This window comes from Pipistrellus hanaki (assembly GCF_964339955.1).
Source record: "Pipistrellus hanaki genome assembly, chromosome: 3".
Lineage (NCBI taxonomy): Eukaryota > Metazoa > Chordata > Mammalia > Chiroptera > Vespertilionidae > Pipistrellus > Pipistrellus hanaki.
The window spans coordinates 113,482,799-113,626,977 of record NC_140505.1 but is presented as its reverse complement, the minus strand read 5'-3'; the positions used below and the strand labels follow the sequence as shown (position 1 = coordinate 113,626,977).

At 39.9% G+C, this 144,179-nt stretch overlaps 2 protein-coding genes and 1 pseudogene across 7 annotated transcripts; all 3 read right to left on the bottom strand.

Moving 5' to 3' along the window:
• Positions 1–35,249: 35,249 nt before the first annotated feature.
• Positions 35,250–138,815, bottom strand: POC1B (POC1 centriolar protein B). 5 transcript variants are annotated; one of them, XM_084876905.1, is made up of 12 exons: positions 138,547–138,813; positions 137,889–137,973; positions 113,675–113,846; positions 109,477–109,656; positions 96,631–96,738; positions 96,388–96,503; positions 94,457–94,590; positions 92,237–92,305; positions 91,175–91,327; positions 75,551–75,631; positions 41,225–41,443; positions 35,250–36,739 (listed from the first exon to the last, which is right to left on the bottom strand). In XM_084876905.1, exons 1-12 carry the CDS (start codon positions 138,559–138,561, stop codon positions 36,635–36,637), a joined length of 1,437 nt encoding a protein of 478 aa, XP_084733031.1. In that variant the 5' UTR covers positions 138,562–138,813; the 3' UTR covers positions 35,250–36,634. The 5 variants fall into 5 exon arrangements, with proteins under 5 accessions (XP_084733031.1, XP_084733032.1, XP_084733034.1 ...); XM_084876906.1 differs by lacking the exon at positions 75,551–75,631 and having other exon boundaries at positions 138,547–138,815; XM_084876908.1 differs by lacking the exons at positions 137,889–137,973; positions 138,547–138,813 and adding an exon at positions 119,288–119,373.
• On the bottom strand, positions 39,163–39,825 carry LOC311619031 (U6 snRNA-associated Sm-like protein LSm3; annotated as a pseudogene). Its single transcript has one exon. The product of its transcript is annotated as a U6 snRNA-associated Sm-like protein LSm3 (transcript).
• On the bottom strand, positions 132,285–137,586 carry LOC311619025 (polypeptide N-acetylgalactosaminyltransferase 4). The gene has a single exon (XM_084876904.1). It carries the CDS (start codon positions 137,313–137,315, stop codon positions 135,567–135,569), a length of 1,749 nt encoding a protein of 582 aa, XP_084733030.1. The 5' UTR covers positions 137,316–137,586; the 3' UTR covers positions 132,285–135,566.
• Positions 138,816–144,179: the final 5,364 nt, after the last annotated feature.

The following is a 144,179-nucleotide window of genomic DNA, read 5'->3' as shown; positions in this document are numbered from 1 at the left end:
AGACAATTCAGTGCCTGCCATATGTCCCTGTCACTTTTAGAGCTACTGTGCCTTTGTTGGAGCTTCGGGTAAAATGTTTGTGAGCAAGTGAGTCTGTGCTCGGGCCCTTTAATAAGACTTCTGGGTCTAAAGCAGCCCTCCATCTAACCCAGATGGAATGCCTACTGATTTCACAGCCAGATGTTTCAGGGACTCCTCTTCCTGGCACTGGAGCCCTGGGCTGTGTGGCCTGGTATGGAGCTGGAACCCTCACTCCTCAGGGGCACCTCCATAGCCAAGACATTCCTCCTGATTCTCAACCACCACACATGAGTGTGAGACCAGCCTATTTTGCTTCTCCACCCCTCCTACCAGCCTTGATGTGGCTTCTTCTTTATATCTTTAGTTATAATTCTGTTCAGCTCATCTTCAGGTTGTTCTCAAGGGTGATTATTCTAAAATTTAGTTGTAATTTTAATGAAGTTGTGGGAGGAGGCGAACACCCCATTGCATATTTACTTCGCCACCTTGACTGGAAATGGGTAGGTGCTATTATAACCATTTCATAGATGAGGAAATTGAGGTCCCATCAGGTAAACTGTTTTGCCCAACAATACACAGCTACTTAGAGATGGAGACAGTGCTTGAAACTAGGACTATCTGACTGCAGAACCCTCTTTTCTGACCACTGCTCTAATTAGGAGAACATTATTAGACTCAGATCACAGATCTCTATTTTATGCAAGAGGGAGCACAGGCCCTAGCAGATTAAGGATCCACTGAAAGTCACACGATATGTCTCCACCATCAGAATGAGGCCTGTCTCTACATTGCCTCTCCCAACTGGAGAAAAGCTAGAATGAGTCTGGGTTTTTGCCTGTCAATTTACAGGGAAATGTCTTTTGAGAGTTTGAGTTGAGAATACCCATGCCATTTAAAGTGTAATATTGACAGACTCATACTCAAGGACCCAATTACAAGGCTCTCTGCTAAATTACAAGAAACATTTCTAAAACAATTGTTACCGTGCCATATTCCAGCAGGAGTCTCCAATTCCACCTGGATCTGTTCTGATAAGAACAAACCTGAAGAACAATTATGTTTCATAATAGTGTGTTTATCTCAAGCTTTCAGGGGAGTCATCTTTGAAAAACTCATAAGGAGATACTTAACTTGCAATAAACTGATGGTGAAGCTGCAGGTTTTATTACTTTTATTGTTTTGGTTGTTTTTTTTTCTCTCTCTTTTAAGAGCCCAGTAAAACACGCTGAATGTTAACAATCCATTAGTTCTAAAGGAAACATTTTTAGCTCCCAGAAAATTCATTTTAACTCCCAAATTTGAGCCTGTGAACACAAAAGCATTTTGTCTTGTCAAAAGGTTTAGCAGTAGTTGTTGCCACAAGTTTACCCCCCTTGATCTACAGCACCTGTGCTTCTAGAAAATGCGAGACATGATCAGATTTTTTTACCATTTGTCCAGGAAGCTATACTTGGACTAATGTTATTTATCCAGCTGGGTATGCTGATGAGAACAGAGAAGATCAAAGCAATTGTGGATTCATAACATCTAAAATAATCAATCAAGCCTGAAAGGCATGCCTGCTTCTACATCCTTTTAGGGTTCTGATAAAGTGGAAGGCAGTGCTATCTGTACTGGCCATAAGACACTCCAAGGGTTCCTATGACCTCTTTTTACAGTATTCTGTAGTTCTACTTAGTTTTCCACACAGTGGACACACAATAAACACAAGATGAAAACCCTAACATGCAATTTGCTGCAATAGGACCCTAGGGTTGTTAAAACAAATAAAACGGGATGTGTAAGGAGGCCTGAGGAACTGTGCATGCCACCTCCAGTCGGGCCTACTTTAGCCCTCTCTGTGGGGAAGAAGGCTGGGCTCACCCCATTTCTGCCCCCTCCTCCCGCACTCCCCCTAACAGCTGGAAGGCAGTGGAATGCACAGGAAAAGCCACTCATTAGGGGAAACAGCCCTTGCATATCGTGTTTAACTTCAGGTGCTCAGTGAGCATGAGGGCTGTGGAGGGGAGGGACAAAACAGGAAGAGGAAAAATACAAAATGGTTTGGCAAGGAAAAACAATTGCATTTTACCTGAGAAACGAAAAAGGAAGTAATTTAAACTAGAATGATGCCACAGTGGCAGGTGGGGAAGCCCTGCCTCCCACCCACCCACCAGCCACAGCAGGGCTGGAGAGGGGAGAAGACCAGAGCCCTGGGAGGGTTGCTCCCTCAGTGACACTGGGCCTCGTTGCTTGGGAAAGAGCTGGCAGAAGAAAGGGAGGGAAGAGACTGCAGAGAACCTGCCGCCATGCTCTTCTCGCTCAGAGAACTGTGAAGACTGCCGGCTACATACAGTCAGGGTTAAGCCCGTGAGAAGGAGATGTTCTTATGCAGCACAAATGAACAGTGATTCTGCCAGCGCTTTCCCTACAAGGCACCGCATGGTGACTCCTCGGAGCTGCCCCGCCTCTGGAAGTGTTAGGAATTCCAGGAGGCAGGCAATGTGAAAGTCTGGTTCATCGCTGAGACTGTCTTCCGGGGACCTGAGGCCTGCGGATTCAGCAGGCCGACCCCACAGCTGGCGTTCTGTAAAGACAGTGGCACTGGCTTGCTGTCTCAGAGCAGTCAACTCCTCACACAGGCACGCTAGCTACAGTCTGTATTTAAGGCAGCAGCTTTTTCTTAGGAACGTCAAAGGTCTCCTGCAAAATGAGTTTACATAACCTTACCACCAGGGACTTGTGCTGCATGAAACATTCCTTCGTTCCAAGAGAGTTTGGCCATCTGATTTTTGTGCCAGTTTAATTATTTTAGAAAATGTACAGGTCCAGTTCTGGTTTGGACTGACTTGCACATGCCTTCCTTTCTCTGACGATCAATGTTACCTACGCTTGATGTGATGTGACAAGAAGGGTGGGTTTACCTCTAGAGCTGTCCTCCCCAAAACTCATAATCCCTGAAAAAACATGAGGAAAAGTCAGATAAGCCCAAATTAAAAACAACAACAACAACAACAACAACACACAAACATTTTATAAATGACCTGACTCGTATTTCTTAAATGTCAAGGCCATCAAAAACAGGAAAATGTAGAGCCTTCACAGTCCAGAGGAGCCTAAGGAGACATGGGTCCCAGACAAAGGCCCTGAGGTCAGAACAAGAAAGTCTGAGTAAGGTTGGGCTTAGGGGAACAATAATGTGTCATCTTTGTTTCCTTAGTAGGAACACGTGTGCCATGCTGATTGATGTAAGATAACACCATTAGGGGAATATGGGCACTCTGTACTATTTTCACAATTCTTTTTTAAAAATCTAAAACTATTCTAAAGTTAGGTGTTTATTATAAAATAAATGTTAAACATTAGTTTGGTTCATGCTTCTGCAAAAACCAATCATTTGAGTTTACTTCAGGTTTCTATTTATGATTTCTATCCAGCCAGGATGCTGGGAAATAAAGGCATTTCAAGTATTGTTCATGTTGACTCATGTCACCCCAGTCAATTTAATAAAGAAAAATAAAAAAGAGAGTCTGTGCATGTAAGCAGACATTTTGGAGAGGAGAAAGCATGTTCTAAGCAATGGTCTTATAGGGGTGGAATGTCCAAAAGAGGATGCAATTGGTTAGGGATAGAGAATAGCTTCACTGGTCCTCAAGCCACTCCAGTGACACGGGGTTAGCCAATCAGTGTTAGCACCGTAGGCTTAAACCCTGATGATTCCGAAGGTCATGACTTCCCTGAATCCATCAAGGATGATGTGACTTCTCATGTCAGGTACATGTGATGCAGTCAGTGTGGGGGTGAGTCCTGGAGTCCAGGATAACAATGGACTGCAGCCAGCCTCAAAAAGATGACCGATACCTTGCTTTTTGGCTTTTCGTAACCTGAGACATTCCTGCCAGCTATTTAACCACACTCTGCAACTGCTGTAATGAATGACACTATCACAGACTTTGGACTCATAAAGTCCTGAGTTCAAATCCTCTCGCTTCCAAGTTTACCACTTCTCAGGTGTGGCCCGGGTCAGGCTACCTACTTGATCTCATTGGTCATCAGGAACAATAAGGCTGATCATATCCTGCTTTAAAGGATTTCTGGGAGGATTAGCTACATGGAGGCTGTGAGGGCCCCTTCCCCAGGGTCTGGAATGTGGCAGGTGCTGAGCAGATATTCTCTTCCCTCCTCCTTTCTTTCTCACAGAACCAGGACAGCAGGGCCAGGCACAGCCTGGATAGCTCGGCCCCTTTCACAAACGGTTCTCTCTGTTCTCATGAGATTAGCATTTCTAATAGGATCACAAATTCTGCTAATTCATGGATCATTAATCTTGCATTGTGCAAATAACCCCTTCTGATTTGTGGGGAATCAGAAGCACTTAATACTCTTTTAGGGTATATATTTATTATTGTTTTGCTGTTATTCGGTGGAAAGGCCCAATTTTATCCCACCAGAAAGTGTCTTGCTGGACATTGAAGGTTAATGGAAGCCAGGACCTGTGCAAAGTGGACACTTACAGAGGGTTGTTTAAAATAAGGAATCATCTGCTAAAGAGGATGCTTTGCAAAAGATGCCACTGTATCTTCGGTAGAATTGTGGGAATGAATACTTAAGAAGCAAGATGCCTGAGGAGGCTAAGAGTGGTGGGGAAAAGGAGGCAAAAAGTAAAAAAACAAAAAACAAAGCACCCAAGCAGGGTGAACAGGAAGAGAACCCTCAATACAGGGACCATCCGAGGATGAAAATGCTGAAGAAAGTTCCAATCTGAAACCCTGACCAGGGCCTCAGACACACGGCCCATTCATATTTCTGAATGGCAGCACCCACACGGTAAACGTGTCTGTGTTAGGCTAAGCCTGTCAGTGTGTGTGTGTGTAGCAGGCCTTGTCCCAGGACTGTAGCTTACATCAAACAGATATAAACAAAGGCTTCTGCCTGTCAACCAAACCAGCATTAAAGTCAAATAACCAATCTTTATTCACAGTCTGCCTTATAACATGACAGTGACAGCTGTCAAGCAAGCCATCGTTTAGACCAAATGGGATTTTGAGGAATTTCATAGAGATGTTTATATGTTTGACCCACAGGGTCTTCTGAACCATTGGGTGGTAGTGGAGGAGGAGACATAGATTTTAATGATTTTACTGCTATCATTTGCTCTTTTATCTTAGGAAACTTTTTAATCAAATACTCATGTTTATGGTGAAAAATTTTGACAAGTGAGGACCATCTAAATAAGTAAATATCATCCATTATGTCATTAGTCAATGATAATGCTATCTTTGCTGTTTCCTTTTCCTTTTGGAGTTCTACTCTTATTTTTTCAATATAGAAGTTTAATAAAAGTTGTGAAAAAGAAGAAAAAAAGCATTCATAATTATTCTACCTTTAAAGAACTCTGGTATGTATTTTTTCAGGTACTTTATTCATCTCTATGAATAACATCCCTTCTTTAACATGGTTGCAAGCAAACTGTTTAACCCATTTAGTATCATGACATTTTTATCTGACATTGCCATAAGTTTTTTAAGGGTTACAAGGTTTCTCTTAAAAAATCTTTATTTCTAAGGTACCCTGATATCACAGTGTAGTTATAGTGTTGCTTATATCTAACCATTCCCTATAATTGGGATTTAGTTTGTTTCCAGATTGTTGTTATTAAAAATACCATGGTATCAGGGTAGTGCTATCGTAAAAATTTAAAACATCTTGGAAAAGATATGATTTTGTTACAAGTTGTTTCTATTTATCAGACATTTACTGGGAGCTGGGTATATGCAGGTGCCAGGATACTAAAATGAATAAGATATAGGTCTTATACTCAGGTCCTATACTCAGGAGATAGGATAGAGAGGAGACAGATGCATATGTGACATATCTTAATTCATCTTGAGAAGTACAATAGTAGAAGTAAATGCCAGGTTCTATGAGCTAATGTATGAAAATAATTTGCACCATACCTGGCACATAGTAAGTGCTCAGTAATAAATTGACAATGACACTGATGATTGCGTTTCTGATAAGATCATTTAACTGCTGGCTTCCATGATTCACATTTACAAATAAATAAATAAATAAAACCAAGAGAGTAACAAAAAGCAGTCCTTGAGTTATAACCCATACATGCCCATTCTATGACAGCAAAGAGCAAAGATTATCAAGTTCCTTCTAATTGCCAACATAAAACTCTTCACAAAACAAAAAATGCCTTCCGTAGAGATGGCTGATGTCATCCTAGCTTAAATGCTGTCAGATGGGATGACTTGGCTTTCCTGAATGATGTGGGTCAGGGAGAGCTACTCTCAGATATGAGGTAGGCTAATTTTGTTGTAATTCTAGTTCTTTTTTAAAAAAAAATTACATATATATTAATATAATATAATATAAAACTTTGACGAATCAAAGAAGATATGGGAACTCTAAAATTTTCCATTGGTACCGTGTTTTGCTTGTCATTCCCAATTCCCATCACTGCCTTTAGCAGCCAGGTCTGCAGACCTGAACAATGGTTAATGTTTAAAAAGGTACAGCATGTTCTAGTTAACAACCCTGACCATTTCCTCTTCCTGATAGTGCTGCTCTGATTGCAGGACTCAGGTAAGGCCTTTTGCTACACAAGAACACATGAGAAATGATGCTCAAGTGAGATTCCGGTTGCATAAAGATAAAGAGCCTGCAACCTTAAGGAAAAACTGAACTGGTTTTACTGCAGTACATGGCAGTAATCCATGGCCACTACTTATTTTTTAAAATATATTTTATTGATTTTCTACAGAGAGGAAAGAAGGATAGATAGATAGAAACATCCACGAGAGAGAAACATTGATTAGCTGCCTCCTGCACACCTCCTACCAGGAATGTGCCTGCAACCAAGGTACATGCCCTTGACCGGAATCAAACCTGGGACCCTTCAGTCTGCAGGCTGACGTTCTATCCACTGAGCCAAACCAGTTACGGCAATAGCCACTACTATATACATAAGGATCTCAGAGGGAAAATGCTGCCTGGAACTGGATTTAAATAGGCTGAATATGGATTCTTTGGTGAGAACTCGATCAGGGCACTGCTGGCATTGGCTCACCTCTGGACAGTAGTGGACAGAATTATATGGTCTGCTCATCAAATCTAGATATATAAAATGCTTCCCAGGCTCCCCTTTCCCCCTCCCTCCCCCCTCTCCCCCCCGCAAAAAAAAAAAAAAAAAAAAAAAATCCTCCTTCTTATGCATTTCATTCTCATCAGCCTCCCTTGCAATGTTCCAGGAGGGCAGCCAGTGCAACTGCTGACATTTCCCAAAAATAATATGCCCAGTTCTCTTCCCAACCCAATTAGTGATACTTCCCTCAAACTTGACTCAGCATTTCTCCGAGAAGCTTTCCCTGATTACCCAGCCATTCCTTATCACTGCAAACTCTCAGCGGCTCACTGTCACTAGGTTTGCTTTCTATCGCTGGGCATCTATTTGCTCTCTAACTATAGCTGCACACCGGGCTGGGTCCCAGAGCTACAGGATGAGTAAATCCCAGGCACTGCCCCCACGGAGGTCACAGTCCACACGTACACACAAACAATCTCATAAAAGGTGATGATAAGGGCAATGATTGAGATGGGCATGCGGAAGGACAAAGACATTCATCCTAGGGAGTCAGAAGCTTCCTGGAAAAACTGACTCTGAATGGAATCTTCTGGGATGAGAGGCTGTGTGGGTAGAGGGAGGGCCGAGGAGGCGCCGAAGGTAGGTATGAGCGATAGGTGGTGGAGGCCGGAACAGATATGATGGCCCATGTGTCATGTTCTGCCCGGATACATTAGTGATCTTCCCCTTGCTGATTAGAAGTCTCCAAATTGCTTCCCACCATTGATTTACAATCTCTTCCAGGGGATCGTATTTTCTACTTATTTCGCCTTCTTCCTTGTGGGTCTGTTGTAGCTCCTACTATTTCCCAAAGAGTGGGTCCGCCATCCTGGGAAACACCACCAACACACTGGCCACTCTGTCCAGCCCTGCTAACGAGGCTGTGTGGGGCCCTGGGAAGACGGGCCACGCTCTCAGCAGAAGCTGAGACCGTGGGCTGGCTCCAAGCAGGTACACGCTGCCTCAATGGAGGGGCCATCCAACCACTTCCTGGGGAACTCCACGGTCCCCGTCAAATACCATCACTCTGCTGTTTCCTCTTCTTAGTTTTTGTGATGAGGACTTACATCTTATGTTCAAAGAGTTCTACACAATGTTTCTACTAAGATTTCGTTAGATCATAAAAAAATGACACTGAGCAAGTGCGGAATGGAAGGCAAGTTCTAATCATTCTACAGAAACAGGAAATAATCATGTAAAAAATAATTTAACCCTTTTTAAAAATTGATGTTGCTACCTCAAAAGTCGCAAATGCTGAACCCTTGATTCATCTGATTTTATTTAAAGGCAGTTATCCTTAGTGGGCAAACAGGCCAGGGTCCTACACACCTCTGAGAGCTTTGTAGAGTCTCTCAGACCAAGAAGGAGGCAAGGGACGTGTGCACTGTTTCTGGCCTCACATTTGGCCCCTAGGTAAACAGACCTCTGCATTCCGAGGCTGCCAAATCGCCACCCTTCATGGATGATTAAATCCCAACCCTTTCTCCCACTGCCTGGGGTCAGGGGTGGGGAGAGGAGAGGTAGAATGTCAAGTGGGATAGACTTACTTCCTCCCACCCCCCCCAAAAAAAGGGTAGAAAAAAAGACTAAGCAAGTTTTACAGGCTCTGCTGCTTCAAAGCAGTCATTTCAAGGTTATGGCTTTAGAATAACGAGAGGCAGCTGTCCACCTGAGCCCTCCTTAATGGAAAAGGCAGGATCTAGCTTGCCTCTGGAAAGAAGAAAGAGAAACCCCGGAGCACAGAGCCAGGTGGGGAATTGCAGTCCCTGAGCCCAGAGCTTTCAGAACTGCCAAATGGTCGGGGGGAGCCTTTGTTTCTGAGGGCCCAGCAGCAGGGCAGAAATCATATTTAGTGTGAAATAAAACTAATGGCCTGTGTTACATCCCCCAACTAGAGTTTTCAAACCCTGGTGATATCCCCAGAGTCAAACACTCCATGGATGAGATGGTTAAATAAAAGCCACTTCCAAACCCAAGGCCTCGTCACTGAGGGGGAAGAAAGGGGAGCCGTATTTCCCAATCTGGTTAAATGCCACAGTTCCCAGATCAAGTAATCCCGTTCAAACACATTAGAAGAACTTGTACTTGAACACTTTGGGAAAGCAAATAATACTTCCAAATTGGCTGTGTTCCAAGCCTCAGCGTCTTTATTAGTATATTAGAGATAGTAATGCCTAATTCAAAAGGTTAGTCATAACGATTTCACAAGATACAATTTCCAAGTCCTGCAGAGTAGGCACCTAAAGCTGATTCGCTTCCTCCTTTTCTCCCACTATTCTAACTTCTATTGTTCTTGCCACCTTGAAAGTGATTACATGACCAACTTGGGGTGCTGCTGCTGCTTCTTCTTCTTCTTCTTCTTCTTCTTCTTCTTCTTCTTCTTCTTCTTTCTTTTTTTAATATATTTTATTGATTTTTCACAGTGAGGAAGGGAGAAAGATAGAGAGCTAGAAACATCAATGAGAGAGAAACATCAATCAGCTGCCTCCTGCACACCCCCCACTGGGGATGTGCCCGCAACCAAGGTATGTGACCTCGACCGGAATCGAACCCGGCACCAACGCTCTATTCACTGAGCCAAACAGGTTTTGGCTGCTACTTTATTCAGGTTTTCTCTCCTAGAAGGATCTAAAACCTTGTTTGATGAACTTCCTGCAGAGGACTACACATAGTAGGTAGACAGTAGGTGTTCCATGGGTACATGTTTTTAGACCTGCCAGAAAGTGCTTCACTGTTGTCTGACTTTTCCTTCCTCTCAATCACACACAAAGGATGGCGGGGACCCATAAAATGCCTTTCAATACTTCTATGGCCTTTCCCTACCTTTAAAGATAACTGGCCAACAGGAATGAAATTAGGAGAAAAACATTTATTAACAAATGCTGCTCTAATTAAAAAACAATGCCTGTTTTTCCCAACCAGGCAGCATTACTGGAAAAATTACCTTCTAGCTTTTTAAGTACAGCCCCAGCAAAACGTAAGACCAAAGCAATGATCTGGCCAAGAGGGCATTTTACAGAAAACTTCATAACTGAACCCAGCTCTCTAACCTGTTGCGAACACCAGCACCCTTGCAGCTGCCCTATTGATATCATCAATAATCAGGCAAGGAATGTTTGGGGAAGCTCGGACTTCCAACCATAGATGACATCTATAGAAACTACAGAAGGTCATTCAAGATTACCAAGTCTTTCATTTCCCAGATGAGTATGCTGAAACCAGCGGTCACAAGGCTAGAGGGGAGCCAGAAGGAAAAACCTATGAGCAATGGTTTATAGTCCACTTCATTTATTCAAAAATTGTTTCTTAAATGTTGAATGTGAGCATGACATGGTCCCAATACTCAGGGATCATAGTATAAGAAAGGATGAGAGACAAGAGAAATCTTCAGTTCTAGGACAATGTAGAGAGGAACGCCAGGCAAGGAGAGGGAGGCACTCACTTTGGGATCAAAATTTAAAGAGACACCCAAAACTCAGCAGTGAAGATCAAGCAGGTATTTGTATGATTGCTTTTTCCTTTTGGCTCAGGATCCAATATGGCTCGGCAGGCATGATTGTCAATCCTATCTTTATTTAGCATGTTAACATTTTGTTCATTGTGGATTTTTTTGCATTAATTTTTATTGTTTAAAATATTGCATTAAAATACTCTTAATCTTGATTACTAAGTGTTTTGTTGTTGTTGTTGTTGTTTGGTGTTCCTCTCTAAAATTTTGCGCCTTGGTCTGGGGCCACACAGTAGTCTCCAGGGAAATCTCACAGAGGTCTTATAGGGGTGGGAGGAAAGGGAGGGTACTTTGTGTGAGTTCCAATAGAGGCACAAGGTTTTCAGATTCTGTCTGTAAGATGGCTTACAGTTTTTCAAGTGCCCCGTAGGGTGGGGTAGGACCTTTTAAGCTACAGCAGTTCTGCCTCAATAGGTTTTGCTTGCTAACATTTTGTGTAAGAGTTTGTTGTATTCCCAATTTGGTAGAAAGGCATCCTCAGGTCAAAACACTGTTTGGAAAACTCTTATAGCAATGAGACAAGATTAGTTTCAAATAGACAAGGCCCGTCACAGGCATCATGCAGCTCAGGAATAGGGGTTCAGGGGCTGAGAAAACAGATGAGGCACGCAAGGCCTCAGGGCCTGAAGCGGATGGGACTGCATGTGGGCATTCCAGATGCTGGTTGGACCAGCAAAGATAGAACTGGTGTCAGAGCTCAGCTGTTTGCTTTCCTTCCAAACTCCCTCTCTAGAGCTCTATTAGCAAACTCATTCAATAGACATTATCTGCTCATTTTACTGGACCAACTTGTTTGCATCCCCTTCTTTGTCCAATAGAGAGAGGGTCTAAAAGAATATTGTTTTAAAGTTTGACTTATCATGACAGAAAGCCTTCTTTCCTTAGACAAATGCTCAATAGAGGGAGAGGGGCAAAGCCAGAGAAAGAAAATATCTTAGAAATTATTTCTAAAACTGAGTAAGTGTAACGCAGTCCGAGCTCTCTGAGGGAGGCCATATTGCACAACTCTAGGGAACAATTCTCATCGTAGTCTAGGTAAGTGGCACCCCCTGGAGTCAGCAATGCACAACCAGTTGACTATGACAGTCATCTAAATATCCAACAGGAAATAATGGCTTGCCTCACATTTGGCTAATTCATGCATCCTTATTCAAACAATTAGGCTCTCTCAGTTTTAACGATCTGGCTCCTCACATTCTAAAATTTTCTCTAGCAAGAGCATTCAATATGTTTTTGAGGAGGAGCAATTTTAATTCTTTGGAATCTCTAAAATTCTTAGGGAAGAAAGAGGTGTGTGTGTATCCATAGTGACAAATTACTAGGTGACAGGAATCTGGGATGACACTGAAAGTAATGCTAAGAAAAATTTCAAGATTGGAGCCAACCTTATTATATTGGTTGGATTATATACAAAACAAATCTAGTAAGATCAAGTTTGGGGGCAGAAGATACAAATTGGATTCTCATACACGCCTAGTAAGATGTAAGCTGGTATTTCTGATGGAGACTTGGTGGGGGTGGGGCCAAGTATATGTTCAAAATCTAATTTATATGCATATTAAAAATTTTAGAGCAGGTTTTAAAACTATGCCGAGTGACCCCTCCAAAAATATATATGAATATAGGGAAAAGAATTTGAGGTTATACACATATAAATGTTGGTTCTCTGGATAGTATGGTTATGGGTAATTTTTTCCAGCTTTATTGAGATACTAGTGGCCCAGTGCATGAAATTCACTCATGGGGGACGGTGTCCTTTAGCCAGACCTGCATCCTCTCCAATCTGGGATCCCTCAGGGGGATATCCCACAGGGATCAGGCCTAAACTGGCAGTCAGACATCCCCCTCGCAATCCGGGACCACTGTCTCTTAAGCACTCACCTGTCTGCCTGCCTGATTGCCCCTAACAACTCTGCCTTCCAGCCTTCTCACCCCCAACTGTGCTCCCTGCCAGCCTGATTTTCCCCAACTGCACCCCCTGCCAGCCTGATCACCCCCAACTCCACCCCCCAACCCCCGCTGGACTGCTCGCCCTCAACTGTCCTCCCCTGCTGGCCTGATCGCCCCTAACCACCTCTACTTCAGCCCCACAACCATGGCTTTGTTCAGAAGGACATCTGGAAGGTCTCCCAGAAGGTCTCCCAGTCTAATTAACATATTACCCTTTTATTAGTATAGATAATTAACACTGTGTAAGTTTAAAATATATGTTTTATTTATTTATTATTTATTTTTTACTATATTTTTATTGTTGTTTTTTTTTTAAATAAGTTTTTATTGTTCAGATTATTACAGGCGTTCCTCTTTTTTTTCCCCCCCCTCATAGCTCCCCTCCACCTGATTCCCCACTCAACCCCATGCTCTTACCTCATGCCATTGTCTTCATTCATAGATGTAAGATTTTTGTCCAATCTCTTTCCCCACCCCTCACACCCACTTGCCCCCTGAGAACTGTCAGTCCACTCCCTTTCTATGTCCCTGATTCTATTATATTCATCAGCCCATTCTGTTCATCAGATATTTTATTCACCTCCAGGCCAATTGGCTATGAGGACCTGCTGTGTCTATAATGGAAGAACTGCTGCGCTGGAGACGCACTTATGGGGCAGGACTTGCTTCAATGGGGCTTTGGTGCTCACTGAGTCTGCCTCTTGAATGTGTCACTTATGGATGTGAGGAGTTGAAATCTGGTGTCATCTCACACTGACCACTAGGTACATTGGCTTCTGGATCTCCAATGGTGTGCAGGTCAGTTACTGTCTGAGGCCACCCTGCAGGAGCTACAGCAAGAATTACAGTTTCTCCTCTTTGTTTGGGGTTTAGAGGGTTTGGAGCTGTCTGACCAGAGCTGCAGTTTGTTAGGTTAAGCTGCAATAGGGGAGGCCATTCATATGCAAAAGCTGCAACGTGAAGCTTGGGTGGGTTTGTAGATTGTGTGTGGTGGGGTCTTGGAGTCACTAGGCTAGGGTGTGGCAAACAGTGATGGCTGCCAGTCAGTCGTCTCTGTGTCTCTGAGTTTCTGTGTCCCCACATCTGGAGCCACAGTGCAGTAAACAATGATACCTGTGTGCAGCTCTGCAAGCAAGCCACCCTCACTTTCTGACCCAACAGCAGACAGTCCAGCTTCTCCCCATAGGAATTTGGGTACCCAGCATCTCCCCAGAAACTGGATTTCAAAGTAATTGGGATCTTGTCTCCCTTCGGATTGAAAAAAGCAATGCCTGCCACCAGCCCAATTTGCATGCCTCCATACCTCAGCTTTTCAGCACTTGTGCACGTCTCAATGTTCTTTTCTCTTTCCTTCTAGTTGTAGAACTTCCACCCAGACAGCTTTCCCGTGGTTCTGGGTGATAGACATTTTATCTTTTAGTTGTAGTTTTGAAATTTTTGTGTGAGGCAGCAATTTAGGTGTTTACTTATGCCACCATCTTGGTTTCTATATTTAATCTTGATACCATTAGATGTCCCAATTCCTCCTCCCCCTTTGTCCACCTCCACACAACCCCCCACAGACACACCCCCACTTCCCTCTGGCCATCACCACGCTGCTGTCTGTGTCTACAGGAAGACTGACAACTGTTTGGGGGTGGGAGTGGAGGGACTGGATAAAAGAAGGTGAAGGGATTAAAAACTACAGTGTTTTGCTTTGATACACGTACATAATAAAAAATTATTACCTCCATAGCTTGAGCTAACACCTCTATCACATCACATAATTACCTTTTTTTGTGGTGAAACAATTTAAGATTTACTCTCTGAGCAACTTTCAAATACATTATACAGTATTGTGACCAACAGTCACCATGCTGTACATCAGATTTGTACCATTTGACCAACATCTCTCGATTTCTCCCACCTTTCACCTCACAGTCCCTAGTAATCATCAATTCACTCCTTTTTCTATCAGCTTATTTAGATACCATATGTAAATGATGTCATGCAGTATTTGTCTTTATCTGATTTATGTCACTTAGCATAATGCCCTCAAGGTCCATCCATGTCCTCACAAAGGGGGCAGGATTTCCTTCTTTCTCATGGCTGAATAATATTTTATTTTTTAACATAGGAATGATTTTTTTTTCTAATTCTCTCCTTTTACTTGTCTAACTTTTTTAAAAATTTATTGACACAATAAACATTTGTTGAGCACCTGCCACATGCTGGGGTTGTTCCAGCTACAGGGACTACAACAGCAAACCTCAAGGCATTCAGATTCTGGTGGAGGAATGTAGGCAACAAAGGAAAGAAATACAATGTGTAAGGATATGGAGAAAAATAAAGTGGAGAAGGAGGTAAGGAATGCTGTGGGTGGAAAGCGGGGAGTGATTTGTAAATGTGTCAAAAAAGGCCTCATAGAAGGCTGTTGTGTAAGCAGACTAAAAGGAGGTGAGAGAGCCTCTGATGTGTTTGTGGAAAAAGAGTTCTACAAAATGTGCAAAGGCCCTGAGGTAGAGGACAGAGCAAGGGAAGGGTGGAGTAATAAGATCTGAAGTTAGAAAAGCAAGGGGACCGATCAATCGTGTGAGACCTGAAGGCCTTTATAGAAGCTTTACTGTTACTCTGAATGAGATGGAAAGCCACTTGCCAACTCTGAGCAGGAGAGTTACATTATCTGGCACATTTGTCAACGGTATCACTCTGGCTGCACTGGAAAGTCTCCAGGGGAACAAGACCAGTCATGAGGTATTTCAATAATCCAGGCAAGATGTCCTGGTGGCTCATACCAGAGTGTGACAGTCAGAAGGCCCTACATATATTCTGAAAGTGTGGCCAACAGGACTGGCTCAAGGTGAGAGACAGAGAGAGATCAAGGAAGAGTCCAAGGTTTGTGGCCTAGTTAGAACTACCACTGAGTGAAATAGGGACATTTGTAGGAGGAGCAGGTTGGGGAGACAGAAGATGGGGGGGGGGGGGTGGGGTGTGAATTTGGGACATGTTACTTTTGCAATGTGAAGGAACAATTGGATCTGGAGATCAGGGGCAGTAGGAGGAGTCTGGAGCTGGAGGGTTATATTTGAAAGTTTGTAACCATATCTATAATACTAAGGCCAAGAGACTGGCTGAGATCACCAGGAGACTGAGTTTAAACAGTGAAGAGGTACCCAAACCCTGCTTCCTGGAACACTCTGAAGTTAAGGCCACAGAGATGAGAAGGAGGCAGCGTGAGGTGCTGAGGCAGAAGAAGGAAACCATGAGCTCATGAGGATCTACACTAGCCTAGTAAAGAATTCTTCAAGGAAGAGGGTCAGATGATCAGTTCCAACTGCTGCTGATTGGTTAGGTAAGATGGGACTGAAAGTTATCCACTGGCTATAGCATGTGGGAAGTCATTGTGACCTTGAATAGAATGGGTTTGGCAGAGTATGCAAATGAAAGCCTGATTGGAGTGGGTTTAAGAAAAAAAAAAATGGAAATCATTAGAAACCATGAAGACAAGTTTTTCAGCTCTGCTGCAAAGGGGAGAAGAGAAAGCTCTGCAATGAGAAATAGAAATGGGCCAAGAGAAGGATCTTTATTATTTGGTTTTAAGGTGGGAAAAGTAAGATTTGTTTGTATTCACAGGAGAGAGAGAGAGAAAAAAAAATGATCTGATCGTTGGAGAGTGGAAATTTTTGAGCATGCTTCCAAAGAGGCCATGGATTATGCCCCAGATAGAGTTGTCAGTGCTGACACAGGCCAGGCCTTGAGATAGGGTCTCATGGCCCCTTCCCAGCACATAGGCCTTCTTTCATAGATCACTGTCAGTTTTCTGAAGAACAGATGACCCTGTGAACAACATGGTCGTCAATGGCATGACTCTGACGTTGCTTGGGAAAAACTGTTTTGTCTTGGGTTACTTGTTCTGCAAAAACAGGATGTGGTTATAATGTGCTTAAAAGCGGTCCTACACAAAGGGCTGCTGCTGCTATCTGGTCTCCCTGCGTGGAGAATGGCAGAGCAGTTGCCAGGCTGGTCACTTGCCTGGTCGGCTAATAAAGGCTCTTTGCTTTTGCATCTGACTCAGCTCCCTGGTGGTCCTTGGGGATCTTGAAATCTGGGCATAACAATGATGGCGCAGGGAGAAGAGAAGGGACTTCCTGGAGCAGCGTCCATGGATAGGCAAGAGGGGCTGGGATCTAATGCCCAGAGGGAGGCCAGTTCTACAGCAAGGAAAGAGAAGGCAGGGCTTATGACCACAGTCATTGAAAGGTGGGTAGGAATGTGTGTGTGTGTGGGGGGGATCATGGGATGATCTTCTGGTGGCATTTATTTTCTCACCAAATAGGGAGCAATCCCATCAGCAGAGAGTTGGGAATCAAAAAACTGTGTGAATGAAATCAACTAAGAAACTGTGAGCCCTGGCCAACGTGGCTCAATGTTAAAGTGTCTGGCCGAGCACTGGAGAGTCTCAGGTTCGATTCCCTGTCAAGGGCACATACCTGGTTTGCAGGTTCAATCCCTGCCCCTGATTGGGCCATGTGTGTTAGGCAACCAATTGATGTGTCTCTCTCACATGGATATTTCTCACTCTCCTCTTCCCCTCCCCCCTCCGTTCCACTATCTCTAAAAATTAATGTAAAAAATATCCTCAGATGAGGATTAACCAAAAATGAAAAGAAAATGTGACATGATTACTACAAAGTAGTAAGGTGATAAACAGATATTACCGAAGGATAAGGAAATAAGAAAAGAAAGAAAACTTAAATATGCATGAACTTTCCTTTGGCAGCACCACTTCCTGGAATTTTTCTTAAGGAAATGATTAAAGAATTTTTCCAGGATGTTCTCTGGCGAGACTGTAAGAGCAAGAAGTTAAAAACAATCTAAGAGCTCCACAGTAGCACCTGCATTGCATTTAATCAATTTATTAATCAGTATGAAAGCTATTGACTATTTATTTATTTATATATTTTATTGACCGTATATTTAGAAGAAGAAAAAAGTTCCCATGTTTATAGAAAAATATATTTATCTGTGTATCTATATTTATATCTATCTATATGTATGTAGGTGTTTAAAATTGATAATTCTTGCCAAACTGGATTATTGATTGCCAATTCTTTTTGCTGATTTTCTGATTTTTCCATAATAAGCAGAATGAGAAATTTGTAATGACAAAACAACATAAGAACCTGTTTGCCCTGGCCAGATGTCTCATCTGGTTGGAGCTTCATCCCTGTATACCCAAAAGGGTGAGGGTTTGATTCCTGGTGAGCACACATACCTAGGTTTTGGTTTGATCCCCAATTGAGGCACATAAATGAGGCAACCAATGAGGTCCCCTCCCCTCCCCCCTTGCCCGTCAGTAAACATATCCTTGGGTGAGGATTTTTTTAAAAAGAATCTGCTAACCGTTTCTGTACTGTATGGCACCTTCGGGTTTTTACTGTGATTTTCAAGGTGCCCTGCAGCCTGCTTTTTATGCTGCCTCCGCCTCCGCCGAATGTCCTGAAATATAAAGCAAACCCTGCTAACACCACAGCGTGGCTACACCCCTACCTAAAATCTCCATCACCCACCACCAAAACTATCCCAACTAAAAACATCTGTAATAATTGATTTTAAAATACTTTAGTGTAGGTAGTTTGTGCACATGAGCATTAATTCTACTCAACAACACCTGGGGTGATTGATTAGCACATGAAGGGTCTGAATCAAAATCTACATCTTACAGTTGATTACTTAGTGTACGGAGTATACTTATATGAATCAACACTTGAGAGAAGTTAACTAGCATAAATGTTGGAAACAATGTTTATGCTGAAATTGTGAGTTAGCAGCGGTGAGGCAGGAGCCGTGGACCTGGCATGGGCAAAGGCCAGCGGCCCACACCCACTCAGGTCTGGGGTCTCTTAGCCTGGGTCCCTCCACTCCCAGGATGCTCTTGCCTGACCCAACTCAAATGTCACCTGCTGGAGGTATGTCAGCAAGTCCACCTTGAACTATGTCTTTCCTTTAAGATGCCATTTGACAACATAGAAGCAGAGAGGGAGCTGTGCACAGCACGAGCACTCCTGTCGGCCTGTCTGCTGAAATGTGTGTACAGTAGGTCCTCGGGTGACGTCGGAAATCTGATCCTATGGCACCATGTAACGCGGTTTTTGCTATAAGTTGGAACCCACCTACATAAGTGCCTACGTCGCTCACATGGAGCACATACACAGCAGTGATAAAGTGAAACAGTAAAACAAATTTAAAAGAAAGATAACAATTCCTGACCTTTACTTGTGGTAAATAAATAATAAAAAACATAAAGCACATATGTACATACATCTACATGATGGAACTTTTTTTTAAATAAATAAATGGGAGATGGCGAAGTAACCACGAAACGATGTATTCGACGTAACCGGAGGACTGTCTGAATGTGTTTCACCAATTTGTACTCACACTTGCTTGGACTGTGATACAACAACTGGGTTAGAACAAACAATGCCCACGACCCATTAGAAGAAACTACCAAAATTTACTGGGAAGAACCTCACAATCATCTGTTGGCCGGATTGGGTTAGGCCATTTGCTACAAATAAAAATAATCATATTCTTTGGTAGGTATAATGGATGTTGTCTCAGTGGTATATTAGGTGAGTGTAAAAGCATATTTAGAGAATTTTACTACTTTATTGATCTGATGTCTATACTTTAAATTTAAAAACTATGCTACCTATGACATAGCTTTCAGACAATCTCCGCCATCCCTCTTTTAACCAGATTATTGCTCTAAGCTCTGCTCTATAGGGATTCTGGCATCTCCCCTTCCCTCCACACCTCCTAGCTCAGGGGATTCTGAATATTCTTTAAAAGACCATCTGCCTTATTTCCACAATGTGCTGTTAACTTTCAGTCGGTTGCTGCAGAATTTGAATTTCCAGCCCCAGGTTGATCCATTTGCAACTTATGCACTATTAATGTTTGGATTACATTGGATAATTCCGGAGGTTAAAATCGATTCATGCACATGAATGAATGAGTAAGCAATAGAGACATGACCTAGCATAATCTCCTGGTTTGATATTGCATGAACACGTCTTGAAATCTGTATAACAGTAAACCTGATACTTCCTGAATGTGTCTCCCATTACACACACTTTTCTGTTAGAAGGGAGAAAAAGAAAAACCATGCTTTTCTCTCGTTCATAATCAAAGATTATGAACGAGAGAAAAGCATGAGAGGAAAGATTTTCTCTTAAATGGAGAAAATCCAGTTACCCTCGGTAGTAAACTTTCTTGAGCTTTTCTTGGTGTCTTTGTTCTTTTTCCATGTTCCTGTGCAGGGCTGAAGCAAAGGCAGCTTCACACCAGGAGGAGTGGCATTTAACCTCAAGGTCATGATTTTTAGTACATCTGCCTGGCTCTGCCCAGAGATCGAAATGACATCACAATAATGGGATGGATTGACAGTATGTGACCTTTGATATGATAGGCTGAGAGGAACACAGCAACATTGCCCCAATATTCCCAGCAGAATGTCATAAAATATCATACAGAACAAAAATAAGGGTGATTCTACAAAATAACTGGTGTGAAATCCTCAAAAATATTGAGGTCATGAAAGACAGGGAAGATTGAAGACTCATTCCAGATTGAAAGAAACTAAAGAGACATCAAAAGTAAGTGAGACACTTTATCGTAGGTTGGATCCAGAAACAGAAGGGGAAAAAAATTTTTTTCTCTTTACAATAGGTAAAATTACATGGTGATACTGTATAAATGTCAGCTTCCTGTTTTTGATGCCTAAACTGTGGTTTCTGTAGGAGAATGGCCTTTTCTCTTGTTGTTGTTGTTGATCATCACCCAAGGATATTTTTCCATTGATTTTTTTTTTAAAGAGTGGAAGGGAGGGGGAAAGACAGAGAGAAACAATGATGTGTCATCTATTGGTTGCCTTCTGCACTCACCCTGACCAATGTTGTGGATTGAGCCTGCAACTGAGGTACATGCCCCTGCCTGGAATTCAACCCAGGACCCTTCAGTCCTCAGGCCAACATTCTATCACTGAGCCAAACCGGCTAGGGATATCATTGTCTTTTAATAATTACTCATTAGTATTTCTAGTGGGACTGGGGCATAATGGTTGTAACTTTCATTGGTTTCAGGAAAATAGATGAGAGATGGAAATAGGAAGATATATATCAAAAGTGGCAAAATATTAATAATTAGGGAACCTGGGTAAAAAGTATATGGCAGGTTTTGTTGTTGTTAATCCTCCCTAGATTTTTCCATTGATTTTTAGAGAGAGTGGAAGGGAGGAAGAGAGGGGGAGAGAGAGTAACATTAATGTAAAGAAGACACTATCAATTGGTTGCTTCCCACATGTGCCCCAAATCTGCAACCTAAGTGTGTGCCCTTGATCAGGAATAGAACCCAAGACACTTGGGTCCATGGGCTGATGCTCTAACCACTGAGGAACCGGCCAGAGATATATGGCAATTCTTTGTATTATTCTTTAAACTTTCTGTAAGTTTGAAATTATCCTACCTAATAAAAGAGTAGTATGCAAATTAACCATCACTCCACAAGCCACGCCCACAATCCAATCAGAGCTAGTATGCAAATAAGCCCAACCAAGATGGCTACAGCCACAGAGAGCAGGAGGGAGGCATTTCCCCAGCAATGGAGGAAGATAAGCTTTCCCCTTGCCCTTGACAACCTAAGCCTCCACTCAAGGCTACAAAGTTTCAATTATAGAAGGTAAACAAATCCAAACAGAAACGGCTGCCACCATGGAGTGAGCAGGAGGTTTGGCTCTGCTTCAGGCTACAAAATTTCAGTTGTAGAAAGTAAATATATCCCAGATACCAGGGCCTCCATTTGGGTCACTGGGGGGCATGGCTGGCCTGCAAACCACCACAGGTGCCTCGATCAGGCTGCCCCATGCCCCAAGGGAACCCCCACCCTGATCTGGGACACCCTTCAGGGCAAACCAGCTGGCCACCACCCATGCAACAGGCCTCTATCCTTTCTAATAAAAGAGTAATATGCAGAATGACCATCACTTCAACACACAATATGACTGCCCCCATGTGGTCAAAGATCCTGCCCCTATGTAAATATAAGATGGCTAGCAGGGAAGGGCAGTTGGGAGGGACCAGGCCTGCAAGGGAGGGCAGTTTAAGGTGATCAACCCTCCAGGGGAGAACAATTAGGGGTGACCAGGCTGGCAGAGGAGGGAAGTTGGGAGCAAACAGGCTGGCAGGCAGAAGCAGTTAGGGGCAATCAGGAAGGCAAGCAGGCAAGCATTGGGGAGCCAGCAGACCTGTATTGTGAGAGGGATGTCCAACTGCCCATTTAGGCCTGATCCCGGGATATCAGGACCTCCGCTTGGGTCACTGGGGGGCATGGCCAACCTGCAAACCACCATAGGTCCCTGGATCAGGCTGCCCCATGCCTCCAGGAAACCCCCACCCTGATCTGGGACACCCTTCAGGGCAATCCAGCTGGTCACCACCCGTGCAGCAGGGGGAGGTCCACAGGGTTTCTCTCCACCACCTTCCTGGCCTCCCAGCCGGGCAAGCCAGGTGGCTGGGCTGTCGCTAGAGCCAGGACTCGAAGAGTGAAGAAGTTGGCCCATGCTGAGAGAGACCTGCAGGTGGCCAGGCCATGCCGTTCCCCCTCCCCCCCATGCACGAATTTCATGCACCAGGCCTCTAGTCTATATAATAAAAGCCCAATGACCCATCGCTATGATGCTCTGGCAGCAGGGGTGTCACCAGTGCTGCTGCTGAGCCTGAGGGCCCTGGGGCCAGTTGTGCAGCCGCCACCAAAGCACTGACCAGTAAAGAAGAACTCGAAGGTGGCCAGCATGAGCATGCAGCTTGAGATGAAGGCTCTGTGGGACAAATTCAATCAGCTGGGCACTGAGATGATCGTCACCAAGGCTGGCAGGTCAGGGTACCCCTGTCCTGCTGCAACCTTCCCCACATGGTGCCAGTCTCGGGCAGCTGGGCTTTGGCCTGATCCACGCAAGTGAGGCTGAGAAGCGGGGTGGAGGGCATGGCCTGGCCACCTGCGGGTCCCTCTCAGCATGGGCCAACTTCTTCACTCTTCGAGTCCCGGCTCTAGCGACAGCCCAGCCACCTGGCTCGCCCGGCTGGGAGGCCGAGAAGGTGGCGGAGAGAAACCCTGTGGACCTGCTGCCCGACTAGCAGCTCCGGACCCAGCACTGACAGAAATGGACCGGCTCAGAGCACACCAAGGTTGTGGGGGAGGCAGCTGCCTGTGAGGGGCCTTGCCACTAGCCGGCTCCCGATGGATCCCACCACAAAGGAAACTCGGTCTTTGGTTCCTTAGTTCAGTCTATCCTGGCTAAAGAGGAGCAGCTGGGCACATTTTAGGGAGAACTGAGACTCTAAAATAGTGTGTTCTGTTCCTTGGATTGCTACCCAGGCCTAAATTCCGGGTGATTGTGGGGCCTGGTTTGCCACTGGGGCCAGAGTCTTCCAATTGAGTATTTGCTGTAAAGGCTCAAAGAGAAGAAAGGAACGAGATTTTCAATGCAATGTATTTGACCAACAGACAAAGGCAAGTGCCAGGCTGTGTCTAATGTACACACAGAGACACCAGCTCTGAGTCTGCCTGGCCAAAGGGAGCTCAGGGCTTGTTTGCAAAGCCTTCAGGTGGTTTTTGTTTCCTCCCTGGGAAGACTGGGTCCCAAGCTCAGCTCCAGCTCAGTGGGTCTTCTCGAGGCCCCTCCTCCTGGTTGGACTGACCCCTGATCAGCCCCTCTAATCCCAATTGGGGATGGGGAAGGCCAGCCCACCTTCCATGGCCCCTCCCCCCAACCAACCCAGCCTATCATCCTGATCAGGGTGGCTGGCCAGACCCCACCCATGCACAAATTCGTGCACTGGGCCTCTTGTTTTAAAATAAAAACTAAAAAAATAAGAAGAAATATTAAGGACTACCTTAAAGCGGGGTGGGGGGCATGGCCTGGCCACCTGCGGGTCCCTCTCAGCATGGGCCAACTTCTTCACTCTTCGAGTCCCGGCTCTAGCGACAGCCCAGCCACCTGGCTCGCCCGGCTGGGAGGCCGAGAGGGTGGCGGAGAAGCGGGGTGGGGGACATGGCCTGGCCACCTGCGGGTCCCTCATTAAAATAAGAATGTTCACTGTCATCCTAAAACAAATTACAAATAACGGTATCTCTATGTATTTTTATATATGATACCAGAGGTCTGGTGCACGAAATTTGTGCATGCGGGGAAGGGTGTACCTCAGTCCAGCCTGCACCCTTTCCTATCTGGGACCCCTCAGGAGATATCCAACTGCCTTTTTTATTTTCACATATATTCTTCAAAAAATTCCTGCATTGCTTGAAATAAACCAAATGAATGTCTCTAATCATTGAACCCACAAAAATAAAACTGTTTTCACATTTTCCAAGTCTCTTTTCTCCAGATTAAAGATCTCTAAACATTTACCTCATTATTATGAAATGGCTTCCAGTCTCTTTCGCTTCTCTGCCTCCCTCTCGTGCCCAACTCCTCTCCCTAAATCTCCCAGTCCCACCTTCTCACACCCCAAAATCAGCATCACAAGTGAAGTAGATGGAATGGCAACCTGTGCTAAGCATGTGCTCTGCATCTTCAGCATAAACAGAACACTTTTATGAAATGAAACATACATTTCTTTTCGTTTTTTTGAATGATCAGAATAGAGATTTCCTTGCCTGATCAGTCCCAGGGAACCCAAGAATTACTAGAACAAATGTGTGAAAATGAACTAAAGTGGATGTCTATCTTGAAGGTAGAAGCGTGAAGTTTCCTATTGATCTCCTGACAACCCCCTTCATTGGATTAAATAATCAAAAGTATTAGCTTTCATTTCAATTTACTTGGTACTATTGGGAAAAGAAAGAGGGGGGAAAAACACACTAAACTTAACTTGATTAACTGAAAGAACATGAAAATGTTCTTACATGCAGCCATCCCCCCTCCCCCCCTTTTTTCTTTTCCCTGTGGCAAGTAAGAGAAAACCTAGTAATGTGTAAGACCATAAAATATTATTTAATGAGGTATTTAAAACCAGGTGTGAGGTCTATGTTTTTGTATGTTTTTTCCACTCAAAGTTAGAATCTGTACTTCTGCCTCCAGAATTTTGCTTGGCATTTTCATAAAACTCTGTTCAGGACTGAAAGTCTAATATCTTGAGCCACCAGAAAACTTCCCCTTCCGTCTCATTAGTCAGGATGCAGGCACATGGCCAACCTGAGCTACAAAGGAAGTGAGGAAGTGAGCTTCTGGCAAAGAAAAGTGGGATTGTCATGACCAAGCAAAGCGCCTGCTTCAGCGTGTTTAAAAATAGGGTTTTATTTTACTACAAAAGTTAACACATTAAAGAAAGGTTGGAACATAGAAAAATAATTTCTTAGGGCCACTGCCCACAGTCTTTTCTCAATGCACTATTTTAACAGTTTCAATCATATTGTACATAGTGTGGTCCTTTCCCCCCCCATTTAATATATGATTAAAACTGTATGGCTTTTGAAATAGATTTATCATTTTGAGATATAATGTAAATGAAAGGAGTCAGCACAAAACAGTAGAGGGCTGACTCATGAGTGACGGGACTGTGCTTCTGGCTCAGGTCCTGACACTAATCTGTATCTCCATTTCTTCACAGTCAAGAGGTGCTCTGGCTGGTGTAGCTCAGCTGGTTGAAGAGGCCCACAAATCAGAAGGTGGTGGTTTGATTTCCAGTCAGGGCTCATGCAGGAGGCAGCCCATGGATGTTTCTCTCTCTCTCTCTCTCTCTCTCTCTCTCTCTCTCTCTCTCTCTCTCTCTCTCTCTCTCTCCCTTTCTCTCTTTCCCTCTCTCCCTCCCTATCTCTAAAATCAATAAAAATAAATAAAGAGGTATATTTTCCTTAGTTCTCTCATTTCTAAGACTACAACATTATGAGACCTGTGCCTTTAAGACACAGAAAGCCACACTGTTCAGATAATGATTTGACACAGCAGGTCACAGCCACCAAGACAAGCAGACTCGTGAGCTTGAAGTTGTTGCCGTGTGAAATTGATGTCCACTATATAATAATGTAACCTACAATATGTAATATGTAGTGTATGGCAACAATACACACTGGCTCTTCCAATTTTTCAACAGAAAGCAAAAAAATCTGGATTTTTGTGTAAAATTGTTTGGTTTTTAAATATAGGCACCTAATTTGAAAAACAAAATACTGTAGAGGCCAAACACATGTGTGTGGAATGCCCATTTGCCTCTTCACCTAAATCAGCAGCCAACTTGATCAACATCAGGTAAAAAGAATACAGAAGGTTAAAAAAAGCTGCTTCCTGGGAGGTCCCAGAGCCCATGCACCTATTACAAGTCTACACATCCACAAGCAACGTACTCAAGGGGCAGGCTCGGTGAGCACCAAGTCTCACTGAAGCAAGTCCTGCTCCACAGAGGTGCCTCTTGCACAGTGGCTCTCCCACTGTAGCCGCAGCTGGTCCTCAGAGCCAACTGGCCCGGAGGTCAGTTCCTTCCAGTGATGCCAACAGCAATCAAAGCTAGCTACAAGACTGTGTACTCACCCCACACAGGGGTGCACCTAGAGCCCAGCTCAGGTGACTGGGGACATGTGGGGAGGCACAGGATTTGGTTGGAAGGTCTGTAAGGAGGATTCTTCAAAAGATCAGGGGCCTCTGGGAGGACCTTGCCGAAGGCGGCAGCCCCTGCATTTACTTTTCCAAACAAGTCCAATCCCCCGGAGTGTTTTGCTAGAATCTCAATCATGTTTAGTTTTTGAAGACCTAACCTAGTAAAAGCATATACTTTCTCAAGGATGCTTACCCTGCTGATTGTATCTAGAGGTTAATTTTATTTCAAGCTGTTGTAACAATAAAAGCCTAAGAAGGCAGGTGAACAGGATTGCTTTTTACTTCTAAAGTAAAACAGACCCTTAGCCCTCTCTTTCACAGAAATGTGTGTCAGAGGAATCTGTTCATCCATCACTCAGAGTCTGCAGGTCAGCCCTTACAGGGAGGCTGAGCCACTGGGCCCTACAGGACACCTACTTCCCCAGCCACTCTACCAATTTCCGCCTTCCTCCCTCACCCCTTCCCTCTGAGACATAGCAGCTCTAACTAACACATAGAAAGAAACACAGGGAAGCAGCCAAAATGTGGAGACAAAGAAAAATGTCACAAATGAAAGAACTGAAGAAATCTCCAGAAAAAGAATGAAATGGAAGTATGCAAATCATTAGATACAGAGTTCAAAACCATGATTATAAGGATGCTCAAGGATCTTAATGAGAGCTTCAATGAACTTAGTGAGAATTTATAGGAACTTAGTGAGAATATCAAAGACATAAAAAAGGACCAGTCAGAAATAAAGCATATACAAACTGAAATGAAGAATAATTTACAGGTGATCAACAGTAGAGGACACTGAGAATCAAATCTGTGATTTGAAATATGAGGAAGCAAAATACACCCAATTAGAAAAACAAAAAGAAAAAAATATGAAGATAGTGTAAGGAGCCTCTGGGACAACTTGAAGGCTACCAACATTTACATTATGGGGGGATGACAGAAGGAGAAGAGAGGGAGCAAATTGAAAACCTATTTGAAGAAATAATGGCAGAAAACTTTCCCCACCTGGTGAAAGAAATAGACTTACAAGTCCAGGAAATGCAGAGAGTCCCAAACAAGAGGAACTCAAAGAGAAAACACCAAGACACATCATAATGAAAATGCCAGGGGTTAAAGACAAAGAGAGAATCTTAAAAGCAGCAAGAGGAAAAGTTAGTTACCTATAAGGTAGTTCCCATACGACTGTCAGTTGATTTCTCAAAAGAATCTTTGCAGGTCAGAAGGGAGTGGCAAGAAATATTCAAAGTGATGAAACGTAAGGACCTATAACCAACATTACTCTACCCCACATGTGTCAAACACAAGGCCCGCGGGCCAAATCCAGCCCGCCAGGCCTTGCAATGTGGCCCGCACCGCGCTGTCATCACTGCACTCCGCTGTCAGTTTATGACATTGTCAGTTTATGACTGTTCAGTAAACCATTCGGCCCGCGATTTAGGCTGGATTTTAGATTTTGGCCCCTTCTCTGATTGAGTTCGACACCCCTACTCTACCCAGAAAAGCTATCATTTAGAATTGAAGGTTGATAAACAGCTTCACAGACAAGAAAAAGCTAAAGGAACTCATCACCACCAAACCAGTATTACAAGAAATGTTAAAGGCTCTTCTTTAAGAAGAAGAAAAAAAAAAAAGATAAAAAATAGGAACAATAAAATGGCAATAAATACATATTTACCAATAATTTAATCTAAAAATTAAAATAAGTGAGCAAGTAATCTAATGAATATAATAGAACCAGAGGCATGAACACATGGAACAGTGTGAGGAATCTCAGAAGGAAAGATGGAGGGGGAGGTAGGAAGAGATTAACCAAATATCTTATATGCATATACGCATTACCTATGGACACAGACAATCTATCTATACATATAAAAGCCCAAGTGACTGTTATGACTGGTCAACCAGTTACTGTGATGTGCACTGACCACGCTCAATGCAGGAGCTTCCACCTGGTGGTCAGTGCACTCCCACAGCCAACCTCCCGTGGCCCGTTAACCTTCCATGGTCCCTCACCTGGCTGGTCAGCCCCTATCAGCCTTGATCAGGGTTGGCCGGCCAACCTCCCACAGTATCCTCTCCCCCCATTATGGGCCCTGATCCAAGGCTTGGCCAAGGAACCCCACCCAAATATGAATTCATGCACTGGGCCTCTAGTGTATATATATAAGCAACCAGCTGACTGCCCAGTAGCTATGATGCACACTGACCACCATTGGGCAGACACTCAATGCAGAAACGAAAACCACAGGCATGGAAACATGGAATAGAGTGATGAATCTCAGAGGGAAGGGGAGAGGGAGGAAGGCGGAAAGAGATTAACCAAAGATCTTATATGCATACGAATTCATGCACCCGTGGGGTCCCTTGGCTTGGGGTGGGGCGGGAACTGGGTGGAGGGGAGCAATGGGGAAAAAAGGGACACATCTGTAATACTCTCAGCAATAAAGATTTAAAAAATTAATAACATTTTAAAGAGGAGCTGCTTATAAGACATTTTGACTGTACAGCAATTGGGTTATTACAGTTAAAATATCAAATTCTTATATTAACGATGAATACAGTCCAGAATGTTGTCATCTCTGGGTTTTTACATTGACAGTATAATTACTTCCAGTCTATAGTTCCAAATGCCCGGTGGGGTCTGAGCTGAGCTTTGGTTCCCTCTCTTAAATAAGCATGTACTGTGTTAGAAACAACTAAGTTTGGACCCTCTGAAGACACAGCTCTTTTTATAAGTATTTCTCATGATCCCATCTGCTTCAAAATCAAGTCCTGCATCTTTTGCCTTCATCACTCAGTTTAAGGCGAAAATGAAGATAGAAATGATGAGTCTTAGACAGGTATTCGCTTGAGTAAGAACTGCCACCTTGAGCAGTTTATTCTCTTCTGCACGGAATGTTACGTGCTTGCTCTCTCCTCTCAGAGAGTGATCAAATCACCTGCACCTTTGCTCTTGGCAATTCTGACTCTCGCTTGCTGAAAAGCAGTGCAAAAAGAGGATGTAAAAACTTTGAACTCTTTATGTGACTTTTGCCTTTGACACAGCTGTTATTAAGAGTTCTGAAAAAGCACAGTCCCTACAAGAACATCAGGTTTCTAAATGATTCATCTCCTCACAGGCCTTGATATTCAATCCAGGTGTAGGAATAAACAGTATAGCCCTCGGCTCCGTCCTGCGGGCTTGGACCAGCTTCAGTGAAATTCTATAGCGAAAGGCCCTGCGCTTCCCCCGACTTTCTCTTTGTTCTACTAACTTTTATCTCCGAAAAGCAAAGGGATTTCCTTTGGGGATTAAGCGGGGGGGGGGGGGGGGGGGGGGGTGAACAACCGAAGGTAGCGATAGTGTTTCATTAGAATTATGGGATGCACAAGTGTCCTGAAGTCGGCCCAGCAAGAAGCTCCTTTCTGTTTAGGACGCGCCCAGGGCCAGTCCGGCAGGGAGCTCCAGCCTCACTTCCCTTCCTCCTAGCCCCAGGGCACCTGGGCACACAGCCGTGGTTTCTTGAGTAGGCAGAGCAGTGACCCAAAAGTGATGAGAAAGTGATACATGCTTTTTTTTTTTTTTTTTTTTAACTTTTACTTTGTATTTTTTTTTTTAAATGTACAAGTATTATTTTGTCAACACTAAACCATTTTGAAATAACTATCTTAAATTTTGACAAGAGCCACCCTCATCCTGCCAAGCCATGGTTTTTCAGTCATTGAAATGAACAGGGGCAGAAAACAAAGCAGAGGATACATTTTCTTAATGACAGCTGTACAAAGAATGAGATGGAAGCGAGGAGTTCCCTGTTCGCGGAAGGGACATGGGCTGCTTTACAAATCTGTCCTCCTCAGACTTTTTGTCCCACCCTGGGAGTCTGCAGAAGGCAGAGGGCCTGGCAGCAAAGGGGCAGGGCTTTGTATCAAAGCAGCTACACCCTTGCTCACCTGACATCTTCATCTCCGGTCTGCACAGATGAGGTGAAAGTACTACTTTGTAGGTACTACCCAAGAACCACTGAAAAAAAATCTTGAAGTAAATAAGAACACAAGTCACATTTCTACTAGATTTCTTTCTGAAATGTTTACATTCTGATTTGCGGTTGAGATTTACTTTTCAAATGTTCAATGCTAATCCAAATGACTGAATTCTAAGTTAACGATGTTTTAATTAATTACTCTTGAAGTAAAACAAGTTTCTTGGGTAAATTTTAACTTTAAAAGTTTCAGAGACACTGTTTTTCATATTTCTTTTTTTTAACTTTGTTATATTTTGCTTTCACTTATTTATAACCACACTTGACACTTTTAGGAAGATGCTTGGCCATATTCCATTTAATTTGACTCAATGCCTTCCGATTTGTATTTAAAAATCACAACCTTTTGGGGGTTTGTCTCTGACCCAAATATTATTTAGTGGGTATTAAGTTTTCTTTCCCATATTTTCTGTTATTGAGCATTTTATTTTTTTATTTCTAATTTTATGATTTATTCTCTGGATATATGGAGGATAGACTTATGACTTCTATTGCGTGGTCCAGAACATGGTAAATTTTTGTTTGTAATGTACTTGGGGAAGAAAAAAAAAAGCATATTTACTCATATTATCACGTAGGTTTTTTATTCAGTTCTCACACAGGATATGTCTTTTTAATTAATGAGAGAGAGGGAGAGGGAAGGAGGGAGGGAGGGAGAGAGAGAGAGAGAGAGAGAGAGAGAGAGAGAGAGAGAGAGAGAGAGAAGAAAATTGATCTGTTGCCTCCCATATGTCTCCCGATCAGGATCGAACCTATAACCTGGGTGGTATGTATTTCCTGACTGGGAATCAAACCTGCAAACTTTTGGTGTATGAGGTGATGCTCCAACTAATTGAGCCCCAAGGCCAGGGCACCATGTTGTTCTTTATACATGTTAAATCTGTCTTATTAATTTTGTGTCATTTTACAATATATCACATGGATTAACTAGATTCTACTCCTAAACTGTTGATATTCCCAATTATGTGTTGTATTTCTGTCAATTTTTTCTATTTATGTACTTTGCTTTATACATTTAGAAGTTTTACCTGATCGAGTTAATTCTCCTACTGCTTTTGTTGTGAAATCTACTTTAATATAAACAAAATCTTAAACCAGAGTCTATATTTTTTTAATATGAATAAGTTTCAGATTTAACCCAAAAGAAAATGCAACGGATGTAGTCTTCTGCAAAGAAAAAAGTAGCTGTGCACGCCCCCCCCTCACCCCCATTAACCTCAGCCTCTTGGCAAAATATTGACTTATTTTCCTCAGCCCAGGCTGCCATTGTGTACCTGGCTGAGTCACAGGGCTTATAGAGGACAACCTGGCAATCACTCTGTGTTCCTAGACTCAACGTACATTTGTAAAACCTCTGTGCATAACGTTGAAACCTCGTGACTTGCTAAGGCAAAACATTGAATAAGCCATAAGGGGAAATGAAGCATATAGTGTATTGATGGTATAATTCCATCTGAATACTAAGATAGACCCATCTGTTTTTATAATTAAACTCACTATTGAATTGAGCATGATTATTTGTCAGTACTTCCTAATATTAATTTTTTTCTCTCTTAGCAACCCAGGGACAGATGGTTTATCTCCCAATTCTTTTAGATGTATAGAATTTATCTTGGGAATAATAAACTTCCAAGTTGGTTCTAAATATGAATGAAGAGTTAAGCGAGAATCTGGACTGCCTTGTCTTTAGAGAAAAATCAGTAATAATACCTGTTTCCCAAGTGGTCAAAGGGCCGGGATGGTATGGGTTGTAGGCTGGTTCACATTCCAGGCCTTTCTACTTCCTTGTTTTCCTCTCATCTTTATTTAGGACTAGTGACCTGGTGCACAGATCCGTGAACATTGAAAGGAAATTAATTAGAAGATGGCCAGGGGCAGGACTGGGCCAGATGGGCTAGACACGCCCTGGAGCCAACCTCCCAGGGTCCCTCCCAGCTTCTGCAGAGTGAGTGGGGTCCCTCCAGCAGTGTATACATATATACACTGAGTGGCAAGATTATTAAGTGTTCAGAGATCATAATAATCTGGCCACTCAGTGGATATAAATAATTATAGCAAATTTATTCTCAGATTGAGTTCCTCTGGAGTGGTTCAATGGCCAAGATTTGACCTGAACCTTGTAGTTTTCTGTGTATGAAAGTCTAATCTCCTAATAGATTTATTATTGTTGTTGAACTTTTAAATAAAATAAAATACTAATTTTGGATTAAGTACCATACTTTCATTTGTTACCACTGTCAATGTAAAAAATTCTAAACTTGTAGAGCATTTTTATGAGTTTGAGTCAAAGCTGATGACATGCAAGAGAGCAAGATCTCAAATGCTCTGGAGAATAAGTTTGCAGTTTCCTTTAAGCAAAATTTGAAATTAAAGAGGGGATGTAAGGAAGATTGCATGAGGGTGGGGCAAAGAAAAATCAGGATTGGATTATAAGAAGGAAGGTCTGAAAGGGGGCATCTCAAAGGTGTTTTAACCCAGATGCACAGAAACAATGGACAGGGCCGGAACAAGGCAAAGACAAGGTTGTGTGTTATTCTGTTTTGTTTTTTTTTTTTGTTTTGTTTTTGTTTGTTTGTTTTTAAATAAGGTTAAAGAAAAGTGTACTTTAATATATTTTTATTGAGTTTTAGAGAGAGGAAGGGAGAGGGAGAGAGTGATGATGGGAGAGAATCTCTGATTGGCTGTTTCCTGCATGCCCTCTGCTGGGGATTGATCAGGAATTGTGTGCCCTGATCAGGAATTGAACTGGTGACCACTTTGGTTCCTGGGTTGATGCTCAACCACTGAGCAGCACTGGCTGGACAAAGACAAGGTTTTTAATAAAGAAGTTATATGCCTGTGACTATCTACCAAAACCTGTGCAGCAAGTAATTTATCAACAGATCATCCTATGAGGCATACTTTGCACAGAATCCCATTTTTTGTCCACACCATTTAATACTTATCTTTGTATCTTTTCCATAGTATAGTTGAAATCCTATTATTTAGAAATGCAGTCCAGTAAAACAAAATGGTTAATAGCAATGTAGCTACATTTATTGAGTGCTTAACTCTTACTGAACTTACGCTAATCATTTCACAAACACAATTCACATTATTGCTTTCACCTTTTATAGTTAGGGAAATTTCTGCTTTGTATCTTTCCTGAAAGTCACACTACTACAGAAAAGCAAAGATGGAATTTGCACTCAAGTCTTTCTGGCATTAAACACTATGCATTTAAGCCCTAACTGGTTTGTCTCAGTTGATAGAGTGTCGGCCTGCGGACTCAAGGGTCCCAGGTTTGATTCCAGTCAAGGGCATGTACCTTGGTTTCGGGCACAATCCCAGTAAGGGGTGTGCAAGAGGCAACTGATCAATGTTTCTCTCTCATCAATGTTTCAAACTCTCTATCCCTCTCCCATCGTCTCTATAAAAAAAATTAATAAAATATATAAAACAACAACAACAAAAAACACTATGCATTTAAGGACTGATCTATAAAACAAATAGCAGGCCAGAACATTCAGTCCCCCACATTAAGCATCTAAAATTTACATCTAAATTTAGATCTAAAGCATCTAACATAGATATGTCATTTCCTCTAGTCCACTCAGTCTGGTTTTTGCTGCTTTTGGCTCTAAGTGAAGAGCAATGTTTTAAAGCCCCTTGAATAAATGAAAATTCTCACGCAACAGCTATTTGTTTAGCTTTTCTTATGGATGGTGCGAGGTGGGCAATCTAACGATGACAGTTAGGTGACAGCTCTTTGAGGTCACATCACAGAGGAAGAGGCAGAACTGTATTCTGTTGCAATCTGCTGTACCCGATATGCAGGCAGTGGATGGAGGGTTATTGTTTCATACAGGGCCATTAGAGAGAGCCTGCTGGAAAGGCAGTCTGAGAGCAGGGCTGGGTGAGCAGGCTGGAATGTTATGATATCAGAGAACAGCGTGTTCGGGGCAGAGGAAATGGCAAGCACAAATGCCCTCAGGTGGGAGCTTATTTGGTTCTTCAAATGGAAGCAAAGAGGCCCTATGGCCAGAAGTTAGTGAGCGAGTGAGGGTGACTCAAGAGGGAAGGGTGCAGGTCCAAGAGGAGCTGGAAAGAAAGCACATCATGTACGGTGTCTGGGCTTTTATGATGGGAAGACCTGAAGGGTTTTGGGCAAAGAGCCACGATTTTAATTCAGGTTTTCAAGAAGCACTCTGGCCTGCTGTACAGGTGACAGGAGGGAGACCAGCTGGAATTAACTGCAGAAGTCCAGGTAAGAGATGATGTGGGTGATGTAGTTGGTGAGATGTGGTCGGGTTTTCATCTGTTCTGACAAGGTGGGCTGAGGGAATGGAATGGTGTGAGAGAAGAGTCGAGGATGACTCACTTCCAGGTCTTCAGCCTGAGCACCGGGAAGGCAGGTTGCCATTTATTGAGCCTGGATGACTAGGAGAGGAACTGGCTGGTGGGGGAGGGGGAACTGTGGGCAGCAGAGTTTAGTTTTGGACGTATTTAGAGAAGCCTACTAATCTTCTAAGTGGAGATGTTCATCAGGCAGCTGAATATACAAGTCAGAAAAGATGAGAGGCTGGAATCCGGTAAACACCAAGGAGAATCTGCAAAAGCTTAAAATAAGGGGGGGTGGGGGGAGCAGTGCAATTAAATGACTCTCTTGAAAAAGTTTCAAGGCATTTTAATTTATACCATCACTGTTTCTATATCACTCACAAAGGTCTGTGATGACTGCAAAAGAATGGGGCAGCATTATGCTGTAAGCAGCAGCTATAGCTAGATCAATGGTTTCTAAAGTGTGGGCTTCAGGCCAACAAACATCTGTCTCACCCGGAGCTTCTCGGAGATGCACATTATTGGGCTCCAGCGACCGACTGAATCCTAAACTCTGTGAATGGGGCCCAGGAAACCGTTTTGATAGGCTTTCCAGGAGGTAGTTATGCACATTAAAATGGAACCAGCCAGATAACAACAAGTTTAGTATTTCCAGGTTTCAATCATTAAAAAAAGGAACAACATTTTTTATGGGTAAAATGTCTTTATTGTTTGAAGCATAAAAAAAGAATAAACAAAGTCAGTATGACATTTCATTTCTTACTTAATCTTCTCAATGAGTTTATAAAAATACTTGCCACTTAGTCTGTATAGACTCTTGAAAATGTCTAGAAGTTTATATATGATATAAAAAGGCATTTAAAACATGAGATAATAAAAAATCACCTCACTGATACAACTGAAGTTGCTTTGAGAAAAATTTCTACATATAGACAGACTCCTACATAAATAGGACCTCACTCTTTCTTGTTTTCCAACACATGCATAGCATTTTCTCCATGTTACCTATAGACCCATCTTCTCACACTCTCTTTGTCCTTGATATGTTAACAGAAAAGCAAGCTAAAATTCATGTTGCTTTTTTCCCCATTTAATCTCTTATTTTGCTGAAGCTAAAACAAAATTCTTAACTTGTAACCAAGATCTTTTAGCACACCTGGCTCATTTTCATTTAGTTTCAAATCACAATTCAGTTAATTGTGATGATGTAAATGTATTTTTTAAAGTATCTATTATTCAGCTGCCAAAATCATACCAAGCAACATTTCTGAAGCATGTGAACATATATGGTGTATATCTGTAAGTATTGCTGCTGCATCATTCTGGCTTTTGAGACGAATGAAATCATAGTAACATAATCTTTGTAAACTGAGATTATAAGTTAAAATACAACTCAAATCATTCATGGCATTCAGCTATGAAAGAAAGATGTGTGCTTCACATATTTTTAACTTCATTTTCTTTTAGGTTGGTCAAAGATAAACAATATAAAACATACACTAAATAAAAGCCTGCTGACCTATGTCATACATGTACTTTTGCAAATTAAAATAAGTGTACTCTTGCTATGGAAGTTCTGTGTTTTGGAAATATTTATACGGTCATCTTTTCAAGGCATTGGTAAAAAAGGATAAATGTTTTCTTTGAACATATAGGATGCTATTTTAGAGATGAGTTATGTCCCCCTAAGAGTTCTCACTAAAAAAATACATCAATTGCTTAAAAGGAATTGTATGAACATAGTTAATCTGAAGTGATTTAACAATGCAATCCAAAGACTTGGTTACTTTTCTGGTGGGGTTTAGACTACATGGGAAAAATAATATGGGGAAAATAGAGCCACTTGAATGCATATCACTTTATTACTGCAATCATAAACGGTAATGATTTGAAATAGTCTTTGACATTGATTTGTGAATTTAAGTTCATCCTTAATTATGCCTTTTCTTCTGCTGCTCACCCTTGTAAGAAATGCCATGATGATTAGCACATGGTTGTGTCCCGTGGTGACTCCTATATTGCCTTCCTGTGTATGTACATGAGATCATTCATCGTGCCTCTGCTCACTTTTCTATTTAGATTTTCTGTTGCATGGCGTGGCAAAGCCTTTGCTGATTTTCAAGGCAGTCTCTCAGCTTATCCTCTGTCAAAGTCAATCGCTGCTCCAAGATTGAAACAGTCTGCAAAAAGGAGAACAAAATAATCAATGATGATGAGGACAATGATGATAAATCTCTGCAAAGGAGGTCTTCTTAGAACCAGAATGCCTACCCTTTTGCCAGGAAGTTGGCTAAAAAATGGGCCCCGGAACTTGTTCTGCCTCTGGGCTGTACTCCAGGGCAAAGCACTATCAAGCAGTTTGAAGAAAAGAAAAAAAGAAAAAAGAAAAAACCAAAAACTGATGCATTTGAGGAAAAACAGAAAAGATCTTCCAAAGCATCAATGACAGGGAAGAGGCCACATGTGGAGATCTAAGTGGTATGGGGAGCAGGGTGGGGCTACAATGCCACATGCCTAGACCATCACTGGCCATTCTATCACAGTCAATGACAGATCATATCTATACCACCCTAGTCTGCTGGCTATCTAGTTTACTTTGAAAAAACCATAATGCTTGCCTCTAGTTCTCATGTCCCAAAGATGATAATAGCACTTCAAAGGGTTGTTAGGAAGACTGAATGAAATGATGTGTCAAAAATGCCAGTCCATGAAAGAGAAACACCACATGACCTCACTCATTTATGGATAATAAAGAACATTATAAACTGATGAACCAAAAGATAGATATAGAGACAGTAAAGTAACAAGCAGACTGTCAAATTACAGCGGGGAGGGGAGGGAGATCTGGAGGAGATAAGAGATCAACCGAAGGACTTGTATACATGCATATAAGTACAACCAATGGACACAAAACTCTGGGGAGGGTGGGTATGTATGGACGGGGGGGCAATGGTAAAATATGTACACAGATAATAATTTAATAAAAAAAAATTTTTTAAAAATGCCTCAGCTAGTGTCTGGCACACAGGACATGATGAATCTTAGCTAGTCTAATGCCTTCAGCTAATAAATAAGTATATGAACACACACACACACACACACATGACTACTCTTAAATTTGGGAAATCAAATTTTTTTGTGATATTGACTTCGTCTTCAGTCTTTTACATCTTTTAAAACAACTTTTATTATAAAACTAGAGGCCCAGTGCATGAAATTCATGTACTCGGAGGAGAGTGTGTGTGTGTGTGTGTGTGTCTCAGCCTGGCCTGTGCCCTTTAGTAGTCTGGAAACCCGACTGATGTCCCAGGGGGAGCAGGCCTAAGCTGACAGTTGGACATTCTTAGCACTGCATGGAAGTGGGAGAAGTGCCAGCTGTGAACCCGTCTCAGGGCTCCTACATTGAACTTCTGCGCCCTGGTAGTCAGTGTCCCTCATAGCAACCAGTCGTTTGGCTGTTTAGTCAATTTGCATATTAGCCTTTTATTATATAGGCTAAAACAGATTCAGGAAGCCACATAAAGGACATGTTACAATGACTTTTCATGAGAAACTCTTCTAATCAGCACCCAGGTCCAGCACTAGAACTCGGCCAGCCACCCAGGTGCCTTTCCAGGTGTCTGTCAGAATCACCACTCCTGCCTGCTCTCTTAACAGTTACTATCCTGACCATTACAGTATCACTTTCTTTTATTTCTTTATCATTTTACATTTCGGGTATACATCCCCAGACACTTTAATTTTGTCATAACCATTTTAAAGCGTTGATAGAGGCCCGGTGCACAAATTCATGCATCTGTGGCGTCTAGCCAGCCCACACCAATTGAGGTAGGGGGACTGATTGGGGGTGGGGCTGTCCGGGGGGAGGGGCTGAGGGTGGTTGGCCAGCTGGCCCTGCCCCTGGTCGAACTCCTGGTCTAATTTCTGGTCGAGGGGACAATTTGCATATTAGCCTTTTATTATATAGAATAGGCTGCTATCCCTTCTCTTCCTTTTCTTTACAAGTGGTTTGCTGTCAGGCTGAGAACATGTGAAGGCAGAGTTCCCACAAGTCTGGACTTTAGGAATGGAACACCCAGGTCCAGCACAGTCTGCTCTTCTACCCTCCTTGTCTTCGATCATTTGGCAGTTGGACTCAAAGGCTGGTAAGACTTAGGCTAGATCTCTTGGTAAGACTATAAGTGGAAGTCTGTTTTTTCATTAGAAGGCACATTACTAAGGTTTGGTTGTTTCTCTTTTTGTAATGTTAGTAACTACTCAATGCTGAGAGCTCTGAATTCTTGGGAGTTGTAAGTGATGATACTAAATTCCATCTTTAAAAATATATTAGTTAGGATAATTTATAAATAAGAGACATTTCCCTCATCTACTATTTGGTTATGCAGAGTTCATAGGGGAAAAGCCAGGTAAATCTTGGTTATTTCAGCAGCAAGTTTCAAGATAATGAATAAGTGCTCTATCATCCTTTGAAAGTAACCTATTTTTAAAACTGTCATTATTTATAGCTTTTACTTTCATATTTGATAGTACAGATCATGACAAGTTAAAAATAACAATGATGCTGGTAATATATTCTGCTATTTCTTTTTTTTTTTTTTTTAAACAAAAAGAAAACATCAAGTTTAATTTAAATTAAAAAAACAGAAATTGTCTGGAAAAACCAATGGAGCAAATTAACACCTAAAAAATAGGGCTGCATTTTAGAGATCACATTTATTGGAAGAGTTGGAGAAAAATAAAAATGCTATTTAGCTTAAGAATTTGTGTTATGTGCACATAAACTCATTTCAGGAGCAGAAGATTCCTTTGTCATTTATTAATATCAAAATTTACGCAGATTTCTCTTTTGAATATCTTCTACCTTTAAAGACGCAATCATATAAAGTCTCCTAATTTCCACACAGGATGTATTCTTTGTTTCAACCAACTCTCAATGGAGGGGCAACGAGGACAACACCATCTCCCCAGACAAAAATTATTGGAATATTTCATTTTGTTGATTTATATATCTCTTCATATGTTTCCTCATCAATTTCTATGGTAGTCACAGTCTCTTCCACATCTCCCAATATCATATTTAAATGTTGATCATAAGCATGTAATCTACCTCGAAGCTCCCTGTCATTTCTCATTTTCACATAAATTCGCTCATCCAGGCTGAGCCTGATAAGATCGAGGGGCTCTTCGACAGTGTTGGTAGTTTGTTGCTGGTCCACGTCGTCCGCCATGTTTCAAACCCTCTATTCTGCTATTTCTTGAGTGCCTACTATGAGTCAAGTATTTTACCAGATACTTTATATACATTATCACAATTCCACATGCTAAAGGTGTTAAAAATATTATCAACACCTTTAACAATATACTCCATTTACTTACCATCTAAACATAATTTCATTTAAATTTATTTCTAATTATAGTTCAGTAAAGATAGTAACACTGCAGCTGAGTTAGAAGCCCAGTCACCTGTAAATAAAGTGAATCAGAACATGTCTGTGTTACTGCTACTGGCCCACAGATTCACTGTTCATGTTTTGCAAGTGTGCTGTGCCTGCTTTTAACCACTTTCATATGTAAAACCCAGCCAGCTATTCAAAATTGAAGATAAAAAAATCATGCAGACATTCAATAAAGTTTAACGTGATTCATTTATCTGTAAATCAGCAAAGGAAGTAGAAATGGGTGAAGCTGAAAGAGTGGAGAATGAAAACATTCACATGAGAGATGTATGAGGGCTCAACACTGCATGCAAGAGTGCAGTGAGGCAATTGTGGCAGTGTGGGGAACAGCCAGCCAGGACTGAATTTGCTGGATGTTTTTACTCTGTATTTAGTGGCTTTAAACCCTGGCTATCACACAAAATCCAATGGGGTGATTGAAAGACCTTATCCCAGACCAATGTAAATAAATTCTCCAGAGATGAGAATAGGACATCTGAATGCTTATGAACTACCCAAGTGATTGTAATGTATAGACAGGGTTGAGAACATAATTAGATTATTTCTATGTAGAACCTATTTCAACTACAAATATTTATTCTGGAAAAGTAAACGACATATCCAGATCACATTACAACCTCTTCTTATAACTGTGACAAGACTGTTTTGACGAATACTGGTATTCTTAGTCTATGTATCAAAGAGGAACAAAAGAAAACTTCTTCAAAGGAAACACTGAATCAGCGAAGTTGGGAAAGAAACCTTTGGTGGTTTCAACACAACACTCCCCTTAAATGAAGTCTATATCTCCTGACCAAGAGTTGGAAGACCTTTGGTATATTAACATCCATGGTATTCTTTCTTTGCAAAGGTAAACTGGTAAGATTCTAAAATGGGAATGTAAACCCTATCACCTGCAGAAGAACTCAGCATCAATGCAAGAAGCTCTGGAATGAGGGGATAGCAAGAATATCTTCAGAGTGAAGAAACTGTAAACACGGCCAGTAGTTCTTTCTAACCAGAAATAATTAATCCCAATACATTTGTCTTTTGGCCCTAAATATGCCATTGAAAATGTCCTAATCTGAACATATAACAACTTCTTAGGCTAAAACATTGCTACCCAGATTAAAAGAGAGGAATTTACCCCTACTCTGCTAATTCTACAACCTGCTGTAACCAGGATTATTCTGCATATCTTGCCCCCCAGGGCAAAGCATAACAATTCACCTGTGTCAAAACATTGAGCTGATCCATAATATGCTCTAAAGCTTCAGTCACAGCGAGTGGTATGCTTCTTTGATTCTCAGAAGGGAGGTCACTCATGTCTTCTGATTTCTTTTTCAAGGTTGTTTGTGGATATTCTGATGACATTAAAGAAGGATTCAAGAAATATTTGCTCAGCTCTTCATCCTTGTCTGGTGGAGTTCTAGCAACAGTGTCCGTTGTCTTTGACATCATAGAAAGAAGAAAAAGAGTTCGTTACATTGTCCAAACTTTAAAATAATATATCCATAAAAGTTTTCAATATTCTCCTTCTAAAAGCCCAGCTTTTCTTTAATTGTTTATCCTCAACCATGACCAAGTATGGAAATTACAATTATAACAAGAAACTAAAGCTAAAAATTAACGCAGAAAATTCACAGTTTTCCTTTATTTTTTTCTATGGACTACATTTTGCATGTATCTGTCTGAGAGATTAGCTATTCTATCGTTAAAAGATTGTTAGATGCACTCTAATTCTTAATCAAATATTACATTCATTAAGGTGATTATTATTTTTTTTAAATGTAAAATAACAAGAATTGGTGAGGATGTGAAGAAATTGGAACCCTTGTGTATTGCTGATGTATGAAATACTGCAGTTCCTGTAAAAACAGTTTCACTGCTCCTCAAAAGTTAAGCATAGAATTACCATATGATCAATTCCACTCCTAGATATATACCTTAAATAATTGAAATCAGGAACTTGAACAGATATTCGTACACCAATGTGAATAGTATCATTGTTCAAAATAGCCAAAGGTGAAAACAACCCAATAACCACCATCAGATAAATGTATAAACAATAGACTATTACTTAGCCATAAACATAAATGGAATTCTGATATATGCTACAACATGGATGAACATTATGCTAAGTGAAATAAGCCAGAACAAAAGAAAACACTGTATAATTCTACATACATGTGGTACCTAGAATAAGCAAATTGAGAGACAGAAAGTAGAGTAGGAGTTACTATGAGCTGGGAGGAGGGAAATGTAGAGTTTTGTACCTATTGTTAAATGGCTACAGAGCTTCTGTTTGGAATGATGAAAAAGTTCTTAAAATAGATACTGGGAATGGTTACAATAGCCTTGTAAATAATTACTTAATGCCAGTGAATTACACTTAGAAATGGTTAAAATCTAAGTTTTATGTTATGTATATTTTACCACAATAAAATAAAGATGCAGAAAAAAACTCAAAATATGTCAGTGAGCAATCTGTAAATACAATTAAGAAAAACAATTCCACTTACAATAGCATAAAAATATACTTAGAAATAAATTTAATAAAATAAGTATAAGACTTATACACTGAAAACTATAAACTATCATTGAAAGAAATTAAAGATTAAAGAAATGGAAAGACATCCCATATGACCATGTTTATGGATCACAAGATTTAGTATTGTTAAAATGGCACAACTCCCCAAATTAATATATACAACAGATTCAATCCAGTTCTTATCAGAATCCCAGCTGCCTTTTTAAAAGAAATTGGCAAACTGATCTTAAAATTCATATGGGAATGCAAGGTTCCCAGAATAGCCACCATTGAACCAAAGAACAAAGCTAGAGAACGCATACTTCCTAATTTCAAAACTTATTACAAAACTACAGTTCTCAAAACTGTGTGGCACTGCCATAAAGATAGACATACAGATCAATGGATTAGAATTCAAGTCTAAAAATAAACCCTTCCATTTACAGTTGTTTGATTTTGACAAAGTTGCTAGACAATTTAATGGGATAAATGGTGTCTTTTCAACAAATGGTACTGAGAAAAGAATGGATTTGGGCCCTTACCTCACATCATATACAAAATCAACTCATTCATCCATATAATACAACTGATTTCTTAATTGTTTTCCTTAAATATAAGGAAAAAACTATAAAAATATTAAAAGAAAACATAGAAGTAAAATTTCCTAACCTTAGAGTACATAGAGGCGTCTTATACAGTACATAACACCAAAAATACACATTAATGAATAAATAAATAGGTCCTTTTTATTTATTGCAACACGATTATAGTAAGCCGTCATTAGTGAATGTTGTAGTTCACTATTAATAACTAGAGGCTTGGTGCATGAAATTCATGGACTTGGGGTGGGGGTGGGGTGGGGGAAGGGTGTGGAGGGTTGCGGGGAGTCCCTCAGCCCAGATTGCAAGAAGGCTCAGGCCAGGCTAAGAGACCCCACCAGTGCATGATCGAGGTTGGGTTTAAAGCCACTGGGTTTAAAGCCACTTATCAAAATTAAAAACTTCTGTGCATAAAAAAATCAACAAGAAAATGGGGAAAACCCACAGAATGGGAGAACATATTTTTAAATCATATATTTATATGAAACTTGCATGAAGAACACTCAAAGAACTCTATATCTCAAAGATAGAAAGCAAATAACCAAATTAAAAAATAATCAAAAGATCTGAATAGACGCTTTTCCAAAGAAGTTACACAAGTGGCTAATAAGCAAATAAAAAGATAATCATTATTATTAGGGAAATGCAAATCAAAATCACAATGAGATACCACTTCACTAGGATGACTAAAATAAAAAGGACAGAATATAAGTGTTAATAAAGACATAGAGAATTTGGAACCCTAATACATTGCTGGTGGGACTACAGAATGGTACAGTTGGGTAGTTCCTCAAAATGTTAAACTAGATAAAGCATGCCAAACTCCCGGCCCGCAACCAATATTTTTTGTGGCCCAGCAATATAACAGTGTGTAAAAAAATGCTTTAATAAAAATTTCATAACTTAATTTTTACAATATTCTGTTATACATAATCCTATATAATAAAAGCCTAATGTCTGGTCGTCTAGTCAGTGGTTGAACCAATCAAAGCGTAATATGCTAAGGCCACTCAACCACTCACTATGACGTGCACTGACCACCAGGGGGCAGACACTCCAATCAATAGGTTAGCTTGCTGCTGGGGTCCAGCCTATCAGGACTGAGTGAGCTGGGCCAGATGTGCCCTGGAGCCCTCCTGCGGTCCCTCCCCAGCTAGCCAAACTTCCATGTTCCTTCCCAGCCTCGATCATGCACTGGTGGGGTCTCTTAGCCTGGCCTGAGCCTTCTTGTAATCTGGGCTGAGGGACTCCCCGCTACCCTCCTGACCCTCCCCGCCCCCCCCCCCCACCCCAAGTCCACGAATTTCATGCACCAAGCCTCTAGTTATTAATAGTGAACTACAACATTCACTAATGACGGCTTACTATAATCGTGTTGCATTCATTTCCCTTATGTGCCTTACCCACAGGCGAACCATTTCTCTCCACGAATACTAGCAGGGAATATTTTAGCAGCTGACTGCCACATCATTAGTCTTGTACTGACTTGTTTGGTGTGCACAACAAAAAATATTTCGCTTTTGGAGAAACAAGAAAAATAGGTTTATTTGCGTTATGCTTATTAATTTGTGCAGTTATTCGGTGTCTGGTAAGTTACTGTTCAAGAAAAAATATTCATTTTTATTAAAATGTTCTATTATTTTATGTTACTGATTACTCATTTATTTTAGCCCTTTGTATTCAGCATGTCTCTATTGAAATACACCTACATTTCTATGAAAATTGAAGCTTTTATTTTTTTTGCAGCCCACATAAACTTAAATCGTGTTTATTTGCCCTGTTGTTAGACTTTGAGTTTGACATGCTTGTACTAGATGATCCAGCAATTCCACTCCTTGGTAAATGCCCAAGAGAAATTAGAACATACATTCAAGTCATAGCAGCATTATTCATAATCACCAAGGAAATGGAAACAATCCTTATGCAACCAAATGCTGTAATAATGAGTGGATAAACAATATCCTTACAAAGGATATTACTAGTTTTTACAAAAAGGAATGAAGTATTTATACATGCTACAACATAGATAAATCTTAAAAACATTAGGCTAAGTTACAGAAGCTATATACAAAGGCCACACATTGTTTGATTCTATGCATATGAAATGGTCAGAATAGACAAATACAGGAAGACAGCTGAGATTAGTGATTACAGGGACTGGGAAGAGGGAAAATTGGTAATGGGTACGTCACTGATAAAAATGTTCTCAAGTTCTTTTTGGAGTGATGAAATATTCTAAAATTAGACAATGGCGATGGCTATACAACTTTGTGAATATACTAAAAACCAATGATCTGTATATTTTAAAAGGGCGAATTCTATAGTATGTGAATTATATCTCATTAAAGCTATTAAGGAGACAAGCAAAAATCCAAATACATGTGTCATAGAAGTTTGTGTTTTTAAAATTTTTAATCAGTTTTTCATTTCTGGTTATTACTTGGGACATGAGAGATTACTTGACAGAAATTACCTCAAACATGGAAAGTGTACTTCTAATGATAATGATAACCAGGGAGAAGGGAGTGAAGGAGGAGGGGGGAGAAAAGGAAAATGACAATGAAAATTAGCACTATAGAGCTTACTGTATATGCACCTGGACTATTTCAATTGCTTTACACATCTTAACTGGTTTAATCCTCACAATAATCCTACCAGGTAGGTTCTACTATTATTCCCACTTCATAAATGAGAAAACAGAGGTACAGATTAAATCACTTATTCAATGACACAGAGGCAGGGAAGATACAGGACACAACTAATCTAATAGGTGCTAGGACTTCGGGTACTGTAACCTTGGGATCAGACCACTGTTCCCCATGATACTTCTAATCATCTTTTAAGAAAATAAAAACTTTTGCCCTAACCGGTATGGCTCAGTAGAAAGAGCATCGGCCTGTGGACTGAGGGGTCCCAGGTTTGATTCCGGTCAAGGGCATGTACCTTGGTTGCAGGCACATCCCTTGTAGGGGGTTTGCAGGAGGCCGCTGATCCCGTGTTTCTCTCTCATTGATGTTTCTAACTCTCTTTCCCTCTCCCTTCCTCTCTGTAAGAAAAGAAAAAATTAAAAAAAAAAAATCAATAATATATATATTTTTTTAAAAAAGAAAAGAAAAACTTTCAAGTTTCTCTCTCTCATAATCTTATTAATTCACCATTTGTTGAAAACAATAACAAAGTCAAAATCCACATTTAGAGCTCAAGTTTATTTTACAAGTATGTATAAAATGCGTTTTAGTACATCTACTTAGCCATGTGCGTCTTACTCAGGGTCTTCTCATCTGTTCACTCAATGGACATTTCTGGAGCCGGCTCCGTGCCAGGCACTGTTCTGAGTGGCGAGGACATAATAGTGGGCAGCACAACCCTAGACCCTGCTCCCCCGAAGTTTAGATTCTGATGCCTTCAGTCTTTTGATGTATTTTCTTCCTCAGAGATTTATTAACTTACTAGAGGCCCGATGCAAAAAATTTGTGCACTGGGGGAAGAGGGACGGGGGTCCCTCAGCCCAGCCTGCATCTTCTTGCTGACGGACATCCCTCTCACAGTCTGGAGCCCTCACTCCTTACCACTCGGCTCGCTGCTCCTTACCACTCGGCTCGCTGCTCCTTAGCGCTGCCTCAGAGGCTGGCTTCTGGCTGAGTGTCACTCCTCCTGTGGGAGCACACTGACCACCAGGGGGCAGCTCCTGTGTTAAGCATCTGCCGTCTGGTGGTCAGAGCTCATCATAGTGATTGGTCGTTTTGCCATTAGGTCAATTTGCATATTAGGCTTTTATTATATAGGATATTTTTGTTTTATTGTCTAGCAGGCTATATTTACCTCTAAAATTCATTGTGGTCTCTGAGAAGTTATGCTTTGTATTCCCAAATTTTTCACATCTGTGATATGCCTGACATGTTAAAGGGTGAACCTAAAATATCTGTGAGAAAGCCTTTTTGGGGGACGAAGCACTCATTAAAACCCACACCCCAAAACAATCACATCACTATCACTTGCAATCACTCAACTCCACATGAGAAAGAAAACCTAACATTGTCCTTAAAATGCCCAGAAGCAGAATTTCATCAAGCACAGATCATGAAAACACAAATTACCCTAAAGGATTTTAGATACTTCTCATCAGATATACCCAGAAGTGCCCATGACCTCTACCTATTCATTCTCTGAGCTAAAGGAACCTGGAAATAACATACAGCACTTTCTTACCTGCCCAGCTATTGGCTGGCGGCAAAGACCGAAACAACAGCAGGTTTAAATAGACCGCAGAATATTCAAAGGATTCACCAAGAAGCCCTGCCTCACTATCACAGTCTGCATTCTTGGTCCCAGCAGCCCCTTCACTGCTTGTGAACAATGCTGGGATGGCCATGCACAACCATCGCCCCAAACAAGCCATTCTCTGCCTGCACTGGCCTTCTCTGCCTTCCTAGCGCAACTGGATCTTTCTGTGCTCTCAATTTCAGCATGACTGTCAACTTCAGAACAGCATCCCTTCCTTTCCCTTCTCTACACAGCATCCCAATGCTTCAGTCAGAACAGATCAGAGTTTGTGTTTACATATTTGTTCCTTGTTTTACTGTCTCCTTCACTAGACTGAACTATGCCCACTCTCTTCACCACTGCATCCTCTGGACTTAGCAAGGACTTGAATATTTTTTAATGTGTTAGCCACTTACATGCAGATCTTACTACCACTCTCACATATGAAAACCAAACTATAACCAAGACAGTCTTTCTTTACACAACATACCTAAGTATGTGCACACATAGCTGCAAATATAGTCATGTTGCAGTAGCAGCTGCAGCTGTTCCTGGGAAAATCCTCAATCTAATTAACAATCAGCCTTTAAACTCTGGGGTTTGCAGTCAGGGCAGTTAGTGAAGGAAGGGAAAAGAAAAGATTTAAGATCACAGTCTAAATTTCAATACACCTTAATAGTGGTTTTCTTGCTGTGCCCACCAACGAATACATTAATATCTTATGACATATGGAGTTGAAAAAAAGAGGAGAAGGTATAGGCAGAGAGAAGAAAAGGGACTAGATCTCCACCCCACATTAGCCAACTGACATATCTGTCTTTCTGTCTTGCAAAGATTTTAGAATCTAGATATTAGGAGATTCTTTCTCACCAAGCAACCAGGCCTTTACATCCTGTCTGTACAGGGAAGGAGTGAGAAGTAGAACTTTGGGAAGTTTCAATGCACTCATTCATAAAAAACAACACAACAAAACAACTGAGGAGGGAAAAATTTATGTTTAAGATTCTGGGCTATTATTAGGGATCCAGCAAATGAGGCTTCAGTACCTGCTGCTCCCAATTTCAAAGTTGCTAATACCTATTGTTTGGGAGAATGCTTACTGAGTATGCCATCATAGGAAACATTTGCCAGTATTAGATTGAATAGGATGTGAAGCCTGCGCTGGAGCATTCTCTGCTGTGGTGAGAGAAGGGAGGGAAGACAGAGCAAGACTGAGATCCCCGGCAGTGCCTGGCACACAGAATGAACGGCTGCATGAACAAGAAACACAAGCAGCCAAATCACACTGTGTTAGCTCATCTCTTACTTTTACTGTTAATACTTGAAGTACAGTGGAGTACCAAGAATTCGTTCGTTAATTTATGCAACAAAGGCCTGTGATGGCAGGCGTTCAATCTACAGCAGAGAACAAGCCAGAGGTGGTATCTTCCTTCATGAAACTAACAGTTCCCCAGGGACCCTGTCATCCCTGAGGAAGCAGGGCAAGCACCACTGCCACCTCCAAGTTCGGAAACAAACCCTCATCAAGTGCAGGAATGAGTCCAAGTGGCCGAGTAATCCTTATTTCTGCAGGCTAAAAAGCTTTCCTTTCCATCTGAACATACAAAATAGTGTAAAAAAGTTCAGAGCAGACTGATGCAAAAAGTTCTGATAATCCTGAGACCTTCTGTGGACAAATGACTCTCAAGAGGTTGTTTAAACGCCATGGTTAATTTTAATGCATAATTTTTCATATGTCACTTACATTAGAGAATTAATTCTTTTAATGCATCAGTAGAAAGTGAAAATTGTGGCATTGGAAAACAAATTTTTATTAGGAAATTAAGCTTTCAACAATGTAATCAAGGTCTCCACATGTATTTATATTATTAACAATGGGCCATTCAAGACACTGTGGTGCTCAATTACATGTGCATTCACATATTATATTTATGTCCTTTCTTCCTCTCTTCTTTGCTCCTTCTTCTACTCTCCCACCCTCCCACTGTCAGGGCTGTCATGGCAGGACAAATCACTGTTGCCCTTGACTCCCAGAAGTCTTTATTCATGCCATCAGAAGAGTATTTATAACTCCTTGTTATATTTGTGTCTACATGTCTATATTCCCTACTAAACTATGCCAGGTGTACTGGTTAATAATGGTGGATTTTGTAATCAAAGAACACATGATAATTTCAAGAGAAACATCAAAAGTACTTTATTCATAGCAATGTCCATCGCTAGCTACAAATTTCCCCCATCTTTCAAGTAGTTTGTGGATACCATCCCAATAGAACATTTCTTATTTTGAAGCAAACATTTCACAGACCCAATTTTCCACTTCTTTATACATTTTGAAGTGCTGCTCAGAAAGTGTGTGTGCCATTGATCGGAACAAGAGGTAATCTGAAGGAGCAAGGTCTGGTGAATACAGAGGGTGGGTTAATACTTCCCAGGCAAGGTCTTTTAAAGTGTCTTTAACTGGTTTTGAAGTGTGTGATGGTGCGTCATCATGAAGCAAAATTATTTTGCTGTGTCTTCTGGCACATTCTGGTCGTTTCACTATCAAAGTGTGGTTCAAACTGGTTATTTGTTAACGGTATTAATGGTTTCACCTGGTTTTAGAAGCTCATAATACACCATACCTTCCTGATCCCACCAAAAACAGAGCATTGTCTTCTTTCTGAAGCGAATTGGCCTTGCAGTTGATGTTGATGGTTGACCTGGATCAACCCATGATTTTGTGCATTTGGGATTCTCAAAATCCATTTTTCATCTCCAGTCACAATTCCATGTACAAAAGACTTTCTTTCCTGCCACTGAAGAAACATTTTACAGATGACTTTTCAGTTTTCCACTTGTCTTTCATTCAGTTGATGTGGCACCCATTTTTCCTTCCTTTACAATCTTTCCCAATGCTTGTAAACAATCAAAAATTGTTTGCTAAGCAACGTTTAATCTTTCTGCAAGCTGTTTTTGATTTTGACATCTTCATCCAATACTGCTTGTAATTGTTGGTCTTCAAATTTTTTCGGTTGACCTGGATGTTCTTTGTCTTTCACATTGAAATCACCACTTTTAAAGCATTTAAACCAGCGTTCACAAGTATCTTGAGATGGAGCATGTTCACCATAAGCTTCTCGAAGTATTCAGCAGCACTTTTTTTTTTTCTTCAAAATAAAGTAATGAATTATAATTTCCCACAAATGATCCTCTTTCTCACAAAATTCTACATTTTTAAGAGTAAAAATATCTATGATGTTAACACCTTCAGCAAATTTGACATATGAAGTTTTGAAGCTTGCTGTCAATACAACAAAATAGCATACATATCAAATCGCATATATATCAACATATGTATAACTCCATCTATTGAAAAGATTATTATCTGGTACACCTAGTAAGGCATACTCTCTTATCTTACAGGATCTTTATCATATTTTTTTCTCCTACATGGTGCATGAGACACAGACAGGGTTCAACATTCATTGAACTGTTCAATGGACTGTCCTACATCAGCTGAACCATTCACAAAACAAAAATAACTGACAGTATTTGGAGAGAAGTAAAACCCAAAGTGAAATCAATATTCTCTACTAAAAATTACTGTCTTAAATGCCTCCACAGAGGCACAAAGGGGGAGCAATGTAAGCGGTTATCACTGAACTATAAATCAGATCTTAGTTTTTATCCCATAGAATCTTATCAAATTTCTGATAGAAAAGCATCAGGATTTTCTGACAAATGTGAAAGCAAAAGTAGGCATGTCACGTGTAAAGATAATTAGTGACTTATATCTCAGATATATCTTTAATAAATGGGTTTAAATAAGTCAGTGTTGGCTAAAACCTAACATTTCTATTCTTGATTTAATTCTTTAAGTAGGGAACAAAACAGACAGAAGTCAGAAAGGTCTATCCAGAAGTGGTCTTGACCCTTCCAGCTAAAGCGAGTTTCCCAGCATTGAAGGTTCTAAAATAGACTTGGGATAGTCACTTGTCAGGGATATTGTGAGAAATACACAAACATTAGATCAGGAAATTCAACTGTTTGCCCTTTAAAGTCCTTTCCATTCCTAACATTCTGTGATTTCTAAATCACTACACACAGAGAGACATAAAATGCCTGCCTGAAATAGACTAGGATAACAAAAAATATCTTGTGCCCGGACAAAAATAAAAGCAAATATTATTTTTCAAAGAAAGAATGGATCATTTATTTTTTAAAATAACATTTAAAATAAGGATTAGAAGCTTCAACAATCTCTATACCAAAATAATGAAGATTTACCATTCATTCAAACAGAATCATTGTAGTTAAGGATAACCACTTGCAATGCTTTCCCGTTGTGCCTCTGCAGAGGCATTTAAGACAGATTCATCACTTACATGCCAGGAAAATTCTAGGTGCCAGAGACACAGAAATGTATTAATTTCTTACTGCTGCTATAACAAATTACAAGTCTACTGGCTTCAAACAACACAAAGTTACCATCTTCAAGTTCTGAAGGTCAGTTGTCCAAAGTAGGTTTTACGGGGCTGAAATGAAGGTGCTGGCAAAGCTGTGTTCCTTCTAGAAGCTCTAGGAGGAAACGTGTTCCTTGCCTTTTCCACATTCCTTGGTTCATAGACATATTCCAATTCCCGCTTCCATTGTCATATCTCCTCTAATTCCCAAGCCTCCATATTTCCCTTATAAAGACCCTTGGGTCCACCTGGGTAATCCAGATTGTCTCCCCAGCTCAAGATCCTTAACTTTATCACATTTGCAAAGTCTCTTCCACCATAAAAGGAAACATATTCCGAGATTCTGGGAGATGGGGACATGGCCATCTTTACGGGACCATTATTCTACCCACTATAAGTAATGAATGAACAAAAGAGATCCTGTTGACGTAAGATTAAATTACAGTGGATGAAGTAGAAAAATAAATATGTAGATAAGTGATGTAATATCAGGTAGTGACAAAGGTTATAAAGAAAAATAAAGCTGGGTAAGTTGTTATATTAAGTTGTAGCTCCATTGATGATGCATTTTTTAAAGGGAAGGTGGAAAATAAGTTTTGGGCATTTTAAATTTGAAATGCCTATTAAACATCCAAGGGACAAAGTCATAAATACATTTGGAAATATAGGATTCTAGATTTCTGTGGTGGGGTTGTGGCGAGTTATTAGGATATATACATTCGTTTATATAAAAGATACAAATGAGAAGCCAGATGAAGAAGTACACAGGACAAGGAGCTTTTGTCTGTTGGAGTTGGGGCGCTTGGCATATAAACATTTAGAGCCATGGGTCTATGGTCAACCATGGAGGAGGCAAACAAGAGAAGAGTTGCAAGGACTTTAGAAACAGGGAGAGAAGGAGCAGGAATAGTGACTAGTGGTATGTAAGATAGGAGGGATAGTGGCCCAAAGGCCAAGTGAGAAAAGAGTTACAAGGAGAAGAGAGTAATCACCAGGACCAAGTAGTACAGAAGGCTGATTCAGATAAGTCACTGGGACCTTGACATGAGTAGGTTGATGGGGACAAAAGCTTAATTCAAATTCAGAAAAGTGGAAATTAAGACTGAATGTCAGCAACTCATTGGGGGAATCTATATATGTATGTAAAAGACTAATATGCTAAATATCCCTCCAACCATCCAACTGGTTATAATGCACACTGACCAAGAGGCAGATGCTCAATGCAGGAACTACCGTGACATGGACTGGCCATTTACAAAGAAACAGCACCATGGGCCTGGCACTGACAAAGCAACACTCAGCTTTCTCCAAGTAAGACACGGCCCCGCCACCACCCTGGAGCGACAGCCCACCAAATCGCAGCCAATGCTGCTGAGACACCATGGCATAAAATACAGCCCACAGCCCAGCTTAGCCAGGAAACAGTTGTTGTAAGTGTTGGGTACTGACACTACATAGCAACGCCCGGCTTCCTCTCCCTAACAACTAGTCTCCTTGCAGTTTCTTCAGCCTAGGAATACGATTTGCTTTATAGCCAGGTGCAAACATTTTACATTTTAACCAAATGTCTGTGAAGCGTTTTCCCTAGCTTCATCTCAATCGATCCTCACAGAACCTCTGGAGTAGGTAGATAGGAGACTCGATGGAATTCTATTTTCTTTTCATTAGCTGTAAAACGGAGATTTAGAAAGCTTAGAAATTTGACCCGACTGAAAAGAAGTAAGACATGGTGGGCCTTGAAAATGACTTCAGGTTTTCTCACTGTGCAGAATCTAGTCAAATACTGCTGCAGTTAGATATTTTATCCTTTGTTCTCCCTGTGTGATCTACAGTAATAATCTACGTCATGTTGATATTTACTGCTGTGTTGCTCACAAGTCCCTGAAAGAGAAGTTGGGGTACTTCACTGGGTTAGAAAAGTTTAGCTAAACCAGAAAGCAGGTTTAATTAAGCAAGCTTATCTACATATATAAAGCTCTCACTGGTGCCAATCACACACATGTGTTTCCATCTGTCATTGTTGATGGTGAATTTGGTTGACACTTCTATTATAGAGAAAGGGCGAATAGTGATATTAAAAATATTTCTTCTAATTAATTTCCATTCATTGTACACGAATTCATGCACGGGGCTTCTAGGTTGGCTATAAAAGGGAGCAGCAGAGCAACAGAAGAGCTAGAAAGGTAAGAGGGGTCAAATGTCATTTTTCTTTTTAATGAGGGGAAATACATTACAAATGTGTACTGATGGGAAAAATATAAAGAGAGCCTTGATGTCAAAAGATGGTGAGGCAAAAACCGCTAGGTAAACCGCTAGGTAGGTAACTGATTGCCTGGAGCTTTGTTTAAATAAATTTGAGATCAGTCAGCAAGACTGCCTAGTCACAATCAGTTGTTTAGGTGTAAGCATAGATGAGGCAGAGACACAGGTTGAAGGTGTTTTCAGTGAGTACAATAATAAAAGAAAGAGGCAAGAGCATGGCTGTACTGATGAAATATAGAATGTAAGCCACATAAAGAAGAGACACAGACAGGTGGTAGGCAGTGAAATGGCAGGAAACTCAATGAATTAGAAGCCTTTCAGGAATTATCAAAATTGGAGAACTAGAGGAAATGGTGGCCAAAGAGTGGGAGGCTTTACATCAGCACAAAGGACTCAGACAGTCACTGAGTTCATCTGAGAATCCTGACAGGGAGAGGATGTCTGTCTTTCAGAAGTGACTCAGAGTGTTACTCTGTCTTTGGTTTCTTCCTTGAGATCAAAAGCCAGTGCTAACCAAGAAGTGGACAGATTGGGGAAATAGAAAAAAGAGATACAGAGTCATCTGTATGGGCTAATCACATGCCCACCATACAGAATTCATTTTCAATTTCTAAAATTTTTCGGAACAAAAGGCTGCTGATCCTGAAAAAGAGAATCCCATCTCTTCCATTTTGTATATTGCCACCGTGCATGGTGCATCCTTTTAAGGACATACCCACCTGATCAAATATGACGGATTCAAAAGTTTTCTAGGATAAAATGAGAGAATGTCATGTGTAATCTGTGTCTCCCAAACTAAATTTGCAGAACTAAGAAAGCCTCTGTTTGTCCCTGGAGAAATAATGCATCTTTTTCTCAAAGAGAAAACCTTCTGGCTTTGGGGATAAGGTTTTACATAGAGCTTTGATTTTTCTTCTTCAAACCACATTGGAAATTTCATTTTTGTCAAAGACTTGATAAACACATCCCTATGCAGCTATCAACTGGAATATCTGAATGATTAATTCACTCCCCTTGGAAAAGACAGCTGAGGTCACAAATCTGTCTGTCTTTGTCTTTAATCTTTATTCTTATCTCTACAGAAGCTTATTAATTTTGAAGCCACGAGTGGGTAGGACACAACAAGGACAAATAAGATCTGTACAAAAATGGCTTTCTATGTTTCACTTCTGACATAATTAGTTAAACATAAACAATAAATTCCATAAAAGAAGCTCTTTCTCCTAATGCCCCATGCTAGTCTAGAATAGTGTATAACATCAGACAAATCTTGATTAATGATAAAGTTCTGACCAGAATTATTGGGGGATAAGGGGTAGAGTAGGTACTCAGTGAAATAAAATTAGTGCTTTCTCTTTTGCATTAATATTAAACTAAAAATGCTATAAGTATGTATTATTCCTGATAGTTTAGACCAGGGATGGGAAATGTCTGGCCCACAGGCCATATAAGGTCCACAAAATCATTTGGTTTGGCCATGCCAAGACATTAGGGGTGAGTTTATTAAATGTTTGGCCAAATATAGCAGGCTAATTTTTAAGTTGTATGGCCCACAAATGATGTTATAAATATCCAAATGGCTCTTGGCAGAAACAAGATTCCCCACCTTTGGTCTAGTCAAATATAATAATAACAAAACTTTCTATAAATTAAAAAAGGAAAACAAGTAGCTATTAATTGTTGTGTGAATCCTACTGTTACATCTTAAAGGGGTACAGGGTAAGGGATTCATTCTTATGATCTCTTTCACATAGAATTCTACAAGAATAATCTATGCAGCATGCTGACATGGCTAGGGTGGAAACAAACAGTTATACTTCACTCTTTGCCCAAAAAAGGTGTATGTGGGTGAGAATCTCAATTCTGAGGCAGGTAATAGCTGATATCACATAATGTCATATTTTTAATATATTTTATTGATTTTTTACAGAGAGGAAGAGAGAGGGATAGAGAGTTAGAAACATCAATGAGAGAGAGTATTGATCAGCTGCCTCTTGCACACCCCTACTGGGGATGTGCCTGCAACCAAGGTACATGCCCTTGACTGGAATCGAACCCGGGACCTTTGAGTCCACAGGAGGATGCTCTATCCACTGAGCCAAACCGGTTTTGGCATGTCATATTTTTAAATAGTATTTTATATTCAAGTAAGTACTATCTCATGAAAAAAAAAGGAAGTTATTAGACTTTGAAAGCCATACTTGGTTTACTTTCACCCATGTTGAATCTCGAAAAAGCCATCTTTGCATCTCTCAGAAAGCTGCCCCTTCTTTGCATGTAAAACAGCAATCAAGTGAAATTTATGAGTGAATTAAGAAAAGCAACCTCACTGCAACACTAACAATTTTGAATGAATCAACAATACTTTTAAAAAATCTAATAACAACTGATGTTTAGTTTCAATTATACTTTAAAAAGTTCAATGAAAAGGTATAAATAATAAAGCAATCCTCTCGCCCATCTTAAGTATAATATAAAGTGTACTGTTTTCTAATTGATCTCCCATTCTTTCCCTCATAAAGCATACCACCATCTCAAATATGGTATCTATCATTACAATCTTTGTCCCTTTACTTTTATCACACATGTAGATACCTCTAAACAGTAGTACTGCTTTTACATGTTAAGAATATGCAATTAGTATTATATTAGGTCCCTTTGGTATTTTCTGTTAATTAACTTTTTTTAAAAAATTAACATTTTTAGACGTGTCCATGGTGACGCAGGTAAGTCTCATTTACTTTCACTGCCGGATAATACTCCATTGACTATTCCACAATTTGTGGGTCCCTTCTACTGTTAACTAGTATTGAATGTTATAGTAAGCATTCTCATGTCTCCTGCATATAGGTATGAGTTTCCTTAGTGTGGAATAGTTAAGTCATAATTTCACCAGATATTGTCCAAAATAGTAGAATCAACTTGTTCTATAAACAGAAGAAAATCTCACCTTTTCTACAAAGTCAACATATTCAATTGTTAGATATTTTAAATTTTAACAAAATTATGGACAGAAAATGTAAAACCATCACATTTAATGTTTAACGAGTCCACAACCTTCAAATTTCTTAAAAAATTGTGCTGGCTATTTTTGGACCTATATCCTTCATATAAGCTTTAACTTGTTAGGTGTGATTAAAATTTTTACTGGGATTTATTGGAATTGCCTTGGATTTGTTGATTTATTTGAAGAGAACTATCATCTTTATGACATTGAGCTTCCTTCTCTACATATATAGAATTCCAAAAAAATGTGAACTATTTTATAAATTTCATGTTTTCCTCACATTGAGGCCCCTCACATTTATATATAAAAAATAATATAAATTTTACTATATGTGCTTCCAAAGCAAACACACCACCATTTTAGTATCATAACAATGTATATATATATAGAAAGCCAACCAAATTGAGTCAAATTACATCCTCAAACTATTATCCTTGTTATTTTTTGTGAAACATAAAATTATCACAGAATCAATAGCATGATATTTAACATTTCTGAAAAATTATTTCCTGGTGTTGCTTATTCTCTGAGATAAATAATACCTTTCTTTGTCCTTCCTTATAGACTATTTTCTGTTGCTTGAAACTCCATATTCCAAGTTCACATGAAATAAGCAGTGTGTTAAAAGTCATGAGATAATTATTTTAAATTATATACACAAAGTAAATCATGCTTTCCTCATTTGAATTACTTTAGCATCTTTATTATATTTGTTTTAATGCTATGAAGAAGCAATTTTAAGGCAAAGATTCAACCAGTCATTTAACAAAGCTACATTCAGAAAACTGGCATGCTTTAGGAAATATCTTTTAGAGGGCAAATATTATATTCATTGTTTTAGTCACCATCTAGAACAATGTGAATATTCTAGTCTGATTAATGATAACTGTGGTTAAAACAGTAATGCATATTCATAGCTGGGTGCTGAGAACCACCCTTCTGTCTATTTATGATTCATTAAATCATTCATGAAACAGAGAGTGAAAGCTTTCTATGTGAATTCAGTATACACAGTGTACATTATATTAGTTGAATTAAATTTGCATTTGCAAAATAATGAAGTCTTTTCTTCCCTGAGTAGATGCAATTTGCCACTCATTTAAATCTCTCTAAAAATTCAATTTTGGCTCTAACTGGTTTGGCTCAGTGGATAGAGCATCGGCCTGCAGACTTAAGGGTCCCATGTTCGATTCCGGTCAAGGGCATGTACCTTGGTTGCGGGCACATCCCCAGTAGGGGGTGTGCAGGAGGCAGCTGATTAATGTTTCTCTCTCATTGATGTTTCTAACCCTCTCTCCCTCTCTCTTCCTCTCTGTAAAAAATCAATAAAATATATTTTTAAAAATTCAATTTTGCTTCTTATGGCAATTATCAATTTTTGTTGCATTTCTGCTATTTGTAATATCATATAATTATTTATGTTATCATATAATATGGTGGCTATATAAATGACACATCAAGTCACAATGACTTGGGTTTAATCCTATCTTTTCTGTGTTAACTATGTGACCTTGGACAAATTACTTGACTCCTAAGTTTAATTTCCTCATTTCTAAGTTTAAATTCCTCATCAATAAAATGGAGAAAATAATTCTGAGCTACATTATAAGGTTGTTCTGAGAATGTAAGAGTTTAATCTACATTTTATATTCAATTACCTATCATTATTATATTGTGTCCTACTTCCATGCCACTGAAATCTAAATTGTATCTTTCTAGAAGGCAGAACCCAATGCTTACCTTCTTTCAGAGAGTTGACAACATGCTGACTACAAGCTTATGTGTAAGGCAATTAAAATAATTAATAAATTTTTTGGCATTAAAAATATTTCTCTATCCTTTATATTCTAAGTTTTTTAAAGACTCTTCCCATTCTGTATCTGATTTCTCACATTAAATAAAAACTATTTAATGGTAGGTGGTAATTCAATGAATAAATAAATCGGCTGTACTAAATGTTAACTAGTAAGTGAATATACATATATGCTTACTATACATTTAAAATGAAAATTGCTGTTGAACTAATACAAAACAAAATGTTAAAGGACATTTTCAGATGTAGTTTTTAACAAGTTTCTGTTTTCAGGCAACTACCTGAAAAATACATGTAATATTTTTTAAAAGTACTTAGTAAACAAAGACCCAACATCTATTTAAAAATTCTGGTCTTATTTTAATGGATGAAAAATAATTTTCTAATAATCATACAGGAGGCCAATCTAACATCAAGCATTTAAATCTATGAATCTCATCTAAAATACTTAACCCCTTGATAAAGATTATGTAACTGGACATAGAAAATTATGGCATAAATTCTCCAGGAAGAATAGCTTATGAGTAGAAAACCAATAACAGATAATTATAAATAATTGAAAATAAGATGCTATGATAACAGTATACTACTGTTTGATAGTGATACTATGTCTTTCTTTCTTACATTTTTGTGTGCAGATAAGTGTAGATTTTCCCCCCTCTTCATTTTGTTGGTGAAAGAAACTCAGAAACCAAAGATAATAAAAATAATCAGTGTGTTTATAAATATTATTTTTTAAACTAATTACCATGGGGAATAATAGTCCAGGAGAAATAACATTCAAATACTACCATAAAATAAAATAAAAAATTATCACAGATGCCATGAATCAAAGAATGAAAACTATCGATAGATTCACAGCTTTGTAAAAAGAGTGGTTAAGAGTCATGATAATTTACACACACACACACACACACACACACACACACACACACTCCTTATTTCACCATTTTGCTGATGTACTCCCATAGCTACTTACACATATATCACTATTACAGGGCTTATTTGTACATTTTCACTGCTTGGAATATAAAGGTACTCAGCAAATGTACTGAATAAAAAAGAATTTTAGCTGTCTCTTTTGCTCACCTCTCCCCTTCCACCTACTATTATACATACTGGCTGGCCCCTGTATTACTAAACCAAAAAGAGCTCTTCAGCAAAAAACTACAAATCTGCTAAATTCACCAACCATTTTTTGACATTTTTCTTGGCCCTTGTAATGGTGACTACTCTTATAGCCTTGAAACACTCCTCTCCTGGCTGCCATGACACCACCTTCTTCTCCCATTCCTGGGCTCCAGAACTCTTCTGGGTCCCTAGAGCATAGCCAAGTCTCCCATAAGATAGTCTTTGCACACACTGTTCCCTCTGCCTAGGACACCCCAGGACTCCTCCGTTCCCTCACCGCAACTCCTACTGGGACTTTAGATCAGTGCGTCCCACACTTCAGTGTACACATGACTTGCCTGGTGGTCTTGTACTAAATGCAGGGTCTGATTCAGACGGTCTGGGGTGATACCTCAGAATCTGCATTCCTAACAACCTGTCAAGTGATGCCCAGACAAACCACCCATGTGTGGACCACATTTTGAATAGCAAGATTTTAGATCTTAGCTCAAATGCTTTTTCAGGGAAATTTTCTCTGATTCTACCTCACTCTTATTGTACCATGTAACTCTCCATGATGGCTTCTGCTTACCATTACAGTCCATATATGCCTCCTTTCCTGACCTCTGCTTCTACCTAGCGCCTGGCATGTTCACTTTTGAGAAATGAATGAACAATGTCTGCTGAGCCAGCCCCCAAATTAGGTCGAGTCACTTCCTTTCATGATGAGTACAAGCTCCTGCAGAACCTGAGCTCATCAGTGGCTAGTACTCCGAGAGTCTTCCTATTCCTGCCAAGATTCACTCATCTGGGGGCTATAGGACTATCAGAGAGAAACTGATTCCATATGTACTGGCTTTCCAACTCTAGCAAGCTGGTTGGCCACAGTCGCCTGGGACAGCCCCTGGTACTCCAGGTCCTCTTATGCCAGGTATACAAGGAGCAGAGTAAAAAAAGAAAATCCTGGTTATTGGGCTGGGATCCAAATATCCCACCCTGGTGTGAGAAATGACTCCAGGAAGGGTAGAGGTGGGCTGAAAAGACAAAGACTTCTAGTACATTCTGATATTTTTCTATTCAAAATCCACTGCCAAAATTCTTATAAAATACATACTTTTATGTTTAGAAAAAGAATTTTGACTAAAATACTGTAGGAAAAATATGTAAGTTAAGGGCTAGATACAAGAACTAGAACATTTGTAAGAAAAAAGTTGTGATAAGGAACATAATGAAAGATATTAATTGCAAAAACCACATGACAGGCAGAAGCAATACCACTGTTGCCAAGAAAACTGTTTGGAAAGAGTGCCAAAGCAAAAACTAAAAGTAAACAGATAAAACACAGTCTGAGATATAAACTCCATAAATGTCATTTTCCTTGACTAATAAATACATAAAAATAGTCACAGCACATATTAGCAGAAATAAAAAAAAAAAAAAAGATCTTAACACTTGATTAAAAATTAGTAATATCTTGGAGAAAACTGCTCTCTAAACAAAAAGTTTTAAATATACTTAAGGGGACAGGTCATTTCTTCTGAAGTTAATTTTTTTTTTCTCAATTGTGTTTGGCAAATCTATCAGTATATTCAATTAAAAAATGGTGACATTTACTTTTTTTACACATAATCTTATTTGCTTGAACTTTTTCATGTCATTTAATGATATATCAGAAAAAGATATTTTTTTCCTGAGGTGGGAGAAAGAGGATATTAACCCTCTGATATTTTAGTCCCCAAAATGTAAAGCAGCCAGAGTTTTATGGCATTTATAATTTATAGAACACTTACATTTTACAAATGATTTCTTTAAAAAAGGACAACATAACTTTTAAAATAGTGTTAATATCATGAATTTTTTTTCAGTATTTTTAGTATGTACTGACTTGTACAAAAAGTACACAATCTTCTAAAAGTACAAAACTGGGGGAGTATATTTCTTAGTTAAATTCAACTTTTCAACTGATTTTCCAAAGCACACAATTGCCTTCACTTTATATTAATATATTTCTAGTTCTTTTTAAAATGAATAATTATTTATATCCTGAAATTCATTAAATTATCATCATCCCCAACATCTATGTTTATGAATCTAGAATAACATTTAGCCAGTCAGCATGGTACTTTGTCTAATGCCGGATTTAAAATTCATTTATTTTACATAATGTCAACCTTAGAGAATAAGTGCACAGATTCATTTTACTGAACAAGAAGCTTCATACAGAAGAACTGTCCAAGCGAACTACGACAAGTCTTTGAACGTCCCACTTACAGGGACAAAGTATTAACCTGTAACACAACTCTACTACTAATCACTCCCCAAGAAGAGATGGGACTGAGTCTGCGGGGCCATGAACATGGGAGGCCTGGATCCCCTAGAACTGAGGGTACTCGTGATTTGAGGAATATCAAGAGAGAAAGAAGGGTTGGAGAAGATGGCCTGGATTTTGCAAATAGGCAAATAGCCATAAAACTGTCTCAAATCACCAGAAAAAAAAACACAAAACCCTAAATATTATGGGTTTGGCTATGTTTTTGAATCTTGCCCACAAGATTTCTAGCCCATTATATTGAAAATATTTACCAACACCCCCTCCACACACACACAAAACCAAGCATAGCTCTGTTTAAAATAAAAGCCAATGGAAAATAGAATTCACTGTGTAAAAAACCACACTAACCAAATCTGATAAAAATTTATGTTGTCATCTATACCACAAAGGAAATAATGCCTTCACAAACCAGAACTAACAGCAATACACCATCAAAAGAAAACGTAAGCCCACACAATTCTTGCTATAAAAATATAATTTCTTAAAAACAACCAACAGCCCTGGCTTAACTGATTGGAGTGTTGTCTTGTACACCAAAAGGTTGTAGGTTCGATCCGCAGTCAGAGCACATACTTAGGTTGTGGGTTCGATCCCCAGTTGGGGTGCATACAGCAGGCTGTGGGGCGATTGCTGTTTCTCACATCAATGTTTCTTGCTCTCTTTCTCTCTCACCCCCTCTCCCTCTTGAAAATCAATGGAACATATATTTGAGTGAGGATTAAAAACAACAACAAACAAACAAACAAAAAATATATGTAATCCTCACCAGAGGATATTATTTTCCATTGATTTGTTTTAGACAGTGGAAGGGAGCGAGAGATGGAGGAAAGGAGGGAGAAAGAGAGAGAGAAACATTGATGTGAGAGAGACACCACACTGATGGGATGCCTCCCTCATGCACTGGGAAATAAACCTGCAATCGAGGTCCCAGGTATGTGTCCTTGACTGGGAATTGAACCATGACACTCAGTGCCCAGGCCGGCTGACATTTTAATCACTGAGCAACACCAGCCAGGGCAATGCACTTACTATATTTAAAATATATATATTTTAAAGCTACAATAATTAACAAAGGTATAATAATGGATCAAGGACAAGCAGATCGATGAGACCAAAGTAAAAGTCTCTGGACATATAAAAGAACACAAGAATTTAATGTTTTTTGAAGGTAAATCAAACAAGTAAAGAAAAAATAACACAAATTGAGGTACTTTGTTAACCATAAATCTGTACCTTATAACTAAAAGTAATTCATCTAGAATTTAAGATTTAATTGTAAAAAATAGGACCTTAGGAAAAGTACAATAGTTGAAGATATCTTTGGGCAGTAGGAAGGGATTTTCTTTGTATAGACTCTAATGAAGTCATAAAATTAATTATATCTTTTAAGAAATGAATGGAACCAAATTGATCAACAATCAGAAACAAAAATCAAGGGACATGACAAACAAGGAAAATATATTTGTAATATATGATAAAGAGTGTTAACCTTCTAAATTATAATGAGTTTAAAATTCAACTTTAAAATAAATAAAATAGAAAAATGAGCAGAGTATACAAATGGGCTCAGAAATATAGCAATTATGAGAAAAAGTCAAAGTTTACAAGTCAGTGCAATAACAGGTAACGAATATGTTAATTAGTTGTACTGTGGTATATCTACACAAGTTATTTTATACATCTTAAATAGATCCAATTTTTATTTTGTCAGAAATGTTTATAGCTCACAAGTCACTAAAAATATAAATTAACTTAATATTTCTTGCTTATTACATTTTAAAGGCTTTTTAAAAATTAAATAATCAATAACTAAATGAATATAACAGTATGTATATTACAATGTAGAAAATAGATATGCTTATATATTACCAGTGCAAATCCAAACTTGTATACATATTCTCAAGTAAATTTGCCTTATAAAGTCTTTTTAAAAAAGTTTCTATCCTTTAATTCAATAATTCCTCTTGATTCCATATCCACCCGTCAAAAGCCTATTTTGTGATATGGAGACCTGGACTCTGCAATCTACAGTTTTCTCTTGCTGGTTGGTTCTATTAGGCTCTGTCAAAAGAAGACACAGACAGGGCAACCAGAAGCCCAGAACAGAATTGTTTCAAGTTTGCTGCTGCTCCTGTCAGCTGCTCCCAGCAACAGCTTTCACTCTCCTCAAATATACCAGAACCAGCTGGCCCAGGCCCCTCAGTGGTTAGGCCCAGCTGCCCGAGGTCTGTCCTCTGTGCTGCAGCAGATGGAGGACAGAGTCTCTTCTCTTAGAGTATAGGTTCTTTGATCCACAACTTCAACCTGGGTTACTATGGTTTTCTCCTTATCGATTTTTCCACTGACCCAAGGTCAAATCCAGAATCTCACACACTGCATTTAATTGTTGGTCAAGATAGTATGGCTACATAATATTCCATCTATTCATATACTATACTTCTATTTAACTAGTACTGTTACCATTGTAACTCACTAGGTATTAATAATAGGAAAGGAGCAAAGGGGAGGCCAGACACTGTAAGAATGGTCATCTGGGCAGCTTCACCACAAAGCTATACCTTCCTGCTCCCCAGGGGCTCACTGGTCCACTCCCTGCAAATCACCGGGGGAAGAGGTCCAACAAAGGGGAAGATGAATGCATTCACAGTGAAGTCGAGGTGATGTAGGGAAGGTCATTAGGTCATTACTTGTCTTTTCATCTTTTCCTCCACTCCACCTTTTTTTTTTAAAGCAATCTAAACTGGGAAAAAGATAACTGGCCAAAAAGGATGACAAGCTCAAAAAATCCCTGGATTCATTGGATAAGCTCCTAGTTAAAATCACCAGAGATAAAAGAATTCTCTCTTGCTGCTTATGTTCCTGTTTCTCACTTGCTCCATGACACGCACACGTGTGAGTCTCCATAGCCATGTGGCCCTAGAAGTCACATGTGGGCCATGCAGACTCCATACACAATGGACTGCAGCTGAACACAGCTAACCTAGGCAGATGCTGAACTGGACTGTGCACATGTGGAGTGAAACACTGGGCAGTGGCTTTGATCTTAGCTCTGCTGAAGACACAATGGAATTTGCTCTGCAGGGGATCAGAGGAAAATGGGACCTTGAAGAGGAACTCCCTTAATGTTACCTCATCAGTCAATAAAGCTTTACACAATACCCATCCTCCCACAGAGGCCTCAGGAATTTCTTATTGCCTAGCTTCCCAAGAGTTCCACTTTTACCAGCAACAGGTGGGTGGGGACAAAGAGGACACCTCACCAATAACAATACAGTCTTAAAGGACATCTGATGTGTGTCCATTTCTTAATTTTAAATAATGCTAGAATAAACATCGTTGAGTAGAAGTCTGTCTGTACATCTTATTATTTCTTTAGGATAGTTTAGGATCTTTAGGATGATCATTGAGAACTCAGTGGGAAACGGAAACCACAACAGTTATTTTCACAGAGAGAATTTAATGTAGGGAACCAGTTAAACAGGTTTGGAAGTTTGTCAAGGCTAAAAGGGAGCCCTGAGGTGAGAACAGTAAACACATGAAGCAACTGCCTCTCTGGGTCTGGGTGGGAAAGAGGTTGGAATATTAGAAGTTAGACACTTAGAGGCTCCTCATGAGTTGAGATGGTTTGTTCCTAGGAGGGAAGAGGAATGTTCATTAAGAAGACATTCTGAGAAAGAAGAGGAAATGCCTGGCATTCCTTCTCCTTCCCCCCTTCAATAGAAAACAAACAACAAGTAATTCTTATGTGCTTTGGTAAAGTAGTCCAAACAAAAAGAATTCTGCCACCATAAACATTGAAACCTACCAAAATCCTGCAGAGATTTGAAAAGCAATTTAAAAAGTGCATACGATATGAAAACTGGACTTTGTAGTGGCCATTATTATCTCTAGCAAAAGTAAAAGAAAATACTGTAGGAATTAGTGGGGGAGAGAGGGGGATGAAGAGAAGGGGAGGAAGGAGGCAAATTATACCAGACCATTTTTCAACTATAACTCAATTAAAGTCAGTTTGAACTTTTAAATGACGGGTTGGAGGATTTAAAGCAACAGCGCTTTATGTATTCTTGAGCATGTATGATCGTGCACACAGTATGATATCTTCTACAGATATCATCTACTATGATATCTGACAATCTGAGAAAGTAAAAACAAAGACTTTGAAAACTACAGAAAGAACTAGGCAAGGACCAACACTGGGCTGCCAGTTCACTCGGATTATGAGGTTTTTAATCTTTCTGAAGCTTTAATATATTTGACATAACCTGACTTCTAAAGCACAAAGAACTGACTGAAAAATTCACTTTAGCAGGCATGCTGACTACTTCCACCAAATCCTTAGCTGCCAAGTGACTAAATAAAGCAAGCACAGGTAACTTAGCTGCACTGTATAAGCAGTACAAATAACTCTAAACCAGATGGGTACTGATGTACAGAACAGCCCAAAGCTAAGTTCACTATTTTCTAAGAAACTCCAATAGAAAGAACCGCAGATGTCATTTAGCTCCACAGTGAACGTCCTGTAGGTCAGCAGGAAGCGCATTACTGGCTGCCAGTCCAGGAGACAGACGCACTCTTCAGAGTGCTACTGTAGTAATTTCCTGTGTGAAAAGCTCACTGCTGTTCTGCATTCCTCAGGGTGCATTTCTTATCATCTCAGAGGATGTTGCTCTTCCCCAGGAAGAGGAAGGAAGCAGTTGTTACTGGATGTGTGGGCTGAGAGCTGTCAGACATTTTCGGCATGCCTCAGCTGTGGGAACTGGGGATGCGGCTTAGGTTCCCAGCCCTGGGACAGTGGATAGAGATTACAGCAGCAGTTGGGAGTCACGGTTTAGAAATACAGTACCTCAGGAAGTTGGAAAGCAGAAAAATACTTAGAACTTCAACACTTGCAGTTTCCAGAAATGTGCTAATTTTCTAAAGTAAATTCTAAAAAGTGTCTACTCTGTTGGGCTCCCAAATAGCATCCTATATAATAAAAGCATAATGCGAAAATTGTCCCCTCGACTGGGAGTTTGACCAGGGGGTGGGGCTGGCTGGCCAACTGCCACGGCCCCTTCCCCAGGCCACCCCTGCCCCTGCTGGTGGTGGCAGTCAGCTGGGGGAAGGAAGGCCCCGGCCAACAGCCAGCAGCTGCTAGGGACCCTACCTGAGCACAAATTTCGTCCACTGGGCCTCTAGTGTTTTATAGCATCCTTCTGTAGAGTCTCTATCTACACACACACACACACACACACACACACACACGCATACATTTCACACAGAAAAGTAAGTGGAGGGTGACCAAACTCCTGTAATCCAAAATGTGACTTTTTGGGATAATGATTTTAAGCTGATTATTAAGAAACAAAAGAGTTAGAAAGAACCTCTGATCTTTCTCCCTTACCTGCCCAAGGGAACTCAGATAGAAAAACCTGCTCTAAGGCAGGGAACATCACCACTAGCATCATAATACAAACTAAACTAGGGGCCCAGTGCACAAATTCATGCATCTTGGAAAACTGGGCAGCGAGGCAGAGGTGGGCACAGGGGCGAGTCTCAGTCCTCCCAGTGCACTCCCGGTCCCCTTCTGTCAGCAGCTCCGCTCCTGCCACCACCACTCCCACACACCAACGCTGCTAGCCCTGTTCGACCTGCTGAGGGCGCAGAGCGATTGGGGCTGGCACCAGCAGTGAGTGCAAGTGGCAACTTCTGCCCACCAGCAGGGGCAGGGGTGGCCTGGGGAAGGGGCCGTGGCAGTTGGCCAGCCAGCCCCACCCCCTGGTCAAACTCCCAGTCGAGGGGACAATTGAGGCTGTCACTGGCAGTGGGTGTGAGAGGCAGCTTCTGGCCCAGATCGCCCCTCAGGAGCAGGGGGAGGTGGAAAAACCCTGACGGGCAATCAGGGCCAGCAGCTGCCGGCAGCAGGTATGAGCGGGGCCAGCCCTGACAGCAGGTACGAGCACCAGAATGGACCACAGCACATGGGAGCAAAGAATTTTCAGTAACCACCAGAGGCTTGTCCAGACGATAGCTACTGGTGCCCCACCTTGGTCTGGTACCCCCACTCACCTGCTCCATGTTCAGATAGGTGAAAAGACCATAAGGAAGAAGTGCTTGCTACTTTGGGCAGGTTGCTGGCAATATCCCATCAAGTTCAGGTATAAGGAAGAATTGGCGGCTCCTAAGGTTTGGTGGCACCTGGCTATTCTCTTTCAGATAACTGTGGAGATAGCCAACTGGAAATTAACTCAAAATTCCAACTCAAACTAAGGAATGTGAGCAGTTTTATTGGCTGGTCCCCAGCTATTAATAGGCAAACTGACTAAATGCTCTGTCTCTTTCTCTCACGCTCCCGCCTCCATAATTTAATTTAAACATCTCAGAATTTTTTTTCCTGGTTAGTTTTTAATTATTTAATAATTTTAAATTATTTCTCAACTCTGATAATTACTCTTTTACTTCTACTAAGCATTATAGAAATACACTTAACTTTTTTAGTCACAGGATTAAAAAAAATTTACTGTGTCTGATAGCTTGACATATTCACTATGGTTTGAAATTCAGACTATAAGTATTGTGGAAGGCAACAGAGATGGATTCTACAAATGCCTATGTTCATTTCCTTTCAAATTCTTAGAGCAGGAACAGGCACTGAACCAATGCCTGAAGATGTCACAAAAATGTTTCCGAAAGCTTAGTAAGCAGCAACAAAGTTATAAGCAAATGTACAAGTTAAATGCCACCTTATAAACTGTTGCAAAGTTTAGAAATTTAAGAAAGAACCTCACTCACCTACCTCCACACTTAGAGGCTGTTTATATGTAAATCCAGGAATATTAGCTTACAGAAAAATAGTGAAAGCAAAAGGTTTGTGCAACATGGTTTTTACTGATTTTCCTGGGAAAGGAAAAAGGGATTTGGGGGCAATAAATTTCATATTGCCATCTAACACTTTAAAAGTTATAAATTTTAGTTATAGGGCAGTTAGTTTTGCATACACTGTGTTCTTTCAAGTAAGTCTTTCCAAATCGTTGCTTACATAAGCAGTTGGGAACTGGAATAACTGAACTAGTTATGCAATGTTGTTTAGCAACCAGGACAAATGGTTGCCACAACATCCGTGGAGACATTCTCTCTGTATCTGCAAGTTTACTCTTTATACGTCCCTGTGTTTTGTCAACACATTAATATTTTTCAGATAGCATATTCCATATGACAACCTCCGTGAAATGTAAAACCCTTTTCTTCCTAAAAGTAGACTTATGCAAAAATCTTTCCAAAGGGAAACCAATACACTTTGCTGAAAAATACGAATCTAAATGACATCTAGGAAGGGGTGTGTTTTACCACTGTACTTCCCAAAAGCACAGAAACAGCAGAATGCCTCTTGCACTGATTCAGCTCATCACTTCACCGATCCCAGAAAAGATAGAAACACCACAGTTCTTTTTCTCTCAGCAATCCCACAGGCAAACAAGGCCAAACCAGGAGATTATCTGGGCCATCCTGAGATTACTCAGGGTTACACCGTATTGTCCCTGGGGAAAGTGCATAGGGAATCCCTCTGCTGACATCCAATCTCTCGGGAAATCCTCTTGGCTCTGCCTTCAAAATACACCCAGAATTCCAACACTTAGCATTACCTCCTCTGCGAGCACCCCAGGTCATTGCCTCCTGTCTGAGGATTTCACTAGCTTTCTAATTGCCCCCCTCGTTCCCTGTCCACTACCCACCCACCCCTCCAGCCAATTTTCCACACAGTAGCCAAAATGAAGCTTTAACACATGTCAGATCAGTCCCTCTTCTGAAGGTGACCCTCGTGATTCCTATCTCACTCTCCATCTGGCCATCTAGCATTGCTCCTGCTTGCCTGCTCTTTCCAGACATTCATGTGACTTGTTCCCTTCATTCCTTCAGTCCTTTACTCAAATGTCACCACAACATGACTCTTGTCTTGGCCCTCTATCTAAATAAAACACACCCGCTTCCTGCCTGCCTGCAGCATTTTTTCCATCTTTGCATTTTTTGGTCTACTTTACTGTACAGTCTATTTTTAAATTTGTGAGTTGCTTGCCTCCCCCACCAGAATTTGAATGTAGTCTTCTCAAGGGCAGGTGTTTTTCTTTTGTACACGAGAACAGTAAGTGACACAGAATAGTTACTCAAAAAATACTGACTGAGAGCCAAAAATGTGAGTGGCCATGCTACCTGCAATCTGCCACATCCATTACCCACTGAGTTAAGTAACCTAAAGACCCCAAGCTAGACTGATGCACTTTTACTACCATGTTGTAGCTTCAATTACTTTTTTGTTTTATTCTGTTAATTCTCACCTGAGGATATATATTTTTTCCATTGGTTTTTAGAGAGAGTGGAAGGGAGGGAGGAAGGTGGGGGTGGGGGGGAGAGGGAGAGGGAGAGGGAGAGAGAGAGAGAGAGAGAGAGAGAGAGAGAGAGAGCGAGAGAGATGGGAGAAACACATCAATTGGCTTCCTCCCATACACACTCCACTAGGGTGACATCTAACCTGCAACTGAGGTACATGTCCTTGACTGGGAATCTTCAGTGCAAGGGCCAACACTAACCACTGAGCTTACTGGCCAGATCCCAATTGCTTTGGAGGCATCTAATTATACCTTGCTGTCCCCACGTGGAATGCCCCTATTAAAAGTCTACCCATCTATGGTCAGGGTAAGAATTGGCCAAAGGTTTTCTTCTAGGGAAGTCCTTGTTTCCTCCAGTCCATGAATGGTCTTTTCTGAATACTCCCATTAGCAACCTTTCAATTGACAATCACATACACTTGGCAATCTAGTATACTGAAAATGTCACTTGTTTCTACACTGTTATTTCTGCCTGGTGAGGCTGGACATTTCTTGAGGTCAGGTGGTCAGCTTGAGTCCCCTCCACATCTCATGCAATTCCTTCATGCAGTATGGCTTTAAGAATTTTGATTGATGAACAGCAAAAACAAAACAAAACTGTAGACACTGATATTCTTCTATGATATAATTGCAAATTCTCCATTTATTGTAGAGATTCATTTGACCTGAAATACTGTCCCTAATTCTAAAGAAAGGTATACACGTTATATTCATATTCTCTACGCAGTGGCCAGAATGAAGATGAAAACACTGATTCAGTTCTCTGAGAAGACTGCAGTGTTTGGACAATCGGAGCAATACTGGCAAAATTGTCAATTTCACTTATAGGAAAAACAACAAAATTAATACTTCAAAACTTAGGATATGGTTTATCTAAATATAAAAACATTTAAATAATCCCAGATTATTATAAATAAATTTTATTTCCAGTCAGCATTTTTTAAAACACTTTATATTAGGATACAGAAGAGGAATTCTCATTTTGCTGCTTGTCTTTTGGGTGGGGTGGGGGATACTGAAACATCTTACGTAGCTATATCATGTCAATAAATGCCCTTATACAATTTTGATGACAAAACCCTGGTCTCATAACTGAATATTTGAAAATATTAAAAAGATTCACTGAATTCTTTAATTAAATAATCTTTTAAAAAATCAGTATATAAGTGACAACATAATCACAATAAAGATTCAAAAATTTGAGATCCATGATTATTAAACTATGTCTATATGACAGCCAATATATGCCTTTACAGAAACACTATTTTACACACAAAGTTTTAAAAATGCAGACTGGTAACAGCTTATTTTGATCCCAAAATATTGTATCAAATTTACTGCCTGGCATCAGAGGCATATGTGCAAGTCACAAAAATACCAATTGGCACACTGCATGCCATAATTCCTTCTGTGTAGCAAAAAGGCATCAGAGTGTAGATAAGATATCAGTACACTTAGATCTTCAACTCATCCTGCACATAATATTATATTAACTCAAGCCAAAGTAGAAATGGAAACCAACAGTTTCTTATACCACAACAAACCAGCTTTTATCCAAAGAAATTTGATGAATTAAGGTTTAAAGAGTAATATTTTTATGTCCCATCTTGATTAAATGAATTTCTAAGGAAACTTTCTTCCTATTTACAAAAAACAAACAAGTCCCAAAATAAACAATAATCACAATAACAAAAACCAAACCCACCTTTAAGCACTGCTCTTATTGAATTCCAATAGTTCTCTGAGTCTTTAAATTATAATCACAGGCAAAGTCCACACCATAAATATTTAATCAAATATACTTCACGCCAGAGCAGAAACAAATCTCCCTCACAATTGTTCTGAGTCTTTAAATTATAATCACAGGCAAAGTCCACACCATAAATATTTAATCAAATATACTTCACGCCAGAGCAGAAACAAATCTCCCTCACAATTGTGTCTGATTTGTTGTGGAGAAGCCAAAGAAAAGCAGTTAAGGCACAGACGACAGAGTATGAATTACTTACCAGTAGATAAATGGGAAAGCCAACAGTTCAAAGTTGATTTCATTTTAGTTTTCTAACCAATTATCTATCACTGAGCTAAAAATATTATTGTACATATACACACTGAAGAGCCAACCTGGGTGTGAGAAGATATTTGCAAATGATTATCCAATAAGGGGTTAATATCCAAAATACATAAGGAACTCATACAACCTGACACCAAAAACAAACCAACAATCCACCTGAATAGGCATTTCTACCCAGAGGGCATACAGATGGCCAACAAACATATGAGAAGATGCTCAATATCACTAATCATTAGGGAAATGCAAATGAAAACCACAATGAGCTATCACCTCACACCTGTCAGAGTGGCTATCATCACTAAATCAACAAATAACAAGTACTGGAGAGGATGTGGGGAAAAGGGAACCCTTGAGTGCACTACTGGTGGTAAATTAGTGCAGTCACTTCAGAAAACAGTATGGAAATTCATGAAAATATTAAAAATAAAGCGGCCATATGGTCCTGAAATTCCACTTCTGGGTATTTATCAAAAAGAAATAAAAGCACTAATTTGAAAAGATATATGCACCCCTATATTCACTGCAGCATTACTAGTAACAGCCAAGATCGGAAGCAATCTAGATGTCCCATCAATAGGTGAATGAATAAATAAGTTTTGGCGTGCGTGCACACACACACACACACACACACAAAATGGAAAAATTATTCAATAATGAAAAAGAATGATATTGTGCCATGTGTGACAACATGGATGGACCTAGACAGCATTATGCTAAATGAAATAAGTCAGAGAAAGACAATACTCTACATGGTATCACTTACATGTCGGTTCCAAATGAAACAAAATAAATGAATAAAGAAAATAGAAACAGACCACAGATACAGAGAATAAGCTAATGGTTGCCAAAGGGGAGGATGTGGGAGGGATGGCAATTAAAAAAAAAAACCTTTAAAAAAAATAAAAAAGGAAAAGGAAAAAAAATTTAAAGAAAAACACTTCAGAGATGTTCTTTATAAAAATCTAAATGCTTGCCGAAACTGGTTTGGCTCAGTGGTAGAGAGTCGGTCTGCGGACTGAAAGGTCCCGGGTTCGATTCCGGTGAGGAACATGTACGTTGGTTGGGGGCACATCCCCAGTAGGGGGTGTGCAAGAGGCAGCTGTCGATGTTTCTCTCTCATCGACGTTTCTAGCTCTCTGTCTCTCTCCCTTCCTCTCTGTAAAAATCAATAAAATATATTTTAAAAAAAAATCTAAATGCTTTATGAGCCTCTATTCCTTTAGAAAAATCCCTTAAATACATCTATATACATATACATATATGTGTATATATACACATATACATACACATACACACACACACACACACACACACACACACACACACATATATATATATATATATATATATATATATATATATATGAATAAAACCAGGAGTCATGCTATACCTTGCCTGGGGACAAGCAGTGATCTTCCAGATTATAAAAGAATATGCCTAGATGGGATTTCATAAATCAAATCCCAAACCAATTTATAGCAACAAGTTTTTATCCTATGCTTTCTTGTCTGTTTTATTTTTATGTAGCATCAGGCACACAATTCAAAGTAACTGTGGAGTCTTCTTCCTTTTAATGCTTACATATTGGGTTGAACCATGGGAAATCACTGATATTAGCCCATTTTGCTTACAAAATGGCAATCCCACATAATTTAACTTAATATTATCCTCCCATGGATAATTATATTCTTTGGGCTTATTATTCTGTTTTGTATCACAACTGCAGACTTGTCATGTGTTTATTACACAGAATTGTCCTCTATAAGTCCCACATTGACTGCATTTCTGACTGAGGGGCCTATACCACAGACTAGCTGACTTTGGCACCTGTGGATTACCATCCAAGGATGGACAACTCCCTGCTATCCACTGCTAGGCGGCAGTTACGTCACTTCCCTGGCACAGTCCACCGAGAACACCTGGGCTTCTCAGGCCATGAAGCACTGCAGAGCTTGAAGGGTATTGGCAGCAATGAGTCTCAAAGTATGGACTGTCTGCTAAGTCAGGAATGCCCAAATGTAGTCTAAGGAGACATTACATCTCCACACCACATAGTATTTGATTCTCTCACTACAGGGACCAAATCCCACTCACCAGAACTTGTGAATTTCAGCGCATCTTTCAGCAGTGACACCATCACAGGAGTGTCACCAAGACCAAGCCACTCCTCTCATTTGTTCTTATAATTAGTTGCACTGACTAACAGAATCGACAGCAACAATGATTAGCCTTACAATGTCAAATAGACTCAAATTGATATGCTGAGACACTCAATTGTTGAAGACTTTGGATATACTGAGTAAATCAATTATCTGTATGGAATTTTTACAAACAAAATTGCAACTATTGGGAATATTTTTGAATGTCTGCTTAGTCCACCAGGAGGAAATTAACAAAGCTAAACAACTCCTTTTAAGGAAACTACAAATAAGTGTAACACCTCTGAAAGGTAATTAACAAAGAAGAAAGTCTGTTCTGTGACAGCAAGTGAAATGTCATCTGGGTAGCACCTTGACAGGAGGTGAAACAGTGTGTATGGATTAGACTGAGTTTGAAGTCCTCAAAATGAAGACTTTTTAGGAAATTGGGCTGCTCCCCCTTGTGGCTATGTAGATACATTGTAAATATGACTTTTTGTATAAAGTTTTTCTATGCTAAAATGTTAGGCTACTTAGCCCACTTTTTATCACCTCTCTTTTAAAGAAAAATGGATTGTGCCAAATACCAAAATGCCACTTGAATGTCAAAGAAAACTTACGGTGGTAGAATCAAAAGAAAGGATGTCCACAACAGGGGGAGTAGAGGTCTGCAAGTCAGTTACCTCAAGTTTTGGATTAATCTGTGAATATACATAAGAAAAATTAATATTAGAAATTTATGAAATAAAAAACTGGGGGACATTTATAAAACTTAGAGGACATTTCCTAATATATTCTAAAATGAAAGTACATTTGGTATATTCATTAACATGAATGTAAAAATTTAAAACAAAATATTAGCCTTTTGAATCCATCGATGTATAAGAAAAGATCATGACCAAGTTGAATTTATTCCAGAAATAGTTAATTTTACATCAGAAAATCAATATAATTCACCTAATAAGGGGATTTAAAAACAAAATAAAATGACCCACCTCAAAACGCAGAAAAAATCCTAGCCAGTTTATTAACACAAGAAAAGGAAATAAAAGTTGTTAAGATGTAAAAATTGGAATAGAAGAAATAAAATTGTCATCATATATTATATAACTGTCTATGAAGAAATCCCTAAAGAATCTACTGCTACATCATTAAAGCTAAAAGAAAGTTGAAGCTAATTGAAAATAAAAAATTGTATGTCTGCACTTCAAGATAGTTAGGAATATAAATTTCAAAAAGATATTTACAATACCATAAAATAAATACATCAGAATCTGTATATATAAAAGCCTATGGGACCTTTCGACTGGTAGCTATGATGCGCAATGACCACCAGGGGATAGATAGGTTGCTGCTGGGGCCCTGTTAGCCCCAAAACTGGTTCACCGGCACCCCAGACCCAGTGAGGAGGAAAGAGAGATCCCTTGTGGAATCAGTTGTGAGTTAGGTTGCTGCTGGGGCCCTATAAGTCCTGACTCTGATTCACCCACTTCAGATTCCCTTTCAATGTGCATGAATCCATGCATCAGGTCACTAGTAAACATATAAAAATGGAAATGATCTATACAGGGAAAATTAATCAAACTCATATAAAGACACAAAATAAAAAGTTCTAACATTAGAAGCTCAGATGGAGAGTCCTGTATGTACGGGAAATAAATATAAAAGGAAAATGGTACCTCAAATCAACAGAGGAAAGATGATTTATAGTTGAGAAAACTGGCTCATTATATGGGTCCCTGACTAATATACTACATACAAAGGTAGATAACATATCAATTCAGAAAATGGCAGTGGAATAGATAGATGTGTTCCAAGCCTTATCCCAGAGCAGAAAGAAAGAACAGCTAAGGGTCACACGAGGAGTGTTTGTTGGCAAGTTAAGGGGCAGCTAAACTCCAGGAGAAGGTGAGGGTCTGCTGGACGGGATTCCGACTGGGCAGCTCCTACTGCTGCTGGGTCCCCGCCCAGAGCTTCGGGCTCAGATGTGGAGACTGCGCCATCTTGAAGGAGAAAATGGATCTTATTGGAAGCCTGAAAATCTACAACTGCAGCAACCACTGAATAGCTGCGAACACCAGAACATCGGTCCCCAATTGGCACAAACATGCCAATTCAGAGGAGCTCTTCACTCCACCATGGAAAGGTCTCTGGGGATAAGGTGAGGTATCTGATCCCAGTGGGAAAGAGAAACTCGTGCTTTGCGGGAGCTGGAGGACCAGAGAAGACTGTGCCTATAAAAATCCATGGCTGTTGGGGCTGGAGTGATCCGTGGACGTGGGTCCTCAGAGCTGCTAACAAGAAGGGATCTCTAAAAAGGAACCCATTTTGATCTGATGCAAAAGGACAGACTAAAAATATCAAAGTGGCCGAAACCGGTTTGGCTCAGTGGATAGTATTATTACTACTACTATTTTACCATTTTTTTTTTTTAAAATGTCATTTTACTTTCTCTTTAGTTTACTTTGGTATTAGTGTTCTACATTCTATTTTTATCTTTCCTTTAGCATTGTTTTACTCTATCTCAACTCTACCTTTATGCCATCACTCTCTTCCTAACCTTTCCCCTTTTGGTGTCCTGTTTCTCTTACCCCTTTCCTGCTTTAGATTTTCCCTATTCTTTCTGTTTACCCTCTGTTAAAATTTCACTAATTAGATATATAAGTAGGGTGAAATTTGCTGTCTTAACTATCCAAAACATTGTTTTTCTCTCTATCCTTTTGTTGTTGTTTGCTTGAATGTTGATTATATCTAATTTTTATGCTTTTTTTGTGAGATTGTTTTGCTTATTGTTTTTGTTTGTTTTGTTAGCTTGTTTTTGTTTGTTTCTTGCTTCTGTTTTCCCTCGCCTTGATATTAGTTGGTGTTGTAGTCTGTATTAATCTCCAGGTACTTGTTGCTGGCATTTACTGGGATTAGTGCTGCTCTATTGAAGTTTTCTCCCCATATATAAAGTTTGATCCCCTTTTCTTTCTTATTTGCCTTTCTCTGGTGGTCACCTTTATTGGAGGTTATTAATATCGTGAATACATTTCAGTGCCTTGTGTGTTGTACCTGGTTGTGTTGTATTTTGTGCCTTTAAATCAATGCAGGAGAGAGAGAACTACATAACCAGACATCTAGAGAAGAGAGACCATGGGTAGACAAAGAAACAGCCGCATATGAAAGAAAAGCAGCATCACCAGAAAAGGAAGTAAACAAAATAGAAGCAAGCAACCTATCAGAGAAAGAATCCAGAGAAATGATCGTAAGGTGGCTGAAAAGAATGGAAGACAAATTCGACAATATGAGTAATAACCAAGAGGAAGGAAGTAAAGAAAACCAAGAAGAAATGAAAACTGTCACTACTGTAAAGTACTTAATAGGAAGCATCAAGAGTAGACTAGCAGAAGCAGAAGACTGCATCAGTGAGATAGAAGACAAGATGGGAAAAAAATACCCAACTTGAGCAGTTTCTAGAAAAGAAAAAAAAAGGTAAATAGCAGGAGGAGAGCCTAAGGGAACTTTGGGACAATACTAAACAAAACAACATCTGCATAAGATGAGTTCCAGGAAAGGAAACTGAGCAAGAAATAGAAAACCTGTTTGAAGAAATAATGATAGAAAACTTCCCTGATATAGGGAAGAGAAAACCCACACAAACTCAAGAAGCTCACAGAATCCCAAGCAAAATGAACCCTAAAAGACAGACGGAAAGGCATATTATAATTAAATTGGCAAACACCAATGACAAAGTAAGAATCTTAAAAGCGGCCAGAGAGAAACAGAAAGTTACATACAAAGGAACCCCCATCAGACTAGCAACTGATTTCTCAACAGAAACTCATCAGGCCAGAAGGGAATGGAATGAAATATACAAAGTCATACAAAGAAATGGTCTGAATCCAAGAATACTGTACCCAGCGGGCTATCAATCAAAATTGAAGGTGAAATCAGAAGCCTCACAGACAAAAAAAGACTAAGGGAATTTATTACCACCAAACCAGCAATGCAAGAAAAGAAAAGGTCTGCTGTAAAAAAGAACATAGGAAGCAAAGGAGGAACACCGGGGTAAAGAATAAAAATGGTGACAAATAAGTACCTACCAGTATCAATAACTTTAAATGTAAATGAATTAAATGCCCCAATCAAAAGACAGGGTAACGGATTGGATTAGAAAACAAGACCCATATATCTGCTGTCTACAAGAAACCCACCTCAGGAAAAAAAAAAAAAAGATGTACATAGACTGAGGGTGAAGGGATAGAAAAAGGTTTTCCAGGAGAATGGAAATGAAAAAAAAGCTGAGGTAGCAATACTTATATTTGACAAATTAGATCTCAAAGTGAAGGATATAACAAGAGATAAGGAAGGACACTTCATAATACTAAATATATAATACTAGACAGCAATCCAACAAGAAGAAAAACTCTGGTAAACATATATGTACCCAATACAGGAGCACCCAAATAAATAAATAAAAAAACTCGTGGGGGATATCAAGGGAGAGATTGACAGCAATACACTCATAGTAGGAGACTTTCAGACCCCACTATCACCATTGGACAAATCCTCTAAACAAAAAATCAGCAAAGAAACAGCAATCCTAAATGACTCACTAGACGAGATGGAATTAATTGACATCTTCAGAACATTTCACCCCAAAGCCACAGAATATACATTCTTCTCAAGTGCACATGGGTCATTTTCAAAGACAGACCATATTTTGGGACATAGGCAAAGTCTCTTCAAATTCAAAAAGTTAGAAATCATATCAAGCATCTGCTCAGATCACGGTGGCATAAAACTGGAAATCAACTACAATAAAAACAATCCAAAGAAATCAAACACATGGAGACTAAACAGCATGCTATTAAACAATGACTGGGTTACCAGAGAAATCAAGGAAGAAATTAAAAACATGACAACAAACAACAATGGAAACACAACAATCCAAAATCTATGTGGCACAGAGAAAGCAGTCTGAGAGGGAAGTTCATAGCTCTACAAGCCTACTGCATAAAACAAGAATCAATGGTAATAAATTACCTAACCCTATACTCAAAGAGTTAGAAAGAGAGGGACAAGAAAAGCCCAGTGTAAGCAGAAGGAAGGAAATCATAAAGATCAGAGGGAGATAAATGACATAGAGACCAAAGAAACAATTCAAAAGATCAACAAAACCCAGAGCTGGATCTTTGAAAGTACAAATTAGATGGATGAACTTCTAGCCAGGTTCATCAAGAAGAAAAGAGAGAGGACCCAAATAAATAAAATCAGAAATGAAAGAGAAGAAATAACAACAGACCTGCCAAAATACAAAGTATTGTTAAAAAATACTATGAACAAGAGGAGAAACCAAGATGGCAGCGTGGGTGAGCAGCTGGTCTGCCACTCCCACAACAATTTGAGGATTGAAACTAATATGAAGGACATCTGTCATCCAGGACCGTGGGAATAAGGTACTGGGTAGTTAGTGGTCAACAGTTAATATGATGGTGGGAGTGATGGGGGACCGATGGGGCTCTTAGAACGTGACCAGAAGGAGAAATGGAAGAATGGCAGGCCTGGAGCAGCCAGGCCTGGAGTAGCAGCAGGCAGGCCCGGAGCATCCAGGCCCGGAGCAGCAGCAGCCAGGCTCAGAGCAGCAGCAGGCAGGCCCGGAGCAGCAGTAGCCAGGCCCAGAGCAGCAGTAGCCAGGCCCAGAGCAGCAGCAGCCAGGCCCGGAGAATCCAGAATCCAGCAGCATCCAGGCCCAGAGTGTTGTGGGGTCAAACCCTGGGTTCAAAATGAAAGGAAAGAAGGAGCAATGCAGCCAATTCGGGTACCAGAGTGTTATGTCCGTCATCACAATGGACTCAAGAGAAGCTCATGTGTCCTTTCACCCAAAAGGACGGAGAGTTGCCCAGACGACAGCAAAGTGGGAGAAGAAAACTGAAGGCCACGCAAGGGACTGAGGTGCCAACATGGAGTCCTCTGAAGAAATTAAAGACTGAAGTGGAAGCTACTTCTTTAATCATGTTCCTGCTCATGCTAGCATCTGTTAGCTTCCAGTCTTCTGCAAAGTCTTGTGCAGCAAGTCCAAGGACTCTGAGTAAATCTACACCAGCAACAAAAGAGACTCATTTAGTAACTAAAAGTATTAATATGTCCATAATTCTGATTCCTCATTTTGTTGTTTTGCATTGGCATTGTTGTTATTATTTAATAGCCAGAGTTTTGCTCTTGACATTCAAGTTTTGAAAATAACATGTGGTCTAGTTTTTGCATTGGCATTGTTTACAATTGTTTTTAATTTTAGAGCCCTATTATTGATGTTTAAATTTTATTTTAATTAGTAAAAAAGGGTGAGATGTAGAGAGCCACCTGAGAAGGCACATGGACATTCTTTTAATTCTTATCAGCTGAGCCCGAGGGCACTGGAAGAATTCTCTTATCAGTACTGATTTCTTAATCCATGTGCTTGGAATGAGGAACAAATAGGACCTTGACTCACCCAGGTCTCGATATGCTAAGTCTTGTACCAAAAAATAAGGAGCTTACCCAGATTTTGATGAATAGGATCTGGGCACACCCGAAACTCCTTTTGACCTTAAACTCCCCTTTGGAAGCCAATAAAAAAAAAAAAAAAAAAAAAAAAACCTGATGAACAATATTAACTGTTGAATATAATAGAATCAGAGGTATGGAAGGGGAGTGGACTGATGATTCTTAGGGAAAAGAGGAGTGGGGGGTGCGGGAAGAGACTGAACATAAACTGTGCACCTATTGATGAGGACAATGGGGGGTGGAGAAAGGGCAGAGGGTGGGGTAGGAACCTGGTGAAGGGGGAAAAATGAGGAACTTTTGTAATAATATGAACAATAAAGGTTTATTAAAATAAATAAATAAATAAAAAAATTTTTTAAAAATACTATGAATAACTCTATTCCAACAAACTGGACAACCTGGAGGAAATGGACATATTCCTAGAAAAAATATAACCTTCAAAACTCAATCAGAAAGAATCCAAACTGCCAACAGGACAATAACTATGGAAGAAATTGAAGCAGTCATCAAAAAGCTTCCAGCAAACAAAAGCCTGGGGCCAGACGGCTTCACATCAGAGTTTTACCAAACATTCAAGGAAGAACTAAAATCTATCCTCCTCAGACTATTCCAAAAAATTCAAGAGGAAGGAACACTTCCAAGCTCCTTCTATAAAGCCAGCATCACCCTAATACCAAAATCAGATAAAGACAACACAATGAAAGAGAATTACAAGCCAATATCATTTATGAACTTAGATGCCAAAATCCTCAACAAAATTCTAGCAAGTCAGATCCAGCAGTACATCAGAAAGATCATACATTATGACCAAGTAGGATTTATCCCAGTAATGCAAGGATTGTACAATATTCACAAATCAATAAACGTGATACATCACATAAACAAATTGAGAGATAAAAATCACAGTCATATCAATTGATGCAGAGAAAGCATTTGACAAAATCCAACACCCTTTCTTTCTTTTTTTTTTATAAAATATATTTTATTGATTTTTATACAGAGAGGAAGGGAGAGAGAGAGAGAGAGAGAGAGAGAGAGAGAGAGAGAGTTAGAAACATCGATGAGAGAGAGTCATTGATCAGCTGCCTCTTGCACACCCCCTACTGGGGATATGCCCGCAACCAAGGTACATGCCCTTGACAGGAATCGAACCCGGGACCCTTCAGTCCCCAAGCCGACGCTCTATCCATTGAGCCAAACCGGTCCCGGCCCAACACCCTTTCTTGATAAAAAATCTCCACAGGGTGGGAAAAGAAGGATCATAAAAAGAATCATACCTCAACATAAACCCACAGCTAACATACTCAATAGGCAAAAGCTACAACCATTTCCCATAAAAACAGGAACAAGATGGGATGACCACTCTCATCACTCCTGTTTGACATAGTACTAGAAGTATTAGCCACTGCAATTAGACAAGAAGAAATAAAAGGCATCCAAATTGGAAAAGAAGTAAAGCTGTCCTTATTTGCAGATGACATGATATTGTATATAAAAAACCCGAAAGACTCCATAAAAAAACTAATAGACTTAATAAATGTATTTGGCAATGTAGCAGGACTCAAAATTAACGCCAAGATATCTATGGCATTTCTATATACCAATAGTGAACCTACAGAAAGAGACGAAAAAAGCAATCCCATATACCATTGCACCAAAAAAATTAAGATACCTAGGAATAAACTTAACTAAGGAGGTAAAAGACCTATACATGGAAAACTACAGGACACTGAAAGAAGAGATAGAGAAAGACATAAACAGATGGAAGAACATACCATGTTCATGGATTGTAAGAATCAACATCATTAAAATATCCATACTACCCAAAGCAATTTATAGATTCAATGCACTCCCCATTAAAATACCAATGGCATATTTCACAGACCTAGAAAGAACTCTCCAAAAATTCATCTGGAATAAAAAAAGACCTCGAATAGCCACAGCAATCTTGAGAAAGAATAAAGTAGGAGGGATCTCAATACCAGATTTCAAGCTGTATTACAAAGCTAATGTCCTCAAAACAGACTGGTACTGACACAAGAATAGACATATAGATTAGTGGAAAAGAATAGAGAATCCAGATATTGACCCAAACCAATATGCTCAACTAATATTTGACAAAAAATGCATGAACATACAATGGAGTTAAGACAGTCTCTTCAATAAATGGTACTGGGAAAATTGGACAGATACATGCAAAAAAAAAAAAAAAATGAAACCAGATCACCAACACACATTATACACAAAAAATAAACTCAAAATGGATAAAGGACTTAATCATAAGAAGGGAAACCATAAAAATACTAGAGGAATCCACAGGCAGGAAAATCTCAGATATATACCGAAAGAACTTCACTGATAATGCTCCTAGGGCAATGGAAACTAAAAAGAAAATAAACAAATGGGACTACATCAAAATAAAAGTTTTTTTACAGCAAAAGAAACCATCAACAAAATAACAATAAAGCCCACTGTATGGGAGAACATATTTGCAAATGTTATCACTGATAAAGTTTTAATCTCCAACATCTACAGGCACCTTATACAACTTAATAAAAGGAACATAAATGATCCAAAAAAAAAAGGGGGGGGGGGGCAACGGACCTAAATAGAATCTTTTCAGAAGAAGACAGAAGGAAGGCCAAGAGACACATGAAAACATGCTCAAAGTCACTAATTATCTGAGAGATGCAAATCAAAACAACAATGCAGTACCATCTCATACCTGTTAGAATGGCTATCATCAACAAATCAACAAATGTCAAGTGTTGGTGAGGATGCAGATAAAAAGGAACCCTTGTGCACTGTTTGTGGGAATGCAGACTAGTGCAGCCACTGTGGAGAACAGTATGGAGTTTCCTCAAAAAACTAAAAATGGAACTCCCATTTGACTTGTAATCCCACTTATAGGAATATATCCTAAGAAACTAAAAACACCAATCAGGAAGGATATATGCACTCCTATGTTCAAAGCAGCACAAATTTACAATAGGTAAGATTTGGAAACAGCCTAGGTACCTGTCAGTAGTCAAGAAGGACTACTAGTACTTACACAAAACCTGCAAAAGCAAAACCACAAGGAAAAAAATATTAATGCATCTGATATCAAAAGTAAGAATTTCTGTTTAATAATGAATATCACAAAGTTAACACTCAGATTATGGAACAGAAGGAAGTAGTGTGATGTCTAAAACTAAAGAGGGCAAATATCTAAAATAATTAAGAAATACCTACAAATCAATGTGAAAAGGATATAAATCTCAAGAAAAAAAATTATAGGAAAAAAAACCTGACAGCTAACCATCATATAAAGAGATTTCCAGAAATGTTAATAATTAGAAAAGATTAAAGCAAAATAGTACTCGACACCTATTAAACCACAAATACTTGAAAGCTCAATGATGCCAACATCAATATCAGCATTGTTTATAATGCAAAAAAGAAAAAAATAACCATGGTTGAAAACCCCAAATGTTTATCAACAGTAGGGTAGATACATAAATCATGGAGATTACTACTGTGGTAAATTCATCGGAATCCCACCCAGCACTGAAAGAAATGAATCACAACTACATGCATCAATATATAAATGTACAAACTCAGAGTGCATACATGATTCTCAGGATTTTAATTACATTTATATTAAATTATATTTATATTAAAAAGCAGATTACAGAAAAATATACTCAGTATGATTTCATTTGTATAAAGTTTAAAACCATCAAACCATACTTCTGTGTGAAACATAACACCTTTTTTTAAAAAAAAAGCAAATAAATAATTTACTAGAGTGGTGACTACTTTTGAAGGAGGTTATTTCTGAATTTGAGAAAATAAAATTAAATCACATCACCACCAACTATTTATTACACATTATGGATAGAAGCAGAACTTGTTATGAAATGAATGATAGTGAGTAAGGACTCCAAAGAACTGCAAAGAAGAACCTGTTATCTGAGCACCTGGTGAGAAAGGCCTCCTAAGGAGGACACAGAGCTGAAGATGGCTCCTTTACAGAAGGTTTCAAAAACACACACACAGCAAACATAGCAATGAGGTAAGAAACGTTTCTGGGCAGAGAGGTGAATGCTGACTTTTGCACAGGATAGCAATAAGAGAGATTGACAAATGTCCAATTGTGAAGGGTGGAGGAATTTGAGAAGGCACAAACTGGAAGCTGAAATGTGCTTTAGAAAAATTAATGGGACAGAGACATGCAGAGTATCAGGAATAAAGCAGGGATAAGAGTGAGAACACCATTGTAACAGTCCTGGGCAGTGGAGGTGAGGGCTGGCCAGAGGTTAGAGGAGTGAAATGATTTTAAAAGCACTTATCCTATTTGAAGGGTATAGCTGTAGTTTTGGAAACATGAAGAAACTTTTATAGATATTCAGCCAATTGTGTTAGAGGCAGAGGTACACACACCCAGTAATCGCCATGCTACAGTAAGAAAAGATTACAACTTCAGGGTGAGAAGGGGGACGGACTAGCCTCTCAATAACCCGTTTCCTTCCTGGCTGTCTATAGAGCAGAACACACAGCCCCATCCTATGAGCTCTGAGCCAGAGTTAAAGCGCAAGAAAAGAAATATGAGGATGACAGAGATCCTTTCCATCTTAAGACAAGCTGTCCTAAGAAACTGCATGAAAACATTCTATTCTCTTTTATCTACTGCCACCTAGTGTAGATATGAAATTGGTTAACTATGAAAAATACCATCTGGCTTTACCACCTGAACCTGGAACTGCTCTAAAAATCCAAATCACGTAGAAATAAATCGTCAGCATCTCTCATGGAAAAATCCTTGAGCTGATACAAGTTGGGAAACTGCTGATGTAACAGCATTTTATTGTACTGTGGCACAAGTTGCTGTAATATATATTAAACAGAGCAGGGAATTCTTATTTAAGTAAAACTTTATATTCCTCTCCATAATGAAAATATGCTGGGGATGGAAGGGGAAGGGTGACAGTCAGAGTTAAGTTCTTTGCCAACCAACCTTCAGGAATACCATCACTACCTTCCAGCTTTCAATTTATTTATTTATTTATTTTTAAATATATTTTTATTAATTTTTTACAGAGAGGAAGGCAGAGAGAGATAGTTAGAAACATCGAGAGAGAAACATTGATCAGCCGCCTCCTACATACACCCCACTGGGGATGTGCCCGCAACCAAGGTATATGCCCTTGACTGGAATCGAACCCGGGACCCTTCAGTCTACAGGCCTATGTTCTATCCACTGAGCCAAACCGGTTTCGGCCCAGCTTCCCATTTTTATTAAAAGGAGAAACCTTTAATAATTAGTTGCCTCGCAATGAAATGAGTCCTTATGAGAGGCTGAATGCTCTATCACTGAACATAGGGTATATAATTGAGAGATTCATGCAAGAGGGAGATGCTAGTCTATATGACCTCAGAGGGTGAGAACCCCACTCTGAGGTTCTCTACCCTTCATACTTAGGAATCCATGAACACAAAAACCGCTATTAACAAATTCTAAAGGGCAAGAAATCTGCCCACTTTGTCCCCTGTTGAACACCCTAAAGCTACTACAATATCCAACACATAGATACTTAATATGTTAACTTTGATTATTCTGAGGTATTACATCAAAATGGTTAAAAGTACAGAATGGAACCAGAGTGCCTGGGTTGAATTCTAGTGTTCCCACCTACTAGCTTTACGATTTAACTGCACATGCCTCTATTTCACATGGCATTAAAATGGTACTACATTATAGAATTTTTAGGAAGATTAAATTACTTAATTCATGTGAAGGAATTAAAATAATGTTTTATGTGTTAGATATTAGTATTATTATCATGTAATCTCTGAAGACCAATTCAATAATACAGAACAAAATAATATAGCCACATATACTCCAGCTATAACTAAAAAACAGATTGGTAGAGAAATGTTATTTTTCTTTTACCATAAATTATAATGTTTTCTACCTTTATATAAGATTGAAATAAAGCTCAGTCACAGACCTGAAAACTTAAATTGATCACGTGTAGTTTTTAACAATGAATCATGTCCAGATTTTTATACAAATGTTTGGTTATGTTAAAAGAAGTTTTCCTTCCTACTAAACTTCATACAAAATTTCCAATGCAATTTATAGATTAAGATAGTCTTAAATAGCCATTATAAAATTAAAAGACAATAGAGCAATTATTTTATTAATACTCTTAAACTGATTAACCACCTGTTAGGTCAAGGCAGGGGGGACGCCCAGAGCCAATGCAAGCATCTGCAAGGTGGAAGGTGGCAAAGACAGCTGGCTAGCTGGTGCCTTCCTACTTCCTATGGCCTTCCTAGACCCCTGGCCAGAGGCAGGAATTCCACACCTCTCATGCCCTCCACCCTCCCCTCCCTAAATAGCTATATAAAAGTAGTACCTATGCAGCTTTTTGGCGCGAACTTCCCTGGCCCACCCTCGGACCAGAGAGCTTCGGGAGAGCAGATTAAACCTCCCCCATTTTAATCGCCTGGATTCCATGTCTTGCTTCTGCGTCGCAAACCTCTCAGCTGGAACCTTACACCACCATCCCTTACTGTAGTATTCTACGATTCTCCCAGAATAACTATGTTGATGCCTTACTGTCATCAAGATCTAACACCATCCCTTAGAATGACTCTATTGTCTTCCAATGAAAATATGCACAAGAGTCGGGGATTGCTCAGGATAAAGGGTCATGCACTCACTGTTAAGTTCCTTCTCCAATATGTGAAGTCTGCTTTTGTTTGGGAGGAGGGCTGGGCAATTTATAGTAGCTCCTAACAGCTTGAAAGAAGAAAGTCAGCATGACCTAGTGATGTGCCATAGCACAGTGTAGGCAGAGCTAAGACACATTATTTTGAAATTACACTTCTTTCCCACTAAAAAAAGAAAAAAGATGTTCTCATATTTTTAATTAAGATGGAGTGCCTAGGACAGAAGTGCTACAAAGGATCTGCAGTTGGATCAACAGAGAGGACACAGGAGGGGTGCTTCACACAGCGGGGTAAGGATTTTATGCCTCATACCTTCTTTCATGTGACCTTCTCTCATGCATTCTAAAAGCAAACTGCTATCTCTCTGTCTACCCATGTAGAAATTAGTAATTTATATATTTAGTCAGCTGGTACCCAACGTCTAAGACTCCACCGGATCCCCCACCTTCAAAGGAGAGGAGCACTTTAGGCTAGAAAATGGGTTGTTTTTGCAAAAAAGGCCAAATAATCTCACCCAGAAGACTGAAATTATGCAATTCAAATGAGTTTCTTGGAAAACAGAATAAAATTAAATCACAGAAATACTATGTTGCTTCAAATTTGGAAAGGAAACTTTCATGGTTATTGCAAAAAGAAAAAGTTAGTGAAAGTAATCAAATTATAGATGCCATTTATTCCATATCCTCTCATAATACACTTTTGTTCTTTTACTCAAGAATTCCAACCTCAAAAACATTTTTTTTGCTAATTTTCAAACATTTCCAAAGTAACAGGTAAGTTGAGTTTGCCTAAATATTTGAAAAATAATTCAATCCACAAAATTAGTCTTTCAAAGTAAAATTTACTTAATCTAAATGAACACACTGCATAATATCTAGTCTGATTCATACTATTCTATTCTAGGTGATATTTAAAGTGTTTAAAAATAATTAGATATTTAATAATTATTTATTGATAATATTAAATATGTTCCATGTCTGGAAAACATGTATTATAAGAGATTTTTTAAAAGTTGTTAAAAAATTTTTTTTGTTAATCCTCATTCAAGGATATTTTTCCATTGATTTGTAGAGAGTGGAAGGAGGGGGGAGAGACAGGGAGAGACAAGAGAGACACACATCAGTTGGTTGTTTCCCACACCAGGGATTGAGCCTGCAGCAGAGGTACTTGCCCCTGACCAGAACCCAGGACCCTCTAGTCTGAGGGCCAATATAAGAGATTAAAAAAAAAAAAATTTAAACAATCGTTCATATGCAGAATCCTATCACTTCTCTGGTATTTTATATTACAGAATATGAACGTATTTTATGAATGTTCATTATGTACTTAATTTAAGCAACCATGAGTACTTACAGATAATTTAAAGTAGGTATACTCAGGCTGACTTTCTTAAGACCACAAATATAATTCAGTCACAGTGCTTAACATTCTGAACTGAACTCTGATTCCAAGATGAAAAGGATTTTAATAGGATTTTAAGTTATATATGAAAAATACAGTTGACTGTGCTTTGCATGGCCTGGGTCATCCTGACCCAGAGTAACCAGCCAGTTCACTGCTTTCTGGCTGCAGTCAGAGCAGAGCTACTCAGACAACTTGTTGATGTTTTGAAGAAGGGACAGCACTCTTAAATGGCCTGGGATTGGCAGTAAACCACAGAGAAAATGGCTTGAAGTGCCAGCAATGAGGTAGTGTGGAGTCATGGAAATAGCACTGAATTACGAGTAAGCAGAGCAGAGCTTAGCCTGCAGCCCAGCCAGCCATTCCTGTGAAAAGGTGGCCGGGCGGATGATAGGGCAGCAAGTACATGGATGGTTAGGCTCAGTCACACCACAGTAATGCTAGAACAGAAAACACAGAGAGTGTTAGCAAAACCAGCTGGGGTTAAACAAGAAAAGGGAACACAAGTTAAAATATATTCCACATATATTTTATGTGAATACTTGAAATCACAGGGGATCAAAATACATCTATCATTATAGAAACTAAAACACAAATCTGATGAGCCACAAATTATATTATCGATATACATTTTCAAAAAAATAAGAGGAGTAGTAAAGTGTAATGTAAATACTTTATTTAGAAGAACTAGAAAGAGGGTCAAAGTTGGAAAGGACCAAAGTTATATCGAAGACCTAAAAATAAACATTACCAATGAAAAACCAGGAAAAAAATCCCCAAATGTGGCTAGATTAAAAAAATATATAGACAATAATCCAAAAAACTTAAAAGTTTTTAAAACTTCCACTTAAAAGTCAAAATACTTACTCTAAAAACAAAGAGAGGCTCTGTTAATGATAAAAATTTCAGATGAATGAGAAATAATGATTTAATATTAACTTGTGGAAGAGAAAAGGGCTTATAAGAGACTTTAGATCTATTTATGGAGTATCATGCAAAATGGAAAGAATTGAGCAATGATGATTTTTTTTGAAGAGAGAACATTTAAATCTATAGCACTTAAAAAAAACTTGTCAACAAAAAACACACATCTACATAATTATATATTTAAAAATATATGTAAGCAAATAGTAAGAGTATCAATTACTAGTTTTAATGCCCAAATCTCTTCTTTTTATTGTCCATAAGATTTTCTTCTTTGTTATAAAAGGACTTCAAGATTCTTATTTCAATAACTGTCATAAGTATTGCCCTTTACCACTATTTTCATGGCAGCCATCACATGAGCTCCCTACACATGTCTAGAATAAGAAACTTGTTCAGACTTTAGTCACCAAAGCCTTAGATTTGTCATTTCCTATCACTATTAACACAGTTTTTAAGTTTTATTTCTAAGACTTCAAGAAGCAAATATGAGATGCTTTAGATCTATTACATACTATCATATTTAAAGTTTTACTAGTAGAAATAATTGTTTCCCAAAGTTCTGCTGTTGTAATGCAGAACTAGGTTTTCTATAATTAAGTATGATTTCAAGCATCTAGTTGACCAGTAGCCCCAAAATTTGCAATTGCAAATATGTACAAAGTACTCACTTCAACAGTCTCGATTTTACCCTCATGGCAATGTGGTGTTCTTGGATAGATGTCAAAAAGATGTGGTGATGAATCAAAATGTAATCTTTTGAGATTTCTTTTAAGAACATCTTTAGAATTCAGTTCATCAAAGTTAGTTCTCCATAATAAAACCTGTTAAAAAAATTAAACAAGTTGGCACCTTATTGACTTGCATATACAAGCAACAGAGCTGATTTTTTTTTTTTAAACGAATATACAAAATTGCCTTTCAAAATAGGAAGACTGGGTAAATATTCCAACAACATTACTACTTCTCAATACTTTTTTAAGGGTGAGAGATTTAGCCCTCTGAATTACCTTCATGTCGTTTAAAATTCATATTAAGAAAATAACATTACTTCAAAATCCTCTTTTTTCCCCTTAAAGCCAAAAACCATGTTGTCTACTTTATTCAATAAATCTGACTATGAATGACTTTCAGCTATTTTAAGTAAATGCAAACTTGTTGCATAAACAACTTATATTTACAATCCTCAAGAACCTTAACATTTCAAACACAAGATACAGACAAAATATTAGGCAACAATTCAAGTGAAAGTGACACATTAATATGTGGCATACAATAAGTCTCAGTTACATGTATAAGTGTAAATACAAACAAAGAAAATAACTGCTACTTGAGTTCCAAGAATTATCAAAACTGTCACGGTTTCAGCTATGAAACATCAGATGTCCTGGCATTAAAATAAAATATAAATTCATTAATATTCACTGGAATATATACAAACAAGCTGGTTGTAAAAAAATCTGTGCTGAGGTCTTGGATTCCTTTGCCCTAACCCTGTGGTCGGCAAACTGTAACTCAAGAGCCAAATGCAGCTCTTTGGCCCCTTGAGTGTGGCTCTTCCGCAAAATACCATGGCCTGAGCGAGTCTATTTTGAAGAAGTGGCCTTAGAAGAAGTTCAAGTTTTAAAAATTTGGCTCTCAAAAAAATTTCAATCTTTGTACTGTTGACATTTGGCTGTGCTGACTAATGAGTTTGCCGACCACTGCAAAAGAGAGCTGAAAGACACACAAACCTGCATATCTGCACCTCCTGATGAAAAGAGCTCTCCACCTTTTGAAAATGAAGCAGTAAAGACAGGTCCCTAAGATATAAATGGAGATAAAAGAAAAGTTACTTGATGATGTTTTTTCATGGCCAAGTGTACTGTGAATATTAATTTTTTTTCTAATTTATATAGACTATTGATCCAATAAGTCTGAGAGAGCATATTTAACTGCTATTAATTAATGCAGGTAGAGTGAAGGTAATCAAAGAACCAATCCAATTATATCAAAACACATATAAATTATATTAAATGAAAAAGAAATTATAATAAAAAGTTTAAAATACACTCTTTTTTTTCCTTTTTAAAGAAAAGCTTTGTACATGTGTAAGTTAACAAGAACTTATCTTAAGACTGTCTGGCTTTGGACTCATTATTCAACAAATCACTAGCAGAAACTAAATGATAACTCTGAGAGCGATAAGAATGATGCTACATGAAAAAAAGGCCATATTTCCATTTTCTGACTTCGATAGCTTCATTGAGTTGCTCTCATATGAGCAACAGTGAGCCACTAATATTTTTAAAAGCAGGATATTAATAGGAAAGCTGTGTTGAAAACTGATGTCACAAACACTTTGTAAAGCATATGACTGTCTAACCACTATACCGTGTACCTGAAACTAAAACAAAACAATACTGAATGAAAATTGATGTTGCAATTGTGAGATGATGGATTGAAGTAAGAATGAATAGTTGGAGGCCAATTAGGAAGTTAACTGCAATTATTTGGGTGAGAGGTAATGAGAACTTGAAATTGAGCAATGACTGTGAAGTTGGCTCAGTCACAACATGCATAGTCTTTAGGTCAACTTTTCAATCAAGATAAGAGTAATTATTTCTCAATTCAAAATATCAGTATATTCTGTTCTGTTAATGTATCCTTAATCTATACAAGAAAACTTCTTAAAGAAAACCTTTTATTTTTTAAGTTGACAACCCCACAGGTTTAGGTTACTGTAGCCCCATAAACATCTTTTTCCCCCACATTGTGAAGAATTCCACCTCTATGTATAAATTTTTCTTCTAAAATATTGTTTATCTTTTTTTTCTATTAACCTATTTCCATGGATATTTGAATCCTTAGCTAGTTTTATTGGTTATTTATTCAGCTTAAATACACACATGAGCTGGTTTGTGTCTATTTCTGCTTCACACTAACACAGTTGCAGAGAAAAATGACAAAGCAAGCAGGAAGCCAAGCAAGATATATGAAGCCAGAAAAAAAAAAAACACAAAAAAACTTCTCCTCTAGACCACTGAGCCCATTCTTTTTTCTGGATATATAAACTGCTTATACTTGGTTAAAAGACAGTATCTAGTACTTTTTAAAAAGGATGCATTCTAAAAAATTTAGAGGCATTTGAATATTTACCCAGAAAGGAGGATTAGTTTACATACTTAAAAAACTTTTTCTTTAGTGTGTTATATGCCAGGTTGTGTGTGTGTGTGTGTGTGTGTGTGTGTAATTGAACAAGCTCAATAAATAGGACCTCACTTCCCTACTGGGTTGAAAATCAATTGAGAAATAAGACCAAAAAAAAAAGGCATATGAGAGCCAAATATCACCTTTCTTACTGATAAAGGTTTACAAAGAAAGAATGCGGTTTTATGTGTGCAAATGGGTTTTCTAGATCTGAATACCAGAATGAGTGAGATCTGAGTGCCCAGTCACAGGCAAGACTGGACAAGGGCAGACCTCCCCACAATAAGTATCAGAGGAAAAGTGAGGGCAGACTTACTTCCAAGAGCAGAAGTCATTGGGCTCTACTTGTTAAATTACTCCTTTTTATCTCACCAAACTAGTGAAAGAAATGATTGCAGGGGTGCAGGAGGCTGAGTGTCAGAACTAGTGGGACAACCTCCACATGAGAAGATCAGAGATTGGGGAAAAAATGTATCTATCACCACTTAACCAGTTAAACCTAAGCTACATCCTGATGAAGATAACAGTGAAAGATTAATTTAATGGCTATAAAATATACATCTTTATTTTGACAAGAATTACAATAAATTTTATTTCTAAGAGTTGCTTCTCGAGGATGAAAGCATCATCTTGGAGGCAAAAATATTTTTATGGCAGCAGCAATTTATGCTACATTTGGAAAAATATAACAAAGGCATATAATAAAATGGATCAAAACTTTAAAATATATATCATTTAAAAAACAAAAATCTCAGTATTAGTACCGAATGTCCTTGAAGTGTATATATGAGCCTTCCTTCTAGTAGATCCAGAATCTTAAGTGTACCATCTGAAGAAGCAGTGATGAGATAGTTACCCGAAGGATGGAATGATACACAATTAACTCCGCCACTGTGAACTGATTTGTAGAAAATAAAGCAAAAATTTTAGAGAACAATTCTTAATTCTACTAGTAAAGATGCCCCTTGGATCTATTAGCAGTATTAGGTTGAAAACAAAAATCAATTTAAGGCAATGTCTCCACAACACCCAATTTCTAAGTAGCTTACTAAAACAACTAAGTAGTCTTGCATCATATAGCTTGAGACCAGCTAATGAGAAAGAAATGCTTTCAATATGAGAATAAGTCATGGAAAGATGATCTTGTAAACCACATCACATAACTAAAAGTCTTCAGATATATTACCAATATAACCAACCGTTAAATATTACCGGCTCACATAAGGTATACAACCTTGCCTTAAGCTAAATTTAGTAATCAATTAGTAGCTTGGTAATAAGGGGTAGAGTGTGGAGACACTACTATATTTGGAGAAGGGCACAATCTTGCCAGTTTGAGCAATCATTTCTCATTTCACCATCCTTCCAATAGGAGGCAGTATAACACAGTGATGGAAAGTCTAAACAGAAAGACACAGGTCAATTTCCAATTCTTCTAGAAGGTCACTTAGCCTCTCTAAGCCTCAATTTCCTTATCTTTAAATGGGAGTAATAATAATACCGCCTCTTACGGCTGTTAAGATTTACATGGTAAATATTACACTTACTATTGTGTCTGAGAAATATGGACTTACTGTAAACTCAATATAAACCAAGAAATTGATTTATTTCTCTTTTAACTTGAATACATAGGCACAGTCAGATGTTGTTTTCTACCAGTTATAACAAGTATTTGTGCCAATTTCTATCCCCAACTTCTCATAATTCTAATTATATAACCAGAATTACTCCAGCAAATAACCAGTGTTTGCAAGTCTCACAGTAATCTTTCTCTTCCTCTCTCTCTCTCTCTCTCTCTCTCTCTCTCTCTCTCTCTCTCTCTCTCTCTCTCTTTCCTTCCTTCCTTCCTTCCTTTTCTTTCTTTCTTTCTTTCTTTCTTTCTTTCTTTCTTTCTTTCTTTCTTTCTTTCTTTCTTTTCTTTTCTTTCTTTCTTTCTCTTTCTTTCTTTCCTTTCTCTCCCCCTCTCTCTCTCCCTCTCTCTCTCTCTCTCTCCCTCCCTCCCTCCCTCCCTCTTTCTTTCTTTCCTTTCCTCCCTCCCCTCCCTCCCTCCCTCCTTCCCTCTTTCCCTCTTCCTTCCTTCCTTCCTTCCTTCCTTCCTTCCTTCCTTCCTTCCTTCCAATTTCTTTCTCCCTTCCCTTCCCTCCCCTTCCCTCCCCTTCCCTCCCCTTCCCTCCTTTCCTCCTTTCTTTCTTTCTTTCTTTCTTTCTTTCTTTCTTTCTTTCTTTCTTTCTTTCTTTCTTTCTTTCTTTCTTTCTTTCTCTTTCTCTCTTTCTTTCCTTTCCTTCCCCTTCCCCTTCCCCTTCCCCTTCCCCTTCCCCTTCCCCTTCCCCTTCCCCTTCCCCTTCCCCTTTCTTTCTTTCTCTCTCTCTCTCTCTCTCTCTCTCTCTCTCTCTCTCTCTCTCTCTCTCTCTCTCTCTCTCTCTCTCTCTCTTTCTTTCTTTCTTTCTTTCTTTCTTTCTTTCTTATCCTGGCATCATTTTTAAGGTGTCTTCACCTCCCTCTCCACTCTGACATCTACCCCAGCTTCTCAGACCTTGCTGCTAATGGGGGCTAACTGTTCTTTAGTCCACTCAAAGGCAGCCCGAACCCGTGACTCTTCAGAGAGCCAGACCACACTGAGAAGGATAGTCTGTCAGTTGAAGAGTTTCCTAGGAGTCCACTCAACAACTGAATTATTTTGTTATAGAAACTGTACCTTGATAATGCTGGAGTAATTTGTTTAATCGTATATCCCAGATTTTCACAGTATGATCAGAACCTGCTGAAGCTATGCATGTACCATTAGGGCTAAAATCCACAAAATTTGCAAACCTAGAAGGAAATGGTAAAATGGTTTCATATTTTGATTTCTTTAGTTTCATTTCTTTATTCAAACTGTAATAAATTAAATATCTCCTTATTAAACCACATCACATAAATGCACAAATAGAATACTTACCCTACAGAATCTGAGAAATTACTGACACACTGCTTACTTGTGGTATCCCAAATTTTAATAGTTTTATCCTCACTACATGATACAATTAGTCTTCCATCGGGTGAAAATCTGGAAAACACAAGAAAGAAGATTGTTTCCGTGAAAGGCTCCTGATAATCACAAGCACAGCCATCACACTCTCACCATATACAAGTCAGGCTGTACATATTAAATATTGGAGACCACTGTTACCACAACATGTAGCAAAGTCTTATTCTGTAACCACCATCTTTTTAACTAAGCACGACAAAGGATACTGATAGGCCATTAAAAGGTCAAATCACACTATATAGATTAACCAAGGTCCCTCTCCTTTCATTCTTTTTTTAAGTAACTTAGTTTTATGGCACCTGTTCTAGTTTTTTGGTTCATTTCTGCATTCATTTCAAGCCAAGTACCTTTTTAAAAAAATATTTCTTTCTCCTATATCTGTCATTTTCTGGTGTTATCCATATGACCCAAGAGAGCCTTTATTGTTCATCCCTCCTGTAGTTAAGGCTTTTTGCAAGAAAAGGACTTGTGTGTTTAGAATTAAAATTAAATGATATCATCAACAAGAGAACCAGCTCCCCAAACCCATAAGTTCCTGGACATGAGGAGGCCAGAGAGCTCCACTGGACTGAAAGGAGGACAACTCATTAACATGGAATGGAAACTCCTTCATGGACACACCTATCATCCACAGGCCCCATTAAAAAATAAATGACAGCCGAAACCGGTTTGGCTCAGTGGTAGAGCGTAGGTTTGCAGACTGAAAGGTCCCGGGTTCGATTCTGGTCAAGGGCATGTACACTGGTTGAGGGCACAACCCTGGTGAGGGTTGTGCAAGAGGCAGCTGGTCGATGTTTCTCTCTCATCGACGTTTCTAGCTCTCTATCTCTCCCCCTTCCTCTCTGTAAAAAAATCAATAAAATATATATTTAAAAAAATAATAATAAAAAAATAAATGACAAAATTTTTATATGGTTTGTCTACTATTTTTATGCTCTCTTTTCATTTTAAGATCCTTTTAAAAGTTTCCCCTGTCCTAAGTGCCTTTTTAGGACAGAAGAGCAGAAGACAAAAAAAATTTTTTTTTAGACTACTATAAATTATTAATAGTATTATTATAATTAATATTTTAGTGATAACAAAACTCTCCCCAAAAAGATGAATTTAGGTCACAGACTGATTATGTTTCAATCTTATTTGTATTTCCCTCTATGTCCAGATTACTGTAAATCATCAATTGTGGGTGTGGATTATAATTAAAGGCTTTTCTTTTTATTCTCTCATATGATCCTCTCCTCCTTTCCTGTTCTTAAGGCTGACCTAAGAATAATTTTTCCTGACAGAAACTTGGGATATGGCACCTTTGGATTCTCACCATTAAAAAAAGAAAAGACACAAAAGCACAGTTAATTTATACATAAATAATCTTTAAAATTCAAGAAAATAATCTTGTAAGAAAATATCTTCCATGATGGCAGTTCAGGCTAATTTTATAATAACGTAATATATTATTAATCTTTTCTAGCAGAAAATATGTGATGAAGATTCAAATATGAAGGACAATATTCTAGAAATGCTCCAAACAGGTAAAATTTATTTCACAGACCCTGGGGATAAGAAACCTATTCAATATCCCCATGAAAATAAATTTTACATAATAATGTAAACAATTAATTCAAGAAATTAAATTGTATCTCTTAAGAAGCTATCTTTAAAAAAAAAATTACCTACTGTGAATATTTCTTCAAATGGTAAGAATATTTCTGAATGACTTGATTCTTACATTTTAAGAGAGCAATGATGAAAAAAAGTAATAAAATGGAATGATCAAATTAAAAACAAAGTATGGAAATTCTCTCCCAACATTACTGACTAAATCCTACCACCACTACCATCATCACTATCCTGCTAACCCTACAGCAACTCTTTTAATCCTCAATCAACCCTACAAAACAGGTGCTATTGCTAGCCTCAATTTACAGGTGTATAAATGGAACACATAAAGGATCAGTAACTGCCAGTCACACAACCACGAAGATGAAAACCAGACAATCTGGCTCCATAGCTAAACTCTCAGTCACTCTGATGGCTCCCTAATGAAAGGGAAGTGTCTTCCATTGGCCAAAGAATTTGGAACACACCAAGTTCCTGTGTGACTCCTGTGTGACCAAAGAAGGCCCTCAAGTGGAGAAGCATGAGACAGTGCTCCTCAAATGCTACATGATCAGCTCTGACAGGCTAATCTGGACTACCCTGTAATAAAAATCTGTTTGCATTACCATACAATGTGCATTCCAGATGAGTTTGGAATATTCATTCATTCATTCAAATATTCACTGAGCACCTGCCAGAAATGGCACTGGACAAGTCCTGGGTAACAGGAATATAGTGGCAAATGAAATGGAGATCCCTGTGTTCAGAAGCTTTTAATCTAGGCACATATGTCAAACACAAGGCCAGTGGGCCAAATCCAGCCCGCCAGGCCTTGCAATGTGGCCCGCACCGCGCTGTCATCACTGCACTCCGCTGTCAGTTTATGACATTGTCAGTTTATGACTGTTCAGTAAACCATTCGGCCCGCGATTTAGGCTGGATTTTAGATTTTGGCCCCTTCTCTGATTGAGTTCGACACCCCTAAGGGAGTTAACAGGAGGGAAGGCATGCAAATAATATAGTTGTAGACGGTGATAAAACAAAAAATGTGCCAATTTATCATTAGAAACTCTGTCGAAGAAACATGTTTTTAAAGCAACCTGTGAAAATGAGAAAGGAGGTATACTGGCCAGATAGAATTCATCCTAAGAAGGGGCTATAAATAAGAGACATTTTTCAAACTAGAAATTTATCTTGAGCAGGACAGGTTACATACAGTCTGAGCTTTTCTATGCTAAAGAAAGGAAGGGAGGGCAAACATCGATAGAGGACGGAGGAGGTAGTGGGAAGAAGCTGGCAGCAGAGGGAGAGGTTTTTAACCTCCAACTCCACATGATCAGAGGGGGATTCAGGGTCAAGGCCCCGCCCCTCCTCTGGACACTTATAATCCCTGCTTTCTGCATATGTTTTTTGCTTTTGGAGCGGTTGAAAGTAAAGATAGTGGCTTATATCTTCTCCTCCCCGTTCACCTTTAATTAGATTCATTAAAAAAATAAGCAAGCACCAATAAAATAGGCTTTTCTTTGCCCTGACTTTGATCAGGGCTCTGAGACATTAATAGATTTCTAATTCTCTAATTCAGTACCATCAATAGCCCTTTAAATTCAGAGTCTGAATCACCATTGTATTAGTCAATGGTGACTAATGGATCAGGAGATGTGGACTGTCTATAAGGCATTTGAGAAGTTAATTGAACTACTTACTATTCAATCCTTCAAAATGTATTGGTACTCATTTGAGAGAATGAGGAAATTCTTGAATACTTTCACATTTCTTTGTAAGCAGACTAAAAGTTATATAATAGGAGACCTTTCATTTGGAATCTATAGAGTTCCTAAAACTGTATATATTAATAAAACTGCATGTCTATCCTATCTAATAAAAGAGTAATATGCAGATTGACCATCACTCCAACACACAAGATGGCTGCCCCCATGTGGTCAAATATCCTGCACCCATGTGGACACAAGATGGCCACCACAAGATGGCTAGCAGGGAAGGGCAGTTGGGAGGCACCAGGCCTGCAAGGGAGGGCAGTTGAGAGAGACCAGGCCTGCAAAGGAAGACAGTTGGAGGTGATCAGCCCTGCAGGGGAGGGTAGTTAGGTGGGACCAGGCCGGCAGAGGAGGAAAGTTGGGGGCAAACAGGCTGGCATGGGAGTGGTTAGGGGGTGATCAGGCTGGCAAGCAGAAGAGGTTAGTGGAAATCAGGAAGGCAGGCAGGCGAGCAGTTGGGAATCAGCAGTACTGGATTGTGAGAGGGATGTCTGACTGCCCATTTATGCCAGTGGGATCATGTCTAAATGGGCAGTTGGACATTCCTCAAGGGGTCCCAGATTGGAGAGGGTGCAGGCTGGGCTGAGGGACAGCTCCCCGCCCACCCCCTGCACAAATTTCGTGCACTGGGCTTCTAGTATGTACATAAATAGTTATTCATTCATTAGACAGCCAAATGGGCCCATGAACCATGAGATGTTTTACAGTAGTTTCATAAGAAATCAAAATTTTCATTTAAATATTTCTTATCATTAGAATAAGTATTCAATAAAAACAAATTTCTAGCCCTCAACATTGTGAGACCAGAGTGGGCATTGTCCATGTCCTTTAGGAAATAAATCATTAGTAAGTAGGACTCTGAAGTCAGCAGTATTCAACAGGAGAGGGAAGCAGCAAAAAGCAGTGGAAATAAGACTGCCCAGTTAATACAGAGTCCTGAATTATAGGGTCAATTTTGCAACTACCCAGCTCTGTAACCTTGTGAAACTCATAACCCCCCTGGCCACCACTTTCTATTTGGATAATGTGAGACTTTAGATTGCATTCAAACCTCAAACTTTCATAGACCCAAATAAAAAGTAGTTTCAGTTTGCTTTAATGGGGCTGTGTTTACATAATGAAGTTGAAGTTCAAGACAATAAACAAAACATTTATGTCTTTTTAAGTGCTGGTCAGCATTAGAAGAGAAACCATCTGTTGCAGTAACAGGATTCACTCCTGCAACTGTTGAGAGACAAAAAAACAGATGAAAGAGGTAGAAAAACATTTAAGTATGCTAGTTATTTGTTGGGTCATCCATCATTTATGTGCCCAGACTTCTCTTCTGGATCTCCACCCTTAAGTACAATTGCCTACTGGGTGTCTCCTCTTGGATAGCCCTAGGCACCCCTGACTCTGAACTTGTCCAAACCTAAACTCACCTTCCTCCTCAGACAGCTTCTTCTCCAGTGTTACTTTCCTGAATAAACGGTTTCTGAAGTCAGAAACCTAGCAATCATGCTGGATTCCTATTTCCCCTCCACTCCCCTACATTCTAATCCATGATTAACCCCATCTCTTCAAACTGCAATGGGTCATGCTACTTCCATTCTCTACATGCAAGAAAAGTGAACTTTAAATTGGAAATCAAATTTTCCAAATTAAACCCCTTGTGTGTCCCTTTGGTGGCTTCACATTTCCCTTGGGAAAGAGTCCGACACCGTTACCACTGCTAATCAGGTCCTCTGGATCTGCCCTCCTGGTCTCTTCATCACTCCCCTCTTTCTGACACCACACCCCTCGTTTTTCTCAGGACCTTGCTCCTGCCTCAGCTGTTTCCTCCCACGTTTGTTCCTTATGCCTCAAATACCTCCCCCTACTCTTTATCTAGTTTGAATTACCTAAGAGGATCTTATTCCTTCAAGTCTCCGCTCCCCTCACTTCTTCCATGAAAAGCCTTCCTGAAACATTCCCTCTCCCCCATTAACTTCTCAGGAGGTGTTCTTAACATGATTCATATGCACATACAATACATATTGTGTTTACTTCCCTAGCAAAATGTAAGCCCCAAGACCACATCTGTCTTATTCACAGTTGTGTCCCTAGGCACAGTGCACGGTACTGACTACATCCTCAGCTAACATTTAGGGCACGAGAAAAAAACTTTATAAGGGAATTCGCACTAACTTAGAATTATAGTCAATGAGAGCTTATACTTAAAATCCTTGTAATTTGTCACACAATATGAACATACTTAATGCCACTGAACTATATATTGAAAACGGTAAATTTTATCTTACATATATTTTAGCATATTAACAAAAATATCTTCAATTTAGATGGCTAAAGATCTCATGTAACACTATCAACAAATCAAAATTAAAGGCAGATTTTCCCCCTAAAAATTAATGCTGTAAAAGCAATAATGTTGGAAAAGTCTCATTAGGTTCTACTTGTTTTTTACTAAGAATACCATAAAGATACCTAAATTATCTCACATTATACATTATTTTTTAAAACTCAGGGCTACAATAATCCTAACATTTATTTATTTATTTTATTAGTCTATTTATTTATTTAATTCTTTATTGTTGAAAGTATTACATGTCTCTTTTTCCCCCCACTGACCTCTCCCCACCCACTCCCACCCCCCAACACAGGCCTTCACCTCCCTCACCCCACTGTCTGTGAATCCTAACTTTTAAAAGAATTATTTTGCCCCTAAAACAGGTAATAATTCTCTCAAATATATATATATTTTATATATATTAATAAATTCTCTCAAATGATAAATGTTTTTTCTTCATTACCCAAGAAGTTCTGTCATATATAACATTAACTCAAGAGTACAGAGTGATACATTAAGGATGCATATTGTAACTTTTAGAGATTACCAATAAAAATAAAAAACACACAGCATGGACAAAGAATAAAGCTAAAATGCCTGCAGGGGAAATAAAATGGGATACTAAGAAATGCTCAATTAATCCAAAAGAAAAGCAGGGAAAAGAAATAAACAAATGAGATAAATAGAAAACAAAGAGCAAAATGGTAGACTTAAACCTACTCAGAGAGCTAGTTACATAAAATTAAACAGAATACACTTGCCAATGAAAAGACGGAGATTTTCAAACCCAAGTACTTAAAAATAAAGTTATCCTCTGATAGTTAAATATATAAAATGCATATATGAAAGGAGCATAGTAGTTACTATATATAGTAGCAACCTCTAAAATTATGTGCAAATATGTGAAATGACTTTTGGATACAACCTAAGCATGGCTCCAGTATAATCCTGAGGAGGAAAAAACTGGAATGTGAGGGTAATTAATAGCTGACATTAGTTACATTCATTAACCTGTTTAATAATGATGACTATGAAGAAGGTACCCCTTTGGACCCAATTACAAAAGAGCAGACAAAGGCCCTAAGAGGTTATGTCATGTTCCCAGGATCACATGCTGGTGAGCCCATGATCTTAGCTACTTCCTGCCATCCCTCTGCTGAATCGAAGCAATAAAACTGCACCACCTCCAAGAGGGAGGTGCCAGGGACAGCATATCTCCCGCCAGGCCCAGGGAGAGAGCACCTGGCCGGCCAGCAGAGTGATCCTGCTAATTCCTTGGCAGGTGTGTGTGTTTGGCAAAGATAAGGTCCACCTCATGATCCCAACTCAAGGAAATTATCCATCGAGATTTTTTTTCAACAAACTCTCTTGCTTTGGTTCCAGGGCCCACTGAAGTTTTTTTTTTTTTTTGAATATATTTTATTGATTTTTTACAGAGAGAGAGAGAGGGATAGAGAGTTAGAAACATCGATGAGAGAGAATCATCGATCAGCGAAAATCATCGATCAGCTGCCTCTTGCACACCCCCTACTGGGGATGTGCCCGCAACCAAGGTACATGCCCTTGACCGGAATTGAACCTGGGACCTTTCAGTCCGCAGGCCAATGCTCTATCCACTGAGCCAAACCGGTTTCGGCCCACTGAAGTCTTATTGTGACTTTCTTGGCAAGAGAAGAAGACCCTGACTGAGGCACAAATCTTCTAGTCCACTTGAAAGTTAGTGTTGTCACTGTAAATAACTAAACTAGTATCTACCTTAAGTTTCCTAAAATTTTTAAGTGCGCTTAGATTCCCTCTGAGCTTTCTCACCTCTGGGTAAAGAGCAGAAACAGGACTTCTAGTTCTTCAGACTTTGGAAGAAAGTCCTGGACTAGGATGACCTTATTAAGGCTGTATTTTCACAGGAAGTTGCACAAACACTCTGAGAGGCTGAGCCTGAGCGGTCAATTGGACCCTCTCACTTCTCTTTGTCTCTAACAGCAGTAAGTTGAGCCAAGAAAAAGCACAGTAATAAATACCTGAGAAGAATCTCTAAGCTTGCTGTAGAGCACCTATAAGGAAAGTTGCCAAGATGAAATCTTTATTCATTCAATTTAACCCAATTATTTATCAAAGAACATTCTTCCAGAGAGTCCTCTGGAGCATTTCATATGAATCACTCCCTCTGAACAGTAAGAAAGCAAATGATTTTTAAAAACAAACCTCAGAACCATAATGTACCAGCATGATAAAGGAATCCCATTAACACTAGGTGTGCTGAGTATAAAAATGATCAACCTGAACAGAGGTAGACCAAAATGGAAAAAGAAAGTAGTGAAGCCATGTGAACATTCCCCAGGGGGAATGCATTGCAGTACTCCTGAATTTGATACAAAGAATCCACAAAAATGACTCCTGCCTCAAGAGAATGCCCACCAAAGCTACCTTGTCACTGATTCATCAATTCATTCAAACCATGTTTTTGTACAACTCTGAGTCTTCCCCACTCTATTACTAATACTCTCCAGTGCTCCTCCCACTGTATCCGATTCCACCTCGGAACACTCTTCCCGACTCTGCCTCACTGGCTACCTCACTTCAGTCAATGCTCCTTAGAAAAAAACACTTCGCCGACCACTATCTGTGAAATACCACCCCTATCCCATCACTCTCTAGCATGTTACCCTACAGTATTTTCCTTCAGAGCACATATCACTAAAATATTTGTTTACTGTCTGATCTCTCTTTGGTAGAAGGTACTCCATGAGCACAGGAATTTTGTATTTTGTTCTCTGTAGTATCTATACAATTTAGAACAGTGCCTGAAAAGAGACTACAGCATGAATAAAATACCTGTAATTCAAAGTCTAATAGGAAAGAGAGGCCTAAACTGACAGACTTCATAAACAGAGCAATGTGGCAGCATAAGGAATCAGCATAAGTGTTTGGGAGAGTGCAAACACTTCTTGGAAGAAGAGATGCAGAGCAGGATTGTGAAGAGAGGGTGGGATCTGGGTTATTCCAGGTGTCTCAGGCAGCATGTGGGAAGGCACAGATTGTAACGGAACCTCACACACGTGGGCAGCTGTAACAAGGTGAATGGTGAAAGGGACAAAAGATGAGGCTGGAACAGAAGGCAAGCAGATGTGCCAGGGCAAGAAGTCAGAATTCTTTTAAGCTCAGGAGCAGCATTTCAGAAGGCCTCTTTGGAGGCAGTAGGGGGTGAGGCGAAAGGCTGAATGAAGGCAAATCTATAGTCAAGGTTATTTAGGAGGTTATTGCAGAAGTCTCTACAAGAGCCAGTGATGCTAAAAATTAAGGCAGTGGTGTTGGCCTGGAAATAAAGCAGGTGTCTTGAGTGCACATGATCAATGTGAGGATAACTCCCACTTTTACAAAACTCTGCTCCATTATCACTTCCTATGGAAAGTGCCTTTATTTTATTTTATTTTTTGTTAATTCTCAACCAAGGATACTTTTCCCATTGATTTTTAGAGAGAGTGGGAGGGGGAGAGACAGAGAGAGAGAAACATGATGTGAAAGACATCAATTGGTTGCCTCCCGCACATGTTCGGATCGGGACTGGGGATGGAGCCTGGTGCCTTGACTGGAATTGAATCTGAGGCCCTTCAGTCCACAGGTCAACACTCTATCCACTGAGCCAAACTGGCTAGGACTGGAAAGTGCCTTTAAAAAGAAAGCAAAAGGAAATTTTTTTCCAGTTCATATCTCCCCTCCTCCACACACGTGCTAATAATTCCATGTATAGCTGTATCCATAAACTACACCATGTAACTAAAGACAGCCATTCGTTCTGCTTTATCTCACAGTTCTGCTCCCCTTGGAATCAGCATCATTCCCATGGCACCCTCAGAAGCTACAGGCTGAACTGAGCCTAGAGAAAGCAATCCCAGAGGAAAGTTCTGCAGTCCCAACAGGACTCACTAACTCCTAGGGAGATGCTCTGATCTGCATGGCAGGCCTGAGAATGCCTACGGCTGGAGCTGGAGATAGGGCCTCTCCAGCACAGGCACAACATGGGAATGAGCCATGGGGGAGGGCTGGTTCCTCAGGGAAAACTCGGGCACCATTACCACCCTATGGGGAATGGATGCTAGGCAGACAGCCATGAAGAGTCCCACCGTCGCTTTCTTTTTATGGATGGATAAGGAATAACATTTACAGTGGCTGCTCCCTATCTAAAGGGGACCAGCTGGAGGAATGGCAGCCCTAGGGCTCCACTCAATCCCCAACACAGTCAACTTGCATTTCTCATCTTCACAACAGTCTGCAGAGGTTGAGAGCCATAACCTAACTTGCCCAGTGGTAACAAGGCGGTTCAGGTAGGCATGGGAATCTTGGCATGGACCCTCTTACTATAGTCATGCGGTTAAAAGACCAATAAAAAAAGAAGAGCTCAGAAATGATCATGTTTCTTCCCAATTCCAAGCCCTCGAGTCTTTGTATTTCCTGTAGGATGAAGTAAAACCTTTTTATATCATCCAGTGACCCTGAGCCTCCCCCGCCTCCTCCGACCTTGTCCCACTTTACTTCCTGTGTCTAGCCATAGCTGAATGAATAATGCATGTCCTTAGAACACACTCTGAACTCCCAGGCTACAGTGCTTATTCCTGCTGATTCTTTCCAATGACCGGTTTACCACCTTCTTCCCATCTGGTAATATCCAGCTGCCTCCCCGCCCCCTTTCCTTTCCTCAGCTTTGGGCCGGGAATACCTTCCGTGGCTTTTCCTCACAGAAGTCTAGTTCAATGGATTCCCTTATCATCTTGTGGATCATCTTCTCACAGGACACACCGTTTTATAATTATTTGGTATCTTATTCCTACCCTTGAACTGTAAAAGCTCCTTGAGGCTAATACTGTTTCTTTCAACTCCAGACCTAGCATAGATATGTGATACAGACTGGGGTTTATGCTTATTAAGGGAATATTTTGAAGACCAAAATTTCACTTCATTGGTGACCTTTCAACCTCTCATAAATTCTTCTGCTCTTTGTTTTCTATTTATCTCATGTTTATTTATTTCCCGTTTTTCTTTTGGGTTGAGTAATTCTTAGTATCCCATTTTATTTCCTCTGTAGGCTTTTTAGCTTTATTCTTTGCCCATGTTGTATGTTTTTTATTGGTAATCTCTAAAAGTTATAATATGTATCCTTAAAGAATGCACTCTTAAATAAATTTTATGTCATTTTATATATGTCACAACTTGTAAAACTTGTTAGAACTTACTAAAATATATCTTCATTTACCTACCTCTTATATCTATCTATAATATCAGCCCACAATACATTAAGCAACCATTTCTCAAAGAAATAAGAAACAAAGTCTATTATAGTATGTACCCCCATATTTACTTTTTCTAGCACTCTTTATTCCTTTGTGTACTAGTAGATACAAGTTTCCATCTGGTATCATTTCCCTTCAGCCTAAAAAACTTCATTTACTATTTTTGTAGTGCAGGTCTATTGGTAATAAATTCTCTCAACTTTTTGTTTATCCTGTTTAAAGGATATTTTTGCTGAGATGTTGAATTCTAGTTCAGTGGGTACTTTTTCTTTTAGGACTTTAAATATGTCATTCCAGTGTCTTCTGGTTTGCATTTTTTAATATGAAAGTGGAGATCATTTTTATTGTTACTCCCCCTAAATGTAATCTGTTCAGCTCAGCCTCCCAGTCATTGTTCTCTGTCAAGCCTCAGTCCCCTGTGCATAAGCAGCTTTGTATTGGACCAAACACTCAGTGTGATTCATAGGTAGAGCCTTTTTTTGTGTGTGTGTGTGTGTGTGTGTTTCTGCTCTTCATGGTTTCTTTCTCACTTCCTGCCCTCAAAACTCCAACCCCATAGCAGTTCTGAATTCTAATTTATGTTTCCTCTGCCCAGCAAGACTGCTGCTGTCTTCTTGAGCTCTATCTATCTCCTTGTGCCATGGTCTGAAAAATGCTCCCAGGTGGAAATCTGTTTTGGATTTGGTGCTCATTTTATTTGTTTCCATAGGATTCAAAACCCTGTGTTGTTTCTGTAATATCTGAAAACAGTTGTTTAGTTTATTTTGCCCAGCAGTATGATTGTTTGTGGTAGGGATATAAGTCCCCTTTGTCCATGGCTGTCAGCTGACAGTAACAACTAAAGCAGCACTTCTCCAGATAGAACGTTGCCAAGATTATGGAGTCATTCTTGGTTCTTTCTCTCTGTCACATCCAGTGTGACAGCACGTATTGTTGGCTGTACCTTCAAACTACTATATCTAGAATCCAACTACTTCTCAAAATCTCCAGTGCCACCAATCTCTGGTGGCACTGGAGATTTTGAGAAGTAGTTGGATTCTAGATATGTGACTGTTTTGTTTACCATTATGGTCCAGGCTGGGATGGGAACTATTGCAACAGCCTCCCAACACCTCCTTGCTTCTGCCCTGACTTTTGAATCTCTTCTTGATACAGCACTCCTGGTGATTCATTAAAGTGTAACTCAGAAAATGAACCTGTTCCAGTGGCATTTCCTCTCTCTCAGGGTATACATCAGAGCCACTCCTGACCTGGCCCGATCCCCCTAGTCTCCTACTTCTCCTTAACCAGCCCCCAGATTCCAGCCTCAGGGCTGTCTGTCCCACTTGCTCTCTCTATCCAAGACCCTCCCTTCCCAAGTGTCTTTAAGCCTCCTTCCTTCCTTTTCTTTAGGTTTCTGCTCAAAGCCTCCCCACCCCCACCCCACCCTTTGTGACCCTGTTTAAAATTGCAGCTCACCTTCTAATCCAGTTCTGTTTTGTTCTTGAAAACTTATCACCATCTCACCTACCATATCCATTTTCCTATTTGTTTGCTGCCTGTCTCCCCTCTCTAGAATGTAAGCTTCATGAGAGCAGGAGTTGGTGACTGTTTTGTTTACCATTATCCTCAACCCTGTTGTGTTCCCAGGCACACAATAAATGCTTGCAGAATGGAAGAAAGGAAGAGAGAGAGAGGGAGGGAGGGAGGGAAACTAATTCCTTTTTTTGGAGGTGGAGGACAAACATAGACTATGGCGGGGGAAATGTGGAAATCTTATGAAACTTTTTGTACTTACTTGGCACAGCGAACCCAGTGTGTATGTCGGCACAAGGCATATAAGAATCGTTGGCGATACATGTTCCATACTTTGATGGATTTGTCTTCAGAAGCTGTAGCGAGATACTGGCCATCAGCAGAAAAGTCCACACTTCGAACCGGAGCTGTATGAGCTTTAAATTCAGAGGACTTCCCTCTCCTGGAAAGAAACAGTTCAATATTTACAACCTTTGATTTAAGTATAACCAATAGCTAACCAGTATATAGACTGAAACATAAAACAGCCTAACTCTTGTAAAACTAACACCAGTATGAAAAGGTTGTGTTGTACTGTATGCACTCTTCATCAATACTGCTTTTGTCAACTAAGGTCACCACTGATACTTAATAAGAGAGACCTTGGAAATGCATTTGCTCTCTATGTTTTCATTGGAAGCTAGGCAAATAATATTTTTGAACAAATCTCTACCATGCCTTTTAGGTTCCTGCCATTCATTCCATTGTTCCTCTAGAAATAGCAATACATAAAGAACCTCCACCCTAGAAAAGCTAATGATTGATGAAATGAATAGCTCCAAGGCAATGTTTTAAAACTAGGGTCACAAGTCTGGGTTGGGAAGAAGATTTACCTCCAACTTTCCTGTTTCTACCACCAGCAATGAGAACTAAGATCTGGGTGGATGTAAGGCCTGGCTGGCCTCAGGCCCAGTCTTATCTCAGAAGCAAAACAAAGGATAAATGGTAACAACATAGCACTTCTGTTCTCAACACCTTGAAATTTCAGATGCTTTTTTTTTTTCCTTAGCTAGGGTAGGAAAAAGAGAATAGGATAAATGGATGGAGAAAATAACACGTGGCATTTAAGGAGAAGCAGGCGAGTAGATAGCACTGGAGTTACAAGGTGACACTTGGGACTTCCTACTTTGTGCCAGTGTTGAAGTTTCCAAGGCACTTTCACTTTACACTACATCCAGACTTAGCCATTTTCCATTTAGAACGTCATATTTATACAGGTGATACCTTAGAAGGACAATCGCCATAACTGTTTAAGGAAGATCAGGAACAGAATTTGCAGAAGCCTGGAAGTCACATTCAGTGCCTCCCCTGCCTCTCCTCCCACACCCAGTAAGTCAACACACCTACGGAGTGATAGTGATATCACTGTCACTGCCCAAGGATCTTTTGAATCCCTCCTCCTTTTTCAGCCCCAGCTATGCTTGCATTAAGGTTGATATGCCCTCAATATCCTTCACCTTGATTATTGCAAAAGCCTCTTAGCTGGTCTCCCTGCTCTAATCTTTTATCCCTCTCCAGTCACCTACACACTGTACTTACCACCTTGCTAACTCCAAGCATGTACTAGTAGATCCCAGTGTCAATGAGTCACTGGCCATCCTCCAGAAAGAGGCACAGCACCCAAGCCCTTTGGCAGACATCCTGTCACTGCTCTGAACTTTGTACTTTGAGAACAGTGCTGCACTCACACCGGAAATCACTGCTTTCTCAGCCTGAACTATTTTCCCCATCCCAGGTCTCCCTGACCAGCCGGAGAGGCTGAATTGCCCCATTTGCTACATCTATTTTGCTTATTACGTTATGTAGCACTTTAAAAAAAAAAAAAAAAAAACCAGACCTGTTTTTCTCTTATTAAGCAGTAAGTTTTTTGAAGATAGAAATGATGGTTTATTTATCTCTAAAGACTAGAATATAGCGCAATGTCAGACACATAAAAAGAGCTCAATGTGTTTTGTTGAATTCCACTGGAAAGAGGCAATACTTAAAAGATCCTTAGATCCATCCTGGCTTATACTTCTAGTGGCCTAGGTGACTGTCATGATTCTACAGCAGGAATAGCTAAAGTCAGTATCTAAAAAGATAGGAGGAGCATTGAGGGACTAGGTCAGTGAGGTTTCAGAGGGAGTTTTATGAGTTGAGGTCAGAGTACAGTTGGGCCTGAATTCAGGTATAAAACCCAGAGAAAAATAAAGAAAAGCCTTGACATCTGCCATGACCCAGAAACCAAAAGACAGTTTCATCAAAATCAGCCCCGCTCTTCAGTTCTACACTGTGCATTCCAGCAGGCTAGCCTGCTTGCCTTCTTTCTAAAGGCCCTCCTCTCAGTGTAGGCTGGCCTTGCCTGTATCCAGCCTCAACAGGAAGCATGTTTAAAAAAAAAAAAAAACCACGAGATAGGAGAGCCTTGTTTATTGTGCCAGTGCTCAAGTGGTTTCTAATTCCTTACCTTGCCTTAACATAGACCTCTGCCTCCTACAAACTTACCTGTACTTTCTGCCCACATTCTCTTAACTGCCTACCATGACAAACTGCATGCCAGAACTGCTTCCATTATTCTTTTTTAGCCTCCCAGTCACCAACGGATGTCTGCCTGAAAATATGGCCACCCACAATTTCTTTCATCTCTGAACACACCCAGCACCCCTCCCCAAAGGAGGTGGAATCTGCCAATTTGTCCACTCCTTGAATCTGGGCTAATGTGAATTACTTTGACCAACAGAATGGGGCAGATGTGACACTGTGCAAGTTTCAGGCCTGGCCCTTTAAAGGTCTAACAGCTTCTACTTTACTATCCTAGAACCCGCTACCATGCTATACAGAAGTCCCTATCCTGCCAGGGAAAGGGTATACGGGGGACCACGGTGCCCCAGCCAATAACCAGCACCAAGGCCCTTGGCATATGAGCAAGGTGTTGGACCTGCCAGCTCTTCTGTCAGCTTAATGAAGCTGTAAAGTAATAGCCAACAACAAATGGGGCAGAATCATCCGGACAACCCACAAAATTGTGAGAAATGACAGTTACTATATTTAGATACTGTGTTTTGAAGATATCTATATTTAGATACTGTTGTTACGCTGCAACAGATAACTTGATGCATGAGTTCCCTTCCCATTGCCATGATCTGCTATTGCCCTGGCCCACTATGATTTAAAAAGAGGAACAGGAGATTTCTGCACAAGCATAGTTGTCCTTAGATCAGCCAGTGCAGATTAATGACGCAGTGTGCTTTTAACTCAGGTACCCCTCTATAGTTTGTTCACTGAAGTTTCCTTGAGTTAGTAATGGGTAACTGCGGCTGTGTGCTGGCTCTCAATTCCCAAAAGTAAGGATTTTAGGAAATGCTTCCTTTTTAAACCAGTCTCTCTTCCTTACAATTTCCCTCTATATTGCATCCACCATGTCATTATAACATGTCTTTTCTCTTCAAGATTTTTTGCTGCCATCAGGATAATATTCAGATTTCTGAGCATGGAGTTTCCATTGGGTGGTAGACGGGAAATGCCCTGTGAACTTTCTTTCATTTGGGAGTGCCTGTTCAGGCACAAACCAACAATCAAATCCTGCCACAACAGTCAGAAAATGCTCAATTCTTACTCTCTGAAGTATTTACAGGGGAAAATGATGTGATGTGTGGGATTTGTTCTAAAAATACTACAGAAAAAAAAAAAAAAGGTGGAGGGGGGGGTGGGAATAGATGAAATAAGGTTGACTGAATACTGCTAATTGTTGAATCTGATCCATGATTATGGGTTTGGGAGTCTTTGTGCTTTTCTTTTTTCAAGTATGTTTGAAAATTGCATAATTAAGACTTTAAAACTCAAAAAATAATTCATGGCTTAAATAATAATTGCTTAAAATATCAACTAACGTTTGAAAAGTCTCTTACAGAGAGGTTTGTTATAATGAGATAGGACCTTAAAACAAAAGCAATGATTTACACTTTCATAGGAAATTTTAACAAGAACATTCTGGAGCCTAATAATGAATGATATGAGTCAAAGAATAGTTCTGGCCCAGTGGTTTTTAATGGGGATCCAAAAGTCCCTAAAGATCCACGAAGGGACTTTAGAAGATTAATAAACTGTGCAATTTTTGGTTATACATGCCAATGTGTATCTCTCTGGGGAAACAGTCCAAAGCTTACATTAGATTTACTAAGGGACTGATAACTGGCCCCCCACCCCAATAATTTAATACATATTAAGTATAATTTCATGGTTTTCAAATAGAAAACCTAATTTTGAGTTCAAGATGAGGAAAAAATGCTTTGAGGCAGTCGGACTTGACACCTTGGGTGTGGCTCGGACTGAGTACAGGTAATCCGAAGTCTGGCCATCCCGAGAGGTACACCAGGAGCAGCCAGGACCAGCTTTCCTTCACATTTCTAAACCCAGAGCATACCAGGTACTTGTTTCCTTACTTATCGGGAATCCAGAGTCTAACAGTTCTGTCTCGTGAAGCAGACGCCAGTAAGTTTCCAAGTGGAGAAAACTGCACGCTGGTTACAACGTCCTTGTGACCCACGTATCTGAAAGCTCTAGCCTGTGGCTTGAAATGCCATAGCATGAGAAATGTGTCCCAAGAAGCAGTAGCTATCAAAAACAGAAGAATAAAAACACTGTTAAACTTTAACATATAGGCATATCTCATTACAATGGGCAGCATATCTAACAACAAGATGTCCAGAAAATAGAGGGGCTGACCAGGTAACAGCAAAAATATTTTTAACAGAAACTGAAAGCTATGCCATAAATATGCAAGCACAGCTGTGTTGGGTTAGAGCTCAATGACTATTTACTAGAATAGGGGTGTCGAACTCAATCAGAGAAGGGGCCAAAATCTAAAATCCAGCCTAAATCGCGGGCCGAATGGTTTACTGAACAGTCATAAACTGACAATGTCATAAACTGACAGCGGAGTGCAGTGATGACAGCGCAGTGCGGGCCACATTGCAAGGCCTGGCGGGCTGGATTTGGCCCGCGGGCCTTGTGTTTGACACATGTGTACTAGAAGAACGCAGCATACCATAGCAGAGAACGCAGCACAGCATACCAGAGAACACAGGACTAGGAGTCAGTGATGTCTCTAACTCCCAGGGTTACTGATGAAAGTTACTTAACCTCTCGGTCATGAGGACTGAATGGTTTTCTGGAGAGGGCTGGATGAGATGACTTCTTTTAAAATTGTTGTGTCTTTGTTTTTTGTGGGGTTTTTTTTGTGTGTGTGGAAATAATTTCACATTTATAAAGTTACAAGAATAATATAAAGAACATTAAATACAAACTATCAGATATGAATCTCTTGTTACTATTTTGACACATCCTATATAATAAAAGCCTAATATACTAAGTGTCTGGTCTGCAGTTCAACCAAAGCGTAATATGCTAATGATATGCTAAAGCCACTCAACTGTTTGCTATGGCGTGCAAAGACCACCAAAGGGCAGATACTCTGACCAGTAGGTTAGCTTGCTGCTGGGGTCTGGCTGATGGGGACTGAGCGAGAAGGGTCAGACACATGCTGGAGTCCTCCCACAGTCCCTCCTCAGCTGGCCAACCTCTTACAATCCCACCCCAGCCCCGATTGTGCACCAGTGGGGTCCCTCTCACAATCTGGGACTCTTCAGAGATGTTGGAGAGCTGGTTTCGGCCCGATCCCACAGGCCAGGCCGAGGGACCCCACTGGTGCATGAATTCGTGCACTGGGCCTCTAGTTTAATTTATAATTTGCTTATGTTCTCTCTTTCTCTATTCGAGAATGCACACAAACACAGGTTTTTCTCCCTGAACCATTTGGGAGTAAGTATATACATCATCATGGCACTTTGATTCCTAAATACTTCAGTATATTTTTCTAAGAATAAGGGTATTCTCTTGCATAGCACAGTTATCAACTTCAGGAAAATTATCATTGACAATACTTTAATCTACCAATGTATTCCAATTTTGTCAGTTGACCCACTAATGTTTTTTTTTTTCCCCCTCCCATCACCATTTATACCCTCTATGGCCTCCTCCACCTCCACCCTCTCCCCCCACCAATCCTCTCCAGCAATCACCAGGTGAGGATATGTATAGAGAGAGGGAGGGGGGGAGGGACACACAGAGAAAGACATTGATGTGAAAGAGAAACATTGATCAGCCATCTCCCATGAGCACCTTAACTTGGGGATAGAACCTGCAACCTATGTACATGCCTTGACCAGGAACTGAACCTGCAACCTTTTGGTACATGGGGCAACTCTCCAAACAACTGAGCCACCCAACCAGGGTCCTTAATGTCTTTTATAGCTAGACAAGTTTAATTTTAAAGTTTCCTTCTGCTCTGTTAGTTTATGACATTCTACTATTAATAAAAGAATTATCTGTCAGACATTAGCTTACAGCTTTAGGAAAAGGAAGACAAATGCAATCAATGGGGAACTAGATGCCTTGGACAAAGAATGAACAAACAGCCTTGGCTGGGGAGTCAGTTGGCTGGAGCATCATCATCTGTGTACCAAGAAACAGTTGGGGTTCAATACCCGGTCAGGGCACATACCTAGATTGTGGGTTTGATCCCTAGTGTGGATAAGTAAGGGAGGCAACCCGTCAATATTCCTCTCATATCAATGTTTCTCTCTCTCTAAAAAATTAATAAAAATATATCCTTGGTTGAGGATTAAAAAAAAAAAAAGAATGAACAAATAAATGAAAGTTTGGTCTAACTCTTGGCTCAAAACTAAACTTCACATATACATGTAACCCCAAAAATAGCCCCAATAATAGTGACCAGCTTAATGAGAATAACTAAATCTAGACTGTAAAATGCTTAGAAAAAAATGAAACTTTATAAAATTTAGATGCAATTAATATTATTGCAGATAGAATATATATAAAGTCACTAAAAACCCTCTAAATTCTTTAGCCACAGATAAAATTCATTTGGGCTTACTTAGACTATGCATTGCTTTCATGTAAGACATAAAACAATTAAAGTGACTTTATACGTTTCAAACTGTAATGCTGTCTACTACTCCCATTTTAAAAAGTACAAAGAGCCGAAACCTGTTTGGCTCAGTGGATAGAGGGTCAGCCTGCGGACTGAAAGGTCCCAGGTTCGATTCCGGTCAAGGGCATGTACCTTGGTTGCAGGCACATCCCCAGTAGGGGGTGTGCAAGAGGCAGCTGATCGATGTCTCTCTCTCATCGATGTTTCTAACTCTCTATCCCTCTCTCTTCCTCTCTGTAAAAAAACCAATAAATTAAAAAAATTAAAAAAGTACAAAGAGTTGATGTTCTACCATAGGTCATCAAATTATTAAATATTTATATCAGGGTCTGAATTATTTGAGGCAAATATAGACAAGATAGGAAAAACAATGACTTATCATATGCTTTATACTTAGGGCTCAATTTGAATTCTAGCGTATTATGTTGCAAATAAGATTTACAAAAGGAAAATAGGACACAATCCTCAAGGAATCACAATATTGTAGGGGAAAACATTCATTCATACATGTTCAGAGGACTTTTATATATTATTCAGTCTTAATATACAAGGGGTGGGTATGGTCCTTTCCAAAGGACATGTGAGCAGACATCTGAGTGAAATGAGTGATCTGGGCTAAGAAATGGAGAAAGAGCACTCTGGGCAGAAGACACCCCACGTACAAGGGCCTGATACAATAATGCACTTGAAGGAGGCCAGAGTGTCCACAATGGAGGAGAGGAAAAGAGAACACTGAGATGGAAGTGGAGAAGCAAGCAAGATGCCAGCCAAGGAGCCGTGGTAACAGGTGTGTATTTGTTCTAAGTGCAAGGGGAAACCACTGAAGGATTTTAAGCAGAGAGATCTCATGAACTGATTTAAGAAAATTGCCTCTCTAACAATGAGAAAAAGATGGTCTTTTCAAAAAATAGTGCTGGATCAACTGGATATATGTGTATGTGTGTGTGTGTGTGTGTGTATTAAATAACTTGATTCCTACATTTTATGCTATCCATATGGCAATAATAATAATAATAATTCCATTTAAATGTGATAGGTAAAACAATAAGCTTTTAGATAAGAATATAGGAGAGTATTTCCACCGCCATTATGATAGGCAAATATTAAATGGGACATGAAAATTACTAAATTACTAAAGGAAAAGAATAATTGGTATTACACTAAATTAAGAAATTTTGCTCATGGAAGAATACTACTAAGTAACTGAAAAGGCAGGCCACAGAGTGGAAGAAGATATTTACAATACATACAGCTAACATATAACAAAGAATCTATAAAATTCCTACAAATTAATTAGAAAAGGCAGGAAAACAGGCAAACAGCCTAAATAGGCACTTCATTAAAGAAGATATCCAAATGGCCAATAAACATAAAAAGATACTCAATTCCATTAAGTCACCAGAAACATGCAAATTAAAACCCCAATGAGGTATTACTACACACTCATCAGAATGGCTATAATTAAAAAAAAAAAGCAATACCAAATCTAGGTGAGGACGTAACAATTGGAACTCTCATATAATACTGATGGTTATAACCACTAAGAAAAATTGTTTTTGAAATATCTACTACAGTGGAATATGCATTTATCATCTGATTCAGCAATTCCACTCCTAGGTAGAAATTCTTATATAATACTAGTGGCCTGGTACATGGTTTCATGCACACTGGAAAAAAATTAGAAGGTGACTGGCGGGGCGGGACTGGGGGGTACTGGTTAGACGTGCCCTGGAGCCAACCTCCAGCGGTCCCTCCCTAGCCGGGCAGTACGTGGGGCAGTGCCACAGCTCAAGGGCGTCTGCGGTTACCGCAGTTGGGCAGTAAACCAGATTTGGGGCCAACAGTGCTCCAACAACATAACCAATGGCCAAAGGTAGAATCACGCAGTGCCATGAAGAACTGGGCTCCCTCGGTGTATTACCCACGAACAGCTGCTGCCAAGTCACTGCAGCTCGGCAGCTCCTGCTTTAAGCGTCTGCCTCCTGGGGGTCTGTGCACATCATACTTACTAGTTGGTCAGATGATCGGGCAGTTGCTTAGCCTTTTATATATATAGAAGATATGTTTAGCAAAAGACATACAGTAATGTTTGTGGTAATGCTATTAAAAATAGACCAAAACTAGAAACTCAAACATCCATCCAAGTAAAATGGATATATAAATTGTGGTACATTGATACTATGTACCTATTGTGTAATTAAAGTTCATTTATATCAAGTTCAAGAAGTAGTAAACTGATCTATGGAGTCAGAAGTCCACATAGCGATTATTTGAATGGCAGGGAGGGAGGACAGTAGCTGGAAGGGAACACAAATGGGGGCCTCTGAGAATACTGTAATCTTGAGTCTCTTCTCTAGGTATTGCTATTGCAATAACTGAATCAGGGGAAGGTGGTGGTCTGGATTAGAGACCATGGAAGGGGAAGGTACATGGTCAAGATAGAGCCTATGAGGCTTGCTGATGGATGGATTAGATGTGAAGGAAAAGCAAAGAGAAGCAGCAAAGATGCCAGGCTTCTGGCCTGGCTACCCAGGTAAATTTCAGTGCCATTTAATGAGACTGGAAAGACCAGAAGAGGAGGAAATTGAGAGTGTGACAGAATGGGGTGGAGAATCAGAAGTTCTTTTTAGAATATAAAGCTTAAGATGCCCATTTGACCTAAAAGTTGAAATGCCAAGTGTTGGACATACTCACCTAGAGCTCAGGAAGAGATTTTTAACTGTACAGTGTGGTGGTTTAAAAGGAAAATGGTAGAATTCAACTTGTGACTGAAATCCAGGCTTACCAGCTGTGTGAATAAGCTACCCAAACTTCCTATGACTGGGACACTTCATCTGCAAACTGAAGTATTTAAAGTATTAAGTGAAATAACACTTGTAATTCATACCTGACACATAGAAAACTAAGTCTAATGTGGCCATGATTACTAGAGTTTTTGTTACTAATAGCAGCAGCAGCGGTCTAGGTAATATATTAAAGACTGGGGCCTGAGTGGGATTACCCAGGAAGTGAATATAGATAAGAAGAGGATGAAGGTACTCACTCTGAGAGAAGAAAAAGCAAAGGATGAAGCCATAAATGAAGGAGGAGGAGGCGAGGAGATTGTGGTGTCCTGAGGTTCAGGAAGTATTCCAAGAGAATGATGAGCTGTATCAAATGCTGCCAAGAGATTTAGTAAGATCAGGCCTGGAAAGAACCCACTGTAAAATGTAAATGGGGGAGGGGCTTTGTTATGGTTTGTCAAAAGAGGAAAAGGGCAATTGACCTAGAGTGGACACTCAAAACATAACTTTAGAGTTGATAGCATATACCCACATTAAAGCAATACTTGCTATTATTAGCAATGAGGCCTGCTAAAGAGAAGTGACAGCGAGCAGAATGAACAAATAGTTTGAAGGATGGAGACAACCTAACCTTAGGGTAAGGTAGCATTCTAGAGGCCTACTAATTAGAAAACAAGAAGCAGAAATGTCCCAATTACAACTGTGTGGCCCAAGGTACACTCTATTTTATTTTATTTTTTTTAATTTTAGCAAAACAAAAAAAATAGACTAACAATTTCTAAAAACCCCATGAATGCATTTTTATTAAATACTGTGAAAACTAACATTGAATTTTCCTTACTTCCTTAATCTCCTCCCACCGAACCCTAATACCGTGATAATAAAAGGTGTTTGATTACCAATGTCAATACTATATAGTGCCAACTTGGAATTTGCTTTCATACATTTCCACTGAGCAACACCCTTTATAAACATTACCACATAATTTAAAATGTCAAAGCCATACAATTCATCATCTGGCTGGCCTATTTCAAGATAAAATGTCAAAGGGGGAAGTAAAAAGAAAAGGTTAACTACCTATTAAAAAAAAAATCCGCATTTGTCTAAATGAAGTAATTCATTGTTTCAAGACATGTAACTTTAGGACAAAAGAAAGAACAAAACAATGCTTAAGTAGGCTCTGGAGATAATACAAGGAACATACTAATGGAGAACACGCTTGCTCTATATATTGTCAAAAGTCAACAGTAATTGTTACTCTAAGTAGCAATAACTTTCTTTAGTCAACACAAGCTCTCTCGTAAATTTAACCAAAATCAACTACTTAGAGATCTGCTCTGTTAAGGACACTACCAGTATTTTCTGGAAAGAAATGGTACTGTCTCCCCTTTTTGCTTTTGTTGTTAAATTATCTTTTCAATTGTAAATACATTTACATGGTTCAGAATTCTAATATTACTAAAAAGTATTTATCAAAATCTCCTTCCAGCCTTTGGCCCCTGGTTCCTCTCCTAGAGACAACCAGTGTTAACTATTTTCTAGAGTATCTTCCAACATGCTTAAACAAATGGCGTCAATTCACATGTATTTTTTATACAAAGAGCAGCATGTTACTCTGGCCATTCTGCATTTTGCCTCTTCATCTTCCACTTGCCCAGCCTGCTTAATATACAATACACTGGAGATTATGCTTTATTAGTACAAAGAGCCATCTTATTCTCCCCACCCCAGTTTTGATAAATTTTTATTTTGATAATTTCAAGCTTACAGTACAATTACAATGTAGCACAATAAATTTATATAATGTTATTAACCAATGTACCTCAATACATTTAATAATAAAAACATTCTTATATTCTCTACTTTAGATTTTGCTCTGATAACATTTTGTCCATTTGTTTTATCATTCTCTCTATATATAAACATTTTTATATATGCATATTTTTCCTTAGCTAATTGAAACGTTAAAAGCATTTTTTTACTACCACATACATCTGTATGTATTTCCGAATAACAAAGACATTAACTGACATAAACCATAGTACAATTAACGAATTGTCAGGAAATTAAGTACTATTTAATGTTTTTATTACCCATAGTCTATATATGGATTTGCCAATTATAGTGATTTTCCTGCCCATGATGTAAGCCAGGATATGCATTGCATTAACTTCCATGAATTAGAAAGATTTCCTAGGTCATTCTTTGTCTTTATTGACCTTGATACTCGTGAAGATTAGACCTGTTATTTTTGTTGTATTTTTTCCCCTGATGTTACCTTGTGGGTTAGATTCAGAATATATTTTTTTAATAAGTAATCCATGAAGTTTATGTTGTTCTCTTATCAGTGCATCATATTAGGATGCATGTAATATCTCTCTATCCCAATATTGATGATATTCACTTTAATCACTTGATTTAGGTGAGATTTTCCTTGTAAAATTAGTAATTAATAGTTTGTGGGGACATACTTTAAGACTATATAAACATCCTCTTCCTCAACAAACTATCACACATTAATTTTAGGATCCTTTAATAATTTTTCAACTTATCATTTCTTTAATTTACTAATTAGTAATTGTTTAATGAATTTATATTTGATTTCTTAACTTATCATTTAATGAACTTATATTTGATTTCTTAATTTATCAAAGTAAAACCTTTCCTTATCCATTTATCTATTTATATCAGTGTGGACTCAGGATTATTTTACTGGGGTTGTAATCCATACTTATTATCATTTATTTTTACTCTTACATAGTTCCATATTTGGCTAGTAAGGGCCCTTAAAGCTTACCTTCTGATATAAATTCATCATTCTTTGAGTATTTCCTTACTTCTAGAATTATAAAATGTTTCAAGAAGCATTTTTTCCTGCCCCAGCCCTGGAATTGGCCTTTTCCCCCAAGATGCTATAATCATTAGTAATGCCCATTAATGGAGAATGACATTAGAAACCAAGATCTGGGAATTATGTTTGCTCATTGCTACCATTGTATCAGAGAACATAGCTAATAAGTAAGATATAAATATAAGTTTCAGTGGCAGAACTAAGAAAAAACGGCTATACTATCTGTATATATAAAAGCCTAACATGCAAATAGACCAGATGGTGGATCAGATCAAGCAAACCAGTCGCTATGACGTGCACTGACCATCAGGGGGTGCGCACAGACCACGACAGGTGTCAGCAGCAGGCGGCAGAGTGCGGAACTTGGCAGGCATCGGCCATGGCGGGATGGTGGAGCATGTGAGCAGGGGCGCCAGACCAAGGCAGGGTACCGGTCACTGTCATTGGGGCAAGCCTCTAGTGCTCCCGCACCATGGTCCCGTCAGGTGCTCACACCTGCTGCCGGCACTGGAGCCGCCAATCACACCCACTGCCAGCGCCTGGCACTGGCCTCCATCGCTCAACGCCGTCAGCATGTGCGAGTGGCAGCTGTCAGCCCCAATCACCCCTCAGGGTTTCTCCACTTCCTCCTGCTCCTGAGGGGCGACTGGGGCTGGCAGCTGCTGCTCACATCCATTGCAGGCACCCGGCGCCGGTCCCTATCACCCTTGAGGGCTGTTCCACCTCCCGCTGCAGTGATTAGGGCAGCAGTCACTGCTTGTACCCACTGACGGCCCAGCCCCACTTGTGCCCACTGCTGGAGCCAGCCCCAATTGCTCTGTACCATCAGCAAGTGGGAGTGGCAGCAGCGGGAGTGGGACTGCCAGAAGACGGGGACCAGGAGCCTCGACAGGAGGGGACGGGTGGAGGCATGAAGAATGGGCCGAGACCCGCCCCTGTGCCCACTGCAGCCTCACAGCCCACAGTTCTTTTCAAGGTGCATGTATTCATGCACTGGGCCCCTAGTGTAGATATAAAAACATTAAAAACCATGAGTTCATAATCATAATTTCAATTCCAACCCAAAACTACTGAATACATTCTAGCCCCACTTCTTTTCATAACTCCCCCCACACACATAGACACAAAAAAAACTTGGCTCTCATTACTCTCAACATGTTCTATTCAAATTTAGAATACACAAATAGTAGGGTGATCATCACTAACCGAAACCTCTGCAAATAGCAATCTCACTATCGGTAGTTCAGGATTCAGTTTTGCTCCTTTTTGGTCTTGTCAGATGTGGTTTTATTCTTTGAGAGTAGATCTACTTCAGTTTTGAACATAGGTTTAGGGCATGGCTTTTATATCAGGTGTGATCCAGATTCTACGGCGTGGCCTCCTTGGTGTCTCCACCACATGTCTGAGGTGCTTGGCAAGATTTCCCCACTTTGGCTCAGCCAGAGATACAGGGACACCCAGTCCTGCATGGTCACTGGGATCATCAATCCACTCCCAGCACAGCATTAAGCAATCTTTGTTAAACTTCACAGAATCTCAACCTGCACAAGTGTGCTGGGCCCTCAGCCAAAACTATAACAATCCCCCACAGACTTCTGTGGCTGCTTACCTGACTCAGCAAGAACATATCAGGTATCCTGCCACACAAAGGTCACCCCATCAGCCAGAACGATACCTCTGCTGCCTCAGTGCAGCCAGGCTCTCACTGCTTAAGCTCTACCTCTCTGCTCTGTAGCAGGTGGAGTGCCCCTAGGGAGGAGGCCCAGTGATGGGGGGCTCACCTTATGCTTTCCTTCTTGAAATGACCAGTTGTGTACTCTTTGTTGCTCTGAAAACAGCTGTCTCATATACTTTGTCTTATTTCAGTTGTTTTCAGCTGGAGGGCAAGTTTGGTAATCAATTACTCTGCCATAGCTTGAGGCAGGTCTGCTTTATTCTTTTTAACAGCTGCATAGTATTTCACTGCGCACCTTCATTCATTTAACCAGTCCAGGCTTCTTATGTTGTTCACAGTGCTTTTACAAACAATGCTGTTATGTACATGTGTCATTTCCGACATGTGCAAATATATCTTTGTGACAAATTCCCAAAAAAATTATTGATGGGTCAAAGAACAAACATTTTAGAATTTACTAAAAAGGTTTGTGTTCACAATATAATATCTATCACAACTTTATAAATCAGGATTATATCCCCTGAAGTCTTCATTCCATATTCAAGGAAGTCCTAATAATTCAATCACCTTCATGTAGAATTCCTGAATTTTCAATTATTTCAGAAGTCCCTCTCTGTTTTCTACCCTCATTATGCCCTCCTTTAAAAGCCACCTACCAGAATTCATGTCAGCTTTCTAGTATGAAGCACCATGATTCTGTACTTTCTGTTCCATTCCAGGCACATGCTAGTCTTTGGGTCACAAAAAAGCCCCGGACTTCCTACTTCAGGGAAAAATAAACAAGTAAACCTTCTAAGGAAAACTATGAGAAGGAGTTCTCTATAAATATTTTTAAGAAAAGAAAAAGAAAATGTAATTCGCAGGCTTACACATCTATAAACCTAGACAGAAGAGGGTTGCACAATAAAAAGATAATATTCTAATCATAAGTAAATAAACTTTTTTCGGAAGTAATTATTACTATGCTAGCCCTGTATACTAATATAATTAGATGAGGGCATAAACTTTAAAATTCTCTGCCCTGAATGAGGGAATAATTAGCATGTTTTCCTACTAGCTCACACTAAGTAATTAGCTTGCTAGCTTAAGCATGGTCTAAAAGAAGCTGCAAGCACTTTAAAAATAATCTTTAGTAATAATCAATCCGGAGAAATTTAATCTAACTTACTCAAACTCCGCATCTCCAGGAGGCCTGATAAATCATATCAACACAAGCCTTTACTGAGTTGTTATTACGGCCAGTATCTTTAAAGACTTCATAAGCATTCTTTTACTTAATCCTCACAACAGGGCTGGTAGATATAATTATCCCTCTTTAACAGACGAGGAAATATTAAGTGAAGTTAAGTAACTTGTCCAAGGTCACACAGAAGGAAAGTAGTAGAGCTCCATTTTGGAGCCTATCAGACTCCAAAGCCTGGGCATTTATCAATAGCCCAGTGTTTCTCAAAACGCTGGGGACTTATGTACGGATTATCTCCATTAGAATTACTGGGGACCTGAAATGCATACTTCTAGTTGTTCACATTCTTTGGGTGTATATTATCAAAATTTGAGAAACAATGCAACTCAGTGAGAACATAAAATTACTTTAGCACTTCGAGTAATTTAAAAAATTATAACAGTAAGAGAAGCTTCAATCAAGCACTACATGGTTGCCATCAACAACTATATTAGAAAAAGAATTTCTGGCAAATTTTTATTACCACTTCACGATAAGGAACTAACTTAAAAACTCCAAATTTAATTCTGCTTCTTTTCAGTCAGAAACAGGAGAAATTAACTTGTTTGTTACAATCATTTATTCTACAAACAACCCACACACATTAAACAGTGACTGAGTCAATGCAGGGTAACTCTGAAGGGAAAAAACTGAGAACTTCAATGTTAAAATTTTATCATTTTAAATGGAAACTTCTGAAGTACAGCACAGATTCTGAAAACTATGTGAAAATACTTCTAAACTCTTCTAATGTTTGTATTCTTGAGCGTGCCCCCAGAGCCCAGCTCCAGACCAAGCTTAGCCAAGCCTTGCTGTTCATTTGGTCCATAGCTTCAGGGAAGTTACTGAACTCTCAGCTTCTGCATTCATAAGAAGGGATGACAACACTTCACAGATACTGCTTTCTCCCATCCCCTCTCCTCTCTCTCCTCTGATCACCTCTCAACCTATCCTGTGAAACTCAGAAAAGGCTGTCAAGAAGAAATTAGCCATGTAAAATAATCATGTAAATGTTGTAATATTATGTAAGGTATATAAATATCTAATCAGTATAATGTACACCTGAAACTAATATAACATTGTGTGTCAACTCTAATTTTTGATAAAAGTGTTGTTGTTGTTTTTTAATCCATCATGCTTCGTGTTCTGTTTTCTCCAATCATGACCAGTTTAAGCCTTAAGCCTCTCTGGTCATCAATGATCATGTACTCTCACTGCCATATGCTCTAGGGATCTCCTTAGCTGAACTTGACACCATGTCTTCTCTCCTTCCCAAAAGTTACCACTAGACCCTCCTTGTCCTTAACTACTTAAACCTTAACCTTGCTTGATGACACCAAGATTGTGAATCCCTTTCAAGCAACAATTATTTTCTCTTTCATACCTCTCCTACTCCATTCCAACACTTGATATTACTAGTTCACTAGAGGCCCAATGCTGCCTCGGCTCTGGCTCCCAAGGTTATCAGGAAAGATGGCCAGTCCAATTAGCATATTACACTTTTATTATTATTGAAGATTCAACAGATATCTCACCCCTATGACATGTAAGGCATTTGTGGGTGGGTCAGGGGAAGTGCTAAGTAACAAAATAGCCAAAATCTCTAAACGGGGAGCTTATATTCACTTGGAGAAAAGGAAAACAAAAAAGCTCATAGGAAAATAAAGTAGGAAGTCATAATGAGAATTTTGTGTGGGGCAGAATACTCACTTCAAATGGAGTGATCAGTGGCATTTTTAAATGGGGGTATGAAGGGTAAGGAGCCAGTCAAGCCAAGAGTGAGATGGTGAAGAACATTTCAGACCGAGGGCATAATAAGGAATTCTTTGCCTCCTCCATAATCTATTTGTGCTCACACCCTGGATCTCGTCACCAGCAGAACCTGAATACTTCCCATATCACCAACTGAAACTTGCCATACCCTCTGACAACTTGCCTTTTCATAGATGTCACTTCATCCAGAAGTCTAATCCACTGACCTATGTTCCTCAGGAAGGCTCTTTTTACTATCTTCCTTTATCCAATTTACAATTCCCCTCTTACACATACATTCAATCCCTTGACTCTCCTGCTTTCCTTCAGGCTAGCCTGGCAAAATCCCAATCATTCCGCCTTTTCTGAGACTCTATCTGTGCCAGAGAAAATGCTAGACACAATCCCAGATAGATTTGGAACACTGAAAATTCATGATCACTAATTTCATATGAACTTCTACACTGCCCAGTAGTGCTCAATAATGACTATTTGGGCCCTAGCCGGTTTGGCTCAGTGGATAGAACGTTGACCTGTGGACTGAAAGGTCCCAGGTTCGATTCCAGCCAAGGGCACATGTCGGGGATCGATCCTCACGAGGGGGCATGCAGGAAGCAGCCAATCAATGATTCTCTGTCATTTTTGATGTTTCTATCTCTCTCTCCCTCTCCCTTCCTCTCTGAAATCAATAAAGAAATATATTTTTAAAAATAATGACTATTTGGTATCTTCTACATTCTCTTCAACATTTTTACCCTACTCTCAACCCTAGCTTTCATGATGGCCTACTATTACGGCTTTCCCTCCTATCTTTCTGATTATTTTGTTGTTATTTCCTCTTCTGATCTAAAGCTTAGAGATCTTCTGGACTCAGACATTGGCCATTTGCCCTCATTGTTCTATGTTCTTCCCAGGTGACTTTATCTATTCCCATGACTTTATCATCTATATCAGTGTTTCCCAAACTTCTCTCATGATGAGAATCACCTGGTGGAGTTGTTAAAACACAGATTCCTGAATCCCAACTAAGAAGTGCTAAACTAGAATTTTTGGGAACATATAGGTAAAATTGTATACTTAACTAGTGCTCTAAGACAGATTTTATATACAGAGCACTAAGTTAGGTATGCAATTTTACCTATATGTTCTCAAAAATTCTAGTTTAGCACTTCTTAGTTGGGATTCAGCAATCTGTGTTTTAACAACTCCACCAGGTGATTCTCATCATGAGAGAAGTTTGGGAAACACTGATCTATATGCTAATAACTCCCAAGTCTCTTTCTTTCCCAGACCACCTCTTTACTTTCAATATCACCATTTTTTACTAAAACCACCATCATCTCCTGGTGATCCTATCTAATAAAGAAGGAATATGCTAATTGACCCTCACACCATCACAAAAGATGGTGATGCCTACAGTTAATAAGGAGGAAATATGCTAATTGACCCTGCCCTCAAAGATGGAGCTTCCACCACATCTGAAGTAAGCATTGTAGGGAAGAATATGTTTCTCTATGTTTTTCTCCTATGTCCAAATGGTTGCAGGATCATAATCTGTTGTGCCACCTTTATTTCTGCAATTGCAACTGATATTCTCACATTTCATTTTAACAAATATTCTCCTTAATAACTGCAACCAACCAGTGTTATTTAGTGATATGCCTAGTTATAATGGGCAGTTCTATCATTTTCAGAGCTTACAGGAAATGCTCTCCTAATTGGCTAACTGGGGGTCTCTATATCTCTGAAGATGGGGGGAAAGCTAGGACTCTTTAATTTTTTGGGTGCTTCTTGTCTTGACTCTTGAGTTGGGAAATTGATATATTTCCAACCTCTTACCCACCTCAATGGCACATCCCAGGAATCACAATAGGAAGAGCCTCATTGGCTCTCCTATCCTGTTGTCCCTTCGTGGCCCTGTTTCTTTCCATTAGCCTGGGCCCCGATGGTGCAAATGAAAGCTGAAGGTTTTAGGAAGGTAGAAATGAAAAGGGCAGAGGTTCCAAGCCCTCCTTCGAAATTGTTTACTTATTCATTCTCTGCTTATAATTCTTAGGGAGATGGTGAGAGTAAGGAATAGAAGAAGGTGGCCAAGTTAATGAGAAATGGACCACCTAAGACAAATGAAACAATACTTTTTACTAGAGAAACAAGCAAGCCAAATGCAGCACATTGTTTGTTATTTTGGTTCAATAATTTTGAGATCTCTTCATTCACAAAAAAGAAAGAACTGGTTTTATTTACTGTTGATTTTTTTTTTTTCCTTCCTGTGGATGAAATAACTGAAGCCTAGAGGAATCAACTAGCTACTGAAATGTTTAAATTATTTTTGTGTTAATAGTACACTTTGAGTATCTTTTCCACATTAAAAAATATTTCTGAATTATGTTTTCCTTACATTATTTAACAATGTATACTGTTTTAAAAAAAATGAATAAACAATTCAAACCTTAAAAAAAAAAAAAAAAAAAAAAAAAAGATGGAGCTTCCACAGCCAATAAGGAGGGAATATGTTAATTGGCTGTCCTGCCCTCAAAGATGTTGGTGCCCACAGCCACAAGATAGTAATGCCCAGTCCCCTCAGCCCTGCCAGGGTGGCAGGCATGGCAAGGCTGGGCCCACTTAGGGGCAGGCCAGGCCTTGCCACACGCCTGCCTCAGGAGTCCCCCACTCCCTTCAGCCCCTCCCAGCCTCCCAGGGCCAGCCCGAGGCGCAGGCAAGCCTCAGATGGCAGCTGCCCAGCTACCCAGGGCTGCCCAAGGCACAGGTAACTAGGGCCGGCTGAGGCTTTGCACTGCTGGCAGTGGCAGCAGCAGAGGTGTGATGGGGCATCGCCTTCCCCTGATAGCCGGGTCGTCTCCCACCTCCGAAAGCTCCTGGACTGTGAGAGGGGGCAGGATGGGCCGAGGGGACCCCCCCACTCCAGTACATAAATTTTCATACACTGGGCCTCTAGTATTACTATAATAGCTCTTAATTTCTCTGCTAATAGTTCAGTCTTCCCATGGTAGCCACAATGATCTTTCTATTGTATAATTCAGATGTTTTTCCCTTACTTAAAACTCTCAACAGCTTTCCACAACTCTCAGAAAAAATCCTAAAAAATGGCCTCTTGAGTCTGCCTTAACATATTACCAAAAATTGGGAGGCTTAAAAAAACAGAAATTTATTCTCTCACAGTTCTAGACTGGAAGTCTAAAATCAAGGTGCTGGAAATACCACACTCCCTCTAAAGCAGGGGTAGGGGACGTCTAGTCCACGGGCCTCATAAGACGTGAAAACATTTGGTCTGGCCTTACCAACGCATTAGGGGTGAGTTAATTTTTGACCAAATACAGCAGGCTAATTTTTTAAGTTGATAATTTTGTATGGCCCACAAATGATTTATAAATATCCAAATGGCCCTTGGCAAAAAAAAAAAAAAAAAAAAAAAAAGGTTCCCACGCTGCTCTAAAGACTAGAGATTCCTAGCCTCTTCCAGCTTCTGGAATCTTTGGAATCTCCCTGGCTTGTGGCTCAGTCTCTCTGATTCCTTATCTCTGGCTTCATTATGGCTTTCTCTTATCTCCTTCATTTGTCTTATAAGAACACTAGTCATTGGACTTAGGGCCCACCCAAGTCATTCTAGATTATTCCTTCTCAAGATCCTTAACTTAATTGCATTTGCAAAGACCTTTATTTAAAAAACTGTCACATTTACAGGTTCTAGGCCCAGGGATTAGGAATGGGCATATCTTTTGGAGGGCCACCATTTAACCCACTACAGCCTCTTAGCCTCCAAGGCCTTACCCAAGCTGCCTCTGCCTCCCCCTGCAGCTTCATCTCCCAAAGCTCTCTTTCTTGGTGCATGGCTTTATCCATGCTGGCTGCCTTTTACTTCCTTGATTGAGGGCAAGCTCTTTCCCATCCTTCTGCTAAATGCTATTCTATACCATGCTCTCTAGTCTTTACCTAGCTAACTCCTCCTTCAGGTCTTGACTTAAATCTAACTTCCACAGAGAAGTGTTTTTTGATCCATACACAAGTATATTGTCATAGTTATCATCCCTCAAAGCACTTTGTTCCTTCACAGCATTCAATTATTTTCCTGTTTCCAAGTTGAACCTGCATATAATTTGTGTGTTTGCTTGTTACTGTCTCTTATCACTGGACTGTGAATTCTTCATACCACTCTGGCACACCTGCTTTGTTCACTTCCGTTGGTATGCCCAAGTGTGGGCCAGCACCTGGCACAGAGGCAATAACTAAATAAAGATGTACTGAGTAAAAACAGCACTTCCCGTTCCCCCTTTGAACAGGATTAGATAAGTACAAATAAATGGGTTAGAAGGGTCACCAGACAGCTCAGGACACGAGTCCTGCAGCAGATCTCTCTCCCAGGCCAGCATGATATGATGGCCAAGCTGGGTAGAAAAGGAACAGTAGTACCCGATTACTAGCAAGTTGTTTCTCTCCCCTTCAGTTCTGCATGAACAAACTGTATACCTCAAGAACTCATTCATCTTTTATAATAATTCATCTCTACCTACTGTCTTAAAGGATTAATTGAGGTTTTTCAGAATTTTAGGAAAAACTCCAATAACAACTGATTTCTTACTGAAGCCTAATACTTAACTGGGAGATTCACATTATATATAAGGTTCTTAATTCTACTAAATCACAAAAATGATTCAAGTATTAATAATAAATACTGCTGGCCTGTTTTAAAATCTAGTATGCACAGAGGAACACAGAAAAGAGAAATATTTTCTAGGACACATGAAATTATCCAGCCTCTTTCTTACTCTGAAATTTATTTTTTAAATTCAGATATAATTCACATACTGTAACTTCCCCCTTTTAAAGTGTACAATTCAGTGTTTTGCCCAAAGTTGTACCACACTGTCACTATCTAATTCCAGTACATTCTCATCACCATCACTCCTCCTCCCCGTCCCCCCCAAAACAAACAAACAAACAAACAAACAAACATGCTCATTAGCAATCATTTGCTATTCCTCCCTTCCCCAGTCTCTGGCAACCACTAATGTATCATCTCTACAGATTTTCCCATTTGTTTTTCATATTTATGAAACAAATATAGAGACATGAAATGATTTACACAGGGTTGTAGTCACCTTATAAGAAAGCAAGATTATAACACGCGTATTTATAGCAACTTTTTAAACAGTACAAAATATAAGAGATTAGTGAAAATGTGTTAAGCTCAACTATACATATCTTCATTGTGGCTATAAGACACATGGTGCTTAAAGCTCAATTCTTAGGGTAGTAGTTCTCAGGCAGTGTGTCAGGCTGGGTGGAGGCAGGAGGGCAGGGCTTTGGGCAGGGATCACTAAAGAAGAGAGATGCTACTGTTGGACAGGAACTGCTTATAGGGACAGGATGATGAGAGAAAAAAGGTTGAGAAAGTGTGAGACAACAGGGTTTATGGATTGTTTGTTTGTTTGTTTGCTTTTTAGCCCAGGTGCCCACTTGCTTTCTTTTATAGTGCCCTCAGTGGGCCCCAGAGATCCCTAATTATTCCCAGTTTTTTTAAGTAGTTAATGCATAAATAGTGCTGTCACCATTTCAGAATACTTGCTGGTTTATGACACTTTGCAAAATAATATAGAAAACTTGACTTTTTTTATAGTCTACTGTTCGCATTCCCAATTAAGTTAAAGAATTACAAGCTTAACTTCTGCACCATCAATAAATGTGTACACAGGAACAGTGATCCCACAGACTAAAGTAATCAAAATCCATTTGCAAAAATAATTAGGCACACATTTTATTTTGTCTTAATATTGCAAATACATTTACAAAGGGAAAAAAGGATAGAAACTGCTCATCACACAGAAAAAAATGCATCATTCAAAACAGATTAATCTGAACTTCAACATTCTCTTTTTTAAAAATATACTTTATTGATTTCTGAGAGGGAGAGGGAGAGAGAGATAGAAACATAAATGATGAGAGAGAATCATTGATCAGCTGCTTCCTGCATGCACCCCACTGGGGATTGAGCCTGAAATCTGGGCATGTGCCCTTACTGGGAAGTGAACCGGGACCTCCAAGTTCATAGGTCAACGCTCTACCACTGAACCACACATGCCTGGCAAAATCTCAACATTCTTTGTGCTCATTTAAATATATTTTTAAAACACAAACTCAAAAAGACAAGTGAAAACTGTTTTATCAATTCAAATTGAGATCCTAAATCAACTATGACTACAAAACTTAAAAATAATCTTGTCTTCAATCTAGAAATGCTTGATTTGCCAACACATAATGAAAACACATTTTCTTTTACTAACAAGTTATTTTGAGTTATAGAGATCTTGCATATGACTAGCTTATCTTTTTTTTTTTTTTTTAATGACTTATAAAAATGCCAAGTTAGATGGTCAAACTATTCAGAGACTCAGATACTAAATGACATAGTGACTGGCCATTTAAAGTTGAAACTTCTTGTTTAGCAAATATTTTTCTAAAGTTATGATTCAGCATGTAAACTAACTTAAAAGGTCAACTCTTAATTGCCCCCCCAAAAAAAGAGATTTAGTATCAATAAATTAGAAGTAGGGCATCCAAATACATTTTGTTTACAGTTTTATAGTGTGTTTTTTAATTAAATTGGAAATGCCTATACATGAAAAGTGGAAGTCTCATTCTTCAGTTATGTACAGGATTGTAAGGAATGAACAGCCTAACTCTTCCAAATTAATTGATATAAATAAAGTACTAGTCTAAACTTTCTTCCAAAAAGCCCTGAAATTTAGACCAAGAGTAAATAAAGAATTAAGTACTACTCTAGTTTTTAATGCTCCCTTTCCCTCTTGACATGAGCAGCAAGATACTAGAATAAAAATAATTCCAGTATGTACTTCCAGAATATATCTACTTTAATTCTCCCATTTGATAGGGGGCTAAGAATAATAATAAAAATAAATTAAAAACTAAAAAGTAATTTAATAATTTAAAAAAGGCAGGCTGAGCATGGAGAGAGGGTAGGTTTAGGAGAATATCTGTTGTCAGTCAACCCTTTTGTAAAATTCGAGCACTATAAGTCCTCTTTAAATTATACCCAGTGCCATGGCAATTCTTTGATAAATTTTAAGGTTGCCAGATAACTTACAGAAAGCTAATAACACATTTTCATTTTTAGAAGCAAAATAAAAAAATAAAAATATTCAAGCCACTGAACAATTTCACTTTTTGAAATATCCTAAAATTTTTTCTTAAATTCAGATTTGCAAAGTTGCTACGTCATTAAGTAGACAATGAAAACAAATTTTCATATAAGGATTATGGATTAATTTTTTTATCAAGCATGTATTTTTCAAAAATCTAGGCCAAAGTGAACTAATTTGAGATTTAATTCTAAATTTAGATTTCTAAATATAACATCGCAATTAAACCAGTAAAAATACTTTTGTTTAGTATGTTTACTTCTCCAATTATTTAGTTTGGGAAATATTTACAACCTTGCCCCAAAAGATTATTTACAGTTTGAAAGATTAAAGATAAAAACAAAAATTGGCTCAACAATTGACAAAATGAAATGAATACAACTTTCCACTCAATCCAAAAATAAACCATTGCAGGTGAGCTCAGCTCACGTAAGTCTTAAAACCAATTCTTTTTCTGAGCTTCATAACTGGACTGAACGTTGCTCAAAAACAATACCTATGTTAAAAGTGAACAGATAAAAAGTGTTGTAAAGATTGCACAATGATTGAAACTGAGACGGATATAATGCATAATCATAACATTTCAGAGCTGGAAGAGATCTTCAAGATCGATCTAATCCAGCATCCACATTTTGCAGATCAGGAAACTGAGGGCCAAACTGAGTCATTTGGTCAAATGACTTGACCAGTCACATTCCTGGGCTGAGCCATTCATTCATTCACTCAGTCATTTCCCCACTTTCGGAAAGCAGCCTAAGTGTAAGGCTCAGTGGAAAAAAGTTGGAAGGCAGCATTCACCATTGTCAAGACAGGCTTCTTTCCTTATCTTCTTAAGATTAATCCTGAAATGCCCTAAGCAGCCAGAACTCACAGAAGAGTTCCACAGCCTCTGCAAAACAGGGCCCACTTTCGTTTTCACACATTTCAATAAACACAGTTGGGTTTAACTTCAGAGAGGCCTCAATTGTATTTACTTTAAGTGATTAAGCATTAACAAAGGGAAGGAAGTACAGTATTCTGAATGAGTCCCTCTCTAGTACATTCATAACTTAAGGAAGTGCAATCAGATAATGCCTTAACACACTAACAAGTTCACAGACAGGACAGGTTATGAAATCAAAGCTATCTGAGGTATCACTATAGATCAGTTAAGTCCAATAGCTCAAGTTTGCAAAGTGTGGAATGTAAAGATCTCCCCATTTCATTCAGATGTGGGTATATTTTTCTGAGTGTCTATATGTAAAAAAAGACCTCCAAACTCACATTCAAACTAATGCCCTCTTCTAAGGACACACATATCCAAACCAGGCCTTTCTCCTTAAAATCAACTTTCTTTAATTTCCATTTCATTTTAAAAAATTAGAAAAAATAAACAAACCCCAAAAGTTAATGTGTTGGTTAAAGAAATCCAAAATCTATGTATAATCAAAACAGCTTTAGCTCAAACTGCACATTTAAGAATTTGTAAAAAAAGAAAACATAAAAAAAAAAAAAAGGATGTGCAGTGAACTTACCCATAAACAAAAATCACCTATTTTACTTGGGACTTTTACAGTCTGTACGATCATCTGGCACCTACATGTTTTGTGTATCTCAATTCATAGTCAACTTCTTTAAGGAGAAGAAACCATATTGACAGAACTCTGAAATAAAATAAAACCACTTCTAAGTAAGGCACTTTCAAACGTGAAACAGCAGCGCTCTGCGCAACAGTTTGTGTTCTATGCCAAGATGAAACACAGATTATACAGCACTCTCAGAGATGATCACTGGGCGATCTCTAATAAAATATAATCTCCATTGAGGCTCTTGGACTTTACTGAATATACTGTCAGCTCAGGACTAAAGTGCTGCTTGTGCTCTTTTAGTTCTCAAACTTCCAGATTTGATTTTTATCCAGAGCATCACAAGTTCTCATCTGCACATCAGCGCGGCCCTCAGGTGTCCGATAAGCACTAAGACAGAGTCCTGAGTGTGGATGAAAAATGGTTCCGTCTTCTTTGAAATGCCAAATAATGTTTGCTGGCACAGGGAACCCATCTTTTGGACAATTCTGCATTCCTACGTGATTCTTTTGCTCAGGGACTTGTGCACATAACTCAGTCACAGAATTAAACCTGATTTCTTTGTTTGAAGTATATTCAAAGAATTGATTGCCCCCTTGACCATGGCATCCAAACAGTGAAAGGTTAGCACCTGTGGGGTTGTTGTCGGGAGCGTTATAATCTAAACATTCAGAAGAGATCCCCATACTGCGAATAGCTCCGTGCCAGCCTGGCCTATCCTCCGGAACGTGTAAGTTCGAAAACACATTTTTCAAATACCAGTCAAAGCTCTGGCACTTCAGCCGTTCTCGTAGCAATTTTCTTTCAGAAATATCCCCGTAAGATTCTTTCCTTGCTGGAGGGTTTCGATTGTAGAAATGCTCTTTGTACTCATCCATCCACACTTCAGCCGCCCGAGCAGTGTTCTGTAGAAAATTGGGCCGAGCATAGGGAGCCCGCTTAGGGAATACGTGGCCCACGTGGGAACACGGGTGGATCTCCAGTTTCCCTCCACACTGCCACACTCTGAAAGAGAGCTCCAGATTCTCACCTCCCCACACTTCCATCCCAGTGTCGTATGTCCCAAGGTACTCAAAATATTTCTTGCTGACAGCAAACAGTCCTCCGGCCATGGTGGGCGATCTGATTGGCTCAATTCTCGATTTCCTCCTGTCCCTTTCGTGCTTGGGGACAGAATGCCACTGGAACGTTAAACGCCAGTCAAACCCACCAATCATGGGTTCCCCAGTCTGCATATAGAACTCAAAAGTATTCCAATCGATGGTATCTATCACAGGACAAACGATGGCCGTTTCATCCTCGCCAATCCTTTCCAAAAGGGGTTCCAGCCAACCAGAGTTACACTCACAGTGACAATCCAGGAACGTGAGCACGTCCCCAGTGGCGAACGTGGCCCCGATGAGGCGGGCCCTCACCAAGCCCTCCCGCTTGGTGGTCCGAATCAAGCGGACTCGGTCGAGGTTGCTGATGTACGTTTCAAGCTGTGTCTTCAGATACACCCGGTCGCTCAGGTCATCCACGAGGATGATCTCCTTCAGGAGGACGGCGGGGGAGGTTTCCAAAACGCTGTGGACGGTGCGGAGCAGCGTGGACCAGGCTTCGTTGTAGAAAGCGATGATGACGGAGGTGGTGGGGAGCCGCCTGTAGTCGAAGGTCTTGGACTTGCACTCGTGCATTCGCTTGTCCTCTATGTGGCGGTGCAGGGAGATCCTGTCACTGAGGTAGATGTTGATGGCATATCGCTCAATGAGCTCCTCTTGCTGCTTCCGTTCGGCCTCGCCGAGCTGCAGTTTGCTGGCTTTGCCCCACTCGCCCAGGGCGCGGGGGTCTGCGGGCGGCTTGTCGTACAGCGGCCGGGACAGATCCCCCGCCTTTTGCTCGGGCTCGGAGAGCCGCCCGGGCCCCCGCTCCCAGGCCGGGCCGGCTCCCGAAGAGGCATGGAGATTGGAGACGGAGAGCTCCACCAGGACGTAGGCCACGGTGAGCAGCGCCAGCAGCAGGCAGCTCTTGCCCGCCCAGGTCCACCTCGCGGCCGCCCGGAGCCGCATGGTCTCCGCGCGGGGCGCGGGCAGCGGACCCGCCGCCGCCGGGCGTTCGGGGCTCGGGCGGGAGCCAACTCCGGAGCGGGCCCCCCCACCTCGCTCTCCCCGCGGGTCCTCGGCTCCTCGGCGGCCGCGGGGCCTCCCGGGTCCCCCCCGAGCCCGCAGTCACCGCCCGCCGCGCAGCCCCAACTCGCTCGGCACTTCCTCCCGCGCCGCGCACAACTTTTCTCAAACTCGCGGCCAACACCCACCCCTCCCCGGGCGCGGACAGGCCCGCCCCGCCGCCCGCTCGCTCCTCCTGGCGGTCAGTCCGCGCAAGGCTCCTAGCCGGACCGGGCCAGGCGGGACCCAGCGGCCCCGCTCCCCGCGCCCCCGGCCGCCCTCAGCTCTCCCAACCCGGGGCCTCGGGGTCCTCCAGGGGCGGCGTGGGCAGGAGGCGAGGCGTCCCAGCAGCGGAGCGCTGCCCCGTTACAAAATATATATATATATGTGTGTATATATATATATATATATATATATAGAGAGAGAGAGAGAGAGAGAGAGAGAGAGAGAGAATGAATATGAATGAATACAACTTACCCAATAGTTTGCCGTTGGGACTGAAGTCCAAGGATGTGATCGCAGCTTTGTGGCCCTTAAAGTAACGCTCCAGAACGGGGTCCTCCTGGGAAGGAAAGCGGTCAGGATGTGACAGCAGGTGCGGGCCTCCGACGCGGGGGGCCGGGGGCGCGCGCGGGGCCCCCCCGCGGGGCCCGTCCCGGGAGCGGCCGCGGGCGGCGGGTCCGCGGGCAGGAGGCCCCGCTGGGAGACGCGGGGCGGCCCCGGCCCCCGCAGGGCCGGCAGCATCCTCGGGTCGCGCTGCTCAGAACCGCAAGGACCGGAGAGGCCGCCCGGGCAGCGCGTCTGAAATGCAGGCTCCCGGGCCCCCCGGCTCCGGCGCTTTTTAAACGCCTCCCGGTGATTCTGACGCAGGCGTTCCACGGGAACCTCCGAGGATTCCGGAGGCAGAGCGCCCGCCCGCAGGGGCTCCGTCCCGAGCCCGGCCGGGGCCGGACGCTCCCGCCGCCAGGGCAGCGCTGGGGGAGACGCGGGCGCCCGGGGCGAGGGGCTGGAGACTGCGGGGGGGATCCGGCGGCGGACACCTGCCTCCACCTCCCGCCAGGTGCGGGCGCGGCTCCGACCGGGCCCCGCAGCCCGCAAAACCGGCTCCGGGGAGTCGCTTCCAGCCCGTCCTTACCGGGACGGAGGCCATGGGGGGAGCGGCGGGTCACCGGTTCCTGCGGGTGGGGAAACGGGGGAAAAGAAGGGGATGAGAAGCGATGGGGGACCATGCGGCGCCCGGAACCGTCTGCCTGGGGCGGCGGCGCCTCCCGGTCACTACAACAACGGCGGCCCAATCACCCCCGCGCTCCAGGCGTGGCCAGCCGAGCCCCGAGGTCCCGCGGCGCCGGGCACCGCCGGGCGTCCTCCAGCTGGCAGGCCAACCACCCCACGTTCAAGAGCGATCACACGCCAAGACCAAAATGTATTTACACTCACGCACCTCCAGGCATGACACCCAGAAAGAGAGTAGTTTCCGTGACTGGAATTAAACCGCTTGGAGCGAGAGGGTCAAGAGTCTGTGATCGATGCAATCGGAGTTCCATTACTCCTTAAAGAGACAGCGCCAGCGAATTCAAGAGGGTTCCCTATTGCTTGTTAAGACAGGGGAGGGAGATTTGAACAAAGCAGGAGCAGCTTAATGAGCACAAGGGAACTAAACCTTTGGAGAACACATTTAAATTTATTTAATTACTATTTCTCATACAATGTTCTGCGTGATGTAAATGTAGATTGTGGATAAATGAGATAAATTATTGAATAAATGAATATTGTGCATCCACTTAATGTTTTTCTATTTTTCTATTCTAATCTCATTTTTGTATGTTTTAGAACAACCAACTTATGCAGCAGCATATCTAGTATTTGAAAAGACTTAGGAATAAACTTTTTGTTTTGTTTAATTACTAAGGCCACATAGTAGCTACAGCCATTTCTGTAGTAGGCTTCGTTATACATATCACTTGAGCTTCAGCAACATTATGAAGGTGACAGTTACAAAATGTTACCAACGTTTACAAATTATAAACTTGATTCTTAGATATTTTATATGTAATTGTCAAAAATCACAGAGACAGCTCTTCCAATTCCAAGTCCATTATCTTTTGTGCCCAGCCTCAAAGCATCAAGGACACATCTGAAAATTACACACAGAATAAGAATTCTTGGCAGTATAAGATGGCATAATAGATCACAGCTGGTAAAATACATATTCTATGCAATAGAAAGGTATATTATATAACTTAATTACAGTTTAACTGCTGAATGTGATGGAATTTAGTTTTAATTAATACTGTACTGAGCAATTACACAGATAGGAAATAGCTTTAGATTGCAGTATTAGTTTAACTCTAATATAAATTTGTTGAATATCTGAGGAATAAAAAGGTGACTGAGATATCTTCCCTTCCCACTTAACAATCTAGGTTTCTGAGCCTCATATTTTAGCACATATTATGATGATTTAGGGCAGTGGTCGGCAAACTCATTGGTCAACAGAGCCAAATATCAACAGTACAATGATTGAAATTTCTTTTGAGAGCCAAATTTTTTAAACTTATTCTTCTAATGCCACTTCTTCAAAATATACTCTCCCAGGCCGCGGTACTTTGTGGAAGAGCCACACTCACGGGGCCAAAGAGCCACGTGTGGCTCACGAGCTGCAGTTTGCCGACCACAGATTTAAGACTCCCCCCCCCCCCATTCTCAAAGGTGCTGATTCAACATATAGAGGGTGGAACCAGAGTCCTTCCTATGTAATAAGCCCCTTAAATGATTGTGAGGGGAGTTTCAGCTGTGTACAAGGATGCGGGGGCTGTTTCTCTGTTTTCCGTGTCCATCTCCATCATGGAAAAGGAAACAGGTTCCTGAGTGGAGGAGCTGGGGATTAAGAAACTAAAGAAAGAAAGAGACCAAAAGGCAAAAATAGATTCTTCAAGCTGGGCGCTAGGTGGGCGCCATCTCTATGATGGAGAGGCAGCAAGCACCTGTGCCAGGCAGCAGGCTTATTTTATAGGGTCAAAGGCGCTTATTTGCATTCTTAACTAGGCCCTAGCATTACTGGATTTACATAATTAAACCCGTCCCTGCTGACACCTGGACAAAGGTAAATCAGAAACTGAATAACACCCTCACCTTCTTGGGAGGGTATAAGACCAGTGCCTTGGGCTCAGCTGACAATTTAAAGAATGTCCATGTGCTTTCTCAGGCGGCCTTCTACACAAGGAGAAACATTGCTCTAGTCTAGGAGGTGATGCATCAAGAGTGCTGATACCGGCAACTTGTCAGCAAAGTGGAAAGTCTCCACCTTGCTATTTATTCCCAATCTAGGTGTGACGTGTTTTTTAAAGCCTTACATTCTTAAAAATAATGCTGGGTTCTGGAGGGATTATACAATGGCATAGCACTGTGAAACACAGTTTGGCTGTTCCTAAAAATGCTAACTCCTAGGTATGTGCCCACAAGCGCTGAAAGTAGGGGCTTGGAACAAATGCTTGCACGCCAGTGTTTATAGCAGCCTTATTCACAATAGCCAAAAAATGGAAACAACTCACATGTTGAACAGATGAATTGATAAATAAATGTGATGCATACATACAATGGACTGATATTCAGTCATAAAAATGAAGTTCTGACACATACTACAACATAGGTGAAACTTGAAAACGTCATGCTAAGCCAGACACAATGGAACTTATATGAAGCACCTTGAATAGGTAGATTCATAGAAATGAAATGTGGAATGGAAGTTACCAGTAGCTGGGGAAAAGGGAGAATGGGGAGTTATTTTTTAATGGGTGCAAAGTTTCTGTTTGAGCTTATAAAGTTCTGGAAATCATGGTTGAGAATGGTGATGGTTGCAAAACACTATGAATGTAGTTAATGTCAGTGAACTATACACTTAAAAATAGTTAAAATGGTAAATTAATGTTATGTATATTTTACTACAATAAAAAATCATTCTGGGCCGAAACCGGTTTGGCTCAGTGGATAAAGCGTCAGCCTGCGGACTGAAAGGTCCCAGGTTCGATTCCGGTCAAGGGCATGTACCTTGGTTGCAGGCTCATTCCCGGTCGGGGGTGTCCAAGAGGCAGCTGATAGATGATGCTCTCTCATCGATGTTTCTATCTCTCTGTCCCTCTCTCTTCCTTTCTGTAAAAAGTCAGTAAAATATATTTAAAAAAATAATAATTCTTGGAATTCTGAGGGATAACCCAAACCTTAGGATTTCTCACAGTCAAGATATGTCTAATATGGGGTACACAAAATTACAAAAAAAAGGAACATTTGGATATGTAGACTAGCTCAAAAGGAAACAAAATTTTAAGTATAGATTTTCTCTGTCTTTTAGTAAAAAATATTAAACTTTTCCCCAAAATATCAAAAAATACATGTTTTTAATCAAATAGAAAAAAATCACCTATTGTCCCATCACCTAAAGTTGACTTTTATAAAAGTCATCTACCCATTGTATGCTCACTACATGCCAGATACTCTTCTAAATACCTTACAAATTCTGACATTTAATCCTCATAAGAATCTTATTGTAGAGATGCTGTTATTGCCATTTTAGTCTTATAGAGAAGGGAATTGATGTGCAGAGACATTTAGTTGCCCCATACACAGGAAGTGGCAAAACTGCCTCCAGACTCCACTCTCTTATTCAGTAAGTAAGTCATCATGCCTTTTGCATGATTGCAAGCATATTGTAAATATGTAAAATTCTGTATCTTAACCAAAGAGTAAGTTTTACAAAAAAGTAACATTTGCTTTATTTTCGAAATATGTTTTTATTAATTTTTAGAGAGAGAGGAAGAGAGAGCAATAGAGAGAAACATCAGTGAAAGAGAAACATCATCGATCAGCTGCCTCCTGCACACACCCTTCTGGGGATTGAGCTGGCAGCCTGGGCATGTGCCCTGACCAGGATTCAGACCTGCATCTCTGGCTGGTCGCTCAACCACTGAGCCACACTGGCTGGACCATTTGCTTTGTTTTCCTTGTACTGTCTCCATCTCTTACTTCAAACTGCCCTTCCTATGGTTCTTTTCCATATTAGATTTTATTCCTTTTTGTTATTCCTCACCTTTGTAAACAGCAAAAGCTCAGATGGACATTTGGAAATATGGCCAAATTGATGATATTTTTCCTAACCTCAAGTGTGCTTGAGTTCATGTAATTCTACTTGCTGCAGTAATTATTAGGGGCATCCTCAAACTACAAACTTATTAACTGTATGGGAGCCACGCTATTTCACAATATTTAAAAATGCACAAGGTCTCATTGAAAGCCAAGTACTAGGCAGGGCAAACTGACCCTTTCATTAGCCCCCCTTTTAATGGTCCCCCTCAAATCACAACCTGGATATATATATATATATTGATTACTAAAAAGGGCTGTTTGTATTATAGTTCGAATCATTCCTAGGTTAATTCACTTCAAACGTTGAAATTTCAGGCAGAGCACAAAAGTGCCATCTACTGTCCACATTCCTACTTGGCACTTGGAGTGAAAATATTTGGTAGCCTATTTCCAGGCTGTGTAACTCTCTTTTGGACACAGTTGCTACAAAATATAGGAGAGTACATAGAAAGGAAACTTCTAGATATGTTTTTTTTTTTAATATATTTTTGTTGATTTCAAAGAGGAGAGAGAGAAAGAGAGAGAGATTGATATGACAATGCTCAACCAATTAAGCCACACTAGTCAGGGCATTTCCAGTTATGTTTGAATCATTGAAGCATTATCCTGCTTTATTTTTTTACTGTTTAATTCTCACCCAAGGATATGTTTATTAAATTTTAGAGAGAGAAGAAGGGAGAGGGAGGAGAAGGGGGGACATCAATGTGAGAGAGAAACATAGATTGGTTGCCTCCCATATGTGTGCCAAGCGGGGATAGAATCTGTAACCTAGGTGTGTGCCTGGAAATCGAATCTGCAGCCTTTCGGTGTGTGGGATGATGGTCCAACTGAGCCACCCAGCAGGGCTAAATCATTATCTCTCCCCCTCTTTTTTTTTTTTTGACAACTATCAGTGATTTATTTCAATGAACATTCATTCTTCAAATCCTATCAACTATATCCTCACAATTGATTTGTTTCTTCCCATTTTTCTGTTCCTGGGGCTACTGGCTCTCTCTAAGCCCTCTTCTTCCACCACCCTCTAGACTCCAGGGCCTAGAGGATTTCAGTAATCCCTAATCTACTTCTGACTTCAAGATTTACCTCTATCTGTTGTGCATACTGCCAATAGCATCAGAGTAGCTTGCTAAAAGTACTTATAATTGGGCCCCACCACAGAGATTTGACTAGAAAGTCTAGTGTGAATACTAGGAATCTGTGTGTTCTCAAACTGGCTTTCCAGGTAGTTATAATGTGCATCAATATTTGGGTGCCATTGGGCAAATCATACCACAAGACTTCTTTAAAATGCATGCTGTCACTTTATGGTCTGAGTCTTAAATTCCTATTTCATATTCAACCACACATATCCCCCAGGCCGATTCTTAAGTTATTACAAGAAACTATACACATTCATACTTTGGAACATTTTCTAGAACTATTTCTATAGTGTGAATGCCTGTACAACTCCCAAGTTCTGCACAAAGAAACCTATCTCAGGATTTGAGAAGATACCGTAATTTTGAGCAATTGCCTTTCTTGGAAACTATTCCCTACCCCTTTTAAAAACTCTAGAGGCCCAGTGCACGAATTCATGCATGAGTGGGATCCCTCGGCATGGCCTGTGGGGATTGAGCCGAAACCAGCAGT

What these genes read in the sequence shown, in the direction of transcription:
- POC1B (XM_084876905.1), bottom strand. An exon ending in CACTGGGTTCGCTGTGCCAA is followed by an intron (nt 96,739 to 109,476) that starts GTAAGTACAAAA and finishes TGTGTTTTCCAG; the next exon opens with ATTTTCACCCGATGGAAGAC. An exon ending in TTTCTTTTGATTCTACCACC is followed by an intron (nt 41,444 to 75,550) that starts GTAAGTTTTCTT and finishes ATGATGTCAAAG; the next exon opens with ACAACGGACACTGTTGCTAG.
- LOC311619025 (XM_084876904.1), bottom strand. Translation starts at nt 137,315, where the DNA reads ATGCGGCTCCGGGCGGCCGCGAGGTGGACCTGGGCGGGCAAGAGCTGC.